A 105,247-nucleotide genomic window follows, 5' to 3' on the forward strand; every position below is an offset into this window, starting at 1 on the left:
GAAACAGTCCCAGTGAATACGTTACAGTGCGGTGTGTGGATGTCTATATATTTCCATATGCCTGAGTCTTTAGCACAGTGTAATCAAAGCACAATGAGCTCCTTTTGTTTCCAATAATTACAAAAGCCAAAAAATATGAGGCAAATGTCAGCTCACGGCAAAAAGAAAAAACCTATTGTCTAAAAGAAAAAGTGCCTTGAAAATGAATGTTTCCATTTCAGTTTTTCTGAGGCTGAGCAGTATGTTGCAATAGACAGTTTGCTTCCTGGACAAAAACACTGACTTTCTGATAAACGGGTACCTCTGCAACCTGTTACACCTGTCAGCCTGTCAGCCTGTCAGCCTCAGGAGCTCCTTTGTTTTATTTTTGTATTCGTCAAGAACTCTGGTTCCCCCACTGACAGTTCTGAGCTGCCACCAACATGTTATCCAGTGATTGACTAAATTACTGAGTGATGAGTCACTTTTTTTTTTTTGTTTTGACATTGAGAGAAAGTCAAGTACATACACATAGAAAATATTCACAGCTGTCCTCACCTTATCATTTGCTTTAAAGCAAAAATAATTTTTTTTACACTATCAAGTCAGAACTGAGACTAAGATTCAGTCACTTGGGTCAAAAAGTAGATTTTCCCATAGGGATGTTTGAGTCCTCAATTTGTCTCTTGCAGCTCTTTAAGAGCGGCTTCTGCATTTGACTCCCATCCAAGAAACTGACTTTTATTGATGGTCCTGCCAAAATATGAACTACATGCCTTCACGTGTCTTGACACTTATGTATGTATGGTACTATCAATATTTTGCTCGATGTTTTTGAGCTAACAAAGGTGTTTCCTGACATCCTGCGATCACACAGACACAGCAGCTTGACAGCATGATGATATTATTCATCATGCTGTCAAGCTGCTGTGTATTTAACCTCTTGTCAGCTGTTTGCACTGATAGTGATCCAGGGATTTAGGCTCATTCTGAGAGCTGGCTAAAAAGCAGTGAAAGTGTTTTGTGACAGTCTATAAATCCATTAGCAACCTGCAGTTGATTTGACATTCCTAGATTAAGTATGGCCAGGGCATCTCCACTGTACGCTCTGGAATTTAAAGTCATCAAAGGTTATCGAGAAGTACATTTCCATGATACAGTTGGCAGAATGGAGAGACGTATGTCAGGACTCTGTGAAGACTGGATTGCTGATGAGGTTAATGTAAAGACCCATTGGACTGCTGGTCTTGATGAAAATGGGAGGTGAACAGGGAGGAGGTGAACGGACGCTGACACACAGCAGTGCAGAAAACACCAGATGTTACGTTTGACAGGAGCACACTGATTGACGCATTGTCCAATGGGGCAGTCTGATTGGTTGAAGTGAAAGATGTGAGCGCCTTCAGTGGTATGACTGAGTAATATCCACATTTTTGGGTCCACAGTTCAGGGTCAGGTAATATGACTCTCAACAGACCCTCACAAAGTGTATGATAAGATAAATATGAAAAGATAGTATGCAGGCTGCTATGTACAACATATTGGGATATTTCGTGTATCTCTTTATATAGCGAACTACACTTTTTACAGCACAGTGGCAAAGGTTTGGGTAAAAAGATGACCTGAGTTCCAAACTGCAAAAAGTTCAGTTTCTTTAACTTTTCAAGGGAGATTTGGTCTCAATTTCCATCTTTTACTGTTTCACAATGAGAAAACAAGAAAGAAGCAAACAGAAGCAAAAGTCTGTGCACCCTGTGTGATCAGTTCTTAGTATCACCTCCTTTGCCAAGTGTCGCAGCTTGTAAACACTTTTTGTAGCCAGCGGAGAGTTTTTCAGTTCTCATTTGCAGAATTTTCACACATCCTTCCTTTCAAAAGCTTCCAGTTCTTTGAGACTCTTGGGTCGTCTTGCATCTGCTGCTCTTTTGAGGTCGATCCCACAGATCCTGCTTCCAGCATTTGTTGGTGAACCCATTCTTCCCCAAACAGTGTGTGTGATGTGCTGATCGTGTGATGTTGTGATTGATTGGATGGGAGGGCATGAGGCTAGTGTAGAAGTTCTGATGCTGAATTTTATGATCAGGATGCAGGAAAGGTCTTCTTTTGAAGACCTGACCTCCCAGAGTCTGCTCAGTCTTCATGTAGGTCTTCTGCAGTCAAATGATGGCTTTTATGTGCCTTTCTAGGAATCCTACAAGCATTACTCTTAAAGTTGATTCTTGGTTTTAGCTTAAATTCCTGTTAACTGTTATTTCTTAATCACATTACGGACTGAAGAAACAACTACCGGAAAATGCTTTTCTGTCTTTTTTTAGTCTTCTCCTGCTTTGTGGGCATCAGTTATTTTAATTTAAAAGGTTATAAGACTTTTGCATGGTGCTTTCCTTTTTTTTCACTCTTAAAATTGTACAAAACAAAAGTAATCCACTAATCTTGCTTAAAATGTTGAACAGAATGTTTCATCTTTCATCATCAGTCCAGTTTCTACTCACTTAGCTATTCACAGTAATATAAATTTTGACCAGGGGTGCCCAAACGTTCTCATGCAACTGTACTTATTATTGTTCTTATTATTATTATTATTATTATTATTATTATTGTTATTATTATTATTATTAGTAGTAGTAGTAGTAGTAGTTGTAGTAGTAGTGGTACTAGTAGCAGTCATCACTGTCTATTATTCATACTGTGAAGCCATGCTTTGAGGCAACACTGTTATAGGCTTCTATATACTGACTGTAATGGCAGGAACTGTGTGTGTATCCAGCAATTGTGTCTCATTATCAACTGAACTACAAAGTGTTTTGACAGCCACATCATCATCTGATGGTGCAGTTGTTGTCGTAAACAGTATTTATTTTACTGATTTACATGCGTATTTATGTCAGAGAATTTTATTGCAGCAGTGTTTAGAGCAAATAAACATTTTACATTCTGCAAGGCTGTTTAATTTTTATAGTGTGTTTTTACGACAAGTAAACTCAGCGCTTTACATTAAATAACAACAACAATATCCACTCACCCACTGAGTCAGGAATTGACATCCACATAAACACATGAACACACAATGAGTAACATAAGCCTGACACACGATGCCACAAAGCAATGTTTCCAGCTTCCTTTTGAAAGTAACAAAGTTGTGACAGTTATGCACACGTACAGCATTTTCTAAGCCTGAGGTCTGTAGGCAGTAATTTTAGTATCTGCTCTCAAGTCAGCTTCAAAGAAGTTCTGATACGTTTGTGGTCTGGGCCCCTGATCCTTGGGAGACGGTGCCTGCAGGTACGAGTAAAACTGACAGTGCAGGGTGGTAAAATACCTGAAATTGCTTCCTGTTATTTATCGTACAGTTTATAGCCCCTTTTTGACTGGCGGGACTTGACCTCTAACATTTCCATAATGTGAATTTAAAGCAATAGTTTGACATTTTGGCAAACATGCTTATTCACTTTCTGGCTGACAGTTTCTCAAGAAGACAACTCTCATATCTGTGTGCTAAATTTGAAGCTAGCACAAGCAGCCAATTAGCTTGTTTTAGCATGATTAGATGGATTAGACTAGACAGAAAGATGGATTAAACAAAAGAGAGTCATGCTGGCTGATTCCCCCTGTTTACAGTCTTTATGCTAAGCTAACCAATCCAACTGCCGTCAGTAGCTGTACAGACATGAGAGGCGCATCACCTACGTCTCAGCAAGAAAGTGGAAAAGTGTGTTTCCCAAAAGGTTTTTTGACAGTACCTTAAAGGGCTTTGATATGAGGTTCCTCCATCTGTTTCAATGTATTTAAAAACTAACAGATTGTGGATATGTTAGATCAAAAAGGAATAGCATAAATACAAATTTTAGTAGACGGCAGCAGCGGAAGAAGAGGTGCTGGTATTCTTTTTGATTCTCATTTAAGTGGTCTGTTTTCCACTGTGCTGTTGGGCAGTGTATTATATATCCCTATTCCTATAAACCACTTCTGGTCCCTCTGCTCTCTCTGAATGGCTTCCCTCTAAAAAAAAGCTGTGGACATTTTCATTTTTCCAACCAACCTTCACACTGATCTTCTTTAAGTATTGGCTGTCCTTGTTGGTACAGATGTCGTAGGAACATGATGGTCGCTGTTGAAAGTACCTCGCACTTTCATCGAGTATCACCTCCTCCAGTGCTGAAGTTTAGCTCCAGAAGCTGGTCCCAGAACCTATGACGAGGGCTGCATGTCGCATTATGGCTGATTAAGTCCCTGCGGTGGAAAATGGCTGTTGGTGGTCAACACTGGTTGGCTGAGCTGGTTGAGAATGTGTAAGACAGAAACATATTCAGTCCGTGGTAAAATTCAGAAAAGACAAAAACTACCACTGAGAAAATCTGCTCATTTTAACACAGTTCAGATGTTTCATCCTCCTATTACTCACTGGAGGATGAAGAAAGATGAATCATCCATCCCATCTTTCAGTTGTACTAAAGAATAAAAATTAAAAACAAGCTTGGTATTGAGAGAGTGCATCTTTTAAATCTCATCTTGGATTAAGGATGTAAGTATGTCTATCCAGCAGATTACATGTGCTCCAGACTTTTTTTGTTGTTGTTGTTGTTCTGTTTCAGACCATCCCAGATTTAATCTGCATCTGCAGAACTGACTAAGAATTTAAGACATGCACACTTATCGTCCCTCCGGATGAGAGTTTCGCTGGCTTTCATAAAAGCTTGACCTGAAACGTTGTTCCAAAGAAGATGCGAGTAAAATCAAGTATTTTGCATTAAATAAAGGGTCGATTCATAAAGCTGTCAGACTAAAATCATGAGAATCTCATTTGAAAAGGTTGGTTTTATTTCTGTCCTCCTCAAGGCAGCAGGCTTTAGAGTCGCAGCTCAAAAAACAAGTAGCTTTGATTTATGTGGCTGCTGAGACAATGATGTACTTACGCATCCGCTGCTGTCGCCAGCAGTTTGTCATCGGAAGGCTAATTTCACACACAGTTTATGTAACAGTGGTACCAACAGACAGTGGACTCAAATGCACCACTCAGCTCAAAGTAGGTAGATTCAAAAGTCCTTACATGAGTTCAGACAAAATACAAACAATAATTCAGACAATATACTGTACAAACACGATCAGTACGGTGGACCAATCAACCACCACTGTATTAAATGATGCATGACAGACTGAGCAACTGCAATGAATGTTGTGTTAATATTTCCGCCGTAACAATGATTTTTTATGGTTCATGACTCATAGAATGCATCCCATTGATGCCAGTGCATGTATAATTTATTCAATATTCATGACTCCAGTAAGTGAACCAAATGTGCTTCTGTGACTGACTGAGCATTTTCAAAGCTACTGTATATGCAGTAGAGACCGTGGGCAAAGATGTGTGGGCGCCCCCGTCATGCATGCTGTTTTTCATGCTTTGGGCGGGGCTCCTTAGTTTCAGGCTGTCAGATTTGTTGATGGGAGGCTCATACAGGTCCAACAACTCCTGGCTCGCAGCTGGTTCCTGGTCTTAGAGCTGGTGTCATTAGTTTCAGAGAAGCCCCTCTCACATTCTGCAGAGGTCAGACAAACAGTGTTGCTTGCCACTATAAGGCTTTTCAAGGTTGTACCAGGATGTTCTTGCCTTGAGAGAAAGTTAGCAGACTTCCCAACCTCAAGACTGGGACTTATTAACTAACTGGGATTTATTTTAGGTTGACTTTCAGGGGGATCAACCCTTTCTGGACAGGTTCTTGGCTCCTTGACTTTCAATTCTGATTTCCCGCTTGGCTGAAACTCTATCATTTGGTGGATGTTGCAGCCCCAACTGTGGCTATGCTAATTAGTTTTTTTTTTTCAAACCAACTCATCGTCCATTCCTGCTGCCCGACGGCTGTTTTTCATTGCATTACACAGCAGGTCTGAACCTGGGCACACTGTCCACATCTCCATTCTCAGTGACACTGCACTAGACATAGACAATCATATATTTATGTCACGTGCATGAGTTATGCTAGTGTCTAGTGCTATGCTAATACAGGAATCATTAGAAACAAAATTCTCTTTCATCTCTGTTGCAATATGCTCTGCGATGCAGGGACATGAATCAGCGAATCAGCGAGCAGGCCATACTGTCACACATTCATCTCATTTTATACTGGGATTGAGTTTTTTATAAGGCAACCTCTCCTTAGCAGCAGTATAGGCTGCCCCCAATGAGCTAACTGCCTTAAACGTACCGGAGCTGAATACTTTCTTTGGAAATGTTCATGTTTTTGGGCAACTGTTTTCGAGCACTGCTTCTTACAGACCCATTCATCCAAACACACACCAAATGCATCCCAAAATGTAAGTCTTGGCTTCCTTACCCACAGGAAATCCAAGAAGATCATCCTGCTCGGCAAACAGCTGGGTTTTCCTTTCCTTCCAGGATCTCCCCTGATTCTGTGTTGGTTCTGTGTTGGTCGTTCTGCTATAGCAACCCCTGCTTCCTCATCCTGACCCTCCTCTGAACTGTCCAAGTGGGTGGTGGTCCCACACTCAGCAGCATCAGGTCTGGTAAGAAAGCAGTAAAACTACTGCTAGCAGTCATGCTAGCAGGTGAATTCCAGTTGTCTAAAGCTGTCAACTGATTCCTTGTGAAAAACTGAAACCAGGCTTATAGACCCCTTGGCAGCTTGAAACCATTAAGCACATCAAATTTTATATGCTACTGAAATCTGTGGCACTTTGTGCCAAGTGTCAGGGTTTCTGTCTCCTAAAAGTGTTCGTTTCTGCCACTGACTGGCTCAGATTGTTATTTTAAGTGGCAGACGAAGTTACGGAAGAGATCCCCGGAGTGTTAGACCTTTTCGTTAAAGATAAGATCAGTTTTGTTTAAGCAGAAACAGCCACCAGACTCCGTGTACAGAAGCAGTGATTTTATCATTGTAAAACACACTCAACAGAAAAAATACAACTTCCCAGCAATCACCGCTAAATCTGATTCAGTCTAAAAAACTCCTTAATTCACAGACTCAGGAGAGGAGTGACAGCAAAGGCGAACTTCAGAGAAGCAGCATGTAGAGCCAGAAAACTGGACATTAGGACTAAATACGTCAGACATCAACAGAGTTTCCTGGTAATAAAAATGGTCATTACCAGATAACAAAGTGTACATTGAGTTTAACCAACTAGTATGTCTTGTGTCGACTAGCAAGGGTAGCGACATTGACTCGACTTGTCGACTAACCGCGCACATCCCTGACTGTTACTGTCAATGTATTTTAGAAAATAATGTTGGCCGACGATACATGTTCTGGCTCTCGCGCTCTCAACAGGAATAGTTTGCATAGTATTCCACTGCCCACCATGTTGGCTCGGTTTTGAAGAGCAGTCACTGTCATTGACGAGAGATATGGTGTGTTATCTTTTGGAAATAATGTGTGTTTTCTTCTATTTATCATGTTAACGAGCTCAGCTGTCACTGGCCCTCACCTAACTCGAACTCTGGAGGAAACTCTTAATGACCTAGCCAACAATAATAATTTGGAATTTGAAGTTACGCTCACATTGGATGAAACAGCACTAACACATTACTCCCCACCTTGACCACAGTTTATTTGTTATCACCTCCATCCTTCTAAAACAAACATTTCTGAAATGGCAGTCAGCCTGATAATAGGGATTGGAAAAACTTGAGCGGCCTGACCTCCACCCCATCCAGCACCTTTGGGGTGAGTTAGAATAACAACTGTGAGCCAGGTCTTATCACCCATCATGACTGACTGACCTCAGTGGCTAAATGGTTCCAAAGCCAGAAGGATTTAGACTGTTAGATGAATGTCCATGTTTTGGGAATGGGATGCTAGCAATCACATGTGGGTGTAAAGCACAAACAGCAGGTAGAGATTTAACGCCTGTTCTAAAGTCCATATCAGAGACCAAAGCAGTCATGACTATTTCAGTCTGGAAGCCTAATTTTCTCTAATTTTCTGCTTGTTTTTGCTTACACGTAAATCAAAATATGATCATTTTGTTTGGATATTCCCTTTTTCTTCTCCAGCAACATTAAGCTGCTAGCACCATTAGCATCAACGGCCTCAGAGCAGGAGATGTCCTGGAACCTCATCCTTGAATGATTACACTGCAGACATGGTGTCCTGTTTGAAATTTCCACAAGCCACAGCATTAAAAATTCAAGCCGTTTCAATTTGGATGCAGCTTACTTCAATGCATTTTCAAAGCAACCGCAGCTTTCTGTGTTGGAAGCCACTGGCATGAAGTTTTTATTCCCGAGATTTACTCAGGACGGGACTTTAAACATTTCCATTTTACGCCATCAACAATGAATGCTATATAAAGCTTAGATGTCTTTCACTATAAATCAGCCACACAAAGCAGTAGGACTGGCACTAAATACTGTTTTCACAAACGTTCCCCTTCTTCATGCAACACCTCCGTCATTCATCACTGTGTCTGCATCCTACTTAACACTGACTACATTACTTGATTGCTGTAATGTGAAAATAATAAGGCAGTCACGTGTCTCTGGAAATGAACAGTCTTCATCATGTCTGATTAAGTGTTCAGTGGATGTGTTGCTTCAACATGCTTTCCAAACAGGAGAAATTAAATGATTGTCTGCTGTTGTCAGTCTTTAAATTGCTCACATCCTGCAAGCCTCTGCAGAAAAGAACCACACTTGAATGAATCTGTAAACAGTGTCGAGGTTTTCGCACTTTGACTTTGAACTGTACTTGAGGTCCTTGTCCTACATGTGGACATATGGACTGCATTACTATATTGTTTATGGATGAGGCCTGAACACCAGTGAGACACGGAAATTCATTACGAATGATAAATAAAATGGTTTATGTCATAATGTTAGCAACACAAAACTGCGAGTGGTGCTATTTCTCTGCATTATTTGAATAATATAATAATAGAAATACTTTTCCTTTTGATACTAAGTGCATTTTGCTAATAATAATAACTTGTGTAATTTTACTGTATTTGGATGTTAGGCTTTTACTCAAGCGCTTTTACTCCGTTGTATTCTGCATTTTCTGCATTTTGGCATTTGACATATAATCTTATGAAGGAGAGATGGAGAGTGTATCAGCTAACACCTTATTATTTACAACACTGGCATTCACTTGGAGTCGTGTTTGTCTCCACCTGCAGTGCACAGTCAGTTTATCAGGGCTCTTTCTCTGAAAAACATCCCCTGACCGGACACCGGATCAAAGCAGTAAATTAAAACGAATCACTGTAATGGAAGATGCCAAAAAGCTGCGAAGAGCTGTGAAGCTGCATGAAAAATCTCTGTGCGTTCATCATGAGCGACCACTTTCATATTATAATATTAAACTGGAGCAGCTTTGAATAAAACATCCAATCAGTGCTACACCAACAATAGTAATGCGTACATTAGATTTCAATCCATTTCTGTTACATGTAACTGTAGTTTGACTGCTGGTATGCATACACTGCAAATGTAATGTTCTGAGTGTTTTGCCAGTTTTAGCAGCTGCTTATTATGAGCAACCAATAATGCATTCATAATATGCAAACAGCTGTAAAAAGTTAACTGCTTTTTTCCTATTTAAAATAGTCCAATGCTGCTGCTTCTACCATTCTCACTCCTTCTGCCACTCCTGCTTTCCTACACCAGAGAAAACACATTTATCTTCTCCAGAAAATGTAGTTTACCGTCACTGGGAGTACACCGGTTTGATTTAAGCCCTGTGATTTAGCTTGACAAAAACCGAGGTACAGTCCTAAAAACATGAAATGCAACAATCAAGAAGTGAGCCGACTTGAAAATCCCATGGCTGCAGTTGTATAACCGGCATATTCGCTGGGGTTGTGTAACTTTTATATGATTAATGAAATGATAGGCGAGATTATAAATTTGCCTCTCAGCCATCTGATATGAATCTTGACTCTTCCCTGAAGTGTCCTCCCTAGAAGATAAAAATAAATCTACTCTAAATCAGGATTATGATCATCAGCACCATCAGCAGCCGTGTAATAAGCCCTCAGCACCAGTGTTACGTATCCTGTTAATTTTAAGTCACCGCACTGTGCAGCAGAGTCCAGCACAAATGTTGCAACTTCCCTTTCCAATGACTCCCTTGTGTTTTGTGAGAAAAGCTATATTTAGTGGTGGTCACTGGCCTAGTCTCATTTTTTATTTTTTCCACAACGAATGTGGGAATTTGGTAAACAGAGGTTGGAGCCTGCTGGTTTTAAGTGCTCCATAATTGTCTTTATTACACAAGCAAATATGTAATTGCAGCAATCCTTTACATATTATTATTTATCTTGCTGATCAAAGTAGGAAAAATGCCTTCAGTTGTTTTATTACAGAGAAACACTGAACACTGAAATGATTGCTTAATTTGCTAATCAGCGCACAGACAGAATATTTATCAACTACCAGTTTGAGGAAGGCTGCAAATAATGATTTATGTCCGAGTGCCAGATTCAGCTGGCAGGCATGAGGAGTCACAGGATTTCCAAAAGGAGGGTTTTATTCTCCCATAAATGAAAAAATAATTACATGCAGCAGAAGTCCTCAGCCCATGAAAGAGGCCACCTAAAGAGATCTATACTGACCTAACGAACTGAGCACAAAGGACTACAGACAGAACAGCTGATCAGGCTGTTTGGAAAGAAAAGGGGTAATGAAGACAAACACTGCAAACTAAACCACCAATCAAACAACACAGGACGCACAGTTAACTTGAATGAAAACACCAAAGCACTGTGTACATGTACACTGTATATACCCCGAAGAAACAGACTAAATCCCCAGAATAGAAATCCCATGTAAAGATGCTATCATACGCGAATTTGCCCGAGGCGGCGTGAAACCCGTGCAAGTTTGAATTGTTTCGACTGGAGCTGGAGACTTTACGTGACCTGCAGCTTTTTGAATCTGCGTCATGAATGTACAGGAAATGGAAAGTGTCCGGAGGGAAATAACACAGACAGAGCTGGAGTCTCCGATGAGTTCAGTCAGAGGCTGTGCTGCCACACCAACACACTCCCACACGGTGCCAGCTAGCATCCAACCAAACTCAGTTGTTACGAGCAGCTGTCTAATATCTGCTCGCATTTATCTGTTTCACCTGTGCAATTTCTAAACCTCTAAGCTGTATATTTTCTCTCAGCTGTGCAATAACACTATTTATTATCCATGTTGGCAGCTGTATTTTTAAAAACTGTATATAATGTGCATATACATAGAAATAGTATTTTCTCAGGTGCAATACAGCACGTCATGTCAGCGCTTAGTTCTTCTCATACGACCACTAACAGTACTTTTTCTATGACAGTAGGATTCTTTGGCATTTACTACTTTTTTATAATCTGTACAACTGTGCTTATGCATACTTGTTTTTCTCTGCTCTGTACTTTCTCTACTCCTATATTTTTATTTTGTCTTCTTTATGCCACTGTGCTTGCTTTTTGTAACTTGCTGGCTGTCACGACTAAATTTCCCCAGTGTGGGATCAGTCAAGTCCTATCTATCTTATCTTATCTTAGCTTAAGCAACGCTTAAAAGGCCTCTCTTCATGTTAGCTTAAGGTGACTTTTTCATATTGACTTCCTACGATGGAATATGATATTTTGGGGGTAATAAAGTAGTAAAATAACATTATGTCAGCTGATGCTTTACTGCTTTACTGTCAGCGTGGCTCTCCGACTGTACCGTGTGTGAATTATGATCAAATAAAATATGTAAGATGTCAGAATTGTAATGTAACCCGAAACTAAATGTGTGCAGGGTCAAGTCGGAAACGAGTGAGGCTGAGGAGGGCAAGCGTGTAAATTAACTCCCCACAGTAAAGATGCAGAAAAAATGCAGAATTCCTCAGCGACCTCTGTTCATCTTCACTCCCTCCCCGGCTTCAGATCATCCATCTCTGTCCCCCTACCCCCGCCATTCTTCACCCAGCTCTTGTCCCCCACATCTGCATGGCATACCGACCGCATTCATCCTCTCACTTTTCCTCTGGAAGTGTCATCGCGGAAGAAAAATCGGAATCATGTGACGGCTTCACTTCTTGGATTGAGTAGAAACCACTGGCATTTTTCAAATTTGCCCTCTCATCCAGCTGAAAACAGCTCCTGACTGGGCTCCTGTGTGTTAAATTGGCTACCGCTGAGGAAATCTTTTATATCTGGATGCCTCAGAATCATTTTAAAACACTGGAATAAAGACAGCCTTGTTGTTCATTTCCCACTGGCCCTACCACTAAACACCAATACATCAACACGCAGGTCAACGACAGCCGTTTGTGCAGCCCAAGCAATGGAGCTGACATTAAACCTCTTCAAAACTGAACACAGTGAGCTCTGTGTTTTGTATAAGGCAGTGTTTAAAAACTTCAACGCGGTGCTAAAACAGAGAGAATCTTTGACTTTTTTAGTTCACCTTTATCTAACCACATAGCTCCTTTTTGGAAATGAAGCTCTGTGAGGCTGCACTGAGCTAAACGCTCACACTAGCATGATTTTCATTTCATGGGTCTTCATATCCCCCAGTGCTGTCCTGAAGGGACCTGTAGGTGGTGGAATGTGAGGTGTCGGATGTGAGTGATCTATGAATATCCTGCTGACAAGATATGTGACAGATTTACAATGCTGTCTGATCTCTGACAGCCAGTGAGTAAAACCTCTGGATGGGACGCACAGATTGAACTTGCAAGACAAACTGCAACAAAAGCCCTTAAGAAACACTAATAAACAAATAAACCAAACAGCCCCAATAACTAAAAGGTCAAAGTTTAGCTGCTAAAACAGAAGTTGTTACCAAATACTGAGCGCCAGAAATACTGTGAGTTAATATAGGGATATTTTAACATATTGCGCTGAGGTTTCAAATAAAACCTGTAAAGTCTTTCACAAAACTTCATTAGCTACTAAAACTAGAGTACAGAACAAAAGCGGGCAGCTCAATACGTCCTCTGTCTGTCGGTAGCTTCCTCATTAGACTAATCCAGCCTGAGAACAGTCAGCGGCACTGCAGGATCGTTTGACGTGTACTTTTAAAAAGCCTACTTCTAAACAGATGTCATTAAGTTCTACTTCAACGCATTGAAAATGAATGTACTGATTCTGCAGTACTTAAAGTGGTATTTCAAAGTACTTATAAAAAGTGTACTAAATTACAAATACTTTTAATAGCAATAACGTGTACTTACGAAAAGTGTGCTTATTTTCAAGTCCTTTTGTAATACACCGCATGCCTCCAAAAGTGTACTTTCATTTCACTTCATTTAAAGTATATTTAAATACATTTCCAACACATATGTGATATAATACAATTGTACTGCAAGTGTGTTTTGAAGGCTCATGAATCCTGATTTTCTCTGGTGTACTTCAGTACACTTTGTTTATATAAAGGTTGTGCACTGATTAATCAAATTGTACTCAATGGTACTTGAGTACACTTAAGTATACTTGAAGGTAACAAATATAGCACAAATGTACTTAGCACATTCTTCAAAAAGCATAATATTTTTTCACCCGGGTATGCAATGGAAACACAAACTCATACTTAAAAGATCGTAAGTCAGGTCTCTTTGCATGTGTATTGTGATTAAAAAATCCGAAGCTATCCTTTAATACGACAGAAAACAAGACATTTGTCCACAAATTGAACAGTTTATTGCGCTGTTTTTGAAGTATGCAGTGGTATGACAACGCAGGAATTACTTACTTAAACTGTCCCAGCTGTGAGTAGCTCGTATGTTTCCTGTTTACTTTGCACTCCAAACAAAGTGCTCATCCAAAATGAAAATAAAATGAGGCACTATTTTTAAAGACAGCATGGGACTTCACGTCAGAGTTTTTAACAAAACCGCAAATGTGAAAAGTGTTAGTTGTGAAAGGCAGTATTTTGGAAGTAAATTCACCCTGTGTAATACAAAAATGGCAGTATGCAATTATTTTCAGATCTTTAGAAAAGGCAGGAATTAAAAATATAAATTAGATTATGCATGGGGAGTAGAATTTTCAAGAGGGAACACAGGGGCAAGCATTGTGATGGTTTGGATTAAAAGGGGGATTTTGTGAGAATAGACACTCTTTCATTTTTTGCAGGAAGTGAAGCAAGAACACATGTTTGCCTGTCTGTGGCCTCATTCCCCGGCTGTGCTTCAGTTGTTTTTATCACTACATGAAAAAGCGTTGCTCCACTGCAGCACAAACAATCAAACAATCAGTAATCCCCGAAGGACAGGTGTGACGTTTTTTCTCACGTTTACAATAAGAATATTATGAGTCACATATTTGACTTGGTATTTTCTAAGACTTCGCCTTGAACCGTGTCAAATACTTCTGAAGAGACAACACATCACCAGTGCCCTGATTCAGTCATGTTCAAACGCTGCAGGTCCAAACAGGTTACAATAAATCAACAGTGCATTCGCTCACACAAAGTTGAAGGTCACTCATGACCACTTGCAAACGGTAAAAATGCACACAGATACAATGGGAAACCCTTTTTCTAGCTCCTTATGCAGCTTCTTCTAAGTCAGTGGGACGTCACCATATTTTTATTTATATTCCTCAAGACTCAAAACTATGCCACTGGCTTAATTTTAGCTTCATTCTCACGAGCGTAATGTCAAAAGGTCAAGAACCCAACTTAAAATATTCTCCCAAATTTGAGAAAGAGCCAAAGCTCTCTTCAGAGGATCGCTAGCTATTTGAGCAATGCTGCATTATGGAAATTGTTTTAACAGAGACTGTGTGCCATGGTACTTCAGCCAAGCATATCTTGCCAAATATAGTCACAGCAGTTTGAAATGATTTCAATAGAGAAGAAAAACAGGGAGTGCTGCTCTGGGTCAGGAGCGATATTGTGTTGGAGTATCAGGTAAAAGTGAAAAAACAATGACTGACAGCTTCCTTGTCATGGAAGTGGATGTCAGTCTGAAAGGAACCTGAGGCACTCAAAATTCCTTTATTAAATTATACATAAGCCAACATGTTTCACCTCAGAGAGCCTTCATCAGGGTATCAAGTGACAAGCAGCCATTGTTTCTTCAGCTAATTTTAATAGTTTGTGGCATCCAATCCAGCATAGATTGGATGCCACAATGGCTACCAACAAATGAGGGGTGCTCTCACCGTGCAGAGGAGGCGTTTTCATCATCATCATCCATCACAATCTGATTTTGTGTAAAGGAATGATCACAGGCGTCATCTCTCTGTCGCTGACAGCTGCTGATCGCTGCAAGTTGCTGCTGCTTCTGTGTCTGTTCTAGGCTTCATTGAACAGTTATTAAAAGGTCTGGTGGTTAGCGGACGGGATGCATCATGGTGCTGAGTCGCTCAGGGCCTCAGTGTAATTTTTAGTGCTAATTAGAAAATGCTGGCATGCTAAAATGCAGAACTGAGATGGTGAAATGGTAAAAATGCTAAACATTAGCCTTGTAGCTGTGAGCATATTAGCATACTGACTTGTACATTCGCACGCTGTGCCTGAGTTCAGCTTCACGGAGCTCACAGTACGGCTGCACACTTGTTTTTCGAGGTCCCAGTCACACCAGAATGTGACCGAGAGACATTTCCACACTTTGAAGCTGTCTCTCAGGCCAGCAGCGTTGTCTAGCTTCCTTAATGAAGCCCCTCAGCGCTGTTAACACAATGTGCCATCAGCTGCAGCAGTTACCTCAGATTGTCTTATCTTTGCTGGTGTCTCCGTATAATTGTCGTGTAAAGGTTAGAAAGCTACTTTTCCTGGCAGCGACAGGCAGAGACTTTTCCCCATCTGGAGTATGTCAATCCCTCAATTACCTGGTGTGTGGCTGCAGAAACGTATGCCTTCCAGGGACACCAAGTTGCATTCTTTGTTTAAGAGTCCATTTTCTCCTTTATTTAAATGATTTCCTTCTTGACCTCAGTTTAACCTTAGGCCTTCAAGCTGTCGACTCCACATGTCTTTACTCCTTCCACGGGTCTTCATTTCCTCTCAGTGTTGTCCTGACAGTATTTATTGCCGATGCACGGACAATTGGAATGTGAAATGTCCGATGTGGGTGATCTATGAATGTCCTGACAGCTGACAGGATATGTACCAGATTTTAAATGCATTCTGACCCCTGACCCCAATTGGCAAACCTGTTAATCTCTGGGTGGGATGCACAGGTTGAACTGAGAAACTAAACTGCAAGAAAAGCCATGAAGAAACATTCATACAAACCAAACAGTCCCTACAACTTAAAACTCACAGTTTAGTAGCTAGAACAGAAGTTACGTAACCATTTGGTACAGGTACATCAACCAAGAATGCTCCAGACATAACATTAGTTAATATGGGGATATTTTCAGATGGTGATGTTTAAAATACATAAAACATGTAAAAGTCACTAAACCATCCACATTCTTTCTACACGTGTAGGATCATTAGAGGAATATTATGCAGGGAATAAAATATGAAGCAGCTTGAAATGATGAACCTTTTTAATGTACAATCCTTGTTTAAGTGTTTCCCATGAGCATCGTGCTAACAGTCAAACTGCGCAAGCAGACTATAAAGGTTAATAACCATCCATCTAAATAATGGAAAACCAGCTTTGATGGTCATGAAAGTTCCATTCTTCATGCAGTGGATTAAAGAGGATCTGTGTGTTTTGTCCAGAAGTGTCTGGAATCACGTTACGTTTGTCAGAAGGTTCCTTTTGGCTGGTACATGGTTAACCGTGCAGCTTTCGCTTTTTAATCACATATTTATGGCCGATTTATGAGCCTTCAGAGAGGCCCAAGTTTCTTAAATTACATCCACTGACGTCTTTTAAGTGTCTGAAATATGTCATGTGATTACAACTTACCATCCTGGGTCATCTCCTGCAGGGCAGGACACAGGCCGGAATGTCCGTTTGACAAATGGAGACGTTTATGGGGTGCAGGTAAAGCATCAGGTGACACACATCCAACCAGCTCCGCTCACTCAGGAAAATTATTGCTCTGTTTTTGGTTGTTTGCCCTGTCGTCAGGAAGTCCTGCAGCTCCCGCAGCTTCTCTGTCTCTGTTTTCCCTTTCCTTCTGAAGGATGCCAACAGCCAGGCTTCATGAAATCAGACAACAGTTCAAAGTTTTCATCTGGTCTGAGCAGAAAAACACTCTGTTCACCTCCGCTGGGTGACATTAGGATGACGTTTCTTTTCATTTGTTATTTAAAACTCCCATTCTTTTGAATATATTGATGTTGTTTTTAATTTGCAGGCACTTCTTATATTACTCTATCTGCTTTATTGATGCTGCTGTAATTTGGAATTTTGGACTAAAAAAGGAATATTGAATTGAATTGAATTGAATTGAATTGGATTGAATTGAATTGAATTGAACTGAATTGAGACGTCCCATTGAACTTTCTCTTTTAAATGATCCCTGTAATTCAGTTGATGACCTACCAGTGAAGATCATTTCATTTTTAAGTCCAGTTTTACACACTGTGTCATCACGTCACACACGTTTCTTCCATAGCTGACGGCAGCTTTATTCCTGATGGATTCATTGTATCTCTAAACCTGCCTGTGAGCTGCTGAGCACATACCAGTGACTCTGACAGACTGAACCTTGGACTTCACTTTTTCATGTGAAGTGTCTCCTTCCTTTGATATATTGAAGAGTCGTTCCCAAGTTTGTCCCTAATTACATCTTTATCCATGTCTCCATCACATTTCTTGATCTCTTTACTTTTAAAAAAAAACCCACTCATGCCAATATTTCAACACAGACTTTGTAGAAGTTCATGAAATGAGACTATGCTACATCTAAAATTCATTCAAAAAGCATCTTTCTGGATATTTAAATAACATAAATAAACCTCTACCACCATCTTTTGACTTGTGTACGTGCTTCGCTGGATGCCGTTAACCTCTCTAAAAAAAGATGAAACAATCTTGAAATGTCAAGTTTCTCATTTGTAGATAAAAAGTTTTGTCTTCCATGTCTCCCAAGGTCTGTGTGTCTGCCCATTTGTAGGGTTAGGGTTCACTGATTTTTCTAAATATCTGTTTATTCTGAATCTGATGCGGCGACATGTTTCAAAGTCTGGGAAAGTTGTGGAACGCTCCAAAACCCCCAGTTTGGATCATTCCACAGGTAAACAGATTGATTGGTGACAGGTGACAGGATCATGACTGGGTATGAAAGGGCCGTCCTGGAAAGGCTCAGTCGATCACAGCGAGGATGGAGTCAGGGTTTAATCGCCTCGTGTCCACGAATTGTTTTCACTTTCAATAATTTGTACTGACTTCATACTTTGAGAATCTGAAAAAAGCACAAATATCAGTATGTTAATTGAAGCCCATTGAAGCCGAGACGTGAGCGGCGGTAATCAGACAAACGCAGACACTCGACAGCTTGTGTTTACATGGAATGTGAAAACCTAATGAGGGCTCAGGTTTAAATGGAGACTCAGATGTCTGCTGTATTATTTCCAAATCTGACACCATCGACACCGGCTTTGATGTTTCTCCATCATAATTCTTCCCTCTCCACTCTTCCTGGACATGTGGACAGAGGACAGAGTGCTGTAACATCAACAAGACATGGCTCTGTTCTCCCCTTGTGTTTCATCATCCTCATCTGCATGTGCCAAATCAGTAACGGTCAGGTCGAGATCAGACTGAAATATTAAATCCAATTGGTGCATATCAGCGATACATGAGCCAAATTTAAAGCTGCAGACAGAGAAACGTTTGTCGGCGGAGTTATGGGAGGGACTGAGAGTTTGATTAGCAATAATGTTTGGACGCCAGTTACACAAGACTCATCTGCTCTGACCACAAAATAGCAGAACACATCGTTACCCTGCTGATCCTCCATCCCTGAAAGAACATTCTGAGAATTAAATGAAGTTTGTAAGTCTGTCCTTTTCTTTTTCTTTCAAAAACAAAAAAGTGCATTTTGGACTTTTGTTTCACTGTTTAACTCGGTAGAATCATGAAAAGCGTTAAAGGACATACGGCAGCACTTCAATCATGTAAGCACGTCATAAAGTGTGTTTTTATTTGACTTTTTTAGCAGCAGCGCGTCTTGAATTTTAGGGGAAATTCATTTCCTGTAACAGAGAAGCGACACACACTCAGGCCTGTGGGGAGGTGCTGATCTCTGGGGGGAAACTAGAAGACGTTTTGGCCCTCAGGCCCTCTTCAAGATCCACAGGCCACACCTCATTAACAAATCTGAAGGCGATTAAGTCATTAAGAGGAGAAACGTCATTAAGAGGCCTTCAGCGAATCAACATGTTAAAAACGACACGGAGACCTTTGACCACTAAAATCCATTTGTCCTCCAGTCGAAGTGAACTTTTGTGCCAGAATTGAGGAAATTCCCTCAAGGCGTTCCTGAGAGATGGTGTTGACAAGAATGGGACAGGTAGGTCTGTACATTCATACCCACAGGGGGACGGACGGACGGACGGACGGACAACCTGAAAACATGATACCTCCAGCCAGCTGCTGCCAGCACCAAGGCGTAAAAGCAGCAGTGTGCCTCGCCAGAAATGATGTCCTGTGTAAACTGTGTAATCCACAGACCGAACTGTGAAGGGTTTGGTCAGTAGTTCCAGTGAAAACTCTCTGAGGAAATGTTTAGTTTCACTGGAAACATAATGATCTCAGTCCTTCTTCAAATATCTTGAGGAGGAAATTACTACTTCGAAGTTCGCAGGTATTTTTTCTGATATTAAAACCTTTTGGCTGCCTTTCAGCTGACAGTCAGAGTCATTTTGTGGGCGTGGAGCAGTGTCAAGCTATCAAACGGTGGGTTAGTTGCTTGGTTTTACAGGTAACATGAACCACCTTCAGCCCGCTCACCCCCCATGGCTTTGTTTAGCCCTTAACCCTCTTAGCTCTAAAACCTGCCATTTCATGAACCAGTAAATTAAACAGCTTCTGTTTTAGAGTCTTTACCTTTTGTTACTTAATGCCTGTGTGAAAGCGAACATCATTTGACCAAATGTCATGTGGTGCCTGCACTCCATATGAAGGTGCTGTCAAGGAGACCTACAGTGAGCCTGAACTCACTTTGCTGCAGGGCCGTTTGCTCCCTCCTCATCCCAGTAATGACATCGGTTGGAATATTTTAGTAACTTTGTGTTCACTGTTGCACAGGTGCCGTCCCTGCAAGCTTGGAGGGTCCTGAGGGGTTTGATGTACACTGCAGGCTAAAACCTCCTTAAATCAGTTGAAGGTTCACAATGAGATTTCACCACCACCCTAAACAAACCTGACATGTTGGAGAGACTGAAAGTTTTTGCCTTAGAGCAAAATTCTTTGGGTAATTCTGTAAAAGAGTTCCCTGAAACCAAGTCACACACACACTACTGTATGTATGCAAATCCTCTGTGAGCAAGTTTCCTCATGCAGCAGCGCATGAGTGACTACAGTCGTGTTTGTGTGTCAAAATGGAGGCAGAGATTGTTAAACTACAGACGGATTCACCATTTGTCAGAGTAGGACAAATGGTGAATCTGTCTGACGAAGCATGACGTTGAGATATCACTTCATATCTTGTTGTGTGAGTTTGCAGGAACTCTAACCAACGCAGGGCGTCACTTATCATCACGAGGGTTATTTCAATCTGCTCTGCAGTTTTAATTGACTTTCTCCAAATGAGTGAAACAGCGCCTCCCTTCAACAGCTGCTAAACGTCGCTTAGTGTGGGTGAAGAACGAAAGTGATGAGAGGTTAAGTTACATCCTTTAATAGAAGAAGAAACACTAATCAATGCCACCAGAAGACTGAATAAACAGAGCTTTTGAACCAGAGTAAAACTGCTGGATCTCATCAAACAAACTGTTAGCCGTCGGTTCTCCGACACGCTGTGGAAGGGAGATGTGAGGTGAGATGGGTTCAGTGCTATACGTCACTAAATCCTACATACTAGTCCTTTAAGGTAAGGAACAGCATAATCCAGATCTGTCCATCTACGAGCCCCTGAGGCTTTGCTGACAAGCACTGTGACTTAGCTTCGCCCCTTCCTCGCCGTGCAGTTGATGTCATTTGTACAGCACATGAGTGAGTGCGCCTGACTTGTCTGAGCACCGAAGCTGCTGTGCTGTTGCCCGTCTCACTGCGTGACCGTCTCACTTAGATTCCTCGCACATTTTTCCTGAGACACATCACTTCAAAACGAATGCTGACCCTCGGCCTGGGGCCTGCAAAAGGACGGGACCCCCTGTGATGAGCATTTGGGTTATTTCAGTGTATCAGGACATGTTTAGTTCCAGGTAATTCATCATTAAGGGGGGGCATGTTGCTATGGTTTCATGTAGTTAAATTAACCTTGTTTGCAGATTTTGGATCTTTAAGTGACCCATTAAAAAGCAGGCTGATATCTTCACTGACTCCAGTTGGGACAGGGCCGTGTTGCATCACCTCTTCTTTTAACTGCAGTCTGAAGCGTTTGGGAGCTGAGGAGACGACTGCTGTCGCTTTGTAAGTGGAATGTTTTCCCATTCTTGCTTGATGTGCGATTTCAGCGGCTCAACAGTTCAGAGTTCGGGGTCATATTTTACGTTTCAGGAGAGTTCAGCACCTGGACTCTTTTACTGCGGAGCCATGTTGTTGGAGTAAGTGCAGAATGTGGTTTGGCATCGTCTTGCTGAAATAAGCGAGGCCTTCCCTGAAAAAGACGTCTCCTACTTGGCAGCATATGTTGCTCCAAAAGCTGAATATATCGTCCAACATTAATGGAGCCTACATCAAGAACTGTAGACAATGAAATCCCCAGATTCTGCCACAGAGTGGCATTTGAGATGTTTTCGATTAATTGTGGGGTTTCAGTGTCGCAAATCATCACTTCCTGTTTCTATTTGCATTTCACACAGGGCATAACCATAAATCCTGAACACTCAAACAGAAAAACGTTCTCACTATCAAGGTCAGAATAGTGCAGAGGAAGGACAAACAAAGCACCGCAGTATTGATTATGTTTGTCTTTCCAATCGCTGCGTCCCTACATGTGCGAGCAGACAGCCTCCCAGTGCTTTGTTGGCGTGTTTCACTTACGTTGATCTATTGGACAACCTGTCTCATCACTGTGTGACATTTGTCAACTCGAGGACTGGAGGCAGGAAGAAAAATGAGGTTGTCAGGGAAAGTTGCTCCACACTTCGTTTTCCCATCCTCATGTAATGTTCCTGTAGAGGTAACGGCAGCATGAAGACCTCTTCAGGTGTAGCCTGTCATCATGCAGAGAGGAGCAGAGAGAGAACAACTTGGCAGACTCCTGTATTTTGTCCCGAACAGATTCAGAGACACCTTTCGAAGCCTTGATGTGAGGCACACCTCTGCCTGCTGTAAAGAAAGTGTGTGTCGTCGTGCGTCTCTGTTATCTGACATCTTTAGACAAGTAACATCTCAGTGGATGTTCTTTGAAGTCACTCCTGGGGGATCCTGCTGACATCTGCACAGCGAGGAAAGGCTGGAAATCAGATAATGTGATGCCATGTGGAGCTGTCAGCGTCTCTGATGGTCGTGATATGCTCCACCACCTCCACCATTTGTGCAGGAACCATTTTTTTACATGCATCTTTATTTTTGATGAAGTGGCTCTTCTCTGAGCTGCTCAGACATGTTTTCACTTTTTCTTATCTGCAGTAGAAGTACTTGCAATTTATCTTCCTCACTGTTGAAAAATTGCCAGTTTAGCTTGTGATGTCTCCATATTGTTTATTTTATCCAAAGCTCCAGGCGTTGCTCATCTTTTTTGGAATAAACTCACACTTCAGGACACAAGCTCCGATGAGATCTTCACATCCGGGCTGAAAATAGATCTTTTCTGTGTACGCTGTCGCCTCTCTGAGTTTCTTGGCTGGGAAATCATCAACCGCTTTCTTCTTCAACAAGTTCTGTTGCTGCATGGATTTATTTTAAATCCTGTTGTCCTATGAATATTATTTCCTGTACATTTGGGCCCTCATGCCTCATGTTGTGTATTTTAACTTGTGTGCAGTTGCTGAAGTTGAAGAAAAGCGGCAAACTGTCACAGTTGAGAAGCTGGAACCAGAGAAAAATACTTGGTAATAATTAATTGTTTTTAAGTAGATATTTTTTGAGCAGAAAAGTCACTGGATCCAGATTCTTAAATTTGCAAATAATCATTCAAACTAAACGTTTTCAGGCTCATCACTTGATGTGGACTCTTCTTGCATCGTCTTTATCTTCGCACTGCAGCGTGAAGTTTGTCACATAGGGTCAGCCAGAGCTGAGCCGCCAGGCGGTGAATTCGGCTTTAAAGGAGACAAGGTGAGGAGTCACGCTCACTAAACTTGAAAAGGTTTCCAAGGTGTCTGCTGTCCCAAAATATCCTTATCTGCCCTGTTTGCATGAGCTACAACTGCTCTGGGATCAAAGGTGCCAGGTAGAATAAATAACACCACTGTGTGTGTCATCCTCTAACCTACAGCGACCCGACCAGGTCAGGTCAGGTCAGGTCAGGTCAGGCCTGAATCAGTTTTGGTGAAATGACACAACACCATATAGACCGAGAAAGCTGCAGGGAAAGTTTGCTGATTAGACTCCCCGAAGCGGAGAAATAAAATGCAAAGCAAGCAATAAAAACAACCAAAAATGCTAAAAATGAGCAATGCAGTACTTGAAGTAATATTTCTATGAAGTAAGAAAAGGGAAACCCGCTGAAAACCAAAGATTACCAACTATGGCACAGCTGGAACATTGATTCACACAGACAGACAGAAGGGCTTCAAGGAAAAATGGCTTTTAGATAAGACAAGACAAGACAAGACAAGATAAGACAAGATAAGATAAGATAAGATAAGATAAGATAAAACTTTATTGAGGCCATGCCAGGGGTTGTTACAGACAGCACCGCTGTGTGAGCGGTGGCAGTTCTGGAGTCTGTTGGGGCCAACATTCATCACCATCACGTTAGAAATGATCTGACACCAGTGCTAATAATAATATAAACATTAAAAACCTCATTAAGAACAATAAAAACTGAAATAAATAAGTACAGTAAGTAGCTGTCTTGTTATAATAACCTACACAATAAGGCCGGCGCTCATAAACACTTAAAGTGCTGATTTTATTTAACTTCATTGTCTTTTTAACAGTTGATTTCCTTGAACTTTAAATATGATTCAACTGCGAAACAAATAATAAAATAAACGTCTTTTAGAATCATATGTCTATATTTATAAGGACTAATCTAACATATGATGAGTGTTATAGTATCGATTTTATTTGGTATCTAAAATATGACACAGGATTGCTGAAATGTGCTTTTTGGCCACGTGGAGAGACGAGCATCAGAATCCAAGTGCTTTGATCTGGTTTTGGCTGATTTGACTGCAGCGACCTGAACTCGCTCACACTAACACGCCACAGCCTGGCGCAGAGCGGGTCTGGGCTTTTAAAGAGGACTTAAAGGAAAGGTGTGCGCTGGATTTCTAACAAGAGCGTTATTGTGAAACAGAATATGGCTCAATAATCGCCTCCGTTATCATGTTTTCATAATCAATTGGAGCCAGGATTGAAAAATGAAATGTGATAAGTTGCGCAGCCCTACTGTGTGAAGTTCGTCAGCCCTCGCCAAGCTGTTGCCAAACTTGCCTGCTCACAAGCTGCGTGTTTGTTTGGGAAGGAGCGCTGACACTGACCTTCAGCTCTCTGCCTTCACCTCGAGGCCGCCGGCTGCACTGCCGGAGGAAAACAGGCCGCCGCTGGATGACGGAAGTTCCTGCGTTTACGGGTCGGTTTGTTCAAGACAGGAACAAAGCTAACTGGACACTTAAGGTTACACATAAAAGCTGTGAATAAGAGCTTTGACGATGTGGGAAAATCATGAGGAGGCAAGAAATTCAGGTGTGAAAGTGAGAAAAAAAAAGCAGGATTTCACAAAAGCAGAACTCAGAATTGAATCACCCTCGAACGATTTTATCGTTTCCAGTTGACACAAAGAGTTTGACTCACGTGTAGACGTACATGTTGATCACCTACTCGCACGTACATGACAGCTGTGTGTTTACTTCTATCCATCCCATCCAGCTTGTTTCCTTCTGTCTTCCTGTAAATTGGTCTTGGAAGCATGTGCAGCAATGAGAGCCATGAACCGAAATTCCTTGTAAATGCACACGCCGCTGACCAATGAAGCTTGTTGTGATTTTATGGGAAAAAAGGGTAATTGTGAAGGTAAAACTTGGCTGGTTGACGCTTAGATCGCGCCAACACTGGTGGAAGTCTTGACCCCTGTTAAATGTTTCTTTTGCTCTTTAATCACTTACATTTGCTGCGTGGTTAAAATGCACCTCATTGTTAGAATAATATCCTGTTTAATTGTCAGCGTTCGAGGAAAATTCATGACTTCTATCGGGGTCACCCTGTAATTATCCTGTTCTCTCTCCTCACTGCTTAAAGCCGTGGCTCCTGTCTTAATTTATGGACCTGAACAACCCATTACGTTCCTGTTTGAATATGCAAATTGTTAAATCTATGGAGCACATTCGCGCTTCTCCCTCCAGTCCGACTGCATTAGATGTAGTTTTATTCCTCAGTGATTTGAGTATCGCAGTAGACAGATTGCAAAGGGATGGAACCGTTTTATTTGGCTACAAGGAAACAATCAAATGAAGCAGTCATCGCCGAGGAACAATGAGAGATGTGATGCAGTCTCATCAAAAATGTTTACAAGCTTTTAAAATGTCTGAATGTGGCTGTTAAAAAACTTTGAGACCCGGTCTGGAGTACAGAGAAGCTGAGGAAGAAATTCTTTCTTGAAAACACGTTTGTGGGCTGTTTTGAAACACGATCCAAACCAAAACCTAAAATCTTCAGAGGACTGTTTCTCTTATTTTATTTTCCCACTCAACAGCCCTTGAACTCATCATCACATCATCTCATGCAGCACTCTGTCACCTCATCAATGCTAATTTCTGCGGCAGCTCTGCTTTCCCCTGACTTCTCCTGTCAATCACACACTGTGGGCGTGATACTGTGATATTTCTCCCTCGCGCTTCTCGGTAACAATTCTGTAGACAGTGGTTGTTTTTTGTTTGTGTGCCAGCGGTTGCCTCAATCCAATTCCTTTCTATGGCTTCAGACAGAGAGTAACGCTATTTAGTTTTCTTTTAATGCAACTTCAAGAAAAATCACGACCGCCTCAGGGTCAGAAACAATAGATGGAACTCATAATTTAAATGATAAATAACAGTAATCATTTCGCTACACAGATGCACAAAAATGTGGTTTGATCGGGATGAAATTACAGCTGCAGTGAGTCGGGCTGCGAAAACAACGATGGAAAAAGGAGGAGGATTGATTGATTTATGTTTCTAGGTGCACACACTCTCAAACAAAGACAGAGCAAGGGTGGTGTCGGACATATTTGATGGTATGCACTTTAATTTAAGTGGATTTAAGTTCAAGGGATCAGAGACGTCAGAGTTCACAAAGACAGAGAAAGGACAAGAAGAGTAATTATGAACAGGCTTTCCTTCTCCAGCTTAAAGCTGCTCGAAGCGGTTTCCACCTGCTACAGGGTGACAGAAACTGCAGCACATTAGCAAAATGCACAAAAGTTAAACTACTGGTCTACAGAAGCCCCTGAGGACAAAGTGCATCAAGGCTAATAGCTCAGTTAAATAAACCCAGGGAGAAGTGTCTCCTTGTATCTAATCACACAGCCTGAGCAGACATTAGGCTGCATCCTCAGTGGCCCGGGGCTCTAACTCACAACCGCAGACACTGAGGCCAAGTCATCACTTTGTTCTGCTACCTGCCGAGTGAAAGGCTTCAGATGGCTGCACATTACAGCTCAGGCAATCACCTGGGCTGCATTTCACAGCACATTTCAGATGAGTGTCCAAAAGCCAGCTATCGAGAGAAAAGTGTGGAGAAGCTGGGATGGTGTGTGAAACATAAATAGAAACAGAATGTGATGATTTGTGAGACATGGAAAGGCCACGTTTTAATGAAAATGACACAAAGACAACATGTCAAACGCTGAGACTGAGAAATGTCTTTGTTTTACGTCCTCATTTAGAATTTGATGCCAGCAACGTGTTTTTAAAAAGTTTGGAGTGTGGTAACAAAAGACTGGCAATGCTGAAAGAAAACACCTGGTGGAACGCCTCAGCCTTCATCAGGTAAACTGGCAACAGGTGAGTAACATGACTGGGTATAAAAAGAGGCTCCCAGAGAGGCTGAGTCTGTCTGAAGCAAAGACGGGGAGGGGGTCGCTGCTCTGTGACAGACTGTGCTGCCAAACAGTGCAACAGTTTCAGAATAATGTTTCTCAGCATGCAAAGAATGTGGAGATTCAGTTATCTACAGTACATAAAGTCATTCGAAGAAATCTGTGTGTGCAGGGGACGAGGGCGGAAACCAGCTTTGGCTGACGGCTCTGTATTGAAAACAGACAGATTCAGTCGTAGATCTCACCGCGTGAGCTCAGGAACGCTTCCAGAAACCATCGTCTGTGAACGCAGCTCATTGCTGCATCTACAAATGCAAGCTGAAGCTCTACCATGCAAAGAGGAAACTGTATTTAAACCAGATCCAGAAACCTTCTCTGGTCCCATTCATGATTGATCCGTTAGTGACAAACTGATGTTTAAAGATGTTTATTTCCCATTGATGCTGAAATTTACTCCCATTACATCTACATGGCATCAAAATTTTTCTCATTCTTTCGTCATTATTTCATGAACATTAGAGATTTACTGAGCGAGAATTGGCAGCATCCGTCGACTGCGCTGTTCACTGGAAAACGTTTTGATGCTCCGTGAGCTCAGTTTTTGATGATTGAAAAATCCGGCTGGCTGGCGACAAAGAAATAAAGATCACTCACTGCAGAGAAGTGAGTTTAGGAAAGGACACGACGGCGCTCCTGTGATGAAACCAGTTTAGACTCACACGTATGTCCCAGCGCTGGCCAAGTGAATCGAGGCAGCTGCTGGAGCTTTGTGACAGGAGGCTGAAGGTGTGCATGATACAAGAGCTCACACACGTACAGAATGCAGCAGGCAGACCACAGAGAACCTTAAAGTCATGCAAAGTTAGAAGAACCTGGAGACACTCGATCAGTTAGATCTTTGTTCTTCAGACCAGTAAACAGATGGTGGCAGAAATCAGTACTGGGAATGACAAAAGGAGGTTTTTAACGATTTGAATGTGATAAAAGCATTACTTACTTCAACTGCTTGGCATGACAGATTTCTACTGAAGCGGTGCTCGACTCAGGAACGAGCGTGAGGGGAAGCAACGAAGAGCAGCAGCGACGCTCTGACATGAGCTCGAAATCAGTCCGACGCCCCACCTGCAGCTCATTTTTCCACTTTTATCCTTCTCATTTGAAATGACGCCAGCAGATATTGGTGTTTGCTGAATAGCTCAAAGCTGATGGTTCTGTTCCTCAAAGCCATACAACCACCTACCGTGGATAACATCTCTGACAAATATTTCCCCCAATTAATAAAATGCAGATAAACTACTGCATGTTTATTTACTCAGAAAAGTCTGCCATCAGCTCACACTTTCAAATTTCAAGAGCCGCAAGGCGCAACCGCTGATTTAATCTGGGTTGTGTTGTGTTTTTCATTAAAGGCGTGCAGAAAGTAGTCAGCGGACGGGCGGGGGGGGGACATTTCCAGGCTTCACTCATCAAACAGAAGATTCAATAATGTCCTTTCAATCACATCTACTGATTTTAATCTGAGGTGTCCTCTTTGCCCAAGAGATCAGATATAATTTGTAACTGAAACTCTTCCAACACCGTCAGCTTCAGAGCAGGGTGATAGTTAACACCTCCAGCATTTCTGCTCTGGTTGTTGCCTGAATGACAGACTACATTCAGTGCTGTGTGTCTGAACAGCACCACATACTGCAGGCTAAAATTCCTAATAATGATCCAAAGAGAGGTCCATCAACCACCCAAAGGGCACTGCAACACGCATCAGTGTGCACCTCCACACGCTGGTGGCAGAAGATGCCACGCGTGCTTCGATCCTGCTCGTCAGGAGCGCTTCCTGTCCAGCGTGCCCGGCCGCGATGCCGTGCTCGTCCACTCACACACACTCTCACACACTGACCATCAGGGGCGAAGCGGGAATCAGTGTCTTGCTCAAGGACATGCAGACCGTGTGTGTGTGTGTGTCTGCGGTTTGTCATCAGCTGCACAAAGGACACACTTGCATGCACGCGAAGCCTGAGAAGCCTTAAATACAGTAAACTGTGAGACAGATCCTTTCCTGATTTGGTCATATGCTTGTTTTAAATGTGGAACATAATGGAATATTTGTGAGTCTGCAGAGAATCGATTAGCAGCAGCTCTGATTAAAGTCCACGATGATTAAAACTTGGCTCAGTTTGATTTCTCTGGCACTCTCAGTGGCTGTAATCACTTCTCGGTTCCCATTGCCACGAATGACCTCTTGCGTGTTTTTGAGAAATTGATAAAGAAGCAGAGGTGGATAAAACAGAGCCTACCCAGAATGCCATGCGCCTTACATCGAATGCAACTTTTCACATACTGTCTCCTGGCAGGAGAGCCTCAGAAGATAACCGCACAGCAGGTAGATGTCACAGTGAAAGCCCTCAAGCAAAGCGTTCTGGCGAACAGCTCATCACAGCGCATGAAAGGCTCATTGTGACTGACAGCTTGACAGTTACACTCTGTTCCAGTCATGATGACAGATCAGGCTCTGGCTCACCTCACAGTGTTGACAAGTTCTCCCTTTGATTTCCTGTGATGCTTCACTCCCACACTGTTCAAAGGGAATTACCAGAGTTTTTATGCACTGAAATTTAGTTCATATTGGCAGCTCCGTGTTTCAGCTCCGTCCCAGCTCAGGAAATTAAAGCGCCCCCATCACCTGCTGCTCAACGCTGCAAACCAATCCATGGCAATGGACGGGAGGGTGGGCTGTGACTTCATGAAAATGACCAGAATGACACGTCTTTCCAGAGGTGCCCCTCTTATGCACGCAGCTGCTTTCTACTTAAAGAACAGACCCAACGGTTCTAAAAAAAAAAAACTTCCATCATGTCCTCTGTGGATTACGATGGAGACACTGATTCTCAAAACGGGGACATTTTCATGGGCGGATGCATCGTTACAAGCAAAGCTCTGTCATTTTTTTTGTATCCGTGTGGGATTAGAGAGCCATGTCATGGGACAGATCGTGGCGGTAGATACAGTATATTTGTAAATGACATTACATTGGAAATTGAATCGGTCAGACAGAATAATGACGGCATACTTTCGAACATTGGATTTCAATTTGGAACTCAATTTGGGATTTCAAATTGGATTGGCTGTGGGCTCCACATCCTGTGAGCGACGGGACGATGAAACGCAGAATGATGCTCGTCCCTCGCCGCGGTTATGTCTGCAGCAGAGCAACAGGAGGAGCGCAGACGCCGGCCTGAGCTGCAAACACAAAGGGCAGAACAAAAGGGTTCATTTTTCATCTCACTTTATTTATTAACCTAGACCCCCACCACCAAGGGCTATTGCATTAAAAAAAAAAAAAAAAATCTTAAATCGTACAAAAATCAGCCACTCAGCAAAACGAGGTGGAACTAAATATTGCAAACCGGATGCTTCCTCATTCAAAGCTGGACCTACTTTTTCGGGGCAGACAGCTGACTGACCATTTCATACGTGTCTAACTCTGACATGGGTTGTTTAAAAGTGAAAAAAACATCGATGGCGTGTTTTACAAGTGACCGCACGCAGACTGGAAAGTCCGAGAGACAAAAACAACGTACCGTGAATTTAAAGCATCCTGTCAGTGGTAAACAAACACATCTACAGCATTTGCAGTGCATGTAAAAATAAATAACACGGGATACAAGTACACTGTAAATATATGTACATAGAATTTCAGGGCTAAACAAGGTCAATGCATAGCAAGGCTCCTTAGTACCACCACAGTGCTCCTTACTTACAGTAAGTACAGTCTACTTCCACTTTCAACAATTGCACCCAGCAGAGACATTTCACTGAAACAAATTATTGCACCGTGAAGCCAAAGCAGGAACGCCGTGGGAGCTGAAGACGTTAACACCAGCAACTCATTCGAACAGTCCGGCTCAATTTGCTTGGAATCACAGGTCACGTCCCTCTGAGGCAACGCTGCGCACATCTGTCCAGCAGCAAAAGTGTTTTCTGCTGATCAGCCATCGGCCTCTTATTTCTCCCAGAGAATCTGTGAAATCACCAGACCAGCAGCCAACCGGGCACTGGCCTGAATAGTAGTGACAAATTGTGCATTTCGGATTTCCTTTCAAGGTTTAATGTGTGTTTCAAACGTAGATCATAACTACAGAGATATGCAGAGCATTTCAGACGAAGCGATCGCAGCCGTAAATACTGATGAAAGTGAACGTAAAGGGCAACTTCAGGAACTCAGAAGTGGCCATCCCAATGATTTTTCAGTGTCAGTGAACTAAGACAACATGATCACTGTTGAGCGAGGTGAAGGGGAGCTGCTTCCAGCTAACGCGCTGTGAAGACTCCCTCTGTGGAGTGGAGGGAACACATGATGGAGTCTGACGCCGAGGATGAGTGTGCGTTATTGATCGTCACATAAAACGGGTGTTGCCCGGGTCAAACGGGGTAGTTTATCGAGAACAGCAAGAAGAACATTCATCTCTAATGAGGCTGCGGTAAAGGATGGGCGAGATGCGAGGGGGAGGCGAAGGCAGCTGTGAGCGCAGAGGCCGATGATGTGGCGGCAGGAAGCGCCGAGTGAGATCGATAAAGACGAGAAGACGCTGCTGCAGCCGAGCGTGAGCCTGCGTTGATGTGGAGCGGAGGGTCGCTCTGCTCTCTGGATGGTTTGAGTTATTTTCAGCGGTAAAGTCGGCACACATCATCCTGCCTTGAGGAAATCTGGGGAAGGCGTCATTTCCTTTAATTGTCCACGATACAATCATTCTGTTTTTAAAAACAATACCACGCAGGAGTGAGTCAGATCTTAGCCATGACAAAAAAAATCCAGTGATAAACAATGACTACACATGGAGGAACAAAACAAATATTTATAACTACCGCAGATCTAAGATATATGAAGTCACATTCAGATGAAGCACACTCGCTGGCATCTACATCCGCCATACATGCCTGAAATAGATCATCCCATCTTGGCTTTGTGCTTATTGTTACATGAGTTCCATGTGCAGATTTCCCTTCTTTACATGATTAGTGTTAAAACATCAGGACCGCGCAGAGCGGCCAGCAGACACGTCAATAAGTCAAAGTGGTAAAATGGCAATTGATTAAGAATAGACATTTCTCAGAGGGGAAATGCAGTCTTATCCGTGAGCATTAAAGAGCTCTATAAAAGTAGTCCAGCTATAAATTACAACAGTGTCAATCACCACTTAATATGCGCTCGATCTCCTCTAGTCTCTTCAAGGCAGCTGCCCTTTTTTCCTCTATATCTTTAATCTCTTTAGTGGACTTGCCCTTAGTCCGCTTGTCTGACTGGCTGCTGTCCAAAGACTCTGATTGGTCCACGCCCACACCTCCGAGGCTTTCGGCAGAGGATTTCCGCACATTCTTCTCATCCCCTGCCCCCATTCCAACAGCATCGGCACCCCTCCCTTCCTCCTGGCCCTCAGTAAGCACCTCCTCTGCCCCCTCGTTAGCTCTCTTCGGCTTTTCCTCCTTGTCCGACGCGGTGGCTCCCTCCGCTGAAGTCAGCGGTTGCCCTGCTGCGCTCATGGCAGCCATTTTCCCTCGTACTATACTCAAGTGACGACGCACGTACTCCTCGTTGGGTGCCAGGGCCAGCGTTTCCTCCAGGCAGCGCTCGGCCCGTGGCAGGTCGCGCTCCTCAAAGTAGACCACGCACAAGTTGTGCTTGCCTTGCACATTGGTGGGGTCCATGTGCAAAATGCGCTCAAAGCAGGCTTTGGCGCCACGTGTGTCCTTCTTGTGATTCATGAGGATGTCGCCTTTCAGGATTAGACCCTTGATGTGCTCGGGGTGGTGGCGCAGCAGCTCGTCCAACACGGGCAGCGCATCTATCTCGCGTTTGGACTGAGAGTAAAGCAGAGCCAGGTTAAACAGGGCGCTGCGGAAGCCGGCCTGCAAACCGATGGCTTTACGCATCCACTTCTCAGCTGCCGAATTTTCATTGGCATCCATGGCCAGCATGCCGAGGTTGAAGTAGCCGTTGGCATCGTCGGGCTCCTCCTCCACGTAGGTCAGGAAACGACGGTTGGCCTCCGGCCAGAACTTTGGCTCACCTGCCACAGAAAGCACAGACATAATGTGAGGCGTCATTGATTTTTAGAATCCACGACTGACGTTCAACCACAAAGTCTGCAGATATTCAAAGTCTGGGTTTCGGTTAATGTTAGGAATCAACAGTACAATTAATGTCAGAGTCAGAACACACTCTCTAAGAACAGATAACGAATGTTGTGTTCGGTTTTCATTTGACAAGTTTAAACTTCTCCAAAAGCAGACCAACTCCGCAACTGCTGGAGGCGACTGGCATGATTGAGGAACCTGAACACAGGTGAACACTCCAGCCAGTAGTGGAACTAGGCACATGAGGAATGAGGAGAAGAGTTTTTCCACGGTTGGATCTCTGCCCACATTAACACCTGCATGAACCCTGTAACCTACTGTGGAAAATCAAATTAGGAGACGTTCAAAAAGACACGTGAGTGGAAAAGAAAACATAAACCATCTAAACCTTCAGTCAATGCTGCTGTTAAGTATACATGCTTATTAAATGTGAGTGCGCTAACGAGGCGTGATCCGACAGAAACTTGGCTGGTGTCGTAGGGTTTAATGCGATGAGACCCATCTTAAGAAGCAGGTTACGCCTTTCAAGCCACATCAGTTTAATTCCTTTGTTCATACAATCGGCATAAAGAACCCACTTAATCAATGCCAAGTGGTGCTTTCCATGAACAAATGAATTCCTGGAGTTACACACTCACCAGACTCCTGCATGAGAAGTGCTGAGTTGAAGAGCGCCAGCTTGTGGCGTGGGCTGAGCTCCAGGGCGTGGTTGAAGTTTTTCAGGGCTTCTGATGGGTCCTTCATCTCGATGTTGACGATGGCCAGGTTGTACCACAGGTCAGCGTTGGTGCGGTCGAGCTCCAAGGCTCGGAGGTAGGCGTCCCGGGCTTCTGTCAGCTTGTTCATCTTCAGCAGCAGCTCCCCTCTGAGCCAAAACAATTCGGCACGTTAAAAGCACACAAATGGAAATCAGGAGTCAGTAAAATATTCAACTGAATGTAAATTTAAGAATTTGTCTGCCATTTTCAGGGTTTTGGATCTTCCCCTCCAAACTGGAGAGCTACATGGACGGAAATAAATCACGTCGTTATTGGTCCGTTGCAGGTGGATCTGTATGTCAGGGTACGTTTGGCTATTGCTAGAATTTGGATTTTATCCCTGAGTGACCATTTGCTAAGATTAAAGTAAATAAGAAGCCTAAAATAGTTTTTTTTCTGACAGCGCTGCAGATCTGCACATATATATGTTTAAAGATTGAAATGTGATCGGTACAAAGTTGAAACCCTTGCCTGCTGATGTAGGCTTGTTTGAAGTCTGGCCTCATGCTGATTGCTTGCCTGTAGAGCTGATCGGCCTCCTCCAGCCTGGACTCATTCGCCCGGATCAGATTGGCCAGGTTTATGTAAACGTTCAGGTGGTTAGGGGCCACGCGTGTCGCATACTTCTTACCAGGGATGACCTGATGAGTGGTCAACAGAGCGGTCATTGCTTTGGGAACGTCTGACAAATACACTGAATTAAAAAGAACGTGTGTGCTGACAGGCTGTCTACTGGTAGTGTAGCTGTGTAGTAACAATTCAACGAAAAGAGAGCAGATTGAGATGGTGAGGTACCTGTGGCATGAGGGATTTGGCAACCAGGTAGGCATCTTCTGCCTCTTTGGACCTGTTCAAGTTCTTGTAGGTTCGTCCAACATTCATGTGAGCACCAATGTCATCTGCAGAAACATGGTGTGGTAAGAAAGGCAGCAGAAAAACGACAGACTGAAACAGCACCTGCCTGTTCTCTGAGTCCATTCTTCACCTCACCTCACTCTGCTTTTCCCAGTGCATTTTCACTTTTCTCCCACTTTGCTTTACTTTTACATCCCACAACTAAGCTGAGCATCAAGTGTAAAGAGAAATAAAAAACCTTAATGGCGGATTTAAGAGAATAATGTAACTTTGTTTGGAGGCCACTCGAAGGAAAACAAATCCTTCTGGGAACCACAGAGGAAAGTGAGGCGTTGAAAGGGGGCCAGTCAGGATAAACCGATGCCTGATGATTAACATAGCAGGACATCCTCATCGGGTTAATGTATTTACATCGTTAATCTTGGGGAAACACTCTTGGGTGCTGAACCAGCAGAAGTGTTGATACCTTAGCAGATGACAGGCTTCCTGAAAACTAAGCTGTGAAGCAGAACAGAAATGCTGGGCGAGGCTTCCTCTGGCTTAAGCATTAAAATGAAATATAAGTTAAGTGTAGTGAGTTCTTAGAGTGAAGTTAATGGATTCATTAAATAATAAGCTGGCTGTTAATTCAGTCTTGTTTTTTGTCTTATTTTTGCACTTTTCCTGCCCAATTTCTTTATATTCCGTTGTGGACTGTAGAAAAACCTGCAGCTGCACTGGTGGAAGGTATTAGTATTATTTGCCTGTTTCAAGAGTGGAGTCACTTTATACAGTCAGAATAACGAAGGCTCAAAGCCTTGATTAACACAGGGTGAAAACACAAACAGAAACACTTTACATTACAATACCTCTGCAATTTTGAGGTGACATAATGTTACATAAATATACACTATTGCCAAAAGAATTCACTCGCCCATCCAAATAATTGAAATCAGGTGTTCCAATCACTTCCATGGCCACAGGTGTATAAAATCAAGCACCAAGGCATGCAGACTGTTTCTACAAACACTGGTGAAAGAATCGCTCTCAGGAACTCAGTGAATTCCAGCGTGGTACTGTGATAGGATGCCACCCGTGCAACAAGTCCAGTCAGGAAATCTCCTCGCTCCTAAATATTCCACAGTCAACAGACAGACCTCCAAACTTCATGTGGCCTTCAGATTAGCTCAAGAACAGTGCATAGAGAGCTTCACGGAGTGGGTTTCCATGGCCAAGCAGCTGCATGCAAGCCATACATCAACGAGTACAATGCAAAGTGTTGGATGCAGTGGTATAAAGCACGCCGCCACTGGACTCTAGAGCGGAGAACGGTACTTGTCTGACTGCATTGTGCCAAGTGTAAAGTTTGGTGGAGGGGGGATTATGGTGTGGGGTTGTTTTCAGGAGCTGGGCTTGGCCCCTTAGTTCCAGTGAAAGAAACTCTGAATGCTTCTCCAAGAGATTTTGGACACTTCATGCTCCCGACTTTGTGGGAACAGTTTGGAGATGGCCCCTTCCTGTTCCAACACGACTGTGCACCAGTGCACAAAGCAAGCTCCATAAAGACATGGATGAGAGAGCTTGGTGTGGGTGAACTTGACTGGCCTGCACAGAGTCCTGTTCTCAACCCGATAGAACACCTTTGGGATGAATAAGAGTGGAGACTGAGAGCCAGGTCTTCTTGTCCATCATCAGTGTGTGACCTCTCAAATGCGCTTCTGGAAGAATGGTCAAAAATTCCCATAAACACACTCCTAAACCTCGTGGAAAGCCTTCCCAGAAGAGTTGAAGCTGTTCTTGCTGCAAAGGGTGGACCGACGTCATATTAAACCCTATGGATTAAGAATGGGATGTCATCCCTAACTCAATTACATAACTGACAGCGCTTTTTATGACTGACTGACGCGGCGGCACACACAGTGCTGGCATCCTTCACCCCTGCGAATGAGTCATCGCACTCATTTGTAAGTGTGATTTACAGGAGTCGCTGCAGGCAGAAGGGCATTGCTTAATGACTTAAAGTTAAATCTGCACCTCCGACAGTCTCAAAAACCAAATGAGTGTTTTACAGCAGGGCCATTGGACTGCAAGGTGCTTCTGTCATTTGGTCTCGCTCCTGTTTGATGACCCTGCCTGCGTGTTTCTTATTAAGAACTGGTAGAACAGCTTCCCGACACGGGCAGCAAAAACACGATTGTGTAACGGGTGATAAAACTGCGAGTCCCACTGGAAACAAAATATTAGAGAGATCTCACAACATCACCTTTAACCCAGCTAACAAATTACACGAAAGCCCCGGCAGAACCTTTTTTATCACTTGTGATACCATCATTTTATTGAGTGTGTGTCAAAATACCGTTGTGATTTATGAATGCCTAATTTATGTTTCTTACCTGGCTGGACGCGTGTGGCCTGGAGAAAATACTGCAGCGCCTTCGCATAATTGTTTTGGTTCTCTAGAGCGTGGCCAACGTTATTCCACAACTTGGCATTGTTCTTGTTGACCTGTTTTGACAGACAACAGGCCTGAATAATTACATTTTGTCTGGTAAAAGGCTAATCAATCATCATCATGAAGAGAAGAGGTATCATTAAACTACTCGTTCACACCTTTAATCAAAATTTATTCTAACATGAGAGCCAGAACGCAGTGGCAAGACGGGCCAAGAAACGCTGGCAGCGCCGCCTTAGTTGTCTCTCCATCTTACCTTCAGGGCAGAGGTGAAGAGAGTGTATTCTGACTCCCAGTCCCAGTTCCTGTTGAAAGTTTTCACTGCATGTGTAGTTAAAAGCACGCCGATTATCAACCAGGAAATGTTCTTCAAGTGTCTACAAAAGGAAAATTTAAAGAGTTTCAAATTAGATAGATTTGGTTATGCAGTAAACCAAACAGTTAAAGCGCACTCAGAGAAGAGTCTGTGCTGTGAGTCATTTCGATTGTTTGGGGAAAGCAGACAGATCACGGTCTCATTACATTCAAGGCAGTAACATAATTGTGGACAGGAACTCACCCTTTGTGGGAGACAATCTTGAATCCATGTGCGACAAGAACACAGAAACCCATGCTGGGCACATAAAGGACCCTCTCAGCCACAACAAAGCCCACAGGAAAGAAGAGGTTTGAAGCAGGAATAAAAGGCAGGACGATCAAAGACAGGGCCTGACGGAGAAAGACAGAAAACGATTTCAGAGATCACGTATAAACATGTGTAACACAGATCCACTACGGCTGAAACGATTAGCCACTCGGAAGAAAATTAACTGGAGACTATTTTAAAAATCCAACGAACCATTTCAATGCCAAAAATGCTGTAAAACATAAATAATACAGGATGTGATAACTGGCTTATCCCGTTTGACATCTACTACAGCACAAAGACAAGGTATTTTAATAGATTTCTGTAAATATCTGCTTATTGTGAATCTGATCCAGCAACACGTTTCAAAACTGGGAAAGATGTGGAACGCTCCAAAAACACCTGTTTGGAACATTCCACAGGTAAACAGGCTCATTGGTAACAGGTGATGGTGTCACGATTGGGCATGAAAGGGGCATCCTGGAAAGGCTCAGTCGTTCACAACTCTGTGAACACATGACTGGATAAAGGAGATTCATACACGGACTCGGGAACATTTCGTAAAGCCGCTGTCGATAAACACGATTCTGTTTTTATTTTCGCCCCAACTTTTGTGGAATCTGGGTTGTTCATGCAAAACGAATGGATGGTGTTTCAGGGGTTGAATCAGATGTGAGCAGGGGCTACGGGCAGCCTCAAATCTGTCCATCTCAGCATGTATGAATGAGCTGATGTGAAGAAATCTGACAGCGTATGTGCATCCTCCTGCACAGGCCGGAGCCTGAGGGTTTGTCGGTTTTTATATATAGCATCGGTGCAACCTAATGAAGTAACAATCCATGTTTTATTCAGTGATCTGCTGATTAAATAATGTCTTGTTGTGCGAGTTACATGGTTGATATGTGGGACACTGGAAGTGGAAGTGGTGAGTACTGAACATAATTACTTATCTTCTCGTTACTGATACTTGGTTGGTCCCGGGGTGTCTGCTCACTGCTCAATGACAGGTGTCACAGTTTAAGAGCACAGAACAAACTTCCCAACAAGGAATTTTCCTCAATTCATCTTAAGTGAAACCCACCGAGAGCTTAACTTCTGTTTTCAGTTACAGTGAAAAAACATTGACATTACACGCTATACCATCAAGTACTCAGACGGAGAATCCGTCCTTCAGCATAAAACCCCACAGGGTGTCGTTAAGGTGTTGCGTAAAAGCTGAGGGTGTAATTTGAAACATGAGCTGAACAAACGGGAAAATTCGACTATGCAGCACAAACTGTGAACACGTGAACATATTGTGGCATCAGCCCTGAACGTTTTGAGCCTAACCCGCATACTTGTGTTCCTCAGCTGGTATTTTAATGTCACAGAGCGGAACTTATCAACCTATCAAAATATCCAAATGTCCAAACACGGCTGTTAGTGCGACTCAGACGTGTTACATTAATGCCTGAATCTCACAATGATGTCCTTCAGGTGATACTGAACTTTCCATGTACGACATTCATTATTACTATTTTCCTGTTGTTTTCATCGCTGTGTAACGTCCAAGAAGACTTGTTTAAAAATAACCAAGTGTTTACCACTGACGAAAAAATGCTTCGTCATGTCCCAGAACAATGCCTGACAAGATACCGCAGAGTAAATCGGGATGAGTTGATTTATGGACTGGTCGACTGATAGGATGTTAATTGGCAACAATTTTCAGTTTTAGGCAAAAATGTCAAAAATTCAGTTTCCAGAAGGGAAACAAAGAAGCCATTTGCAGATGTTAACTTGGGTTTTAGGAAATCAGATTTTTTCAGTATATACAGACATTTTGCAGACTAAACAACTGAATGATTAATCAAGTAAATAATCAGCAGATGAGTTGCTAATAATGGTTAGCTGTAGCCCTCGTGTGCAGCCAGCACAGGTAGTAAAAGGCCCTTGAGGGGCTCTTCAACTGTTTTGTTTTCAACTATTTAATGTGTCTCACAGTGCATGTGAGAGAGCTGGTAATGAAGCTAAGTAGGTTGATATGGTCTGATATCGTTATGCAACATATTCCAAAATGCTCTTAGCAAACCTGAGTAAACACTGCAAAGGTCAGAATTCAGCTTATTTTGTGTTGATTTGTGGTCCCCTTTTCTAAACTGAGGTGAAGAGCAATACTGTGAGGAAGTTTACTGACCTCGAGGTGCGAGAGCCACGGGCCTGTTGCACAACAGATGCTAATTTGTTTCTGTGTGCCGCAATGAACCAACACCACTCATTCATTCCCTCAGAGAGTGAGAGGAGCTTATGCTTTATCTGTCTTCACTTGTGCTGGCCAATAAAATCTTCTTGGATTGTTGTGATGAAGCTGGAAATAATGTTCTGCAATACTGATTCTGTCTCAGTGATTCAACGCAGTGATGTTGGATATGTCACGAGCCTTATGTTACACCAATATTCAATTTAGCGTGAGACAGCATTGTTATTTATCAGTTCATGTTTGTGGTTGTGACTGGTGAACAACCACATAAACTTAAACTGAACCACTTGTTCATTTGGTTATGGGTAGAAAACCACTGACGGATGAAACCAATGAAACTAGTCAACCCAGTCGGAGTTGGTAGGAGGGATTATACCAATGAAAGTATCAAAGGGAAACACCACGTGAAAGTCCTTGAGGATAAACAAATAAAATTTTACGACATATCCCTCGTTTGATTTGCAAAAAGGGAAAACATGTGGACACCCTACAAAACTTTTTAATGGCCATTTGTTTGGAGATAAACAAAGCTCACTTATTACAAGCAATGTACTTCCTTCAGCCCATCAGTGCCAGCTGCTGACCAAACTGTGTGTGTGTGTGTGTGTGTGTGTGTGTGTGTGTGTGTGTGAGCATGCTCAGCTGGGAGGCTGTGTCCTGCCGGTAGAGAGCGGGAAGTCATGTTCAGTGTTCGACAAATATTAGCGAAGGAACTGATGACAAAAACACATCAAGGACTGCCCTGATTGCACACGGGGGGACATCCAGCGGCAGAAACTTGACGATTGTGCAGGAAAGCAATAAAAAGTCCATCAAAAGCGCTGGTTTTTCCATTCACGCCACAGTTAAGCCTTGTTAAGGTTTGTACTCAGCAAAAAAAAGTGGATTTGTGCACCGTGAGTTGGCCATAAAGATGGTGGGCAGGGCTACATCTGTAAGCAAACTGTCAGCAGACAAATGATATCAAAATACATTTGAATAATCTGACCAAACTTCCTCTCACCATGATGACCGTCTTGGCAGAACTGTGTCTGTAGCGCAGGCTGTGGTAAGCTAGCAGGCCCAGAAAAGTGTAAAACACCAGGGTGGCCAGGTTACGGAGGTCTAGGAGTGACTCCACCAGGGGGATGGTGCCCATAGTCCAGTCGCAGCAGAGCTCGGAGGGATTCAGCAGAAGCCACGCGTTCACCGGGAGAAGGTAGTTGAAAGTCATCTGTCTTGTGGGAGTGGGGCTGACTGCTGCTGGGTTATCAAATCTACAAGAGAGGACACAGAGAAGTTAATCTGTGGAGACAAAGAAAACAACACCTCCTCAGCTGTCGAGCAGGGGAGTGGGCTGCTCATGCTTTGGGCTTGTGTTGCAGCCGGTGGTACGAGGAAGAACAGAATCAAATAAATACCAGCAAATGCCGGAGGCTAACATCATCTGCACAAAAGCTGGGGATGACTGAGAAGATGGCCTCAACAACGAGGCAACGATCCTGAACGCACCTCAAAATCCACAGTGAGACACACGCTGAAGTTTTGTACAACCTGGACTGCAGAATTCAGATCTCATCTATGTCTACATAGATCTATAAAAACAGTTACTGTATACAGCTTGTCTACATCTGCATCGCTATGTCCATCTGTCCATATCAGTATCTAATAACTCAGGAGGCCAACAGTGAGGTGTGATATACAGTCTGTGTTATGCATTCATGGACGTTCACATTCAGCGACTGCTTAATGCATCTTTCTGTTTACATTTTTCCTCTTTAATCTGGCACAGGGTACCCTCACTCTGTCATCACGGTGAGCCCCCAAAGCTCCCAACAACAACCATAATCCCAACATCTCCGACTGGGAGATGAAATCTGCCTTTGTTTAAACCCTACCGCCTGGCTGTGGGGCTCGTCCACTGTGGTTTTTCCTCTATGGTAATGCTAAAGGAACGCCATCTAACATAGAAAAGATAAACTATTACCTCAGGAGTATGAGTGCATTTAGCAGATTTCACTGAAATATTCCCATCAGACAGTGAGATACCTTGTTTGAAACGTTCTTTTGTGTGAAATTTGGCATGAAGGTGAACTAAAGGAAATGTCAGGGACCCGCAGAAACATTCAAATTTATCCTCTGGTGACCTCAGTGTTAACCATCGCAAATTTCAGTGCAAACGCTGCCCTTATTTTTTACAACCCTTCGTCACGGAACAAATTGCTGGCAAGAAGAAAGTTTGACGTTACAGATTTGCGACAGGAAAGACAAGGTGGTCCATTAAACGTCCGTTCTAACCAACGATCCAACCATCCACATTGCCACCCTGTTAGCAGTAGGGCTAAAATAAGTTTGAAAATAAAACCAAATGTAGAATATATAACCTCCTGCTGAAGGCTCTGACAATGAAAATATCTGATCTTAGAAAAAAGTGCGTGGACATGATTTGTCTGTGCAGCTGCCATGACTCATCTGTCTTTGGTGTTTAAGAGAAACACCTCGACTCTTTCTTTGTACCTGAGCTGCTCGGGTCCAGCAGGTAGTCTGAGCTTGTTTTCGAAGAATGTGCTGCTCCTCCCAGATCACGACTGGTGATAATCTAAATATGCATTATTGTTATGGCTTGAACACAGAAATTCTCTCAGACAATCCGGAGACATATTCAGGATTACGGCCAGAGGATTAGCACATCGAGGCTAATGTCTGGAATTTTATCTTTGTGACCAAATGCCTTGAGGTTGAGTCTGTGCTGAACCTTGTAAAGACAATTTCAACATAGTCTAGACTCCTTAATCTAATAGAAATATTACCATTTGGCCATTGCCTTATTGTGTTCTCGCTGAGCAAGTAGTTAATCCAAATCTTAACACTGAATTCCTCCTTTTATTACCTATAACCTAATTATTACCTATAGCAGCTACTATGCTTCCATGCCAGCAGATGTCTGTCTCTTTATCTTTAGATGTCTTCCTTCACAACATGCTGACTTCCATTGGTCATCGTCTTTTATGGGCTGGTTTATACTTTTAACCATTGCCGAGCTGTACAGCTGTATTTCCTGACCTCAGTGATTTTGAGTTACCACGGCTGGACGATGTGGACATGGAAATGATCAGCCAACCCTACACTGACGATGTTCATTGTCTTTTTATTCATAAAATCAGATGCTTTCATTAACAGAGACTTCACCAGCTGGATTACACATTTCCATCCACATTACTACAGTTGCCTTTATTTTCTGCTAGGCTGCTAATGCTATGTGGGAAACCCTCGGAGCTGCTCTGCCGGTCCAGCTGGCCGGCTCCTTCTTGGATGTGAATGTTCAGTTTTGCATACATAGAGTCTGTGGTGAGACAAACTTGTGGCTCGTCTAAGATCTCTCTGCCACATGTGACGTTCCTGGCAGTTTACAGAGTCAGAGCCAACACCCCCAAAAGTTTGACGTCGGTCTGACCATGCCTGCCAACTTCTTTAAGATATTATCTTAACATTTTCCAATTTATTTTTGCCCTGCAAGTAACAGGGTCTAAACGTGGCAATGTCAATCGATCGGTTAGATGTTTAAAATGGATATCCATTGTCCCGAGTCAGTCCTTCCCTAATGACTCTGAAGACCACCTGACTCGTCACGTAACACCGACATAAGTTCCAACAAATCTGCTGATCTGACATTTCCTTTAGTTCACGTTGACTTACAAAAATTTAAGGATTCTCAACAAGTTATGTGTTTTTGCACCTGGTTAGACTGCTGTAAAGGTGTCCTCACAGGTAATAGTAAAAAAAAAAAAATCAGTCTGCTGTGGTTCATCCAGAATTCTTCACTAATACCAAGACAGTGGAGCATTTTCCACTGGCCCTTAAATCACTGTAATGGCTTTCCGTGTGTCAAAGAATATATCTTAAAATCCTCCCCTATAAAGCACTAGGAGTCACTGGGCCTAAATACTCTTGATTTATTTGTGTGTTCCAAAGTGTGCAGAGCCCTCAGGTCATCTGGGACAGGTTTACTAAGTGTTCCCAGGAACATAAAAACCAAGCAAGACAAAGCATAGCTTGGAACATGCTTCCTGAATGTCTGAGGTCTGCTGAAACAAATATAAATCAGGGCTTAAAAGTTTGTTGACTGCTTTCCAGTAAATCAGATACCAATCTACGACTACTACTTACTTGATTTTGCCTTTACTGTCTTTTAAATGGAAGTTGCTTTTGAATCTTGAACAATTTACTTATTTATGCTTTTCTATTAAACAGAAAAAATATTCTCAGTGTCTTTTTTTTTTTTTTTCTTTACGTTTTTCACGTTTTATTTTATTGAATTTAAAGCCATATGGACAATAGCTGGGTTTAAACCAATTTTGGCTCATGAAAACGCGAATGAATGCTTGTTTTCATTTGCATTATATTTCATTAGAGGAGCTGGCTCATGGAGATAAGCTCTAGATAGTATCTAATGTAATACGTGAAAATGTGCATAAAATATATATTGATGGAAACATGATTAATTGCATTCATTCAACCTTTATTTAAACCCTGAAGAATCATTGAGGGCATGCCCTTCTTTCCAAAGATGTTGAGAGTTAAAACAGAAATAAAACACAAAACTGTTGAGTGGAGTAGACAGTAATCGTGGTTTTAAACTGACCTATAGGTACAACTCTATTAAGTTTTAAGTCTGGAAATGTTCCAGGTGTGTTTCCAGGTGGTGCCGGTTCATGTGTCCTGGAAGGTTTCCATGTCCCGGACAAACGAGAGAAATTCTGCACACAAATTATGTGATTATGGACCATATTTTCCCACGTTTTTGTGTCTAACTGACAAATGGGGACAACATTTTTTTTGTATTGAGCGGGAGCGTTGCAGCCGGCAGCCAAGAAACGCGCTGTAATGTAATCCCAGAGTAATCCCTCTGGGCACACCATCGATGTACGTCCACGAAGAGTGTCCATGAAAATGGAAGGAAGCTTGTTTTGGCCGCGTTGGTCTATCTGAGCTTTATGACACGTAAGACAGAATCTGTCATTTATGGTCACTAGCTTCTCTCTGCCAACCTCTGCATGTTTGACAGAGGGTGGAGCCAAACTCCAACACCCTCAGCACAGCAGGTATGCATCATGAGCGAGAGGGGATCCTGTGCACCTCCCATGTTAATCACCATTAATATCACATAGCAGCTTCCAGTTCTGCCTTATGGGGGTATCAGCATGAGTTGGGGGGGCACAGTATAAAAAGCTAAAAAAAACAGACCAAGCTTTTCTTTTTTTGAATTCACTGTGATGTAAGCGGATTACAGGGAGGTTTTTTTTAGTTGTTTTCATGTTTGAACTCCTTTGAACTCCTAACAACTGGTTGCTTTCAAAAATTGAGATGAGGGAATTGGAGCCACACTGAAGAGCAACGACAATACAAAGTGTGCATGTAGAACTCATTTTCAGGCGCTACAAAATAGATGAAGGCCTATTAGTCACATTCGTCCACTGCAGGAAGTCAGAAGCCATGGGAAGATTTTCTTCTTTCATCAAATAAAAAAAGCCATTATGTAAACTATTACATAATCTAAAACAAAGAAGCAGACTAGTGTAATGTGTTTATATAATCCTGCAATCCATTTACATTCAAATAATGACTTTGACTTCATTCCACTGCCCTTTAGTGTCTACAAATGTCTTTTCCTTTTGTGCAGACAAGAAACAGCAGCCGCAGAGCAAGACATCACACCAATAAAAAAACATTACTGTGAAAACTTAGCTTTTAATATGTTTGATTTGTTAAATCAGTTCCCGATGCACTACTGAAAACTCACGCTGTCGACAAACAGTTCGAGCTGTAAGGCTGTAAAACTGAAAACAGTCTGAGCAGGATTTTGTTGCAGCTGATGGGATCATACCGCCTACCTGGTGAAGACGGGAAGCTGGGACTGGATGACCTGGACCCTGATGATGACGAGCAGCAGGGTGCTAATGACGAGGACGATGAGCTTCAGCAGAGTTTGTAGGACAGCATACGGGAAACCGTCTTTACCCTGCAGCACTTGGCGCAGTGTGTCCAGCAGCATGGGCAAGGTAAACTAAGAGTGGCAACAGGAAGGACGGGTCAGCTCAACGTTACGCTGTAAAGGGTTCCTGCATAAATTTCACCATTGAATTCAACTTATTTTTTGATGCATTTTCTGATTTTGCTGTAAAACATTCTAAAATCCATTTTGCCATTAAGGCTCATTTACTGCTTAATATGTTCACCATCTGATACACCGTGAAAAACCTAATCAGGAGGCAACTGCCTGCTAACACTACCTTTCCACTTAAGCTGAAGATGAACTGTGTAGCAAACATCCAGCCATGCTTTGATGCTGCAGGCGTGACCAACAGGAACAAAGAGAGACCTCGTGTCGGAGCCTTACCCCTTGTGCAACAAACACTTCGTGGACACAGCAGATGCCAACCACAGTGATTCCCTGCTCCTTGCACAGCGTTGCTGCAGCCACTAGAACAACTGTCAGAGCAATGGGAGCCCAAACTGAAAAAAGAAGAAAGAAAATCCGTAAACAACAGACAAACTATACACTGTGGATGTTCTTTACATAAAAAAGGGTTTCTTTAGATACAAATGATTTACCAAACCACAGTGCAATGCAGCCTTCTATTGCCTGAATGGAAGACTCAAGCCTTTGATCTTCTGCTGCTCTCAGTAACCCAAAATCCATTGTTTGATAGAACGTAGACTTGGGAAATATCACACACTCAAACATTTACACTTCATCAGTCACAGTTGAAACACTCCTTTACGTTACTGGATCAATGGAAAAAGCCACTGCAAGGTGAAAACAATGGAAGTCAGGCATTAACTTCTGTGTTTGCTTGCATTTTTATGCCTTAATTGGGCAGTGACAGCAGAGATCTGACAGGAAATGAGGGCAGAGAGAGATGTGGGACAACACGCAACAAAGGTCCCCCCCTTAGTATCTGTCTAAAAAATCCAGTGATGATAACTTCAGTTACTGCCACGGCTTGCTGTCATGCTAGTTTGTCACGTTCAAATGCAAACAAATGACTCGATGTGAACCCAAAGGCTGGAAGGCCTTTGTTATAGACGGTCACTGCACGTAGAAAAGAAATTAAAAGGCACTGACGCTGCAGCATAGAAATTCTCCTCAGTCACAAATACATGCACAAAGAGACTGAGACAAAGACGGAGACACAGACACACAGGTGTATTTTAGGACAACAAGCCCAACCCTTCAACTATATGACAGCTTTAAGTGTATGGAGAACCACCAGCTAATGACCAACTGCATACAAAACACAACAAATACAGGTGCGTCTGCATTAGAATTTCAACTGTGAGCATGCAGCAATGTTAATATAATACCAGCAGCAAGCAAAAAGCAGCAAATACCGATCGAAGGTATCAGCAGAGTAACAGGAAAACAGACTTTCTTTTAAAAATGGAAGCTTTAAGGTCCCATATGAGAACAACAGAGATGCAACAGAGGTGCATTATCACCAGCAACTGTCACTCTGTCACGTGAGAATGTGGTAAGCAGTCCTGCTGCCCAGATCGTCTGACCTTGCGAGGCAGCTCGACTGCTAAATTGCGCTGCCGCCCTGAATATATAGCAGTGACAATAGAGCTGTTTTCTCATATGAACTCCACACAATGCTGCAGAATCAGGTCTGGACATTGTCCAGAGCTGCCCTTTCACACGTAGCGCATTTATCCTTGTCAGACGTGTTCTCACTAGAGACACCCTGACTGGTTCAGTTGAGGAGTGGCGCCTGGCCAGAGCGTGCAGTAGGAGGACTCACCTGTAACGATGTACTTAGAAGTGTCCACAAAGTCAGCGGAAGACTGGAAAGCAATATACAGGCATGCAGAAAAGAGTACGAAGCACCTACACTCATGGTGCATCATCAACACGCCCGCTCGCTCGCTGTGTGGCGGGGTGGCAGTGCATACGCTGTGAATGACAATGTCTAAATACGGCTTCAAGGAAAACAGTATTGCTAAATCTGTTCCGGTGGCCACATTTCTACCTTTGCATGACATATATCATCATACCACCCAGCCCTACATGAACCCTGCACATCTTAGTAGGTGAGAAACAGGTTCCTTAGACTTACCAATAGAGTGGTCTGCACCTGTTGATTTTGTGTAGGCCAGGAAAGCAGCCAGGAGGAAGATCGAAGAAAGAAGCTCAGCTCTGCCAACCACACCTGTGACCTGATGAAAAAACATCCCAACTGATTTCTGTTTCTCATTTTACTCATTTTAAGTCAAACTGAGGTGCTGATAAAAGTGTACATTAACTCAAAAGTCTGCCAAAATACAGCATGTTCATTCATACAAGCCTTACTTTCCCACATAGACGATATGGCATATTTTATTATTACAATAATAATAAAATATTATTCTTATATAGCACTTTTCAGGGTACTCAAAGACGCTTCACAAAAATAAATGAATTATTATGAAGGTCATGCTATTTTGCAACCTGTGGGAAACTGCCAGTGACAGAAGTAAAGCAGCAGGTCCCACGGCAGGATATTCCTGATACACCTCAGGAAATACAGAGTACTGTTCTAATCTCTTGGGGGACATTACACATGTGTCTACAGTCAGCAGTAACCAGAGTCCACATGTTTAAGCCCTTGAATCCAGCTGTGAAATCTGGTCTATTCAGGTAAATCATCACAGCAGATTGCAAGATACACATCTGGCAAAGCAGCCTCGTCTGTCAGTCATTTGTGTAAATGATGACTGCCCTCGTGTGGAAGAAGTAACATTCTCACGTCTACCACAACCAAAGACCTGCCTTCTTAGAAACAGACGTGCCCTAAAACACACACACATACGGTCCCATAAAAACTTATACGAAGCACTTGACAAGAGGAGAGTCTGTTGAGTCCAGTGTGTGTCCCGTAAGAGCACAACAGGCATTACAAGAGGGTCACAACTCAGGTTGCAAAAACAGGTATGAACGCCTCGATTCAAACTAGGCTCCTGCATTGCTCTCTCAGTGACCTACTTCTTATCAATGGGTGGTAAAAGAATTAATCAGCTGGCTGCAAACAGTAACTAGTATACATCAATGTGTCCTTTGAATGGTGCAGTCTGTAAATTTTGAAAAAAATCCCCTGCAGTCTACACTACAGTCACACTATGTACCTGCCCACACTTTATCACACTGCTGCATTAGCTCACTTGATAAGGTGGCCAGATTTCTTATGGAGGGGCCTCTCACCCTACATGGACACTGTTTTAGTTTGACTACACCTCTTGCTGTTGCTGCACAATGAAGCACTGCATTATCTAAAGAAGTCTAGTGCACCTAAGTTATGGTATCACTTATCACCATTAATACACTGATTTGGTCACGTAGCATTTCAAAGGTCAGGGGGAAGATGCATGTTTTAAGTAACGAGGAAACTGAAGACTGAGGACCTTGCAGTACATCTGCTAACAAACAGTCTTAAGGTTGTCTTGTCATTCCAGCAAAGCTTATTCAACAGAATGTTTGAAAAGCTGACTATTGTTAGCTCAGTTTGGCTCAATTACTCAAGCTACAAATCCCATTTTCTGTGTGCGCCTGTCTGCACAGCACTGAAGTACATCTTGTCGATGAGTGCTTTCCCCTAATTCCAATCTAGAACCTAAAGATAATGGAGTACACAACATAATTTGTTTTTGAAGACACTTGGAGATAGTGACAAAAAAAAAACTGAAGTCACCATTCAAAAAGACAGATTACCAAAAAACACACAGAGAAAGACATGGGGACACAAGGACTCTTTGTAGGCACTTATCATGAAGGGGCCTTCAGTGCTTGGAGCATAACTCAAAAACAAATGATCCGTTCAGAGCGAGATTCCAGATGGCGATAACATGAAGGGCATTCGCTGGACTAACTCTAAGGGCTCATTTGTGAGGCAAATTGTTTCCATTCAAGAAGTCTGAGAGACTCTGCATAGATTAGAGAACACCACGAGGAAGGCTGGGGCAGTGGTGCATGCTGTGTAACAGTAGCACTGCACCCCAAGAAGCAGAATGTTTTCTTTGTTTTTCTACTCTGGTCAAGGCCTGTCTGGTCATCAGTTCGACTATGCTGAATAGGATGAATTACAAGTCCTAATTGGGGAAGAGGCTTTTCAGACAGGCTCCATAGAAGACAACGAGATCAAGTTCAAATGATAAACAATAAGCAAAAGGTTTTCGGTTTCTGATCAAGTTCAGTAAACTTTGGGGTCCTGATAACATTCATGAGACACGGCAGGCGGTAACAACCACCAGAAGAGTTAACGTTTTGAAAATGACTTGTTTTAACAGATTTAAATGCAACAATGTCCATTGTCAGAAGACGTGCACTGCCAATGATTGCTCTATAAACAGAAGGGTTTTAAATGACAGTAACTGGACTTGCCTTAATCTCATTATAAACGAGTTAATAGCATGCATGTAAACACAGTCTACAAAATGGGGAGGGGATGTCTTGGATAAGGGTATGGCCACACCCTGAGCAGGCCATAAGGGGCAGGACCTAACAATATGCTAAGTGCACAGGTTTTTTCACCTCCTGTTCACTGTCAATACTATTAAAAAATCTGATTAAAACAATGTGATTTTGATATGGCTTCTTTCGCTATGGAGGAAATCTTTAGTACTGATCCTGTAGAGAAACCAGGAATCCTAATAGACAAAGGCATAAACTGTTCTGAAGTGGCAAAACTGAGGCAATGTCTGACTACGAAGCAGGCAGAGCTGGTGGGCATGTTGGAGCAATGCTGAGGCTGTGGTGTTACAGCAGTGTTGTAAGGGCCAGACAAGTGACTTCATAAATCCACTGGCTCAGAACGCCAGCATAATAATCACTGTTATTACACGTTGTAATTTTAATCTTCCTTCAGTGTTTAAGACAAGTTACTTTCTTTTATAACATACATTACATAACTTGCATTTACCCGGTAAATGTACACTTACAGCTTCAGTGTGGATGGGGTGCACAGCGAACAGCAACGCTGCCACCAAGCTGGAAGTCTTGTCCAGGAACAATCGGCACACTCGCAGGAAAAGCACACACACTACTGCGTGTAAAACAACGTTTAGCAGGTGGTAGGAAGCTGCGCTCAGCTCACTGAAGAGGTAGTTCAATCGAAAGGTGAGGACAGTCAAGGGTCGGTAAGACTTATGGCTCCGCTCCTGTAGTTGGACATACAAAATATACATGCTATCAGATGCTGGTCAGTAGACTGAGAGACATTAAAGGCTGACAGATGTTTAATGAAGCTTTTGAGTGATTCAAGTTAAGTTAATCTGAGGAAGTTGCTATTTAACTCCTTAAAATTTCAATAGACTAACATACATTTCATTAACCCAAATAAAGTTTAATACAAATGCAATACCACTTCAGCTTGTGTGTCAACTAAAGGCAGGCCTGTACTCATAAGGCACAGAGGTGTGTCATGGGCCATGACTTACCTCAGCCATGGGCGTTCCCCAGAAGTCATTGAGGAATAGGTTGCGGAGAGGGGTTGAGGGCCGTAGGTCCTTGTTGTCAAGGATTGCTGAGACATCATCAAACACAAAGCCGCACGACAGACTGTTCCAGTAACATCCCACCACCAGTCCAGTCAAAAGTAAAATCTCCTTCCATGACACGACAGCCATGGCCGATCAAAGCCGTCATTGATCACTGGACAGGAAAACAAGGAGGTTTGACATACATTAAAATCAGCAGACACCTTGATGTGTAAAAGATACCTTGTCATTTACATATATAGGACTTAACATTTCCAAAGCAAGCACTTATTCACACTAACAGTGCAACTCTCCAAAGCACACAAGAGGAAATATAAACAACCATCTGCTCCTCTTTAATGTGCTTCCTAGCCTCAATACTCACTCTCTGTTATGGTGGTGGCATTATTATCCCTCATTTCTACTAAATTCTCACGCTGTTTTATTGATTCGGGTGTGCATTACTTTAGTCTCAAATTTGGGAATACAACCTGGCTCCTAAATAACCCTGCAAGTAGCTAACAGCAAGGATGAGGATATTAGCTCAGATGCTGAAAAATCAATCACAGTAGTCTGAGTTAGCAGCCGGTACAGTGACAGCGGTGTGCAAAAGCCGAAAGGCGATGGAGGGTGGACCTTAACAGAAAACTACAACCACTGCCAGTAAAGACTCTCTTAAAACAGCTACTGATGGCATGCGTTGGTAAAACGAATATAGGCAACACTGCTATCGCTCGATTACGGCGATATCGAAGCACAAAAACCCCCAGATAGTATGCTCTGACTATTTCAGACTGGCTGCTGTAACATAACGTTAGCTAACGATAAAGCTAATTAGCGGCTAATGCTAACGAGGTTGATAGTAGACTTTAAACCAGATAAGGTGGACGAAGATTAATTTTTGAGTCTTTCTTGAGTTTCCGACCTACCGTGTCTATAACAGGACAGACGGTGACTGCAGAGGTGATAACAAAAACTGGGAATGGTTTCACATACGGAGTACACAATTCAGCAAACGGTATTCCACTTTTAGGAGCTAGCTTCAACGCATCATCTCGATCACTTCCGGTTCAGAGGTGACCGCGCAAGTTAAACGGCATAGCTAGTCAAGATTGACTCGGTGCTTTTCGACAAACTCCAGTGTATATAGTCAATACCAAAGGCAATTTATTAGTACTTTGTGACAATGTGATATCCGTAATTCGTCTACAGTTTGGTGAAATTCCTTCCCAGGGCGTACTCGTCGCTTTTTGTTAGTTGTATTTTCTTGTGGACTAGCTTAATTAGCTATATGGCGCTGTTGTTGAGAGTGGTAACCTAGCAGCCAAAAAGCATCACATCATGGAAACCTCAGGCTGGATAGCTACTGTCATTGTGGTTTAACGCTGTAGTTTATATTCTCAATCTGTCATACTTTACAATAACTGGCATTTGTTTTGAAGCTTTGTCTCACAAATCAAATAGCAGCGTCTAGCTAATTCATGAAAACAAGTGAAGTTAACTTGGTCTCCGAGCAGTTTGTGCTGTACCTTCACTGTTAACATGTAGCCAGTTACCTAAACGCCATCACAAATATAGCTAAACTAAGTTTGGTGTAGCGTGAAGGCAAAACTGCAACATGTGTCGAGCACAGCAATGTTTAGCCATAGCTTCCCAACTACAATGAGCTAGCTAACCAGCTAACACCAACATTGTGCAGCTAGTTACCGCTGCACTGTCTGCTCACTTCCTACGAAAGTCTTTACAGTCACGTTATGGCAAAGATGCCTGCTGCTCTCGAGTGGGCTAAAGTGATGAGAATCGATCCAGTGAGCCTCCGTGACTGTGAAAAAGATCAGCTGGACGAAGTCTTCGACATGTTCATTTCGGTAATTATCCACGCATCACATCAGTATTAATGACAGCATACATTTCTGCTCAGTTGCCCAACCACCAGCGCCTCTGTGGGTTTGAGTTACTCATTGAAAACAGTGATGCTGTGAATATTTAGCCATAGTTAGGGCTGCTTGCAGCAAGTCCTTGGTGAACTTAACGCAGATGTAAACTTTGATCAATCCCAGGGAAACTTCAATTTTGCATGGGGTAGCAGGGGAATCTTGCCATTCTGATTGTCATTGTGAACTATTATGAGATTGAATGACTATACATTGTGCTGTTTTCACACTAAACCATGTTTTCCATGCAGACAGAAGAATGGGAGGTGAAGGACAAAGCTCCAGAGAACATTATTCAAGTCCTCAGAACGTTTCAAGCCCTGTTGAAGGTATTCAGTCTTGTTATTGCTGTACTCTGATCTCTCCCACCCACCATCTATTACACCTATCAACAACCCACTAGCAGATATGTATTTCACATAGCAAGAATAATTTGTGTAGCACGTTATTGACCCTGATGCTATTTTGGTGGCATATGCTGCTTGAAATATTGCAGTTGAGATGATATAGGTTCATCATTTGGTATTTACACTAATTGTCTTCTCTCCCTCTGCTTATTAGATGAAGGATCAGGAACTTAACGTTGCCTTCAATTTCATTGATGACGTTGGTGTAAAGCATGCTAAAACAGGTAAGTGCACAGATGAAGTTTAGTAGTGTTTAGGTTTTGCTAACAAACAGCAGTTTACATGGTTGATTGTGTCTTCTGTGCTCTAGAAAAGGAACTCCTTGCCAAGGTGTCGAGGCTGGAACGAGAGTGCAAGGTAATGCTTTTCAGCATCTGTCCATTTGTCTATATGCTGTTTGTCTGCATGCTTACATACTGTTTGTTACATATTTTAAGTTACTCATTGAGCAACTGCATTGTTCTTGGTTTTCACTTGGATGTCTGCTAATACCATTATAAATGTTGAAAAAAAACAACAAAACGCATTAATGTCTGGCTGGAAATCACCCCTCATGCTGCTTTACTTCCGGCAACAGTGCCAAATCTTTTAGCCAATCATAGAGTGTAACTCCAGCTACAGAGGGATTGGTTGTGGTGACCACTGAATGACAGCACCTAAGAAGATTACAGCTAATTCCTTGCATGCTCACAGCCATTACTTCTAGTTTCAACTTGATTATTATTTTCATCCTTTAAGGTTTGTATCTCCCACAGTTTGCAAAATACAAAGCTGATCCTTATTCAAGGACTAGTTAATGTCGGTGTATGCAGATATTAGTGTTGTGAACAGTCGGAGGTGATGGAAGACTAAGAGGTTTCTTGGTGGGGGTTGTTTGGGTGGTTATGTCTTGTTTCCCGTCAACACGGCTCAGCACTCCGGCACAGGGCCAGACACCCGCTTTCTGAGAGATGAGATTCGGCAGCTCGAGACCCAGCTGGATCAGAGGGAGAAGGAGTTGACCCAGTTAAAGAAAGAAATGGGCAAAGAAAAGAAAACCAACGAGGAGGTATGAGCATGTTCCTATGCATGGCGGAAGACTGTGGATTCAGTATTGAGTCAAAGGATGACCTACAGATATTAGCTCATTAGCTGAGACTCACTGTGTTGACATTGTGCTGGTATGTCTGTAGTCCATGCTAAAAAAAACAAAAAAAAGAAGGGCTAAATTCAGAGTTCATCATGAGTATCATATATTTCAGTTCTTCTGTTAATAATTTTTAGTTGCACTCTTATAGTTGCAATCTTATTAGTCATTGTGTTCCATTGTTTAATACCAGATTAACACACTGGAGTAAGACCACTGCCAAGCACAGATAAGGGCTTGTTGTGCATCTGGTGTGAATAAATTTGCACTGCAGTGTGCTTCTGCCTTTTGTACCTTTTTGTTTTCGTAGTTGCTTGTGCGAGCAGAGGAGGCTGAAGAGGAAGTGAAGAAGCTGAAAAGAGAGGTATGTGGCTGCTGGCACTACATCACACAGCATCTTTTCATTTATCACTTCATCCTCAGCTGGTAGAGCATCTAGTCTTGATTGAAAACTTGCGCGGTCTCATGTGCTCTGCCATCATTTGCTTTCTCAGATTTCATCATCTCTTTCCATCTCTTTCTGTTCCTTTGCCTTAGATAAAAAAGCTTAAGAAGAAGGTAAGAAATATAGGTAGTAAAATTAGGTCTCATTTATTCAAATAAGTGTTAGTTTGATAGTATTTATATATGGATAACGGTACAAGTGAGCTGGTATGTGGAGTACACATTTTAATTTTACACATTTGCACATCATGGATGAATGGACTGTTGGCCTGAGGTCTGCACTCTCCATGTGTCCTTCTGGATGAACAGGCATCACTGTTGTAGAATGGCTTTACCACAGCTTTTTACATAACTCCATAAAAGGCTGAAGGGCCTGTTACGTGGCCAGCAGAGACTGTGAGAGTTTGGAAATATGAACCAGTACAGTGTAAGATAAGACGATATACAGAGAGGTTGGTAAGAACACGATACAATAACAAATACATCAGCATAATACCGTGTTCACAATACTTAATTTGAGACCTTTGGGCGTAAATGAAGAACTGCTTGTATAAAACAAAAAGCACATTTTCCTGGTGATCCTGGTTGAAGTGACACAAACACAGTGTGGCAGTAGTTTAAAGCGTTACAGATTAGTTTAAAGCGTTACAGATCCAAAGGCAAATCACTTATTGATTATCAAATGCAATGTGTCTAGATCACAGTTTAACCACAGAGAACTGGCTCCGTTTCCTTTTCTCCTAATTCTGTCCTTCACCACAACAGAATGAGCAGCTCCAGCAGGATGTGGACTTCTATCGCGGAGAGCTGGACCAGAAAGAACCAGTCCCATCTAGAGATGAGAACGCCGAGACCCAGAGGAAGCTCAATGTGGCCAACCGCCAGCTCTACCAGTGCCTGGAAGACCTTCAGGTACTTGGAAATGAATGGATAATTTAACTCTTTACTAGATGGGACAGATCTTTTCCAATATCAGTATCAGGTGCCAATACTGACATAAATCACTTCTGGGATATCGGACTGACGGCACCGATCCACGTACTAATCTAGATTGCGTAGTCTACTTATAGTCAGGGTATTTTGTGTAGATGTTTATTTCTCTTCACAGTTTTTGCACTTTTATTTCAAATATTCACTTCACAACAGAAGGTTTCCACTTTGCCATTGCACTCTTTAAAATTCTCTTAGGGCGGCACGGTGGCGCAGCAGGTAGTGCGCGTGCCTCACAGCAAGAAGGTTGCTGGTTCGAACCCTGGGTCGGGCAGGGCCTTTCTGTGTGAAGTTTGAATGTTCTTCCCGTGCACTCCGGCTTCCTCCCACAGACCAAAAACATGCTCGTTAGGTTAATTGGTAGGTTAATCTCTAAATTGTCCGTAGGTGTGAGTGTGAGTGTGTGAGTTGTCTGTCTGTCTGTGTATGTATGATTGGCTGGCGACCGGTTCAGGGTGTACCCCGCCTCTCGCCCATTGCTAGCTGGGGTAGGCTCCAGCCCCCTGCAACCCCGAAATGGGATGCGCGGGTAAAGAAGATGAATGAATGAAAATTCTCTTAATACTTTTGAGAAATGTCCTTAGTAACTGGTAATATGGACTTGATTTGACAAATCAACGAAACTGCTTTGGAATACATTTAAATTTAAATGCATTTTTATAGATTTTTTTTATCAGTATCCAAATTCAGACACTACAGTTGGATCAGAACTGAAACATAGTGGATTGGCGCGTCTCTGCTCGTCACTGCTGATTTTCGTGGCCTTCATATGTTTTCATTTCCTGCTCTTTCTACCCGTTTTGTGTCCATTAGCAAGCCGAGGATGAAAACTTACACCTGAAGACACATAATGAACAGATGCAGAAAAGTCTGGAGGAGTCGGTGAAGGAGATGGAGAAGATGACAGACGAGTACAACAAGATGAAGATTGTTGTGCAGCAGACTGACTCCATCATGGACCAGCTCAGAAAAGAGAGGGATCATGCAAAGCTACAAGTAACAAAAGAACTACTTTTCTGTTGTGTATTCTTTCCCACCTTAAATCTGTTGTTGGTTAGTAAATTGTTTTTTCATAAATGGCATTTATCTTTTCACTACATGATTGTCATGAGTTATCACCGAGAAAGGTTGCATGTCGGGGCTGTGAATCACGACTCTGTGTGTTGATGTGCAGGTCAGAGAGTTAACGGATAAGATTCATAGCATGACTGAAGAGGACGACCCAATAATGGCTGCCGTCAAAGCCAAAGTGGAGGAGTGGAAGGTGAGGGTTAAACGTGTCTACAGCTCTCAACGAGGCACCTCTTGTCTTGTTTTCCTGAAGCCAGATGTACTTCAGATATATGTTTCACTCCAGGAACTCATGTGGACAACCATAAACCTTTTATGAGTTCAGAAACATAATCAGAGAAATTGTCTGTAAGTCTAAATTTAGTTCCTGTCCCGCAGGAGGTCTCTGCTCTGAGAAACTTCCTGAAGGCCTCTGACCTTTTTCTTTTCATTTTATTGACGTCAAAACCAAACTATGTAGTCGATTTACCATTTAACTGCTTGAACAAGAGAAAGAGAAGGGCAGTTGTATCCATGTGTTTCTGTGCTAAAACATAAATAAAAAACTATAAAACAGTCTACTTCTCAATATCCATTCAATCTTCGTAGTCACAGAGTAAACCTCAAAGGTCAGGAGACCAATTTGCCTAAAATTCACCGTTCTTAAGAGGCACTAACAGCACAAATAGGAATGCTTAGAATAGACTTACTTCCTTGATTTGGTTCATGGTGCTCGTTACGCTTCTTTACCGTCATCTTTGAGTTTAGCTCTTTGTTGAACTACTCAGCAGGACCATCCTATTCGTCCCATTGTGCTGACATGATTGTGCTGGCTCATTCTTTTTCCTCACACATAGAGAGTGCTCTCTGGGAAGGACGATGAAATTCTGGTGTACCAGCAGATGATCCGCGATCTGAGGGAAAAGCTTCGTTCAGCCCAGCTGGACATGGACAAAAGCAACATCATTGCCTTGCAGCAGGTCTGTCCCATAACAGGGGAGCAGTTTGTCCCCTTTGTCTATGTACCTCTGAGCTCTTATCTCCTTCCCTTGTGGTGCACAGAATGTGGGCCATTATGTTATCATGACGGTATGTGTCTGTCTGTGTAGACACATGTATGTGAACACAAAACCTCTACCATGAAAGAAACAGCAGAGGTTCTCCTTATGTGACAGATGCTTTAGTCATGGTTTTGTTGGAATGTTATAGATGGAAAAAACACTTTGTTTGAAGACATTATAGATAATGGATATACATTCATTCCACCCATGTGTCTTTGCAAGGGAGGGTGCTGACAGAGTTGGATTTGGCTTAAAAGCATTACTTGGCTTTGCCCCTGATGTCATGCATCATCATCATATCGCAGTAATGTCTGCAGGACGCAAGGATTCTCGAGAACTGAAATCAGGGTCAGAAAAGCTTTAAGCACAACCGTGTGCATCAGATAGACTTCTTCCAGTCCCTGCACACTCACAAAGCCCGTCTCCAAAAACGTTTGGATGCTGTGTGGAACAGAAATAAAACAGAATGTGATCATTTGTCCATCCTTTCTGACACACACTCAGTTGAAAACAGCACAAAGACGATATATTTAATGTTTGCCTTCATCAGCTTCACTGATTTTTGTAAATATCTGCTTATTCTGAACTCGATGCAGCGACACGTTACAAACAAGTTGGAACGTTCCACAGGTAAACAGGTTCACTGGTAACAGGTGATAGTATCATGATTTGGTGTGAAAGGGACATCCTGGAAAGGTTCAGTTGTACATATGCAAGACAAAAATCCTAATTTCAGCACGGAAAGTTGTGGTGTGCACATGCCTTTATTAGTCTCCTTTGGAGCGGGGGAATCCAGACTCGGACTGGATCTGTTTCTCTGTCTGTCTCGCCATGCATCAATCATTTTTCCTACTTTCTGCTTTCTCTCTTTGCTTTGTCATGTCATCTTATCAACCTGTCCTCCCTTCCATCTCTCTGTCGCTGCCCTGGGCCAGGTCATATATGAGCTGTGCAATGTAAGTTTCTTCTGTAATGAGCTTCTTGTCCTCAGCCTCCCTTATTTTCCACATTCAATAGGGATTTTAACTTAAGTGCCGACAAGTGTGCCACAGCTGTTCTCTGTCTTACACATAATTCTTCTTCTCTTTTAAATTGTTCTGCGAATGCCTTAAAGGCCGTCCAGGAGAGAGACAATCAAATCAAGATGCTGAGTGAGCAGGTGGAGCAGTATACAGGGGAAATGGAGAAGCACACCCTACTCATCGAGGACTTAAAGACGTCCACCAAGAAAGATCGAGGTGGGTGGATCACGGCCTAAGATTCCTGACCGAACACCCTCATATCAAAGATTTGTCGTAGAAATGGAGTCAAAGAAATCAGACTTTGTTGCACTCCAAAACAGGGAGAAACTATTGACAAACTGAGTATGTGATGTAATGTGTGTCTGCATTGAGAAGTCTGTATTTGAAGTTTATGCACAGGAACAGAAAGATGAGAAAATCCTTCACTGCGGGGTGAAGGTTTTCTTGTAGTCCTGTCTTCTTTAACAGGTGCATATTAATAATGGATCAACTATCAGTGACATGAAAGGGAACTCGTAGTGACAAGTCCACAGAGAAGTATCGTCCAAGTCTGCAGTCCCCCCGCCCTCTGCACAGCCTTTTACCGTCTTTCAGTTCACTGTTTGGTTTTACAGCCCAGGATTCAACTGTTTGACTTCAGTAGTGGTCAAACTCCAATCGAGCGCTTATGTTGCTGTTCCTTCTGGATGTGTACATGGGCAATTGTTTACAGACATGACCAAGGCGATGATGGTGTTGTGTCGACAGCTCGTTGTGCTGACCTCAGGTGACCAAAAAGTGCTGTTTTTAGCTAGAGTTTTGTTGAAGGTACAAGTTTAACATTAGATATATGTTAGCAGCAGTGCAGCAGCAGCAGCTGTGATCACCAGATCGTCACTTTTGCCTGCAGTCAAAGACATGTCCTTCTCTTGTCCAAGGCCTACCATCATCCATGCAGCAGAGGAAGGTGGAAGACCTGAAGTCCAAGCTGGAAGCTGCAGAGACCAGAGCAGTGGAAGCAGAGCGGGCGGCAAAGCTTGCTGAAGCTCATGCTGAGGAAAAAGACAAAGCACTCATTGAGGCTTCAAACCGCTTGAGCCAGTACGAGTCTGTAAGTCTACAAAAATACACTCTCTTTCCCCTTTGTTTTTACTTTTCGCTCACATCAAAGATTTGTTTTGTTATCCAAATCGAATTGATCGAGACTTCAATTCTCAGAAGCGAAGTTTTGTTTCTGTCCGTCCTCACTTTTAATAGAGACATGGAAATGATAGCGTGACTATGGTGTGATCCAGATGCTCTTGGTGTCTACAAGCTAAGTGTTTGTCTTTCACCATGTCCAATTAAATCCCAATTTCAACAAAAAACCGTATAAGTTGAAGAACAAGGCAATATAGAAAGTGAGACAAGACCTGTTTTTGAGTGCCAAGTAACCACTGCTGTTTCTGCATTACAGGGCACTTATGGTCTGGAAGTAGCCATCATGGAGATCAAAGAGTGTAAAAATCAAATTAGGGTAAGAGATCACGAAGCAGAGGCCATGACCAAAGAGATCAACCAACTTGAGATGAGAATCAATGACCTCATGGACGAAAATGAGGATTTCCGAGAAAAACTAGGTTGGATTTAAGAAAAAAAAAAACTTTACTGTTCCCATTTCTCAGTATATTTAGACAACACTGACTGGCCTGTGAAATTAATTTTACCCATGTTTATTTCTGTCCTTTTCACGACTCTCAAGGTCTGGAACCAAAGCAGGAAGTGGATCTGACAGAGTTCAGGCGAGCCAAAGAACTCAGAGAGCGGCAGTACAAAGCAGAAAACCAAGTCCTCACCAAAGAGGTAAAGTGGGCTGCCGGAGGTTATAACCACTGTTTCCTGAGCCCCTCTGACCTCACTGCTTGATTTCCTCCTAGATTGAACGGCTAGAAGAGGAGAGGCTCGAGCTGAAGAAACAAATCCGACGCATGGTGAAGGACAGAGGTGACTCAGAAATCAGAAAAAATGCAGTTGAATAACACCTCACGGCAGTCTTTTGCTACGGTTTTCCCCGAAGAGATAAAAGCTCTGCGTACAACACGATTGAGTACAAAGGAATTTTGTTTGACGGACTCGTGACTTGAAAACACTTTTTGTTGCAAAACATTCGATGGGAACACGTCTTTCCAGAAACAGTTTTTTTATGAAAGCTGTTAAGCCGAGTAAGAAACAACGCTCCATTCACCTCCGTTGTTTAGGGAAGGAGGAAAAACTGATAGAGGAGATATCTGCACTCTCAGACCCATGTGATACTTCACTTTACTTTGAGCTTACGGTCTATCAGGCATTCAATAACTGACAATTTTCACTGTCAACTTCACCACACAGTAAATAAGGCTTTGAGAGGGATCTATGGAGGATTATCACGTGAGGGCCATAATGAACCGCAGATCTGGAATCCTATATTAGAAATGAAGCAAAGAATCTGGATTACAGCACAACACGATGCTTCTCTGTGGACTGAAGTGTATCTAATGTGTCAACCAAAACAAAGCTCCCTTTGGCATGTCTGTCTTTTCAGTTCGTGCGTTCAGAGCCCTGGAATCGAAGGTGGGAGACGGGATGTGAAAATTCATTGAAGAGACGTTCACATCCTTGCGTCTGATGGAGCTCTTGTGTTCATTAATCCTTTGTTTCAGCGTGCGTGTCTCTTTACCCATATAAATCTTACAACATGGGCATTTTAATTCATAGCATTTTCTGTGCAGCCTGTGGTAAAACCCTGAACAGAAAAAGGAGTTTGCCATGTGTTGCGAAACTGGCCACAGTTGCCACATGGATAATCCTTGAGAGGAGCTGAAATGGTCTGTTTTGGACTTGCCTTAATGTTGGCCTGTACCAGCTTGTCGAGTATATGAGGACAAAGAGCCAGTGTTTTACAATGGTGTTATTGAGGATGTAGACCTGAGGGGTATTAGCGCTAATGCTGGAAACTGAGTAACTTTCCTGACGCACTTTTTATTTTTTTTTTCTTTTCAGAGTGGGGTTTAGAAGGTGGAAGTTGGCGTTTGAGCCAGTAGAACTGAGTCTTCACTCTTAGAGATCCAGTTCAGTCCAAGAGCTCAGCATGTGAGATCTGGCATCTTTGTTTGTTTTGGAAATCAAGGGTGGAGTGAGTCTTGATTTTCTGTAACAATGCTCATCAGTGAATTGTCAGTAGGCCTCATGTTTGAGAGATTTGAGGTGCATAATGCCTAAGGCCTTAATGTGCTTTCAGGCTTTAATGTCGGTTTGTCAGACCTTTGTGCATCGGAGTCGCCAAACATATGTTTCACTTTAGGCTTTTTAAAGAAACAGAATAAGTCGTTTTTCACTTCAAGTTAGTCTTGTAGGGGCAGATCTTCAGCCTTAGGGAGAGTTGAACGTTAATGGGGGGTGAGTACCTCATCAGAGAGATTAATCCCAAGATTCTGCCTTGCTGGCAGGTAAAGAGCTTGTTCTCGGTTTCTTCTTGTCCTTCCTCGTTTCCTTCTGTGGCTGTTTTTTTTTTTTGAACTGTGATTTCTGCTTTACATTAGCTGCTGTTAGAGTCTTTAGGAGAATCACTGCCAGCTGTGGTGGTGCCAGACTGGTTCATCTGACGGCTTGTGATGAATGGTGAGGGTTGACACATTAGATGCACTTCAGACCACAGGACTCAACAAGGGTTGTGTTGAGCTGTAATCCAGTTTCTTTTCTTCATTTCTAATGCAGAACGTCGGGTCTGTAGTTCATGATGACCCTCACCTGATAATCCTCCGTACCTCTGATTTATATTTTTGATGCTTGCCTGATCCCTCTCAAAGCCCCCCTTTACTGTGTTACCTCACAGTACTCCATTCAGTATTTAAAAACTACCTTCTACCACCAGGGTGTGTACAGGTGTACTGCATACTGCCAGTGCCCTGATGAAGGTCTGATAGACCGAAAAGCTCAAAATAAAGTGAAATACTGTGTGTCTGTCGCTCAGTCAGATTGGACACACTGATGCTCTAGCAGATTTAGATTTTGCCGGGTAGAGCGGTTAGTGTCCTGCTTTGTCTATACAAGGGAGGATTTAATCCAACAAGTGCTAGAGGCAAATAAGATTAAAATTATCTGCAAAACTATCCACAGTAGATGGCTGATAAAGGTTTCTTATCAGCCTTATCAGCCCTCGGCCCTGTCGGGTGGCTTTTGCGTTTTTCCTGAGATTCACGATCACCGTAGGTTCTCCTTCGTGCTTGGAAAGGGAGCGAGGGGTACTCACTTTGTTTCCATCTGCAACCGCACTGCTTGATGCCACTGAATCCCTCACACTGGTCCGCTAAGTCTCAGTAACAGTCAGCTGTGTCTGCAGGGATCCCACAGTCAAGCTCTCTGCTGGAGGAGGACGTCGGCCCCATCAGAACTGGACAGCTGCCATTTAAACACAGCAGCACTCACCCAGACGAAGAGCTCCGACGCAAAGTAAGCCAAGCAAGAGATGACGTTGACTGACATTTCAAGTTCAGTTCAGACCCAGTGTTTCAAATTACAGCAATGTCCTACTTCAGTTTTTAGACATGATAGCAATTATTATCCACATACTGCCGTTTGTAGTTTTACTTGGTTTGTTTGTGCTTAGCGTTTCATTTTATCTGATTACTTCTGCAGCGTATTCTGGCAAACAACTGGAGAAGGAAAACATGAATATTTCATGAATTTGTCGCTTTTTGTGCTAAAAGTACAGATGTTTGACACATTTGTCATGTATCCAAGTACTTATTATTACTAATGTCAGAAGAACAACATGAAATCTTTCTTACTGTGAAACGTATTTATCTCTGTTTTGGTGGCAGGACAGTCGATGCAGCGCATGTTGGGCTTTTAGCTGAAAGCTCAGAAGGGTTTAACTCACTTGTTGGTGACATGAGCTTTCCTTTGCAGAATGAGTACCTGGAAAAAGAACTGAGCAACAAGGAGAGAGAGCTGGAGCTTCACAAGACCCAGTTTCAGGTCAAATGTCAGTACAGCCCTGCTATCCATTCAAAGTTCACACAGACATGTTTAGAGTCGACTCCCTTCCATGAGCTGACGACACTTTGCAGTATGAGAATATATACTGCAGGAGTCATCATTGCGAGAGGCCACAGCGACACTGACACTGTTCTTCCTGTGTGTTAACTCACAGTGGACGAACTGTCAAAAGTGAAAAGAGACCTGGAGGCCGCGCTGCAAGATGTCCTCCAGGCCATGAGGGTCAACCAAGAGACCCCTCCATCTGATGCTGCCGTTAATGTTCCCAGTCTGGAAAAGCTGGCTGATGTAAGTGTCTCCAGATAAGACGCTGAACACTGATTAGTTTTAGTTGTAAAGCTGTTTTTAACTTGTTTTGATCAGCTCAGGATTCAACATTTCATTTCTACTACTGCTGTTACAGCTGTTTTAGTCCTTTTCCTTGGGGTTTTCCCTCTTGCAGAGGAAATCTGTCTCCATTTTAGGCCTCCTGACAGTAAATTATCTGCTGTTTACTAAAACATCAGCATTTCAACATAACATTTTGAATTGTCCTTAACCTAATCACAGTGTTAAACATAGTTTAATTGAGTTGTCAAGCAGTCAACATGAGATCAAATACGAGAGTTTTGGCAAATCTCTCATTAGCCATTACTGGAGCTTTAATATTGCCAGTTTTTGATTCGTCTTGTCTGGCTAATGTTCTCTTGGCACAAATCAAATGAGCATCCCTTGTGACTTTTGCTTGGCTTCAAGTTTAAACCTGACTGATAAATGAAAGTCTGTTTTGTCGTCTCACCCCGTGAAATCTGTTGTATAACAAATCGGCACATCAGAACATCGATGTAATTAACTTAAGTGCATTTTTTACAATGTACTGTGTAATAGAACGGAAAAGGTTATGAGCGTCATGGGATGAGCAGTGGTGGTACGAGTAGCAGATGCGGCATATTAGCAGCTAGCGGTGGTGGTCCACACCAAAGCAAAGACACATTTAGCCTAATACAGCCAGTATAACCTCAGACATATCCATTTAGACCCAACGATGAATGATGAGCTCCTTTTACAGATTCAGTGAAATGCATGAAGCCCATTGAATCTGTGATCATATGATTTTTTTGTGTATTGTTTGCGAGTGAGTTCCAACATGTCTCACAGGCTCAATCTGCTGAAGACAATGGGCACACGCCCCTCCTCTGTATTTCAGTGGTTTTTGCCAGTTGAGGACTTGTCACATAGCAACTTGCAACAATAAACAGCAAATGCAGCGAGCGAGAACAGAAGTCGAGAACATTTTGTGGATTGTGCTGTGCTGACGTCCATTTTAAGATAAAGTCAAATTCAAGATAGCTGAAGGAGATGTTTGGTTGGCTTTGACGTCACACTGGACATGAAGAAGGACCAGCTGCATCGTGCAAACTGAAGAGTGTGAATTTGAAAAAACAAGTACATTTTTTGGACAGAAAGTTTCAGTAAATGTTAAACCTGGGGAAGGAGTATGATCGCTGCCTTTTCTATTTCAGAGACGGTGTCATTTACTTATCATCCATTGTTTTTTGGGATTTGTTTTAATGCCATTCCATCTGTGCTCATCCCTCATATCACAGGCTGTAGGCCTCAACACCATGAGTGGGCAGTCCGAGTCAGCCCTGCACCTCAGGTCCCAAATACATCAGCTGGTGGGGAGAAATGAAGAACTGAGGCAGGAATTGAAATCGGCCCGCGAGGAATCAACCAGCAGCTTCAGTCAGCTGGCCAGAGCCAAAGAAAAGGTGCATCCACGCTGTGTTTTGGGCCTTTGGCAAGAAAACACAGCAGTATTGTCAAGTTTTTCTGGGTATTCATTTTAATATGATTTGTCAAGTCATTCAAAGTCAAGCAGTTAATAAATTGTGGCTATTTTTTCAGTCATTCAATCTTTCTTTAAACCTCAAAGAATCATTCTGGACATGCCCTCGTTGAACTGACGTCCAGAGTCAAGCTGAAACTTAATTAATACTCTCAAAAATAGAGAGAACAAATATTTCAACAGAAACCAAGTTTCCTAGAGCGCAGCCAGCAAACTGTTTGATCCCTGGTCTTGTTGTATATCAAAGCCTTTCCTGCTGTTTGCGAATTCTTCTGAATAAGCCTCTGACACTAGACGTGAACTTGGGAACTACTTTGATGGACGAATGATGTTTTAAATGATGTTTTTCTACTATCAAAACCAAAGTTTGACTGTCAGTCCCGTTGTCTTTATCTGTCAGGTGAGCAAACTGGAAAGTGAGCTGGAGCTGCTCAGGACGTCAGGCAGCAGTGGAGTCGTCCTCCGTCCTCTGAGCCTGCCCGAGGGCCTGGGGCCCAGCAGCACTGAGGTCATCAGCTCTCTGAATGAGTACGCTGTTCGGCTCCTTCAGGTCAGTGTCGCTGTCTTCTTCAGCTGTAAATCCACAATACGACTATAAATGAAACATTTGTAATATTTATATTAATTAGGAGCTCAAAAACAAGGAGGAAAAAATCAAGAAACTGGTCAGAACACTGGAGGAGTACAAAGAGAAGTTTTCTGTCATTAGCCACCAACAGGGACTCCTCTATAAAGAATATCTAAGGTCGGTTAACAAGAAAGTTTCTCACAGGTTATAGCTGGTTTGTAACCTGCAGTGCAAAATTTCAAACCCCTTTTATTGTGTTTTTGCTCAGTGAGAAGACAGAGTGGCAAAAGACGAAAGAGACGTTTGCGGAGACGAAGAACAAGCTGGAGGAGCAAAAACAGGTGGACGCTGTTAAAATCCAAGAGTTCAACGTAAGTCAGACAAATAAATGCTTATTAGGTTAAAGCTGCTTAAATGCTGGAAAATGGATTGCACTTGTGTAGTGCTTTTACCTGAAGCACTTTACAATGTGCCTTTCAATCACCCACACACAAACACACACACACACACACACACACACACACACACACACACACACACACACACACACCAGTGTTTTTATGGTTTAATTTTCAGAACAAACACTATGGAAGTAGATGTACCACAGATACATCTCACCAAAACTTCCTTGTTGCTGTGTGTGTCCATTGAATGTCAGACACAGAAGGAGAGCAGAGCACTCACTCTGCCATGCAGTGTAGAACAAGACTGAGACCCGTCAGGGTCTTTGACACAGCTCAGATTGCCTCACTCCCATGATGCACTTCATAAACACATACAGTGGCATGGCTGTGATGTTTGCCAAAGTGGGTGTTACTATGTACTGACCACGCAGGGTGCACAAACCTTTGCTTCGGGCCCTTTTCCTTTTATGTTAACTGTAAGCTGTTTGGGAATCAGGTCATTTTTTACTCTCTTAGTTATTCACAGTAACAGAAATTTTGACTCTGGCTTGTCACTGTATGTCCAAAAGGACTTAACCTGTGCTGCCTGCACATTTTGGGATGAGGTACAGCATTAGTTGTAAGGGATATCCCTCTTTACTTCACTGCCCTCTACTGAGTTTTTCCCAAAAAATGTCCCATAGTTTTATTTGTGTATTCACTTAAACATTTCACCCATAAGGAGCTGCTTGACACCCTTCAGAAGGACCCGGATGAAATCAAGAGACAGCAGAGCGAAGCAATACGCAAGCTGACGGTGCTGAAGGTCAATGAGAAGAAGATGACGCGGCGCTACGTCACCCTGCTGGAGCAAGAACAGCACCTCCGCAAGGAGAACAACAGGCTGAGGGATGAGAGCAGCCACATGCAGGCCTCTGTCACCCAGAGGATAGGCTACCTGCAGAGACACAAGGTACAAAGAGTTCATTTCCACCAACAAACCATTTGTTTTCCAGGCTAGAGAAGAAGAGGGTTAAAGTAAATCAGCTGCGTCTTTCCAAAGATGCTGGTCCTGCTTTTCTGAAATAACTTGCGTGGGAAAACACCAGATACCTCAATATCACCTATGCTGATGTTATGGTTTGAAGCAGCAGCACATAGAAACAAGAAAAAACATATGGAAGGGCAATGAATACATCAATAAAACAGCCGTGAAAAAACTTTTATCCGATTTGACTGATCCTGAATATGCAATGGCATCTTAATGGCACTGTCTTGTGTTTTGTCTCCAGGATATGGCTGCATATAAGATAGCAGCTCTGCAGAAGGCCTTGGACGACAGCGTGCCGTCAGCAGACCTGGAGAAGGCTAACAGACAGTACACAGAGCTAACAGTCAAGTACAGAGACATGCTACAGAGGGACGGCCACCTGATGCAGAGAACCACCAACCTCGAACATCTGGAGGTATTAAGACACATTAACTGTCCAAGTGTTTTCATTACACCTCCAATATACACACCTTTTAATGCATATTTTTTTTCTTTTCCTTTCCGTTCAGAGTGAAAATCAGTCTCTTCGGGAGCAAATCTCCGCCATGAATAAAGAACTTGAGATCACAAAGGAGAAACTGAATACTTTAGAGCAAGCATGGGACAACATCAGCACGACTGGTGTGTAGACAGTTGTTTTCATGTTTTATTTTTGTTTATTTAAACACTATAAACCGATAGCCAGTAGACTTTGTAAGGTTTTCTTTAGCATTTGCATGGATGTGATGACACCTCTACACACAGCATAGGCTGTCCACATGAGATAATGTTAGTTTTAACCCAGTCTTAAAGCTTTGATGCAGTATGACAAAGCATGATTTAACATGAGAGTTAATCCTAGTTATGGATCCTACTCTCAATATATGTGTCTCATCCCAGACTGTGTCTTATTTTCCTAATATCAGGAGGTGAGAGTGGCATGGATAAGGCAGACAAGGCGCTGGCCAACAATGAGATGGTATCTTCTGCCAGGAGAATCACCACTCTGGAGATGAAGGAGCTGAACGAGAGGCAGAGAGCTGAGCATGCCCACAGAATGTATGAGCAGATGAGAAACTCCCTCAGGCAGGTGGAAGAACGCAACTTAGAGCTGGAGTCCAAGTTTGCAGAGGTACGAAGCCAAGCAAAACAGCAGAGCAGGTGTACTCCATCAAGCACTTGCTCGGGACATTTTTGTGACAGGTTTTTCTGAAATTTTGCCAAATGTTAAGTGTAAAGACATGTACCTGGCAACCATCACAGTCTCACAATAAAGAAGTACATTTATTTTGGATTCTACAAGCGCTGAATTCTTTATTGATATAAAGAGCCTGTTGGGGAACGCTTTTATTTCTATATCTCTACATTTTGGTTCATGACCCCTAAAAGCAACAGTACAGCTCTGCTATGTGAGTGTTTTATCAGTCATTGCCACACGCTCCTTTGTTTTTCCTCAGTTGACCAAGATGAATGTAGAGGCCCAGAGGGTGGAGCGGGAGCTGAGGGATGAGCTGGCAGACAGCATCAGTAAAGCTGTGAGCGACGCCGACAGAGCCAGGATCGCAGAGCTGGAGAAGGCCGAGGCTGAGCTTCGCACGGAGGTTTCAAAGTACGTTTGAAGAAGTGCAGGCCTCAGATTGATCATTTATGCTTTCATCATGAGAATGGGGAAAAATTGCATTTCAAACCTTGAATGACTTTAAAAATAAATGATTAAGGAAACTGCCCAAGGTTTGTGAAACATAATCTTCCTTGGCTGTTATTCTACAGATTGGTTGAGCTGTGACACTTCCCCTTGCGCTGTTGCTTATTATGTGTAGAATAAAGGTGTTAAGGCCCATGCACTATTAAAATGTAAAGAATATAAAACGGTTTTGTTCATGGCACAGGCTTCAGGAGGTGTCTGATGTGGCCATGATGCAGGCGTCTGCTCTACAGGCGCGACAGCAGTCCAAAGAGAAGGAAGTAGAAGCTTTGAGGAGACAAATCCTGGACTACCAGGTGATTGGGTGTTTTTTAATGATGGCAGCTCTGAAGCAGCCAGTTACTGACATAAGTGAAATGGCTTTAAGTGTATGTCTTCACAGTGTCGTCTCTCTCCCTCAGTCGCAGTCAGATGAGAAGGCCCTCATTGCAAAGCTCCACCAGCACATTGTGGCTCTCCAGCACAGTGAGTCAGATGCTTTGGCCAAGCTGGAGGCCGCCACATCACACGTCCAACAACTGGAAGCCTACAAGCTGCGTGCTGAACAGCGGCTGGACGCCAGCGAGAGCACGCTGTTTCTCGCCCGGCAGGAGGCCAGAAATCACTCCAAGCACCTGCGGCAGACCATCCAATCCCTGCGAAGGCAGTTTGCCGGAGCTCTGCCTCTACCCCAGCAGGAAAAGTTCTCTGTGACCATGGTGTGCCTCCAGGAGGACCGAGCAAAGGCCCAGGAGGAAAGGAGGAAAGCTGAGGAGGAGAGGAGGAGGGCGGAGGGCAGGGCGGAGGAACTGGAGCTCAGACTTCAAGGCCTGGAAGAGCTCATCTCAACACTGAAGGATGTGAAAGGGGCCCAGAAGGTTAATCGCCTGATTGAAAGTTTAAAATGTTGCCCCAACTCTTTCAAAATAGTAGAATAACATGTTGTTCGTCTTGTGAACTCATTTGTTTGTATGGCATCCTGCCAATAGGCTGCAATTGCTGAAAACCACTTAAAACTTCAAACAGGTCACTGAGTGGCACAAGAAGATGGAAGAAGCTCGTCTGCAGGAGATGAGAAAGGGCAGGGAGCTGGTGGTCCAGAAGGAGGAGATCCGGTACCTGAAGAACCTGGTGGAAGAGCAGGAGCGAAGCATCCGCTCGCTGGAGGAGGAAACTGTGCAGCAGAACATGGTGAGAGAAGAGTACAGCTTGTCAGTATGTTTGTAGTTTTTAAGATCAGTCTCAAAGTAATACGGAAACTCTTCTCTTTGCCATGTCAAGCTTCAAGATGAGCGCCAGCTTGCCTGGGATCAGCGAGAGGTGGAGCTGGAGCGCCAACTGGACCAGTACGAGAAGCACCAGAATGAAATTCTAAGCAGTGCTGAAAAGGTAAAGTATTATTGATTGGATGATAAAATAGCTCAAACTAAGAGCAAGTAAAACAGGACTGTTCAGAAACAGGCTGTTTTTCACGCTCTTTTCCGCTTTTTAAATTCAGTAATCAGGCTTAAGTGTAGTCGTACAATGCTTTTGGTTGTTTCCAGTATGAGGATGGGGCAGGATCCCTACCAGACCCGAGTCTTCCTCTTGCTCATCAGTTAGAGTTTGCTTTGGGCAAAGTCAGAGAGCACGTCCGCACCATCTTAGACACGCAGGCCACCTGCAAAAGTCTGGATGAGGTATAGTATTCAGTCCCCGTTCATCAGTGTTCCTCGTAAATCAGATGCATGTGCCATCCACACACCATGCACCTGATTTGACTGTTTGATTTTAACTCCGTCACGTACAGAAGTTGAAAGAGAAGGAAGCCGCTCTGTGGAAGGCGGAGCAGAACATCGTGTCCAGGGACAAAGTGATCAATGAGCTGCGTCTTCGCCTCCCAGCTGCTGCTAACAGAGAGCGCCTGCTAGCTGACCTCGCCAAGCATGAAGAGGGCCAGCCAGACAGTCAGCCGTCCTTCAAACTGGCCCACCAGACCATCAAAGACCTCCAGGGTCGGCTTGACAAAAAAGAGGATGTGCTAAAGAAATACCAGAACCAGTTGGCTCAAGCCAGACAGGTACAGTGTTACATTCCATTGACTCTCAATGCCACAAGCCTCCTATATTATTGCTCTGCGCTTTTTAGGAGGCAGTAGCCAGTTTGTGAGGAGCATTTCATCAGTGATTAGCTGCCATGTTGGTCAGAGTTCGGGTTCATAAATTTCCAGTGGGTGGGAAACCACAAATCCCAGCACTTGGACTAAATATGTATTGGCAGTCTCCACAGGAACGTTCTAGCCATTAAGAAAAGATGTTCAGCTTTCGCTTGGGAAAATGACTGGGCTCAATAATGCAGACTGGCAGGCAGAATGAGAGTAAAAAAAGAAACAGCTTATTAACAGATACTTCAACTGAAGGCGAACCATTCAGGAAAAATCACTGGGAGCAGGGGCAGAGCAGGACGCTGAGGCTGGACGTGGCTGGCAGGCGTGCTAGCGGTAGCGGTGGCGTTCCTTCTGCTAAGTAGTAAAAGTGTCACTTATTGCCTCCTCTATTTAGAAAACATGGCTTGAGTGTTACAGTGAAAGCAATAACGTTTTCAGCGGGTAAACTGTTTCCATCCCAGGATCAAGAGGACATGATCAAGAGACACCAGGAGGAGCTGAGAGTGCTGCATCAGAAGTTGGACTTGCACACGGACACCTCCCTGGACCGCTTCAGGCAGACAGCAATGGTACGGCAGGCATCCATGTTTTTTGCTCTCCTTAAATACATTCGCTACGGCTTGTTGTTGACATCGCAGTAACACACTTACACTTAATCAACCAGTGTTTTCTGACAGTCATTTAGATTATTTGGATACTTCCTGTTGGGTCCTGCTCTGTTTGTAGCAGCGTTTCGTTTATTGCTCCCTCCGCCTTTTGTTAAGGAATTGATAAAGAAGCCGACCATCAGGGTGCCGACCACCAAACATCTGGAGCGCCTGGCTGAGTTGGAGCAGACGGTTGCTGAACAGGACATCTCGCTCTCCTCCGTCACAGAGAAGCTGAGTCTGGCCACGGCTGAGCTGGAGCGACTGAGGGCCTACGTGGAAACACAGGCTAAGAGACACGCTGAAGAAATGACTAAGTGATTATCCGTTTATTAAACCACACGGTTTGTTTGTTCTCTTTCTTTATAACCTCGTTTCACACCGATGATCTCAACCAGATGTTTTGGGGGTTTTTTGGTATTTTGGTAACGTTAATGAACCACAGATTAACAGGAATGTAAAAGCCTGATAAATGCTTACATTTTCTAAATTGAAGGCCTTTGCATTTAAAATACCGTTATTCCATATTCTCTACTTTTTGTAGAGGATATTTTGTGGAATCTTGGGTATGATTACGTCACGCCTTGAAAACACCATATGGTCAGACCGTGTGGAATACGATGATATTAACAACCTCAAAGTGACTTAAGGGATAATTGAAGGAAGGATGTTAAGGAATTAAAAGTTTAATAAAAAGCAGGCACAGCAAAGCAGATTAAAGGAGGCTTTTCGAGAGTTCAGCAGTGCATTGGGACATGGGTATTTCGGCCACACGAGAACACACTGACACAATGACGTGGATGAGGGTGTAAATACATTTTGAGTAATGCAGTAACACAGACTGCAGCCTCTTAAAGGTTTGAGGTGATTCAGCACTTCTCAAGTCTCAACAAAACTCAGCATGACGTAGAGTACATCACAAGTTAGGAGGGTGCAGCAGGAATAAGATAGAGCTCACTGCTGATTGGCCATAATTGGTTAATGCAAAGAAGAAATAGCCAATTAGTCATGGAGTCCATCCATGTTGAATGTGCTTTCCTGGCACAAGTATTACCCCACATATGTCAAACAGCCTGATAATCAGTGAGACAGCACTAATGTTCTGTGTGCCGACCATGCTGAATCCTGAATGCAGGACATGTATCTCCCTGCTTGGTCAGTACATGTGATAAAAATCAGACGCCACATTGTGGGTGGGCCTAACTGCCAAGGAAAATTGCCCAGTCTGGCCTTGAGAGATGTTAAAATTAGCTACCAAACAGTGCGGATCAGAAACATCATCCTGCGTGGAAGCACTGCTTCCCCTGCCTGCCCAGCAAATGACATTTGAGCCAAGTGTTGCCCCCACTGTAGAGAGTCAGCAGTAATGCTCTGGATCAAATCAAAAGATGGGGAGTTTTCCTCGTCCCCTCCCAGAAGCCAATTAACAGAGGGGATCTGTTGCAGGCTGGAGGAGTACCATGCTGCCCAGGTGAAAGCTCTGACCGGGGAGACTGAGGATCAGAGGAGCCAGACGGCCCAGATGGAGAAGGAGATGAACTACCTCCAGACAGAGCTGGCAGCCCAGAAGGAGGCCAACGTCCGCTCCCCCAGCAACACCATGAAAAATCTGGTGGAACGACTGAAAGCACAGCTCACCCAGAAAGAGAAGCAGCTCAAGGTGGTTCTTTTATCCCATACCTTAACTTCTTCATATGTTTTCTTCTTTTGTGGTCTGTGGTATACATTAATAGTGGGATCAGTCATATAGAGAGCCTAAAATGTTTTTACTGATACATACATTATTTTTTTTTAGCTGGAGAAAAAAGTTCTGTTCCTGTTCACTGCATGCAGGAAAAATGTTGTTTGTCACGTTTCTACAAAGGATGAGTGTGAGAGACAAAAATCAGTGCATGCAGAAATGGATGATGGTGCATTAAGTGTAAAATGAGGTCGTCATATTTCACAGAGCGGGCATCTCTTTGATCCATGTCTTCTTAGGCTCTCAGTAAGGCTCTGCTGGAGCTGCGGGCGGAGATGACGTCTGCTGCCGAGCAGCAGGTCATAGCGAGCGCCGCCCAAAAAGAGGAGAGTCTCAATGTACAGCTGCTGGTTGACAAACACACCAGAGACCTAAAGGTGGGACGCCTTCATCCTAATAACACACTTGTTTTTCATGCAGGTTCTATTCATTTCTGACATTTATGAAGAGCTGTTGATTTAATTAAGTGACACAAATAAAGCAGCAGACATTTCTACTATCACTTAATACCAATAAGTAAGCTTTAGTAGATACTTCTGGAATACGTTGATTTAGTCAAATCTGACCAGTCCGGCTGTATTCTTGCTTTTAAGTTTGTTTGTCTCATGAGCAGAAAAAAACCCAACAATCTGCTTCCTTGTGGCACTCTGCATGAAGCCCTTTTATTTCTATTGAAGACATTAATCCTTAGAAAGAGGTCAAAAATATAGTGTTGCTGATACTGTAGTGCAAATGTTAATAGGACTAACTAACTCAGTCAGGTCTTGGACACACACGCATAAACTCTTTGATGGTTTTAGAATGTTCATGGAATTTCCTGTCAGTTTGAAACTATAGAATATCGTCAGACTCATCCTTTAAATTGGAAAATCCCTTTTCTCCTAAGGTGCGAGTGCAAGAACTTAATGAAGAACTTCAAGCTGCAAAGGAGTCTGCCAAAGCAGCCAGAGGCCGAGAGAACACCCTGAAGGAGGAACTGGACGGCCTGAACCAGGACCTCCAGAGGAGTCAGAAAACCCAGAAACGCCTGCAGGCCGAAAAGGAGGAGAGAGAGCAGGAAATTCAGGAGCTCAAGCAGCAGGCCAAGAGGCTCAGCAGCGCCCTTCAGGTCAGGATCTGTGTGCCGGCTCGCTCACCATGTCACTGATTTGATGGTTGGACTGTGATCTGGAGCTTGTTGTTGTTGTGGCTGCTGTTGTTGTCAACAACAGCCACATGACACAGCCGCTGTCAGCACAGCATCATGGGGACAAATGACCAGAATCTCCTGATGCAGGCAAGGCGCTCGAACGGATCCATCCAGCGGATGTCAGAGTTGATCTAATTATTTGGCTTTCTGGTAGATCAGTGCCAGTTTGTTTTTGGTTTTTAAGAGTCCAGATTCGCCTCTAGCTGCATCTCTTCCTCTCATACCATATCTTTATCTTTATCCCTTCTTTTTGAAAAGTGAGGTGCTACGAAGATCTTTTTCTCTGTTTATCGGTTAGGGTCAACCAGAACCAGATGGGAAGGGCCCAACCGTCGAGAATCTGCAGAAGAAGATCAGGAGGCTGGAGTCCGACTTGGAGAAAAGAACAGAAATGAAAAATGTTAAAGATGATCATGAAAAGGTTTGAGCATCAATCCGGACACCATTAAACATCTTATTACGTCTATTTTACTGTATTATTATCGTTGTCATTTTCACGACTGTCACATGTTACACATTCACTTGACTTGTTTGTCTGACAGGCCAGAGATGAAATGGTGCGTTGGGAGGAGGGTAAGAAGTGGCAGGCCAAGATGGAGAAGATGAAGAATTCACTGAAGGAGAAGGAACGAGAGAACGAATCCCTGTCGAAGCAGCTCAGCACTCTGAAAGACCTCTACGCTCGGTCAGTGTGTCGCTCAGGCCGAAAGCATCCTTTGAGCCTCAGCTTTGTGTATATGATGAACCCAAAGCTGCAAAAGGCAACTGCGAACAGTTGGCACCAAAGGACGAAGTGGTCTAACTTCAGACTGAAGCGTGACGTCAGTAAAAGGCACACAGCGCAGCTCTCTGTCCACCGCCAGCGGTCACTTTGCAGATGTCAGTTAACTGTAATGAAATAATGAAGATAATCATCGCGATCATTTGGGCTGCACGTAATGTTTCATTATTGATTGATTTGCTCATTTTTTCTCTGAATGAATCGTTTCATCTTTAAAATGGGAGAAATTCTGGGATAATCTTCTCTGTACTTATGGACCCTGTTTGCTCATGGTAAAACGCTCCGGTGAAGTCTGACCTACAGTCAAAAACCCAAAGATACTCAATTTATTCTAAAAATACGAAACAAAGAAAAGCTGCAGTGCTCACATTTGAGGAGCTGGAGACAGAAATTATTTGGCATTTTCGCTGGAAAAACCACTGAAACAATTGATTATCAAAGTAGTTGCAAATGAAATTTAAGCCACTGTCACTTTCTGAAACTTGAAAAACACATAAAATCCACGATGGCAGTTCTTACCTGCAGCCTTCCTGCGTCCATCCTGTGTTTCATTGTGTTTGCAGACTGGAGCAAGAGAAGAGCGCCCTGCAGAAAAAGCTGAAGGCTCGAGGTGTGACGGCTGACCAGGTGGTGGGAGTCCGATCCAGTGAAATGGAGAAGGAGATGGAGGAGCTGAAGAAGAAGAACTCAGAGCTGGAGACACAGATCCTCAGCATAAAGTAACTGGCAGTCTTTAAAAATCTGTGCTGCTGTTCAAAACCTCACAGACGATGCAGAATTTTATAAAAAAAAAAATCAGCATCAGACAATGAAAAACCGCATCAGTCGACTGCGCAGCAGCACATTTCATGCAGAACGATGAAACGTGTGGCGTGTCGCTGGTTATGTCGTTTGCAAATCAGCATTTTGATAATCATAATAATAATGAACTTTATTTTTACAGCACAATTCGAATCAAATAAAAACTTTTTACGACGTGTTAATGTTGCATTTAATGGGTTTCGCCCCCGAAGACAAACTGAATATTTATACTTTCTTATGTATGTTATGGAGTTGCAGAGTGACTGTTTCTCTTGCTGTTCTCGTCGAACTTGCAGACAGCGCCAGGCTTTACCTCGTGACGACGCCATGGAGAATCTGACCCTGAGAAACCGCTACCTGGAGGAGAGACTGCACTCCTTGGAGAGCCAGATGTCTTCATCACGACCCTCTGTAAGCGCTCAGCAGCATGCACAACATGACTGGAACACACTCTGACAGATGATTCATGCAGCAGTGTAGCAAAACCCTGCATAGTGTGTATGTATTACAGAGATCACCAAACATTTTCACCTGTCCCTGTTCTGTTTTAAAGAGCCCAACGTGTTTTCCTTTCATCTCTCCGCTGATCTTTCTTTACTCTCTTTTCTTCATGTATCCTGCTTCCCTGGATGTATCTGATTCATTACCTGTGAAGGGGAAAAGCTCTTCCTGTGCTTTGAGAAAGGTTTGTTCTGTTGGTTTTGATGTTGAGGATGAGTCACGCGAAGGCAACGCAGCGCCCCGTCGCACCCAATTCTACATGAGCTGCAAAGCCGTTGAAGACCCCGCCGACCTGCAGAGGGGAGCGAAGCGAAGCCGGGTCGATAGAAAAACTCAAACCAGCGTGGAGAGAAGAGATGATGGTCACGCAGCACGAGATGTGAGCAGAGAAGTACATGTCACAGAAAATGAGACAGAAAAAGAAGCAGATGTTGTAGAAAGCACACAAGACATCCCAGGAGGTTCTGAAGTTGACGTGATTGAAGAAAAGGAGGAGCCACAGACCACAAAAGGAACTGCGTCTGAGCCTGATGATCTGTCAGAGAGACCGGGATCAGTCACGTCACCCTCCGAGCCAGCTGTGGCAGCAGTGGGTGGCCAAACGTGTGAAATGTTGACGAAAGACGTAGAGAACCGAGACACAGACGAAGATGATGAGGTGGAAATCAGGGAAGGAAAGTCGGAAGAGGCTGAGGAGCAGAACGAGATGAAAGATGAAGTGCTTGAGACTACAAAGGAGGCAGCGGAGGAGGATAGTCCAGGAAAGGCGTGCTCCGCAGAACCAGATGTGGAGTCCGGCTCCGTACTGAGCAAAGGCTCAGAGAGGTTTATCAGTAAAAGACGGGATGATGGTGTGCGAAAACATGAACGCAGATCCCGTAGATATCTGAAGGTACTCCAGGCCTCTGTAGTCACCCAGCTGAAGGGGTAGCGCTGTGGTAGCGTTTACAGTACATGTGGCAGAGCAAAACTCAAGGCCGTGAACGTGAGTAGCTGTCAGTTGTTGGTGTTTTGGTTCCTCTGCATTGACCGTGATGGATTAAAGGTTTCCGTAGTCGTGTGTAGGTAGAGCCAGTTCCAGTTGAAGATGCAATATTTACCTCCACTGCTGCTTTATACCATCATGCCTTTTAATTTATTCCCCACGGCTGATTCTGTGTCTTCCACTTCCCGCAGACTTCAGGACGAGGCACTGGCACCCCCTCACAGAGAGATCAGGACCTCCAAAAAGAAAACCTCAAGCTGGCCTCTGAGAACCTGGAGCTGCGCTTTCAGCTGGAGCAGACCAGCAAAGACTTACCCAGACTCAAGGTACGCGCGACCCAGAGGGAATGGCTGTGTGCTCTGCCAGTGTTTGAGATCGATGCTCACTGTGAGGCATGTGAAGCAAAGATTAGAAGATTAACAAAAACGAAGGTGGAGCCAGGGGTTGATTATCTTAGCTGGTTAGCAGGTTTCCCCCTGAAAGCTCACCTTGTCGTGTTTACTCATCAGTTTTGCTACAGATTAAAAATAAACACGACAGGGTGAGCGTGGGGCCTTAAAAAGTACTAGAAGTTGGCTTTTGAAGTTGGGTTTGAGCCATGGCTGAGGCCCATCTCTGGAAATAAGCATGAGCCACACAGCGCTGTGTGTCAGAAGGCATTAAATGCAGCCTTGATGGGGGTCAGCCCTCCCACGTGCTAAATGGAAGCCACAAAGCCGCTATGGGATGCAGACAGCAGGGGCCGGATGCATAAAAGAGAGTTTTATGGATGCAACTGTCCTGTGTGTACGCACAAAGACGTAAAAATGCCTTCTTTCCGTCAGACTTCTAAAGCTGTACATGGCTGATGCACGCACACAGGCTTCATTTCCATCCTCGCAATTACCCACGACTGAAAGTACAAACATCTGCCTCCAGTCAGATACATGTGTGTAACCCCCAGGACACAGAGCGGTGTTGATTAAGCTAACAGCAAATGTGTTTGGCAAAGAGTGTTACACAAGATTTTATCTCTTTTCTCTCCTTGTTTTAACAGAATCAAGTTGCAGACCTTAAGGAGATGTGCAGCGTGCTGAAAAAGGAGAAGGCAGAGGTGGAGAAAAGGCTGGCACACATACGAGGAGTACGTTAATCTGTGTTCACATGAATTTTCCCAGAAATGACTACACACAGAAATAATAAATAGAAGTGTAATAAGAAGCTCAGATAGCAGCAGCTCCGCAGACGTTGGCCCCTGAATTTGAAAGCAGCCTCCTGTTCCCGCCGTGGGCTCTGAGTCATCATGTGCTCCTCATCCTCAGGCTGGACGCAGCGGTAAAAGCGTACCGGAGCTTGAGAAGACCATCGGGTTGATGAAGAAGGTGGTGGAGAGGGTGCAGAGGGAAAACGAGATGCTGAAGAAGTCCAGCACGCCTGCAAATCAAGACAAGATCGCTGCTTTGAAGCAGGACAACGTAAAGCTGAAGGTTGTTAACCACATCCTGTCTTACGTGTCATATTTCCTCCTCTGGACAGGTCTACGGTCTGGATCTGGATCAGGACACTCAGCCTCTCCCCGGCTTTGGCATCCTCTGTGTGGTTGTTTCTCCTCTCTGTGCGAACGGCGGCAGACCCGCCTTCGTCAATAACGTTTTACGGTTTAGTCGTCATCGCTGTGATGCCTTGATTTATGGTGTGAATCTGTTCTGTACACATGACATCTACCGCATGTCCTCTGTTGCTCTTCCTGAGGTTTTTTCCCTTTTTAAAGGGTTTTTTTGGGGGACTTTTCCTCATTCTAATCAAGGCTCGAAGGACAGAGGGTGTTGTATGCTGCATAGGACGTAAAGCCCCTTGAGGGAAACTTTTGGCTTGAGAAATGTCTTAAAAGTTTAATAAAGTGTCTGTTTTATAACCGCAGCTAACAGCTTACTGCTGCTTTGATTTTGTTTTTTTCTAGGCTGATTATGAGAAACTGAAGAGTCAAAGTGACGCCGAGCTGAGTTCCAAACTGGAATCTAAAACTAAAGGACTGGAGAAAATAGTCATGGAAAATGAACGTCTGCGCAAGGAGATCAGAAGGGTTTGTTTTTAGAAAAGAGACATAAAATGTTCAAATATTTCAAATATTCAAGAGCAGCTTCTGAAGACAAGTTGGTGTCTCATTGTTCAGTTGCTAGATTCAGGAAATAGCTTCAAAATTCTGATTCTGGATCATAAATAAATGTCTTTGATACAACTCAAAGGAAAAACTTACGTAGTAAAGGCAAAGCATGCAGTTTATAATATTAATGGCAGTTAGAATGATTTATTTCCAGATGTTCATCCTGACCAGAGTGATTTACTCCAGTCATACTTCACACCGACTTTACTTTCATCTTTCTGCCTTTTCTTTGTTATTAAAATGGATTTGTCTTTTGAAATAAAGCCCTCAGAGTAAACCTTTTCCTCTCTTATCCCTCCCGGATATGCACGTTTCACACTGCAACAGGAAGTGGAAGCTGCAGAGAGGCTGAGAGCGACCAAGACGAATCTGGAGGTGACCAATGAGAAGCTGGAGGCAGAGCTGGAGGAAACGAAGCGCAGGCTGCGTGCGGCTCTGTCCAGACCCATCACAGAGGGCGCGGACAGCAAGGCCTGGAAGGCGTCTGTGCTCACAAGGTCAGAAAACAGTTTTTATTAGAACAAATGTAAAGCTTTAACGAGCTGAGTGATGATTAAAACATTATCAGCTCAGACTGCGAAGAAGCACGAGTCCCCAGCGTCCTTCACCCCCCTCCGACTCAGGCGGCCTGGGAATTCAAAACCTCGACCTTGTTTCGCTTACATCTGCAGAATGTTTGAGAACAAGATGAAGGAGCTGGAGAAGGAGCTCTCCCAGAAGAGCTCCAGTCTGTCTGAGCTCAGGCAGCAGCTGAAGGAGGCGAAGGAGCGTGAGGAGAAGGCGCAGATCAGCATCTGGCAGCTTGAAGATCAGGTACAGGCCGGATAACAGCTGGACGAGCGCAGCCAGGTGCAGGCTAAAACTCTTAAAGGGTCGGGGTCTCCTGAGGGACCGGACCCCATCAGCTTTGTTTCTTCATGTGTGTCATTTCAAGAAGGGGTTTCTTCTGAGTGTTGAGTGTCATTTAAGTGCTTCACCACTTTCATAAAGCTTCGAGAGACAGATTGAAAGATAACACTCGATGCAGCAGATACTCTGACCTTAAGTCCCCACGACAAAGCCCCCTGGATCCTACCTTTCCCATAATGCAATTCCCAGTTACAGTGACGAGTAAACTGACTTTGAGTTCTCCTTTGAAACAAAGCGACCTTCTGTTGAACAGCTGTTTGTGATGAACGATGCGTGGTTTGTCATTTCTTAGGTTGACATTTTAAAAAGATTTCCTACGGCTGCAAACACTGGAGAAGGACCCACCAAGGAGTTCCAGGCAGTGAGGTGCGTTAAACTCTGCACCTCTCTAATGACTGATACTCATAAGATAGGAATGAAGCAGCTGGGCAGAATGATTAATAAGATCGTTTTCTTTTATCCTTATGGATCACAATATGGAACATAAATGCACAGCCACACACAGTGTTACCAACTGATCAGGTCAGCAGGCTGCTGTGAATGTGTTATTTAATATTTACCTTCGTAGCATCACGTGTGTTTTGGTTTTGTTCTCACTGTTAATCAAACACCTAATTTATAGGAGACTTAAACAAAGCCAAGTCTCTTTGAAAGCAGTCGTTTCTCGTTCTCGCTCGCTCGTCTTTCTTTCACTATTTATCTTTTTTTTTTTAGATCGGTAAACACTGAGCTGCAGAAGGAGAACGCAGAGCTGAAGCAAAGGCTGAACGAGTACAGTGAACGATACGGGGAAACGTCCTCAAAACTAGGTGACATGTCCAAACTTTTCCTCTTCGTTTGGCTCTTCTGGGAATGCTGCTGTCGTTTCTCTCAACCTGTTCTTAGTCATCATAGTTTGAAGACTTGCCTACTTACGTACTTGTGAAGCCTTGATTGTATGTTCATTTTATTTTAATATCATAAAGACCTCCGATCTTTAAGTTATCCAGATGTATGTGATGTAAACTGTCATGAGGAGCAACAGTCACCTCAGTCGTGTCTCTCTTGAATTCTTAGACCACGGGAGGCTCAGAAACCTTCTGCAGGCGGCCGAGACGGACAAGGCAAAACTTCAAGCTGAGGTTCAGAAGCTGAAGAAAGAACTGGAGAGCTTCGACCCCACGTTTTTTGAGGAGATTGAGGACTTGAAATACAACTACAATTTAGAGGTGAAGAAGAACGTTCTGCTGGAGGAGGAGCTGAAGAAGGTGTGTGCTCAGTTCGGTGTCGAGGCTCAAATTCCCAGCATGTCCATCAGTTAGTGCAGCGTGACCGCGCCCGCAGCGTGACCGCGCCCGCAGCGTGCCCTCTCAGAGCGTCAGGCACCAAACGATGCCTTCGAGTGCTCATTGAAGAGGCGCAGACGTGGAGTTTCAGGGCCCGTAATTATCTGTTTGTGGTAACAGGTGTGAACTTTACAAATGTAAAAACGTGAAGAAGACAATTTATTTTAGATTCAGTTTATTTTTCTAATAAATTTAGAGAGCCTTCATCCACCCTGGAATACAACATTTGTCAACTTGTTTATAAGGTGGGATAAAGACTAATTAGTACCAGACTTGACCTTCCTTCAGACACTCGTGTGGCTTTCATTGGCGTCCATTTTCAGCTCCTTCACTCCAACCTTTTTTCTCAGATAGTTCTTGACTTGCATCAGAAGTTTCTATAGGTTTCTTTAATTTAGGCTGCTGCCTTGAGACACAGTTAAGAACTTTAGTTTCATAAAAGCTTAATTGAAAAATTGGTTTGTAATAAAATAAAGGTGTTGAAGTCACTTCTTTTAATCCGTATTGGCACCAGCAGAGAATCTCCAAATGACGTCCAGTCCCAGAGATCAGAAAAAACGGAGCTTCAATGCAAAGACAATCAGCACTGATACAGTAGCGCTGGACTCTCAGCAGTGGTTTTGGGTGACGTAGCTCCTTTAGTTTCCTCCTTAAGGCAGCTGGTTTTTGCTTTGGTGATATAATTCACTGTTGCATATTTAATTCTTTATATTTGTATAGTTCTGACAGTGTTTTTCTTTGTATTTGTCAATAAAGCAGCTTTGGTACGAGTCAGTCAGTCTGTTGAATGTACAGATCATTTATTCAGCTGTAACGTAAAGTATTTACAGTGTATTAATGAACATGTTCAAGCTGTTAAAAATGTACAGTTGGTCGGTCTTTTTTTTTTTTTCTACACATTTCTGCAAAGCAAATGTCTTCAGGCTCCTCTGATGAGGTGCTCATCTGGAATTACTTGTGAAAACGCCTGCAGCTATCAGCAGCCATGAATCCTTACAGGCTCAGAAGCTTTGGAAACAGGAACGCTTGACCTCCTCCGCCGGCGTCTACGAGTCGAACCGGACGTCCCGCAGCCGGCCGAAACACTGTCCATTTAGCCTGGAGAAGGATGTGAACAAGTCCTTGCTGTTGTCGTATTCATCAACCGTCCCGTCAACGTGAACGACCACCGGCCGCTCGCCGAGGCACGTTTCCCCGTCCGGCCACCGCAGGCCCAGGTGATGACGATGAACCTGCCGACGCCACAGCCACAGATCAACTCAAGGCCTTCAGTCGCATCACAGCTAATTAAAAACATTTCACGTGTTAAGTGTTGGAAAAAAAGTGTTTTCCTAATGAGAAAAGCTTCATTTGTCTGCAGACTGGTGTGGTGCCCAACCAATCGATAGATCGTCAGGTGCCATGTTCTGGTGTTACTGTTATTAGATCAGGTGGAATTTCCCTCCCACATGGGAAAAAATGACCTAAAGTCATCTTGCGGACGCTGTAAGTTAAGCTGTCTTACCTTAATGAGCGTGCCGTCGTTGCAGTGCCAGACGATGCCCTCAACTCGGCCCTCTGGACTCTCCTGGAACCAGGAGCTCAGCTGCTGGAAGTCCACCGGTGGAGGGTTTCTGATTCGAACACTCCCGTGTGACACCAGGCAGTGGACAGGCTGCTTCTTACTCCCCAGTCCTGTTAGGACGAAACTTTAGAATTCAGTAAACTTCTATGTATTAACATACATACACACATATATGCTCATACATTCACTCATTAATTTCATACATACATACTTTCATTTCATGCATACATACTTTCATTCATTCATTCACTTCACACATACATACTTTCATTTCACACGTACATACATACACACATACATACTTTCATACATAGTATATCCATACTTTCATTCATTCATTCACTTCACACATACATGCTTTCACACATACATACATACATACATACTTTCATTCATTCATTCGCTTCGCACATACATACTTTCATTTCACACATACATACTTTCATACATACATACATACATACATTCATTCACTTCACACATACATACATACTTTCATTAATTCATTCACTTCACACATACATACTTTCACACATACATACATACATACACTTTCATTTCACACATACATACTTTCATACATACATACATACATACATACATACATACATACTTTCATTCATTCACTTCACACATACATACTTTCATTTCACACAAACATACATACATACATACATATATACATACTTTCATTCACTTCACACATACATACATACATACTTTCATTACATACATACATACATACATACGTTCATTTCACACAAACATACATACATTCATTTCACACAAACACATACTTTCATTCATTCATTCATTCATTCACTTCACACATACATACATACATACATACTTTCATTTCACACATACATACTTTCATTACATACATACATACATACATACATACGTTCATTTCACACAAACATACATACTTTCATTTCACACATACATACATACATACATACATACATTCATTTCACACAAACACATACTTTCATTCATTCATTCATTCATTCACTTCACACATACATACATACATACTTTCATTTCACACATACATACTTTCATACATACATACACACTTACATACTTTCATTCATTTATTCACTTCATACATACATACTTTCATTTCACACATACATACATACATACATACATACATACTTTCATTCATACATACATACATACTTTCATTCATACATACATACATACTTTCATTTCATGCATATTTACATACATACATACATACTTTTATTCATTCATTTCACACATACATACACACATACTTTCATTTCACACAAACATACATACTTTCATTCATTCATTCATTCACACACTTCACACATACATACATAATTTCATTCACTCACTTCACACATACATACATTCATTTCACACATACATACATACATACTTTCATTCATTCACTTCACACATACATACATTCATTTCACACATACATACATAGATACATACTTTCATTCATTCACTTCACACATACATACTTTCATTTCACACAAACATACATACATACATACTTTCATTCACTTCACACATACATACATACATACTTTCATTACATACATACATACTTTCATTCATTCACTTCACACATACATACATACATACTTTCATTCATTCACTTCACACATACATACATACACACATACTTTCATTTCACACAAACATACATACTTTCATTCATTCATTCACACACTTCACACATACATACATGCTTTCATTCATTCACTTCACACATACATACATTCATTTCACACATACATACATACATACATACTTTCATTCATTCATTCGCTTCGCACATACATACTTTCATTTCACACATACATACTTTCATACATACATACATACATTCATTCACTTCACACATACATACATACATACATACATACTTTCATTTCACACATACATACTTTCACACATACATACATACATACACTTTCATTTCACACATACATACTTTCATACATACATACATACATACATACATACTTTCATTCATTCACTTCACACATACATACTTTCATTTCACACAAACATACATACATACATACATACATATATACATACTTTCATTCACTTCACACATACATACATACATACTTTCATTACATACATACATACATACATACATACGTTCATTTCACACAAACATACATACATTCATTTCACACAAACACATACTTTCATTCATTCATTCATTCATTCATTCACTTCACACATACATACATACATACATACATACTTTCATTTCACACATACATACTTTCATTACATACATACATAAATACATACGTTCATTTCACACAAACATACATACTTTCATTTCACACATACATACATACATACATACATTCATTTCACACAAACACATACTTTCATTCATTCATTCACTTCACACATACATACATACATACATACATACTTTCATTTCACACATACATACTTTCATACATACACACTTACATACTTTCATTTCATGCATATTTACATACATACATACTTTTATTCATTCATTTCACACAAACATACACACATACTTTCATTTCACACAAACATACATACTTTCATTCATTCATTCACACACTTCACACATACATACATAATTTCATTCATTCACTTCACACATACATACTTTCATTTCACACAAACATACATACTTTCATTCACTTCACACATACATACATACATACTTTCATTCATTCACTTCACACATACATACTTTCATTTCACACAAACACACATACATTCATTCACTTCACACAAACACACATACATTCATTCACTTCACACATACATACATACATACATACACTTTCATTTCACACATACATACATACATATATACGCTCATATATACATACATACATACTTTCATTTCATACTAACATACTTTCATTCATTCATTCACACATACATACTTTCACACATACATACATACATACATACATACATACATACATACATACTTTCATTTCATGCATACATACATACATACATACATACATACATACATACTTTCATTCATTCATTTCGCACATACATACATACATACTTTCATTCATTCACTTCACACATACATACATACATACATACATACATACATACATACATACTTTCATTTCACACATACATACATACTTTCATTCATTCACTTCACACATACATACTTTCATTCATTCATTCACACATACATACTTTCATTTCACACATACATACTTTCATACATACATACATTCATTCATTCACTTCACACATACATACATACATACATACATATATACGCTCATATATACATACATACATACATACATACTTTCATTTCATGCATACATACATACATACTTTCATTCATTCATTTCGCACATACATACATACATACTTTCATTCATTCACTTCACACATACATACATACATACTTTCATTCATTCACTTCACACATACATACATACATACATACATACATACATACATACTTTCATTTCACACAAACATACATACTTTCATTCATTCACTTCACACACACATACATACATACATACATACATACATACATACATACTTTCATTCATTCACTTCACACATACATACTTTCATTTCACACAAACATACATACATATATATACATACTTTCATTTCACACATACACACAAACACACATACATACATACATATATACTTTCATTCATTCACTTCACATACATTAATTTCACACATACATACATACTTTCATTTCACACAAACATACATACATACATACTTTCATTCATTCATTCACTTCACACATACATACTTTCACACATACATACATACATACATACATACATACATACATACATACATACATACTTTCATTTCATGCATACATACATACTTTCATTCATTCATTCACTTCACACATACATACATACTTCCATACATACATACATACTTTCATTCATTCATTCACACATACATACTTTCACACATACATACATACATACATACATACTTTCATTTCATGCATACATACATACATACTTTCATTCATTCATTCATTTCACACATACATACATACATACTTTCATTCATTCACTTCACACATACATACTTTCATTTCACACATACATACATACGTTCATACATACATACATACATACATACATACATACATACATACATACTGTCATTCATTCACTTCACACATACATACTTTCATGCATTCATTCACTTCATACATACATACATACAAACTTTCATACATACATACTGTTATGGAAAGATCCAGGTCACAGGCCTCATGCTCATCAGGAGCTAGTGGCTGCACCTGTGATCTTAACCTTCAGGTGATGCTGATCCTAATCAGCACGACTGGGAGGCTCCATGAGGAGGCTGGTTTCCCTGCCTCAGTTCGGTTGCGTGTCTCCGGAGAGACAACACCTCCAGTTGTCTCTCCGTGTTCTAATTTGGTCTGAATGAGTTTGACTGTTTATTTTGAAGAGTGTTTTCCAGTCCACCCTTTTCCTCTATCTAGTGACTCCCACTTTCGTTCCATTTTGAGACCATTTTCTTTTGTTAATCTTTCATTTTGGTAGACTCAGTGGGTCGCTAAAGGGATTATTAATCCTACTGCCTTTTAGAATTCAAGGGGCTCATATTTCTGTCCACCTATTTGGGTTTTTTGACGTGGTTATGTGCTGTCTTTGTTAGTTTCCCACTGACCCCTGTCCTTCAGTTTTTCTTTTCTGGGGAAACGTAACAATACATACTTCCATTTCATGCATACATATAAACATACTTTCATTTCACACAAACATACATACATACATCCATCAATTTTTATTGCTACACTTGCACAAACTTTTTGTTTTTGATTTTGTGGGATTATAGTCAGTTGTATAATAAACCAATGATACCAAAGATTTCAAAGCAGAGTTTGAACATGTGCTGTTCAAACTCTTTTGAAGAAGAACAAAGAAATGGGCAACGTTGAGGATCTTAGGCGCAGCGGTCGGCCAAGGAAACTTAGTGCAGCTGGGTGGCTGTGGCTCAGGAGGTAGAGCGGTTGTCTGCCAATCAGGAGGTCAGCGGTTCGATCCCTGTACTCTACTGTCTGGGATTACATGAGGAGACAGAAGGATACGAGGAAGCCTACATCCACAGAGCATCTGTGGTTAGATGTTTGGGACAACCTACCACCCAAGTTCCTTCAAAGAGAAGATTTGATGCTGTTAAAGCAAAAGGTGTTCACACCAAGTTCTGATTTGATTTAGATTTCTCTTCTGTTCATTCACTGCATTTTGTTCATTGACGAAAATAAACTATTAACACTTATATTCTTAGTTGACAGCATTTCTTCACACCTGCCTAAAACTTTTGCACTATACTGTGTGTACACACACACACACACACATATATATACACATATACATACATACACACACACACACACACACACACACACACACATACTTATATATATACACATATATAGATATAGATATGTACACACACACATCAATACATATACGTGGATACATATACGTGGTTGTGTATATATATGTGTGTGTATATACGTTTATGTATACACACACACACAGTAAACCCAGTTCAGGCTCTCTGTTGTTGAACACTAAAGACATCTTCAACGGGGTAAAAGCAGTTCACAATAAAATTAACAAGATCCAGTTAAAAGAACAACTTCTCTAAAAAGAACCAGTGAACAGGTAAATATTGGTCAGGACTTCATTATGCCAACCTTTTAAATAAAGCCTTAATGATGTTTTGCATTACTTGATCCCACAAGGATAATCAATTCTGGATGTTCCAGACACTTTAAATGCAGCTTTGGCACCCTGATCACACACTGAACATCTGCTCGGTGTAAAGCAGCACAATGAAACACGCTGAGGGCCACAGCTCTGGGTAACGTTGGACTCCATCCATCCACTGCAAGAGGATCTCTGCCAGTTTGAGAAGCCCCCGCCCCAAAGGCAGCACAGTAATTTCAACAGTTTCTCTTTCTGAAAACAAGACTGTTTCAACAATCAGAAGCATGAGAGCCAGCGTTTGGTTTGTCCGCTCTGAGCTACCGTACGAACGTGGCGGTGCAACACGGTGGAGTCCATGAAGCTGAGGGCCTGCTCCCAGCTCGCTCTGAAGTGACGAAGACATGATTCTGCTGATTATGCATGAATGCAAACATGCTTGTGAATCTTCCATTTCTGCTATGTTCTGCCTGCAGATCCCCCCAAATCTCAACCACTGGTCCTTCAAATGCACATTAAAAGGAAACTCAGTGTTACATTACCGTAAGGGTTTCCGTTGACGTTGGTTCCAATGAGCTCCAGCGTTTGTTCCACGAGGTCCGCCAGTGGGACGGCTGCAATTTCCAGCACATCCTCATCGTCAGCCCCGGGCCTGAGAACCAGAGCCGCCCCCAGCTCATAATCCACCACGGAGGAGTGCCAGCAGTACTGTTTGTTGTCCTTCTCCACTGGAACCCAGCCTGAACATTCACAAGGACCACATCAGAGCTTCTGCCGGCAGCATCGTCCGCAATGACAGAAAAGGCATTTCCACCATGTTCCTGACGGCTGTCCTTAAAGGAATCAGGACATTATATCTCCTGATTTCATGTGCACCAACTCTTTGAGACTGCATATGTGAATTTTATACCAAATTCATCATAATCCAGCGCTGTGAGGTGATGTATTGTTAACGCTGGTGCTTTTGTGTTCTGCACACTGCACTTCTGCAGCAGCTGCACGTAGTTATGAACCCCCTCTGAAGTAACCTTGGAACCAGGCGAATCTGCAGGCTCAGGTTTTATTTGCTCTGGCCGATGTGGTCTGGTATCGCTCCGTTCAGAGAGATTCCATCCGCCCTGGTCCGTGTTGGGCCAATCGCCACCAGTTATCTAATATGGGTCGGGTTTGATACGAAACAGCAAAAATAAGGCAGCTGCATGCAGAGAGGCAGCGGGGAAAAACAGCACGCACAGCCACAATATTTTCAAATCCACCTCAGCAGATAAGGATTTGTTTCGAGCGAGGAGTCGGTGATTGTTGGAGCGGTAAGGAGGCTAAGACGAGACGGTTTAGGTGATTTCTATTCTGTCTCTATCGAGTTTGAATTTGGTGTTTTGTGATCATCTGTGAGATAAAATGATGTTTTTGTTAATGGAGTCTGGTGGTTCTGAGAGTGACAGAAAAGCTAAACTAACATGAACATTGAACACAGCTGTTCCTGTATGGGATTCTTCTGTCCTGCACTGGTACACCATGATAATCAATTTAGATTCAGTCTCCCATGAAGTTAAACTGATGGTTCAGCGATGGTATTTCTACAGCTCAGTGACTTCCAGGATTATGTTTTGATGACTTTTGATTTATTTTACTTTACGGTTAAACTCCAGGACCTGGAATGTGTCCGTGCTCGTCAGGCACCGGGTGACCGCTGTGGTGTTTGACCCTGTGGGCTGGGATCCACGTCTCTGGCACCGTCTTAAAATCTTCCTCTACGTTCCAAGTGAAACCTGAGAAAGAACACAAACACCACAAAACCAGTCGACGTAGAAATAAAGCAACTGTTCCCACGTTCATATTTGCGTGTCCTTTGGTAGCTCATGCTAAAATACCTTTACAGCTCCTGTGAGCATACTGATGCTTTTTGAACCTCTTCTCTGCCTGTTTGTTGGGTTTCCTGTCGAGTCGAGCCCAGAGGTAAGGCTGGCCTACAGAAAAAAAATCAAAACCAGCATTGAAGGTGACTTACAGATGTAGACATACTGCGGTGCACCTCCGGCGACGTGCCCCAGACGGCTTACATGGAGTCTGACATTCTGACAGATACGCACCTTTATAAACTGTGACGTAACAGCAAGTGCCATCTAGCTTTTCTGTGGCGAGGGCACAATCGACGTCGGCCTCCAGCGCCACGGGGTTCACGTTCGCGGTGGCAACGACCTGAAATTGCTGAAGAGACGCACAGATTTTAAATCATTATGGCCTTAAAGGAAACAAAACGACATCACAATCGTTCTTTATTAACGATTTTGACAGCGTTGATATTTAATTAATCCTGTTTGTCAATTATCAAGTACGACGACAAACATCTGCAGCTTCCAGCTTCTGTAATGTGAGGATTTTGCTGCTTTTGCCAGGTTGATTTCATTGGCCAATTTGATCTTCTGATAAATAAATCAATATCTTATTGATTAGCTGCAGGAGAAAACTACCTGTTATGCTTCAGGTAACGTAGAAATTGAAGCATCACTCATCAGAGGTGCACAGATCAGTACATATTTTATAATAACTTTAGCCAATAGAGTCTTATCATCAGTGCTCTGTGGCAGTATATGATGACTTTAACCAGCTGGAAAACTGCACCAGGCCCAAACATCCGGTCTCCATTAGGATGTAACCACATTACACAGTAAACGCTTTAATATCCAGCCTCTGCCTGAAGCAGTGTTCAGATTGACAGTACACCTGACACCTGAGCTAACGGCGGCGGAGGTGGGAGGATGCTCCACATGCTTAATGCGCCATCAGCATCAATATTAGCTCCTCATCGTCGTGTCAGGACATGAAGGACGAGCTGTTTCTGTCTCTGTGCTGAAGCCCACCTGGCTGTTTCTCCATGCCAGCAGCAGCAGCAGCTTCGTACTGTTCATTCATCGATGGCTGCTGTGTTTGTGTTTGTCTGCGCTCACCTGACAGTCTCGTTTTCTGGACGGTTCTTCTTTCACCTCCGTCTGGAAAACACACGGGATCTTCTGCTGGACTGAGCCCAGACGTCGCATTTTGCCGTATTCTTTAATATCCGCCTGAAACTCCCGGCAAATATTCTCTTTATCACTGAACAGAGCAGGAAAACTACTCAGTTAGCATGGATGTTGATGAGTTCTTCCGTCACGTGACGTGCTTCTTCTTCGTTTTTATTATTTTTGTCGCTTGTAAAACAGTACAGGGCTCAATAGCGCCTCTGCGGTGTGGAAGGGGATCGCTTTAATTTTGCCAACTGCCTGGTCAAACTTTCAGCAATTGAAATAAATCAAATATTGTAGTGAAATTATTGAGTGACCTCTGGGATTAATTTAAAATATCTTATCGAAATGATTTTACTCACATATGGAAGTTATATTTCCCTATTTGTCTTGTTTGTTTTTCATCATTTAAATGCTAAGATATTCAACATTTGTATGAAATAATTAAATATTCTGTCATTTAATTTAATACTTTATAAGCTGTTTTATGGATCTACTAATTAATAGATTACCTGCTGAAAAAAATGGGAATAATGCTGCTGAAATATGACATTCTCCATAAATATGTATAAACCATTTAATGAAATATTAAGTAATTTTATTTAAAAGTTATAAACAAGATCTTTAGGGATAAACCAGGTGCTCATACACTCAAACATACAAACCAAATAATTGTCGATTTTCAATTTCAGTAACACAAAGTTATAATGAGCATATTTACATTCGCTTTGAAAAGCATAATAAACCAATCAAAGCATCTTCTAGTCTGAAATGTATTATGAATTTACTCGTCAGGTAAAACTGTGGCTGTAACTCCTTCAATCCACTTTAGAAAACCCCCCACAGAAATATCATGAAGCTACTCTGAAGAGTTTGTCTTCCTGTCTGGGTTCACACACAGTGTGATGTCACTGGAGTACTTCCTGTCTGAGTCTTCCTCCTCTTCTTCTTCTTCTTCTCCTTCGTGCTGACTGTGCAGGTCCATCTCGCTGTCAGTGTGCTTCCACATCTCCGTCTCTATGTCGTCCTTCTGCTGACCCCGAGGCCAAAGGGTGAAAATATTCCTTTGACAAAAGGAGAGAAAAAGTCACGTTAGGAGCACAATATGAAGACGGGTTACAAAATTGAGTAGGAGCATCAGGTGAGGCTCAAATCATTTTCCTCTCTGCTGTCTGTTTGTTAAACTGCATCCTGCTACAAGTGCAAAGAAACGTGTGAAGCTCGTGCATTAAGAGTTTCCTCTTGTGATGACAAGGTCTCAAACTCTGTCCTCCAGGATGAAATCAAATCATGTTCCTGCTTTCACTCGTCTTTATTCCAAACCAGAGTCTCTTTCTGAATCGCTGCTCTACATGTTTGATCAAGCAGAAATATGGGATTTTAAGCTGCCAACATAACTCACAGTTTGTAGTACCACACGACGCCTGCTGCTGTGAGGAGCAGGAGGATGATGCCAAGAATGATGAGTGCTGTTGGTGCATCTGGAAAATAAGCAGACATTTTATGAATGATCACCACAAACTCTGTCTGGTTTATCTCACACAGCTGCAGCCACCAGTTCAAATCAGTAATAGTAGTACAGCCTCACCATCTTTATTAACGATGGCAGAAATGCTGAAAGAGTCACAGAGTACAAGTAATTTTTTAAGTAACTTTTAAATATCATGTGAATAAACTTGTGAACATATTGAGGGAAAAGTTTCTTTTATTGAACTTGGAAAATCCAGTTTTTCTCGATCAGCTGCAACCTGGAATAACATGTAGAACTTTGAATTCTAATTGCTTTATTTATTTATAAGGTTTTATTATTTTGCTGATTTGGCTTTTGTATATTTTTACTTTTTATCATCATTTTTGACTAAGCTTCCCATTTGTGTTCCTCGGCTTCAAGGATTATTTCGACCCCTTCTATTGATATTTGCTGTTTTCTTTAGTTTTTCTGTGTTTGTGATGACCTGAATTCAATTTTGACAAAAGCATTTAAACAATTTAAAGTTTAAATTTTGCATTTGTGCATCTGTGAGCTTGTTTTGGTGTTTCTCTGCCCCCTAGTGGCCAACATATGAATAATTCTCTCTCACAGGTAGCGCAATAAAGATCATTTACAGGTTTTCATCCCTCCACACTCAACCCCTTCAACTCCCCTGGTTTGTCTCATTTCGGGAAAACTGGCACAAGACATCATCACAATAATAAAAACTGTCAATGTTAAAATGAAAAGGACGGGGGCGTACCTCCTAGAGGTTTCCTAGGTCTCACCGACGGTGGCCTCGCTGACCCCGAGGAAACAGAGGAATTGGAGGCACGAGCCAAAGTAGAAATGGAGAAACTGGCGACAGTGAGTTTTGAGGTGATGAGGTGAGAAACAGAGGATGGAATACGTGTGGAGGAAGTCCTAAGAGAGGTGGAGGTGGAGGCGATCCTCGCTGAATGTGTCGTCTTGACCAGGAGAGAAAAAGCTGAAGTGACAGATGTTTGCTGAGGGGCCTCCGTTGTCCCTGGCTGTCCTGAAGGTGGAGACGTGGTTGCAGCAGGTGTTGGAGTCTGGGTCAGTGCTGTCAGTGTGGTGGAGAACGTGGGGCTTTGTGGGCTGATGGTTGATCTGTTTGGAGCTTCCTCCAAAGCTGAAAGCGGTGAGGGGGAAAAAAAGGCTTCCGTTTACTCTTCATGTCATTTAGTTGATGCTCAGAACACATTTCAGGAGCTTCTGCTTGATGCACAGACGCTCGTCAGCACCACGATATCTGTTGAGTGTACAGCGCAGGAAATAAACAGCACCTGATGTGTTGAAGCAGAAGACACCAAACTTCTTATCTGTACTTGCGGCCCACGTCACCACTCCGGTTTTGCCGTTTCCACATTTCTGGTCGGCGGTGAGTCGAGGGACGACCGCGATCTGCTCAGCTGTCCAGCCGAACCTGTTGGAGTAGTAAATAAAGATCGTAAAGTGAATGTTTGTGTAAATGAGCATCTGCGTGGACTGTTACTGTGCGGCTTTAGAGGGAGCTGCGTGAAATCAGATAAAATGCCTCCAGTGACATCACTTGAGGCAGCGTCGGTTTTGTCTTAAGACTACAAATTGGAAAATGAAAAAAAAATCTGGAGGTGTGGAGTTAGAAAGAAGTTAGATTACCAGACGTCTGTAGCATCGGGGCTAAGTTAGCCGCTACAAGCATATCACACTCAAATCTCCAACTGAACTGTCAAGGGTTGGGTTGCATTGTGGGTAACGTAGGCACCAGGTTTTGACAAGGGAGAAGACTGCATGAAACGTCGACATCTCCGGTTCTGCTAAGATTCCTATTTTTTTAGTTACTGTCCATCGCGGGTCCAAGATATTTAAGCGCAATGCTAAATCAATGCTAAATACTCGTAGCACTCTCATCACAGAGTGGAAGAGAACAGCAGACAGAGTTAAACAGGTTACGGATGAGAAATACTTGCAGTGTATGTATGTGAAAAACAGCAAACTGGGATTCTTTAGTTGATTAACTGCCAGTGCAACTGAATCATTTCGATTCCCGGCCCCTCCAGCCAACCTGTCAAAGCGTCTTTGGGTGTATGAATGGGTGAAGTGTTTATAAATGCAGTCCATTCACTGTGTAAGCTGTTGCTTGTCGAGCTTTATGTGCGTGTTTACATTGACTGAACAAAACATCTGATCCTTTAAAATCTGTCATTTCCTCCTTTAATTACCAAATCCTGCATATGATACTCTGTCTCCCTAAAGGAACGAGACCAATATAACTGACTAATGTATTTTTACACTGAATCAGCTGGTATCAGCCTGCATGGTCTGATGCACATAAGTATAATTTATTGATATAAGCACTGGGATTTTTCACCATTTAAAAGTTTTCTGCAGAAATCTTCAACACTGCATGTGGGTCAATACCTTAACAGGTATCCTAAAGCACCAGAACAGTCAGCACATGCTTTCAGCCTACTTGCAGGTCTGCAGTCCACGCTGCACTGCTCGCTCCATCTGGGCTCTGGTGGCCATGGTGGCGTTCAGAAGCAGGCAGGCAGCTCTGGCAGCGGTGAAGTTGAAGGTGTATTTTCCTCCTTCAATGACCATGAAGACTCCAGTAGCTCTGTAGCTTTGAGGCACTGCTGACATTTTGTGCAAATGCACACATTTAAAAAGCACACAGCAACATGAATAGGTAGTTCTGTAAGTTCTTACTGACACCAATACTGATTCTGGACTAAATAGAAGCTTATCTTTATATAGTGTCTCTGGTATAAAAGGGTTACTGTCCTTTTAAAAGCCCCATGATTCCTGCTAATTTTGTCATTTTACAGTATATGTTGTACTAAAGGAAATGGTTTGGACTGGGTGCACACAGGCCACAGGTTAACCGCTGGCACTGTGGGTAGGACAACAATAATAAATCATAATAATTAAGATTTCACACATTTAGCTGATGACTTGATATTTGATTATACATTTATCATATAATCTTCATGCTTTTATGTGACTGCGTCCATAGATTTAACTTGTGATCATCACATGAAAAGCAGGCAGAGTGCAGAGGTCCTGACAGTATTCCTTTCACTGAAGAAAGGTCACGCACAGCAAAAAAAATGAAGTCTTCTGCATGCATACATTCAGATTTATCAAAATAAAATACATATGCATTCCAGTGTTTGGCCGAAAGTGCTGCTCCACCTACATCAGAAACAAACAACCTACCTTTAATCGGATTGGAGGTGGAGGCCAGCAAACAGGCTGCAAAAGACCAGAGCAAAAATTGAGAAAAAAAACTAGATCTTGCCATATTTTCTATTAAATACGTATAAGTGCTGCGGCTGAAGGTGAAGAACCAAATAAAGCGATCGCAGAGGGAAATGCCTCAGAGCAAATGAGATGTGGACGGGACGCGGAAGCAGGAAGTGGAGGTCAAATCTGCTTGATGCCCCTTTATGAGATAACACACACATCCACAGCAGGAGGACAATAACTGTGTTTGATCCAAAGCTGCTGTTCTGCTTATCAAAGCGAGGACGTCACATACAGCAAATTCAACACTTAAGTATTTAGAAATGAAAACAAATCGAGGATTTCCAGGACATATTAAAGACGGACGACAGGAAATATTAGCTGTAGCTGCTGCTTAGAGACAAGTGTGGGCGAAGCAATGTGCTTTTTTTTTAAGGTTTGGAGTTTTTCTGCTTTGCCAGCATCTATCTTCCAGAGGTCTGTTTGCTCTGTCAGGCTGGTCGGAAAGGGAACTTCCTGCACATCCTCCGCATCCCTGTGCTTCAGTCTTTCTTTCTCTGTTTCTCTTTTTTATTCTCTCCTCCTCCTCTTCTCTGCGATCCTTTCTGGTTCTCCTGCTGAACTCTGATATTTTTCTGTAACATAACCAACACGGGCGAACAGAGCGTCCTGTGGTCCACGCCAAAGAAACCACCACTTCAACCCTTGACATTTGTTGATATTGCCGTTACTTCCTTGTAGGGGTCCTACAGAGGCCAGTAGGTGTAATACTACTACTACTACTACTACTACTACTAATACTACTACTACTACTACTACTACTACTACTACAACCCCAGTTCCAACAAAGTTGTGAATCTGTGTAAAATGTAAATGTGGATGTGGATGTGGATATATGGATAAGCACTGAAGTGGTAACCCTTTCCTTTGCAACAAACTGAGCTTGCACGTTTGATAAAATCATAAAATGTGCAGAAATCACCATAAACTCTTGGTATTACACTAAAAAAGGAAATATTTCATGTTTTGCATGTTGTGTGAGGCATGCCTTTTGTTTATCAAAGGGATTCTAAGTCTTACAAAGTGATGTTAATGAGCTCAGGTTTGAACCCACTGTGTAAAGGAGTGAATGGTAAGAGGAATTTAGAGTCACAAAATTTGAATGATGCTGAAGGGGGGCTGGAGGTTGGCAGACGTGGCTGGTTTGAGACACGTGGACGTGATCCTGAGGCACCAAGAAAACAGTGTCAGACATACAGACAAGACAAACTCGGAAGCAACGAAGAGCAGGAGGGCGAGCGAGGCGGCCGAGACCAATGAGCACAACAATCTGGCTCAGACTGGTGAGGAGATATGGGTTTTTATGCTAAGTAAAGCATCAATCGCCATGAAGTATGAAGGCGGTAAAACATCAACAAGTATCTTCTCTGAGCTGATAAAAAGGGCCAGGAGTCAGCGTGACACCGCCATGTTTCAGTACATCCTGTTATTTCCTCATGTGCTCCATCCTGTGCGGTAGACACCTGAGAATCTAAATTACAGCAAAGTGTGCAAACAATCCTCAGTCAGTCCACAGTCGTGCTTAACTAACGTTACACAAAGCGAAGTCAGATGTGTTTTGACTCATTTAGCTCATTGACCAGACAGAATGAGAGCGTCCGGAGTATCAACAAGACTAATGAGCAGTTTCCTCGCAGCTTCAAGGACCTCTGGAAGACTGTGTGGTGAGCTGGAATCTCATTAATCTAAATAAGAGCTCATATGCACCATTATAGCTCAGTATAAACAGGAGAACAAGTAAAGGTTTCACTTCCACAGCCGCGAGAGGAAGTTTGACATTTTTCAAAATATGCTTTTTTTGCTTTCTTGACCATTTTTAGGTGAGAGATCAATAGTTCTCTCATATCTATTGTTTAAATATACAACTTCAGCCAGCAACCAGTTAGCTTAGCTTAGCATAAATACTGGAAACAGGAAGAAACAGCTAGCCGCTCTCTGTCCAAAGGATCCACCTACCAGCACCTCTAAAGCTCCCAAATGAATTACGTCGTACCTCGTTTGCTTCATCGGTACAAAAAACAAAGTTTCAAAGGGACTTAAGGTTTATGAGCTTTAATAAAAGTACATTTTTCACACATTGAGGGACTTTTGAAGCATAAAATAAAGTGGTAACAGCTGCAAAGCTCTTCTGCAAAGCGACAGCTTTTTGATGAAACGCCTGCATGCTCCTTTAATCTCTCCAACCCAGCGTTTAGCAAAATGAACGGGTGAGTGAAAGATGCCTGTGAGTGTGAGGAGAGAGCCTTCCTGTCGCTCTAATGCATTTACAGTCACTTGGTGACAGCGAGGATGTTTGCAATTGTGCAGAAGACCTGAACCTTGAACTACTTTCATGACCGTGTGGATATGCTGTGAATAATGCAGCTTCCTGGTCGCCTCAGGCTCCGGCATGGATGACTGGAGCTGGGCGGTGAGGGCTCCAGCACTGTAACACAGACAGGAGCTGGAGGGGAAGCCAAGTGGTCACACCTCCCAGGTCAGGAAGGGTGCAAGTCTCAAGTTTGAGCATTTCCACAACACAGCATCATTACAGAAAGTCGTCCTCAGAGACAAGAGGACCTTGTTATTGAAACAGTTTTTCTGAGATCACTGATTCAACGCCTATAACAGGCTCTTGTTTTGTTTTCTGACACAGATTTGTCAAATTACATACTTTTTCTAAATGCCTGTTTTTACTATTTCCTTTAGCCATAATAAAGTTTTAAAGGAACATATTCAGTTCATGAAGTTTATCAAAATTGCTGCTCATATAATCTGAGCATTGACTGTTGTGCACATGCAGGAATGCTCAAGGGCGCCTTAACAGTAGCATGAGGGATGAGTTCCCCGGCAGTCTGGGGACACTCGAGGACTCACGAGGTGACTGCTGCATATTAGGTGCAAAGTTCCCAGCTATGGAAGGTCGTAGAGGCCATATATCAACTTACTTTTTAATTTTATTTCCTTCTGAATATGAAAAAAATAATTGAAAGATTTCCTTACAAGCTGTGTTTTCCAATGATTATCAGTAATCATGAAAGCATAATAGTTTTTTAAATTATTAAATAACTCAATAATCATTTATAGATTTACATAAAGGAAAATTGTATTTTGTCGTGACACTATGAATTACATCCTCACGTAGAAGGTATTTACTCATGTTTGATTATTTTTAAGTAAGTATGTGATGAAATATAAAATATTAGTATATAAAATATTCAGAACTAAAAAGAAAACCCTTTTCAAATATGGATGCGATCAAAATAACGCAGCATCTGAACGTGGGGTTTGTTTTGAGCCCTCTACTGTTGTGGCTCTCATCCCAGGATGTGAACAATGATCCTTCATGTCAAAGTCAAATGACTAAATAATTGCACTTTGACCTTCCGTAACTTCTCCAGCAATAGCAAATGAGTGCGCCTCACACGTTGCCTGTATCTGAGAAGAAGTGGGCTACCTGAGAGGCCCTGAAGAGCAGCTATTGCCCCTCAGCAGTATTAAGTGGTCTGACTAACCGTGTGAAGATGTCATGTCAAAATTTGGACCACATTTCACTCTGCAAAGGAGAAAAGAAGCCCTCGTACCAAAACACAGCCTCTGTCCCATTCCAGTTTGTCCGATCATGTTACAGTATGAATAATGAATGACGCTCAGCTGGTGATCCACCCCGCCAACTCGACGTGAAACTGAGAACTTCATTCACGTCGCACGCCTACATTTTGATCACAAACCCCGTCCGCTCTCACAGCATCACTGCGCCGATCTGGCTTTGACATGTCCCTCAGAGCCAAATCCCACACAGACCTGCAGACGACCGGGAAGTCCTCGTTAGACGACAGCCTGTACAAGTCTTTCTCCATGAGCAGCAGCAACGTTAACAGAGGGTTCGGAAAGGGGGCGGCGGAGGAGGTTAAAAGTCTCTCCAGACCCTCCAGGAGGCCTGTACGGGTGGTCAGGCCGGTCAGCGCCATCAGCTCCAATGGCTCCTTCCTCCAGATCAACCATCTGCAAGGAGAGCTGGTCAGAAAGAGGAAGGTAAGGAGGTGGAGAGGAGGTGTGTTGTGATCAAGCCTCCAGCCCGACTCCTGTCCCGTGGTGTTACTGATATGAAGCATCACCCAAACGTTAAACTCCTGCTGTCATGTGTGTGGTTGTGTCCACAGCCCTCCGGCTTTGAATGACTTATTGAAGTGTTCGAATTAATATTTGTAACTTGTACCTCATATCTAAATGCCTGGATGGGTGGCTGAATGAGCTTTGAACGTCGGCATCGTGAAGGTGGGTTACGAGTTTTAATGTTGATCAAAAGACAGTGTAACCTAAAAAGGTAAAAGTGATGGTGAGAGTGGGTGTTCGGAGTTAAAATGCATCATTCGCTGTGATAAATGCAAAAAAAAATGATGTGTTTTGCCTCAAAGCACTTTGAATCCAGAGAAGTCGTCCTTTATGTCTGAAGAGTCAGAAGTTTAAGTTTACCTTTATGTCCTCTGGAACTAATCTCTCAGATCTTCAACGCATCGCTGATAATGCAACCTTTCCTCAGGAATGCGAGGATCTGAGGAAAGAAAACAAGTATTTATCAAATGAGATCCACATGGAGCGGATCATGATGCGCACCGAAAACGAGCTGACCATGAGGAACCTCAGGAATCTGAACCAGGAGCTGCAGGCTCAAGTCAAAGAGGTACACGCAAGCACCGGGCATAGTTTACAGCAGTAGGTCACTGGAGAGACAGGACACAACCCGTGCCTTTCCTGATGAAAAGAAGGCATCCATAAAACATCCATCCATCATCGTGAAATCACCAAGCTTTTCGACAGCCTTCAGCATCACCTGCTTCTCAGTGGAGCTTTGAAGGTTTAGCTGGAATCACACAATAAATCTACAGGAATGAAAGTGAAAAGAGTATAATATATACCACCAACATCAACAGATAGCCAAGCAGTAATTAACACCAGAAGGTTGTATTAGCTACACATTAGCCTCGGACAGCTACTGCAATGGCGAGCTCATTAGCACAAAACTGACCGCAGAAAAGTTAAATCAACAAACAATTACAAAACAGCTCAAAGCAGCTTGCTGCTTTCAACATGTATTTACACACACGGTGTTCAGAGGGACGATCTTTAACACTGGATGCAACCAATAGCATCTTCTCCACAACTCCGGTTATGATGATGTCACTATGACATCATCAGGGGGTTGTTCTTAAACTCCCTCACAGCCGCACAAAATGTCAGTCATACATGACTGTCGCGGCCCTTTAATACTAGAAGCAGACATATGAGTTAGATCAAGATACAGTCTCATAGGAAGGATGGTGGTGCCACATAGTAGCTCACTGCCGACCCTTATTCTGACTGAGTGGTTGGAGTCGTGTTGCATCTAGAGACAAAGGCAGGCCTCTACTGTTTCCCGACCAAGTCACCACAACACACACTCACGTCTCTGACCCCCGTCAGCTGAAGCAGAAGCTGTATCAGAGCCAGCAGAGGGCGGCGTTGTGCTCGCGAGCCGCAAGCGAGGCGGAGGAGTCCAGAGGGGACGCTGAGAAGAGCAGGGCTCTGGCTGAGGCCCGGGCCCTGGGCTGTCAGCGGGACAAGGAGGCAGCGGAGGCTGACAGGAGCCGGCAGGGTGAAGAGCTGCAGCAGCTTAAAAAGGAGGTGCGCGCACACACACACACACACACACACACACACACAAACACACACAGAGTTTGACACAGATATTGTCAGCTGATCTGTACACTCACCTGCAAACAGCTTGTTAGAGACAGAACAGAGATGATTAGAGGCTGCAATTAGTAACTGTAGTACAACATGTAATGTATACGCTCTTGAGTGCTCCACCATGACTCCACCATGACTCCATCAGGACTCCATCAGGACTCCATCAGGACTCCATCAGGACTCCATCAGGGAGGGATGTTACACTTCATCCCACCTTTCAGCAGCTGATCATACAGTAGCTGTAGGACAGAGGCTTGGTGGGATAAGTCCTTATTAGCAGCTGTGTGTTTACAGTGTGAAAAAGGAAACTGAAAATAAAAGTATAAAAGTCAGTGAGGATAATATTTATAAAGGTTTTCTTGAATCTTATTATGAAAGTTTTTACATTAAAATTAATTGTGGTTGAATGCAGTTTTGACAAGTTATACCAAAAATGTGCATTGAAACAAACTAGAGTATATCTAATACTCATGAAAACACTGGTTCAATGTATCAAGAAGTCAATTATACTAAATAATCCAGTCACTCTGAGTCTGCATTTTAAAGGGTAAGGCTGGTGATAACCTCCATTTTTCCTGTAGTCAACAAATCCTGAAAAGCCCCATAATTAACCGACTAACAAGTATTGTCTGTTTGCACCAAGTCCTTCAGAATGACAATAGACCCAAAACACACTCAGGAAATGACTGTGCAAAACCTAAAAATGAAACTATGTCTTGAATTGTTTTTTCAAGGTTTCTATACAAGATATAAAACCCACACTGGGACATAACAGATAATTATTATGCAGAGCCAAAGGCTAAAAAATGTCCTTTAAGAGGGGACTGGCCATCCCAGAGCAGGTCTGAGGAACAAACAGAGCCTCAAAAGTAGATAAATAAATGAGGAAAGAAGTGATCATCATCATGTCCATAATTATGTCCTGATGAGCAGAGTGATGAGCTGCAGATGACGTCCAGGAATCCAGTTTCCTCTGCTGTTAGCAGCATCAGCGTCTCAGAATCAGCCGAGGCAGAGACGGGACATATCATCATCAGGGGGATGGATTAATTTGGTGTCTCCCTTTTCTCCCTGAAGCACACCGACCTGCAGCTTCTGCTGG

At 42.7% G+C, this 105,247-nt stretch overlaps 4 protein-coding genes across 13 annotated transcripts; 1 reads left to right on the forward strand and 3 right to left on the reverse strand.

Moving 5' to 3' along the window:
• Window positions 1-30,278: 30,278 nt before the first annotated feature.
• tmtc3 (transmembrane O-mannosyltransferase targeting cadherins 3) lies at window positions 30,279-52,708 on the reverse strand. Its single transcript, XM_076733660.1, has 14 exons — window positions 52,562-52,708; window positions 51,594-51,807; window positions 51,096-51,314; window positions 48,242-48,341; window positions 46,522-46,637; window positions 46,016-46,188; window positions 41,149-41,401; window positions 37,844-37,992; window positions 37,541-37,661; window positions 37,226-37,337; window positions 34,794-34,897; window positions 34,470-34,639; window positions 33,879-34,105; window positions 30,279-33,173 (listed from the first exon to the last, which is right to left on the reverse strand). The coding sequence occupies exons 2-14, from the start codon at window positions 51,780-51,782 to the stop codon at window positions 32,293-32,295; spliced, it is 2,814 nt and encodes a 937-aa protein (XP_076589775.1). The 5' UTR covers window positions 51,783-51,807; window positions 52,562-52,708; the 3' UTR covers window positions 30,279-32,292.
• On the forward strand, window positions 52,690-84,096 carry cep290 (centrosomal protein 290). 10 transcript variants are annotated; one of them, XM_076733649.1, is made up of 54 exons: window positions 52,690-53,500; window positions 53,818-53,895; window positions 54,128-54,197; window positions 54,284-54,330; window positions 54,887-55,021; window positions 55,410-55,463; window positions 55,637-55,657; window positions 56,309-56,455; window positions 57,347-57,529; window positions 57,708-57,797; window positions 58,441-58,563; window positions 59,580-59,600; window positions 59,759-59,882; window positions 60,584-60,756; window positions 61,102-61,264; window positions 61,387-61,487; window positions 61,562-61,628; window positions 64,003-64,112; window positions 64,572-64,647; window positions 64,816-64,949; window positions 66,248-66,412; window positions 66,890-67,039; window positions 67,119-67,234; window positions 67,326-67,428; window positions 68,183-68,413; window positions 68,733-68,906; window positions 69,001-69,112; window positions 69,397-69,602; window positions 69,928-70,079; window positions 70,360-70,471; window positions 70,577-71,032; window positions 71,181-71,345; window positions 71,436-71,543; window positions 71,699-71,833; window positions 71,944-72,213; window positions 72,762-72,869; window positions 73,065-73,264; window positions 74,394-74,607; window positions 74,928-75,065; window positions 75,575-75,796; window positions 76,176-76,298; window positions 76,420-76,562; window positions 77,222-77,377; window positions 77,756-77,870; window positions 78,115-78,852; window positions 79,137-79,271; window positions 79,982-80,068; window positions 80,247-80,411; window positions 80,885-81,007; window positions 81,416-81,585; window positions 81,760-81,901; window positions 82,290-82,363; window positions 82,712-82,806; window positions 83,054-84,096. In XM_076733649.1, the coding sequence occupies exons 1-54, from the start codon at window positions 53,387-53,389 to the stop codon at window positions 83,296-83,298; spliced, it is 8,079 nt and encodes a 2,692-aa protein (XP_076589764.1). In that variant the 5' UTR covers window positions 52,690-53,386; the 3' UTR covers window positions 83,299-84,096. The 10 variants fall into 10 exon arrangements, with proteins under 10 accessions (XP_076589764.1, XP_076589769.1, XP_076589770.1 ...); XM_076733654.1 differs by having other exon boundaries at window positions 78,115-78,339; XM_076733655.1 differs by lacking the exon at window positions 78,115-78,852.
• A 9-nt stretch (window positions 84,097-84,105) lies between these two features.
• Window positions 84,106-93,826, reverse strand: rlig1 (RNA 5'-phosphate and 3'-OH ligase 1). Its single transcript, XM_076733661.1, has 7 exons — window positions 93,600-93,826; window positions 92,742-92,859; window positions 92,523-92,618; window positions 92,304-92,420; window positions 91,194-91,391; window positions 84,827-84,996; window positions 84,106-84,554 (listed from the first exon to the last, which is right to left on the reverse strand). The coding sequence occupies exons 1-7, from the start codon at window positions 93,687-93,689 to the stop codon at window positions 84,369-84,371; spliced, it is 975 nt and encodes a 324-aa protein (XP_076589776.1). The 5' UTR covers window positions 93,690-93,826; the 3' UTR covers window positions 84,106-84,368.
• Window positions 93,827-94,423: 597 nt separating this feature from the next.
• lyve1b (lymphatic vessel endothelial hyaluronic receptor 1b) lies at window positions 94,424-98,434 on the reverse strand. Its single transcript, XM_076734019.1, has 6 exons — window positions 98,350-98,434; window positions 97,601-97,766; window positions 96,432-96,571; window positions 95,888-96,277; window positions 95,056-95,134; window positions 94,424-94,717 (listed from the first exon to the last, which is right to left on the reverse strand). The coding sequence occupies exons 1-6, from the start codon at window positions 98,432-98,434 to the stop codon at window positions 94,513-94,515; spliced, it is 1,065 nt and encodes a 354-aa protein (XP_076590134.1). The 3' UTR covers window positions 94,424-94,512.
• Window positions 98,435-105,247: the final 6,813 nt, after the last annotated feature.

The sequence above is a fragment of the Chaetodon auriga genome, chromosome 6 (genome assembly GCF_051107435.1).
Source record: "Chaetodon auriga isolate fChaAug3 chromosome 6, fChaAug3.hap1, whole genome shotgun sequence".
NCBI classification, from domain to species: Eukaryota; Metazoa; Chordata; class Actinopteri; order Chaetodontiformes; family Chaetodontidae; genus Chaetodon; species Chaetodon auriga.

What these genes read in the sequence shown, in the direction of transcription:
- lyve1b (XM_076734019.1), bottom strand. Translation starts at nt 98,434, where the DNA reads ATGGCAAGATCTAGTTTTTTTTCTCAATTTTTGCTCTGGTCTTTTGCA. An exon ending in CACCTCCAATCCGATTAAAG is followed by an intron (nt 97,767 to 98,349) that starts GTAGGTTGTTTG and finishes ACAAAATGTCAG; the next exon opens with CAGTGCCTCAAAGCTACAGA. An exon ending in ACCTAGGAAACCTCTAGGAG is followed by an intron (nt 95,135 to 95,887) that starts GTACGCCCCCGT and finishes CTTATTTTCCAG; the next exon opens with ATGCACCAACAGCACTCATC.
- tmtc3 (XM_076733660.1), bottom strand. Translation starts at nt 51,782, where the DNA reads ATGGCTGTCGTGTCATGGAAGGAGATTTTACTTTTGACTGGACTGGTG. An exon ending in GGGGAACGCCCATGGCTGAG is followed by an intron (nt 51,315 to 51,593) that starts GTAAGTCATGGC and finishes GTCCAACTACAG; the next exon opens with GAGCGGAGCCATAAGTCTTA. An exon ending in CAGCTTCCCGTCTTCACCAG is followed by an intron (nt 41,402 to 46,015) that starts GTAGGCGGTATG and finishes CCTCTCTTGTAG; the next exon opens with ATTTGATAACCCAGCAGCAG.
- cep290 (XM_076733649.1), top strand. Translation starts at nt 53,387, where the DNA reads ATGGCAAAGATGCCTGCTGCTCTCGAGTGGGCTAAAGTGATGAGAATC. An exon ending in ACGCATGGTGAAGGACAGAG is followed by an intron (nt 61,629 to 64,002) that starts GTGACTCAGAAA and finishes CTGTGTCTGCAG; the next exon opens with GGATCCCACAGTCAAGCTCT. An exon ending in GACAAATCCTGGACTACCAG is followed by an intron (nt 70,472 to 70,576) that starts GTGATTGGGTGT and finishes TCTCTCCCTCAG; the next exon opens with TCGCAGTCAGATGAGAAGGC.
- rlig1 (XM_076733661.1), bottom strand. Translation starts at nt 93,689, where the DNA reads ATGCGACGTCTGGGCTCAGTCCAGCAGAAGATCCCGTGTGTTTTCCAG. An exon ending in TTACGTCACAGTTTATAAAG is followed by an intron (nt 92,619 to 92,741) that starts GTGCGTATCTGT and finishes TTTTTTCTGTAG; the next exon opens with GCCAGCCTTACCTCTGGGCT. An exon ending in TGCTCACAGGAGCTGTAAAG is followed by an intron (nt 92,421 to 92,522) that starts GTATTTTAGCAT and finishes GTTCTTTCTCAG; the next exon opens with GTTTCACTTGGAACGTAGAG.